Here is a 115,532-nt window from a genome sequence, read left to right as displayed (position 1 = left end):
TTATGTACTTTCAAGTAAACCAAATTCTGTTGATATGTCATGGTGTATTGAATTGCATGCCTTGAATGAGAATAGATGTTTTAATTTGGTTGTTTAAGATTAAGACCAAACTATCCATTAAATATTGCAAACTAATCAAAATCATTGTTACAAACTAATCAGAATCACTGTTACTTTAAGCCATTGAAGGCTAATTGTCACATTGTCTTAAGAATAAATACCACAGCAAATTCATAAGGTTTTGCATGAGGATACAAACCTAAAAAGAAGGCTACACCAAAATAAAAGGGCACATACAACTTTCAAATACACAGATAACCACAATGTTTAATATGGAACTTCATGTCCTGTACAAAAAATATAAAGTAGCCCCATACAAAAAAAGTCAAGCAGAACATATTTCTTTCTAATCAAAGCAAAGCATTCTGTCACACTCAAATTCTTTAAAAACAGTCACACAAACCCTTAATCACCCCAAATCCTGCCATAAATCAAAGAAAAACATACAGCATACCACTAGGAAGACATCACGTCACAGAATGACTCAAAAAATATGAAAAAGCTTTCATCGTTACCTCTCACCATCGCGATGGCTTCCTCCACAATCAATGTTGCTCCAGGAGACGATGAACTTTGTATTCAGTAGCGATACCTCTTCTGCTTTAATCGTCAACCAACACTGACAAAGGTTGATGGCGTGGTTCAAATGCAGGGTGAAAGGCTTAGGGCATAGCTTGAGGGAGACGAATCATTTTGGAGCCAAACATAGAGAGATGGTTGTTATGATATAGGGTGAGGCTTTGCAACGTTTTGAATCTCTTCTGGACACTAAACGACGACGCATCAAGGCTTGGAGGTTATTCAATCAAAACTGCGTCTTTTTCGTTGTCCGCCATGCTGGCAGTTAACGTCACACGTCAGCAAACGTTAGCCACCTTGGCGAAGGAGATGACGGATGGACGAACGTGAACAACTTGATGATCTTTCGGGGACTATTTTTATTAACTTTATCTTTCGGGAACAAAAATGGAGATCGAGATATCTTTCAGGGACGATTTGACTATTAACTCTTTCGAAAAGATTATCTTAAAGTTCACAAGTCACAACGATACACGTGCGAAGTTGGAATTAATCCACTAAAATGAGACCTATAGCTTGCATCGCATGCTCGCAAGTACGTGAGAAAATACATTGTAGACCACAAGAAGGGATTTATAGATGTGGCATTTTTTGAAAAATATGAAGTTCAAATATTATTTAAAAGTTATTAGTTTATATTTTTAGAATGTTTAATTTAATTTGATATATTTTAATTTATTTATTTAGTTAATTAGACTTTATATTTATGGGTTTAGAATTCTTTTTATTTTAACCTATCAAAAAGTTATAAATACTTCATTAATTAATAACTATTACAGTCATAATATAAAAAAATTAGAAAAATATTAAAGTACTTTTAATTCATGGTATACACAAATTAAATTAAGTGAGTTTTTTTTTTTAATTACATCAAGAAATTAGACAAAAAAATATAATATTTTTTGTATGTATTAATTTCAATCTATTTTTTTTATTTTTATTTTTATTTTAATTTATCTTTTTTATTTAATTTCAATCTTTATCTTTTATGTTTATCCTTTGAATAGTTTATCATCCTCCTTCGCTACAATTTCATATAAGTCTGCACATTCTATCACGCTGAGCTTGTTGGCCTTGCAGTTTTCTTTATGTTTATTTTGGTTTAACCTGTGACTGTTTTTTCTGATTAGAATGTCTGAAATTAATTAGTACAAATCAAATCATATACAAGTCACCAAAAAAAAAATCAAATCATATACTAAAGTATGTATTCACTATCTTGATCTTGTACATATGTATGTAGGTGATGTCTCTCGTGCCTTGGTTAGTGGTGGCTAAGGATAGCTAGGTATTGACCTGCCAATAATAAAATGACACTTGTTATATTATAAAAATGGATAGGTTTGTAGTTATAAAATTAATCATCATCACTAATGCAAGATAGGTAACTAAAATATTTTTACTAAAAACAATTTAAAAATTTATGAATGACCAAAGGTTAAAAAGGTCATTATAGTTGTCCCTTTATCGCCTTCCATAGCCAATTCTTTCGTGGCTACTGCCACCGATCTGCATTGCCACCTTCATCTTGGATAGCCTTTTTTTTTGGGCAAGTCAAACCCCAAGCCAAAGAAGCAATCCACCAAATTCAGTTGTTATAGAGTACTAGAAATTTAATCTAACTTCCGCTAGCAATGGGTCTTATCATAAAGTCTCATCCTTCTCTAACAAATCAACAACTCTCTATCTTCGAACTTCACTTTGAATGAGGTTACTATGACTCTGATCTCTAGATCTGAGAAACGAAAAGGAGTTAACGTACGGTTGTAGTTTGAGAGTCTGCGCTGAACAGTTCCCTGAAGGGATGAAACAGTACGGTTCTGGATTTGGCTAAGACTTGAGGAGGAGGATGCAGGGCACTTTGGTGGTGATCCTCTCCTTAGTTGGGAGGAAGAGATTGAAAAGGATAATATGTTGGGTTTGTTTGGGCTTTAATTTTTTGAGTTCAGTGTGGATTTTAGACCTTCTAACATATTAGTTTATTCCGAAAATATATAATATTAAAACAACGGATATGTCTTGGAGTTAGCTCTGGACGGCCATGGAAAGACCACAACAGGTGAGGAACATGTGCCAATTCATCCGATCTTGCAACAGCACAGCAGCGGTTAGGGACGGGCGACGTCGTGGAAGAGCTTCGTACAAGGACAGGTGACAGCGCGGAACTCCATGCAGGGCGGCAGCGTGATGGAACCTTGAGGAGGAAGATGAAGAAAGTCGAAGAAGAAGAGAGTTGCCAATGTGGGTTTGGGTAGGAAACAGGTCATGGATCCAAATCTGGTTCGGGTTGGGCTGCCCAGTCCGGATATTGTCCAAAAATAAAAGAATCAGCTGGTAATTAACTCTTCTCTAACTCATTTACCGTGCTTCATTAGAAAATTTATCCTGTCTTTAACCAAGTCAAATCCTTGGTCAGTTGCAATTCCATCTTTTACCTGTCACTTTTTGATTGGTCTCTGGCTTATAGCCAGCATAGTCACCGAACATAAAGGGCCACGAGAGACCGCACCATGTATGTATGTATTCATATGATCGATCAAACTTATTGCTTCCAAGTTTTGATCCATTGGAAGGTAGCTACCCATTTACGATATATTCTATTTATTGAAAAGCTAATAACAAGAAAAATTTAATATAATTTTAATTGCAATCACAAATTAAAGAGGCAAATGAAATGCTTCACCACATTATTATGAAAGAGTGTCGCCAAGGGTCATCATCAGTGGTTTTTACTTGTATAATTGGTTCTTGTCTCCATCATTAATTCCGTTGGTCTAATATTTAACGTTATATTATAATTACTTTCATTTGTTCGTTGCTACCTCCACATTTCTCTTAAAAGTCTTTTATAATTTTAATAAATTAAATACATTAAAATTTTTTATTTATTATACTACTCTTAACATGTTATAAAAAGACATTTTATCTAAATATATATTTTAAGTACATCTAGTTGCAACTATGTTATATATATAGACGAATTCACATTCAATACTTGCCTTCAATTTTTTGCAATCATCAAAGACTTAAAAAAAATGAAAAGGTTGCGGAAATTTTCGGTGGTAGTAATAAGTTTCATAAGTGTAGTTCCATTATTTTTATTGGCTCAAAATAATCCAAAAGATTATCTTAAAGTTCATAACGATGCACGTACACGCGTTAGAGTCCAACCGTTGAAGTGGGACTCGATGTTAAAAAAATATGCTCGTGATTACGTGAATAAACACGCTGTAAACTGTACTGCAAAAAAATATTATCATCAAAAATATACCAGAATTATTGAACGTTATCCGAAATTTATTACTGGAGCAGAAGCTGTGGCTAATTGGCTAAAAACGAAAATAAATTATCATTATCCATCCAACTCTTGTGTTGACGGTAAGATATTTAGCTGCATTCCTTATGTTCAAATTGTTTGGAGTGTAACTACTCTTTTAGGTTGTGCTAGAGTTAAGTGTCATCATAACGAAGAAGACGTTCTTATTAGTTGTTATTATTACCCTTCACACAATTTTCCAGCTGAACGTCCCTATATATTACTTGAATAACCAATTTAAATTAATTAAACTCATCAGCTTTCTTGCATACAGTAGATTATTATACATGGTCGTTATCATTACTGAATAGATTTAAATGTGCATGTTACCATCCAAGATACCAATATGTAACAATTTAATTTGGCTAGTCTACCAGTATAATATTAAGTTGTTGGTCTTGCATTTTTGCCAAAGGCTGATTTATTTGCCTTATGCGTGTTATATATGTGTCCATCTTTTTATGTAATAATCTTTTTCTTTTATTTAAAAAATATGCAATTAATATTAATTATCAATTAAAGTACTCATCGTGATGGTGGTGTACGTCCTCAATTAGTTTGACAATAATCAATTTAAAGTTGAAAAATATTGTTTCTGTCGAAAAGTTTTCACTACATAAAGTTAAAAGTTAAAACATCAATTTCATACAAACTAAAGTAATTGAAATCAAACTTGATCCTCACGTGTGTGTAAGCCTATATACTCTATTGAGACAAAAATCTCAAAAACATTTCCAACTTTCAAACCTAAACCCATTTACTTGGTTATAAATATAGTGTTTTGCTTGATAAAAATTTCATATGACGTTGCGGGATTAAGAACATGATGGACCCTACTTTATAATAGTAATTACATTATATTTGCAAAAATTTTCATCAATGAAAAAAAAAATATACCGAATTTCGTAAATAAAAGAGTAAACCCAACTCAATTTTTGTATTTTCTGGAAAGACAAAAAAATGAACATTTCAATCTCTAACACAATTATTTTGGAATAATTCAATTTTTTTCTTAAAAAAATTACTAAATAATAATGAAAATTAGTCTTGTAGAATTTTTATTACAAAAAACATGACACCAATTCTATTGCTTTCTACAAAAATTATATTTCCCCAACATCATTTTTGGACTTTAATTTCCAAAACACGATTTTTTTTTTGTGCATTTAAGTAAGTTTGTCGGACTCCCGACGAACTCTATAAAAATTGGCAAGTTCGCCTAACCTCTGGCGAACTCTATAGATTTTATAGAGTTCGCCTAACCCCGGCGAACTCCCTTTTAAGTTTTTTGAATTCCGCATTTTTAATCTATTATCATCATCTCCAAATAGTATATAGATCTACAAACAGTATATAGGAATACATAAAAATACACAGACAACAAACATGACTTCTTCAAGGATTTTTTTAATTATAAATTAAAAAAACATATTTAACAATAGCAACCATTGTTATCGAAGGCCGTTAAGTGTTCCTGGGGATCCTTAGTTCTGTCGTACGTCATATCTGTGGGTTTGTCAAAGCCTTTAGGGAGTTTTGCTTTCAGGATTCTTTCAGTAAAGGAAGTAGCTCTCATTATCACATGGTCGCTTCTTGTGCGTTTGGCCTCTCGGTGTTGTCGGTCGTTGTCCGTGTCATGTTGATGAGCCGGGTCGTGTGAGATGTTATGATCGTACCTCTTGCCATATCGTCGTTCTGGCGTCCTGTCGTGTTCGTGATCACGGGAGACGTTGCGATTGTACCTCTTGCCGTGTCGCCGTTCTGGCGACCTGCCGTGCCTGGTTTCATGGCGAGATCTTGATCTGGAGGTTGCGTGACTTCCGTTTTCGGTGTTGTGCTTTTCCTTGGTTGCAACTCGGCCCTCGAGTTCTTGTACTCTGAGGCAGAGGTCTTGGATCATTTGAGCTGCTTTTTCTCTCAGGTTTTTGGGGTGTCATGCCTCGACGATGATGGGGCTGCTTTCTTTGTTCTGCATTGGAGTGGTCTGGCGAATAGCGCTTGCTATCCTTCCATGGGGTGTAACTTCTTGATGTTCGGGAGTCGAGTTCCTTGTTCGGGAGTTATCGTGGTGGCTCGGGGATCGCTCTTCGAATCCGTCCGCCATTCCGTCTCAACGTTGCGAGTTTTCCACAGACGGCGCCAATGTACTAAATGCCTCCGGTACGGGTTGAGGGATGGATCGGAAACTTGCGAGTCGAGGCGGATGCCGGATCGCTTGACTGGGGTGATGAGGAGGGCTGCAAAGACACTCCGACGCTCAAGTCAAAATGAATCTAAGAAGTATGAGGTGTGAGGAATGAATGAATACCTAGAGAAACTTAGGTCCTCTATTTATAAATAATGGTGAATACAAAATCTTAAATGATATAAACACAGATGATCAAAAAGATCAAAAAAAGAAAAAATTAAAATAATAATAGAAAAATATAAAAATAAAGAAAAACTTGTCATTATTATATACATGAAAAATCAAACCCTCCAACAAAAAGAAGAAATAAAAAATGAATTAAATAATTTGGTGCTAATTGATGAGTCTCCTTTATAGTCCATCGTATGCAATACGAAACTTATATGCATTTATGCAGCAATTTATTATTATTGAACAATGACAGACCTTTAAATAGAATTTAGTTCAATGACAAATTAATTTTTATCGTATGAGAATAAATACTATAAAACAGCAACTAAAATTACAAAACTAACAGAAACACAGCAATAGCTACAACAATTCCGAAAATTTCGCCACAAGAAGTCTTCCTAGCATCTGTAGTACAAAACAAAGCTTGCATTAGTGAAAGAGAAATTTTTTGGTCTTTAATTTTTAGTATTTTTGGTTATCATCATTTGGCTAGCACAAACTAAATTATCTTTAACAAAAAAATTTTACTAATTCATATATACAAACTTTGAAAAATGTAAGTACAAATTGTATTAATTTATGTGTAAAAAATTATAGTAAATATAAATGTAAATTATATGCTTCTTATATATAAAATATTTATAAATATAAATATAAATTATTATTAAATAAATATTAATTCAAAATAATAATATTTACTGATCATATAATGTTATTCTTAATGTATTTCTAAATGAGAATTATTGCTAAAAGCAAGGTAACCAAGCAGTATAAATAAGATGAGACTCACCATTAAGAAGAGTTGTGACATTAGAATAAAATTGATAATCATTGTACCACATAAAATTGATAATCTTCGTTTGTTTCCAATAACATTTCTGAAACTGGAAAATTGAGAATCAAGACACACTCTGCAATCAACTCTGCTGATATCTCTTGTGCATTGAGCCATGCCATATCGACTCGAATTCAAGACCGATGTTTCGAACATATATGGCTGCTCTGGAGCTGAACCTGCTAAAACCATTTGGAAGAACTAAAACAACGAAGCTAATAACACAAAAAACAATAACATAGTACAATGTCTCCATTTTTTTCTTTTTTCTTTTTCTTTTTTTAGCAGTATCTTTAATAGCAGAAGATTAAGATCGGAAATTAATAACAACAAGTGTGTGTTCTATTATGCAAAAAAAAATAAAATTAAATTCAAACCTTTAATTAGGATTTTGTTTATATGCAAGTAAGCAAAGTCAACTCTTGGGTGACGAACAAATGATTTATGTACACTAAATGTTATAGATTTGAGTAGCAGAGTCAATGAATCTTTTTTTTAATATTGTTTAGACCTTAATTTGTTTTAGCCGTTAATTTTTTATTTTAAATTTAAACCTTGGAAGCGCAAATAAGACTCAAACTAGTTGAATTTGTGGATGAAGGCTTTAATAGTTTAACTTGGATTCCGGTTATATCATTATTACGATTTCGACTAACAAATTTTAAATTAATATTATAAATGTGAGGGGTATATAAAATTAGTCTTACATTAAAAAAATAAAAAAATAAAAAATTTATAAAATAAAAAATTTATTAATTTATTATCTTAAAATTTTGAATTGAATATAGTGTATTTTTGTTTTATGTACTTTTTCCACAGTGGCCCACCGCCTTCTCGAACCATCTATTCATTCATCTACAATTTAGTGGAGGGGTTAACTTCAGATACCTTCCAAATTTGGAAGCAAACTATATTTTAAAATGTTATGTATTCAGAATATTACATTATTTTTTTTTTTTACACTGTTCTTTCGGCTTAGATCTAAAATGCTAAATACATAAATTATGCGTGAAAAGAAATACTTATTATTTATTTATTACTTTGAAAAAAAAAATACATTATATACGCTAACTACATGGAAATTTTGACATGAGAAAAATATTACCAATAAGATAAACTTAAACAAGAGAATGCAAAGAGGAGTCTCCACTTGGCCATGAAACGATGTACCTTATGACTATTACACTGAACAGGAACATTATGATATGATGCAGTGAGATTTGTTTGTCTTTTTTTCTTTTTCTTTTACGTATAATTAACTCATCAAGTCATAAAGGATAGGTATGGGTATGGCCAACACGTTAAGCAATTCTTTTGCCGATGAAGAAAGTAACAAAAGTTACCCACTAATTCAATTTCAAAAAGTTTAGTGCAACATTTGTTTCGAACTTTCGATTCAATATTATCAACTGTCTTTTCTTTTCTTTTCTTTTATTTCTTTGTTTTTATCCCCTTCAAAAGCATCCTTCCCAGTTTTTATTAAATATACATAAAAAAATTATCTATGAACGTTGGTTTTCTTTTAGAGTTTTGTCCTCTATATTTCTTACATATTACTAAAATGTTTTACCGCATATTTTACTTAATTTCAGTTTTATGAGAACAGAGTAAGATCCTGTTCTCCGTTCAATAATTAAATAAATAATTTTGTTTTCAGTAACCTATATAAATATAAAAGGTAATGCTATAACAAAAAAATAGAGATTTTCTTATAATAAAAATATCTAAAAAATAAAAACATCATATGTAATACATATTTTTTAAAAATTTAATTGTAATTTTTATTTTTTTTTAATTTTTATTTAATATTATAATGAATTAGTTCTTGATTTGTTGAGTTAGAAAATAACGTGAAAAATTAAAAAAAATATATTTTTTTAATGAAAATTAATCTTTGTGGAGAATTGGGCTTTGAGTCATTTAAGGACTTGTTGGGCTTTCGTCAGTTGGTACGGCCCAAAAAGTCTTGATTATTATAGTCGTGACAAAAGATAAACAAAGGTACTTAATCATATATATATATATATATATATATATATATATATATATATATATATATATATATATATATATATATATATACCATTGCAAAGGAGAAATATGTTGTTAATTTTTCTTTGTTGAAACAAAAAGAAAAATTGAGCTTGAATCTGACTGTATTTTGCTTTGTGCATTAGAATGCAAAACAATGTGACGAAAAAGATGAAAAATTAATAAGATCATGATAGATTGCTTGTGTGTTTTCTAGTTTGCATTGATGATTGAAGGGACATTGTTAGCCACAAGAGGTTGTCCTTGTCACCATGTCTGGAAAAATTGCCTACTTTTTGAGATAATGATATTATCGCTGCCGCACTAATTAATGTTTTTTCATTTTTTCACTGTACAAGTCAATTCATCGTTAGGTTATTGTTTATTTTTTGTTAAAGAAAAGAAATGTTTATTTATTTGGCAGTGCCTATCCCCACTAATTCTTATTGTTATCTTTAAAACATGCTTCTTTCTATGGATAGTTCCCATGGTTAGGCAATATATTAACAAGCTGAGAAGGAACAAAACCATTACTTTCAGTGTCTGTAGGAAAAGAAATATATATTATTAAGATAAGAAAATAGTATTCATTATAGTCCTTTTAAGATAAGAAAGTATCATATAACAATGTACATTTTTCTGGCAAGGTAACATTACGTTTTAGTAATTCTTACCTTGATTTTTCACATAGAACTTCCGTCTCATTGTTCTTATTTGACCAGATTTATAAAGATATACACACGTGTGTAATAAGTTAGCAATTTCATTTTGTCCTATTACCTCCTCAAATATATACTAATAAGATCAAAATGAGTTATGCAAAAATAAATAGTATGTAATTTAAGAGTGTATGCTTCTAGCTCAGATTAAAACTGAAATCTTTTTTTTTTCTTCATGAGATTAAAACTGAAAGCTTAAACCTAACTTAGCTTTTTGACCTTTGGGGGAAAAAAAAGAAGAGAAAAACCTAAAATAGTCCCTAACAATTACCTTGAAAGACAACGAGGTTTTTGACAAAAAAAATCCAACCCGAAAAGACAACGAGGTCCCTGTGCAGAAAAAAAATCAATGTTGTTTTTTTTTGCCACAGGGACTAATCAGTCCAAAAAAAAAGATTAGGGGCCGGATTAGATGTTTTTTTTTGGATTTCGTTATCCTTTCCAGATAATTGTTAGGGATCGGATGGAATATTCACTCAAAGAAGAACACCTAACTTGACCTATTCTTCTGTTTTTGCCAACCATTGTCTCAATCTAGTTGGGCATATCAATGTGACACACATATCATACACAAACACAAGTTGTCAACTTTTACAATGGATATAATATAATACGCCCAACTGAATATATTTAACATTTCCAGACTCGGTTCTTTTTACATGAACTCTTGCCATTGTGAGTTTAAAATTGATGAAAAACAATTCCATCGTTTTCGACAGAGGATATCATATCATACACATAAGATAGAAGCTTTAATTTAATCTAACCTTGAAAAAGTACCAAAAAGAAATTATAAACAACTATATAATATAAAGTTCTTGTAGCCACGTAAGTATTTATCTGTATCATGCAGCAGATAGTGGATAGAGATTATGTTCACCCGCTATAAAGATTACGAACTACCTATATAGTATATACTAACTCCATTATAATGGATACACATACATGCATGATGCATTATGTAAAATGTATTGAGTAGAATAGAAGACCAAGTACACGGACTTCATTTTCAGATTAAATAATGTATTCTCTCTCTTTTACTATTATGACTAAGGAGTTTGCTAGTATAGTAAATGAGATCCAGATCATCAATTGTTTTAATATATAAATTTGTGACATTAGCTCTCTAATTTTTATTATCCGGTAGAAAACACTTGCAAAGTTGCACTCCTTTATATTATTCAATATATCTTTCTTCCTATAGAAGAAGATGATGTATTTCTTCTGATGTACGAACCTATTGCTCTTGACATTTTTTTTACTCCCTGTTGTTTTCATTAGGTTGGATCCACCAAATCATCTTAAAAAAAAAAATTATAATTACTCATGTGAATTTATAATATTTAGTGATTATATAAAAACTAAATAATTGCCTATGTTCATTAAATACATATTAAATTCTATGATTAAATTCTATGATGCACCTGACACGAATACGGAATACGACACGACACGGGACATACCGATACGCGAATTTTAAAATCTTATAAGACACGGGGACACGCATATATATAAAATATAATGTATTTTTTAAATAAATCGTAATTATATTTTGATATTTTATTAATATTAAAATATAAATTAATTTTTTAATTATTTTAATCTCTTATTTTAATTATATTAAGTATTTAAAATACTTTTTATTTTAATAAATAATAATATATACTATATCTAAATTTATTTAAAAAATATATGTTAAGAATAAGATTAGATACGCTGATACGTGATGATATTTAGGTGTGTCCAAGCCTGTCAAGTAAAAATTTTTTATTTTTATTAAGACACGGTTTAGACACAGACGAATGTTGGTGAGTGTCGTATTCAAATGTGTCTGACACGCAGACACGGCAATTCAACGAAGTGTCCGTGTTTCATAGTGCTCCAACAAAAAAAAGTAAGGTATGATTGACCTAAATATGCACTCTCGAAGTCTCGATTTTTTTCGTTTTGTTTAATTCCATGATTTTTCCCACTACTATTGTCGTCCATGTAGATGTTATGCATTTTGTCTTGCATGGTAACAACTCTATGCACTCTCAAAAGTTCATGTGTATATATGTCTCTCTATATAAAGGCATAATGCCATTCAGATAGGACAGCACATACTCTCTTCACCAAAATATTCACACCCCCATAATCATAATCATAGCCAAGAAAATGAAGACTCCGAGTCTTGCATGCTTATTAGTCTTCCTCACGTTCTCTGCCTTCAAATTCAATCCTTCCAATGCAAAACAAACGCACCCCATTTCAGATAATAACATGCTCAATACTATTGACCACTTGCTAGATAGAATCTACCAATGGAGAAATGAAGCACAAGAGTCACAAACATTTGTTTCATGGCTTATGGTTCTTGCAGGAGTGCTATGCTTCATAGCTTCTTCCATATCTAGTGCTGGTGGAATAGGTGGTGGTGGCCTTTTCATACCAATACTAACCATTGTGGCTGGCTTGGACCTTAAGACAGCTTCAAGTCTCTCTGCTTTCATGGTCACAGGAGGATCAATAGCAAATGTTATGTGCAATCTATGCAGAAAAAGTACTAAGCTTGGGGGGAAGTCATTGATTGACTATGACATAGCTCTTTTGTCCGAACCATGTATGTTGCTAGGAGTGAGTGTGGGAGTTATCTGCAACCTTGTTTTCCCAGAATGGTTGATCACTGCGCTTTTTGCCGTCTTTCTTGCTTGGTGTACCTCAAAGACTTGCAATAGCGCGATGCGGTTTTGGAGGAATGAGTCAGAAGAGATGAGGAAAAAATTTGGACTTGCTGAGAAACTTGAGAAGGGGCAGCTAGGAAATGAGATAGGCACCACTGAGGAATATAAAGAAAATGAAGGGTCAAAGAGCATGGAAGAGCCTCTTCTTGTTCCTGAAGTCAACAGCAACGAGAGACTCCCTTGGTTGAAATTGGGGGTCTTGTTTTTGGTCTGGTTCTCCTTCTTTTCTGTCTATCTTCTTCGCGGCAACAAATATGGACAGGTAAGGTTATCATTAGGCGGCTTGAATTTTATGTAACAGCACCTAATTGGATGACAGTATAAAAATATAAAAAAAAATCTATTATTATGTTTTTGAGATAGATTTACCAAACTTTTAGAGCAGTTGTTTTTCTTCTAACTTTGACTCCATTATGTTGTCAATCCCTCTGCTTGCAATTGTTCAAACTGTTCAGAGCATCATTCCAATGGAGCCATGTGGATTAGAATACTGGATTCTGTCATCAGTTCAAGTACCACTTGCTGTGGTTTTCACAGCTTGGATTGTATTTCGGAAAGAGAGACTTCAAGACCAACAAGAGGTTAGTTAGTATCATAATCATCATACATAGTCTTAGAAAATTTACTTTCTTTATTGTCCTTAACCTCATTCAAACTCTGATCAGAGATAACTTCCATTGAAATGACGTTGCAGTGTCCAGACCTGACAAAAAATAGTGCTTCGCACAAGCTTGTTTTTCCATTGATGGCATTTCTGGCAGGGCTGTTGGGCGGCGTCTTTGGCATTGGTGGTGGAATGCTGATAAGTCCGTTTCTTCTTCAAGTCGGAGTAGCTCCTGAGGTAAGCCTCGGCATCTCTTTGAATCGCTGTCTCTATATACAATCCAAATATGTACCTAAAGTTAACAGTAAGTCAGCATCAGATAAAAAGGAATAGAAGGAGTATTTGCCAATTAATCAAATAAATATTCTTCTTGTGCAGGTAACAGCAGCAACATGTTCATTCATGGTTTTCTTCTCTTCAGTCATGTCAGCGTTGCAATATCTGCTGTTGGGGATGGAACATATAGAAATTGCCCTCATACTGGCTACAATAAGTTTTATTGCATCTCTTCTGGGGTTATTGGTGGTTCAGAAAGCAATTCAGAAGTATGGAAGGACCTCTTTGATTGTTTTCTCAGTTGGTATCGTGATGTCTTTAAGTGCTGTTCTAATGACAAGCTTTGGAGCCATTGAGGTTTGGAAAGACTACAATTCAGGGAAATACATGGGGTTCAAACTACCCTGTTGAGTATTGAGAACAATTTTGTTAGAACAATTTCGTTTGTGTGTGTTTTGTAGACTTTCATCTCACTAGATAACTTGTCATCAAATATCATATATATAAATAATATTATAGACTCCTGCTATTCAGCATAACCTTATGCAGATTATATGGCACTAGCCTAACATTTAGAAGTGTTGCTAATTATTATTAATGGCATACTTGACTACTGTGACATCAACTTTTAGTCATGTCCAGTAACTTGAAAACTTCCGGAAAATCATGAGTAAAAGTTGGCTGGATTGCAGCATTAACAAGAAAACAAGAATAGAAAAGAAAAAAAATAAGATATGTGCAAATTGAAGTTGTCATCAATGAACTAGTATCCAAAATCACTAAATGCACACTACTCTTACATAACTTGCACAAGTTGGTTGAACCTAAAACCAAAAAAGATGACTTGTTACCATAGAAGCTCTTCAATCTCCACATTTCCATCTTTTTGTCCCTAACTTTTCAGAAATGTGAAAGGAACATCACAGACATCAAAAAAAGATACCCTCTATCCATTAAAGAAAAATACAAACAGATTTTCCGGATTATGCAACCGGGGGCCGGAGTACATGGTCCTGCGATGTGTCGACAGCAGCAGGTGGTAAAAACTGCCACATGGAAACTCCTGGGTAGCCCATGAAAGGCACCAGCTTGCTTCCAAGAACTTGCCCTGGTGCATGAGGGAAAACAGCTGGAAGTGTAGGAGGATGGTGCAGGAAACCAGGTGGTGTATTCAAGGCTTTGAGCTGCTTCTCAAGGCTATCTTTCTCTGCTTTTAGCCGCTGCTTCTCGTCGCGGAGCTCATTTTTCTCAGCCTATGCAAAAGTAATCAAAATGGCATAAAAGATAAGAATGTGAGCAAGGTTAATGATTATATGATATGTATAATTAAGACTTGCATAGCAAGTACTATACACACCTTCAATTCATTGATTTTCTCCTGCAGATTCTCAGTTGATTCTTTAAGCTTCTGAGCCTCCCCTCGCAGCTGCGACACCAGTTGAACCGCGTCACTCAGTATAGCAGCCTTGTCCGTTTTGGGAGGCCTTCCGGGCTCCAAAATGGAACCAAGTTCCAAAAATCTTTCAAAAAATGTTTACAATATGTCACTTTAGTGAAATTAGATAAAATAACTGTAACATTAAAAGACAAACATGAACACAAAGAGAACAAGTGAATTAGATATACTTGTCATTCAATCTATCCCTTCGCATTTTCTCTCTACACGCTTTTGAACCAGAAGTAGTGTTGCAAGATCCTGACCTCAAGCTGTAACAGAAGAAATGGACACAAAGTGTTGATAGCTATGTGGTGAAGACAATTCAGCTACAGAAGAGAAAGAACCTTAGCAAATTTGAAAAGCACAGTGCTCCTTTTAACTTGTTAAGCATATATAAACAATGCAGATTCCATGCACATGCATTGAAAGGAGCAATTATAACTAAACAAAGAGCAACTAATTGAATAGCTGGGAACATAAGTAAGTAGCATACCGTTTTCTTGAGGCAGATTGATCGGGTCCATGAGAATTGGGAAGCGATTGATGAAGGTCGGCACTGGCATAAAAGAGTAGTGAGTATACGAAAATGCATGAAAGGAAGAAAGAGGGAGAATAGTGTGAGATGAAACCTTAGGGGGGTTGGAGGAGGGGGCCAAGAGAAGTTGGAAGGGTCAGAAAGAGAGTGAATGTCATCGAGATATGCGTAGTCCAGAACCCAATTGGGGTTTTCCGATGAACCCATTCCCGGAACCTAGTGATAGTGACTACTGACTAGTGAGTGGTTCAGACTTCAGAGTTCAGAGTAAGAATTAAGAAAGAACGAAAGAAAATGGTGGCAAGGGAATGGAATATGAATATCTCATCACAGACTCCCAATGAGACACCAATGCCCACTTTCCATACGCCACTCATTTTTTATTCGTTCATTTCTTTTTTTTTTTATCAATTTGTAATGTTATTTTGGGCCTCACTGTGGTCTGGTCCATTAAGGCCCATATACGCTTGCCGTAGCTAGTTGTGCTATTTTATTTGCTACACTAATGCCTATTAGTACAACCAAATTAGTAATTTTCAAGTCACCAAAAAATTAGTAATTTTTAAATTAAAAAAAATCAAAACTAGTAATTTAATTTGTTAATGATACAGAAATAATATTTAATATTGTAAAATGTCAAAGAACTATATATTGTGTTTGAATGAAAATAAATTTGTTATTTTGAAATCAAGTCAAATAAAATCAAAGCAAAGGATTCAAAATGTATGTAAAGTTCAAATTGAAGAGTTTAAACTTGCGAATGTAATTTAAATTCTATTATCTTTATTAATATACCTCTTATTTATTCTCAGGAATCAATCTGGTATGAACGAAAATAGTAAAAATCTTAAGAAAGAGTTTCATTGAAATATTGGGAATATCCACAAATCAGTTTGGTATGATGAGTAGACTCTTTTTGGTAAGTTTTGCAACCTTATTCTTTATGTACATATTTTTGAATCAGATTTCATAGTAGCTGACTTGTGGAAATGCGTATCTTGAGAGGTTGATAGTCTTACCATGCCTATTCCGCATGAAATTAAGTAATTTATTTGTGGTCTGAGATATCCTAGATCGATTGAGTTAGAGCCATAATGGGAGTGGTGGTCTGCAACAACAAAAAAGTATAATGCAAGGGAGGGTTATAGATGGTTATTAGAGAAAACATTAAATTGAAATACCAATAGTAACTGGAACTGGTTGTGGAATACAAACACTCTGGAGAAGTTCAAATTTACTATGTGGTTTGGCTTAATGCTCTAGTAACCGAGACCTTTCGATTCAAGCGGCATTTAGCTTCTTTAAATATGTGTAAGAGATGTAATAAGGCGCAGGAGATTATGGAGCATTTCCTTAGAGACTGTGAATGATCAAAGGCAATTTGGCATATGTTGGATCCTAGGATCCTGGACTCGACGGCTGCTGGTATTGCTCTTGAAGAGTGGTTTCGGAAGGCATTGGCTAACAATAAGGCGTCTTTTGGTGCAAGACTTTGGTGGATATGGAGACATAAGTGCAATGACATATTCAATATTGACAACCTTGGACAGACCACAAGATTGTTGCCTTGGCCAGAATTACCGCCAAAGATTTACAGGTTTATAGGAATCGAAATAATGCCTTTAGGTCTCTCCGAAATTGACTGTGTTGGAAATCACCAATTTTAAAGTTAATTGTGATGCAAATTTGTATCTAGATTCAAATTTAGCGGGATTTGAGTGTATTATTAGAGATTCTAAGGGAGATTGGATCACGAGTTGCTCTGAAAGCATTCTCCTATGATCTATCATTAGATGTGAATTATTTACTGCTTGGAGGGGGCTGGTTTTAGCTTGGGATTGCGATTTGAGTGATATTATATGTGAAATGGATTGTCTTGACATTCTGCCCATCATGCATGAGCTTACAAGTGGTTATTCATCTGAAGTAACAGATCTGGTTCACAAAATTCAGGAGCTTTTATCTCATCCTTAACTTGTTCACATTGAGTGAGTGTCCCAAGAAGTAAATAAAGTTGCGGATTGAATGGCTAGATATGGTGCCAAAAATAACTCTAATCATGTTATTTGGTCCAAACCTTGTATTGATCTCCACCAAATCATCGCTCGAATATAGGATAGTGTTTATTTTATTTCTTTTCATGTTTAGACAAAAAAAAAAACACCTCTTACCTATTGGATGAAATATAAATTTTATATGAAATCAATTTACAATCAAGAAGTTTACTTGTTTTGATGTAAAATATATGAGTTAAAAAAATAAATTCTTACACAAATCTCTTTTTTTTTTTTTTTTCCAATTCAAGTTCTTCATTTTTTAGATTCATTCATCGTGATATTGGGTTTAGGCATTAGCTTCTAAGTTGTCAATAATCAATCATCATAGAAAAATATCACGGTTGACCAAAAGGAACAGGATACTAACATTGTTGGGAATTGACCACAAACTCCTAGCTCAAATATTACAGTGGCTTAGGCTTAATGCTAAAGGAATCCAAACACACACAACAATTGCAAGTATGCATGGCATTTGTTTATGGAGAATATTTTTTTTAACTAAGGAATGAACCAATACAAAGACAGCAATACATAGTCCCTTGAGTTTTACCGATTACAATCAAATATCACCATAAAATAAACCAGCAACAACTTAGTTAACTGTAAAAATGTACAAATTTATTAACAAAGTGGGAAATTACATGTTTGACTTTGACCAGAAATTAAAGCAGCACACAAGTTGAAAAAGTAGTATGATATTAGATGCAATAGCTTTCACTTTTCAATCAAATCTATGCTACTGAGTCACGAATGGACTGAACAAAAGTATCTATCCTTTTCTTTATCTCTTCCGGATTCGCACCAACCACCTTCTCCAATGGAGCACCGTCCTTCACCACCACGAATGTTGGCATTGCCTTCACATCCATCCTCTTTGCTACTTCCTGATCATCATGCATTTACTTACCATCATTAAATCATTTCAATTAGCCACAGCCAAGTACACATTATAATATGTTGATCAACACATACATCATAACATATCGGTTTAGATTTATGAAAAAAATTAGCGATCCAATGCTTTGGAACGTGTGCCTTGGTGCAAGTTTTTTCTAATATCAATACCAATAAAACAAAATAAAGGAACATATCAAGTAGAGTTTGCTACCCATTTATCTTATCTAGGAATCTAAAAAACTGCAATCTACAGCACCAATCCTTATCCACACAAGAATCAATCTCAATAGCTACATGCCTACATCAATTATTGGACTAACTTACTGTTACTGTCCATGTAGACTTTGTAGAATACATGTCACATATAATCATAGTATTAGGTAACAGCTGGCAAAAATAATACAAAAAATCAGGATAAGAAATGTCTATGTCTATGTCTATCTCTATCTCTCAAACTTTTCAATAGTTCTACTAGCCTTGAACTGCTTGCTTTCTTAATTTTTCTTAATTATCTTATCATGTTCTTAATACAGGAAAGAAAACAAAGCAACAGGAAAGAAAAATCCCCACTAAGAGAAAAGGAAGGCACAAGTTTATTAATGAAAATGAGAGTATAAATGCTGTTTGAGAAAAAATTTTAAGCAGCCTCTCACAATTATCTCGAAAGATAAGAAGATTTTTGACAAAAAAAAAATATTCCAACTCCTGAATTTTATTTTTATGACACAGGTGCTAATCAGTCCCAAAAAAATCAGAAATCGAATTGAATTTTTTTTTGTTAAGACTTCGTAATCTTTTCAAGATAATTTTCAAGAACCGAATTGGATATTCACTCCTCTATGTCTCTATCCATATTTTTGTGATAATAAGATTCTATAGCAATGTGGAACTTGTGCAGAGATTACAAGTATGAGTTCAACAGTTCATGCGGAATGTTACACAGATCAAAGCAAAGCACAAAATAAGATTGGAAAGATTTATAAAAAGGAGTAGCAAAAGATTTATAACCATGACTTCATCAACATCAACAGTGAGAAAGAGAACATCTGGATAAGTTGAAGCCAATTCTTCAAAGAAAGGATTCATAGCCACTGATGGCATGCACCATGAAGCAGTGAAGTGCACAACAATCTACATACAATAATAACAATCCACCACAATCAAATTACTTAGAACTCAATTAAACTCCCTTTTCATTAACATAAATAAATAAGAAAATGGAGGAAATTAAATGAGTGACCTACAGGGGAGTTCTGGGTAGAGGCCTGATTGACATAGAATTCCCATGATTGCAAAGAATCAATCACCACAACTCTCGGCTTCTGCTCCTCTGCGGTTTCCATTCCCTCCTACTACCTTCAATTTTTTTTTTTAATTTTCAGTATATTATATTATGCTTCTTCCTAGGTACAGCTCGAGACTCTGTTTAACTTAAAAAATAAAAGATAGACACAGATAAGAGCAGAACATGAGCATCATTTAATAATTTTTAAGTGATATCTTCGAGTGAATTAAGAAGGCCCACCACTAGTTTTACACAACTTGACGAACAAGCCAAGAATCTTCATCATGTTATCATGCAAAATAAAAAGTTAAATATTATTGTCACATTTTATAATAAGTGAATTGTATGATAACTATAATAATTATATAAATATGGTTAAAATTAAAATTATATTTTTTAAATAACATTTTTTAAAAAATATTATTTAATAATAAAATATATCATTTTAATTTTAATTACATTTTTTAAAATATTATAATTATAATAATTACTGTAATATAATTATATTATATTAGAAATTTGGAATGACTTTTTATAATAAGATATGAATGGGATCGCATAGTTATCTATCTAGCCTTAGAGATCACGATTTAAAGAGGTAAAAGAAAAAGATTTGGATAATGTAACTATCTATCTGTGTGCTAGAGATTATGATTTATTAATTAATTAATAATTGAATGTGCCCGCAGGTTGCGGATTCAATAGGCGCGCGCCCACTGGGACACATGTGCGTCCCGAACATTCTCGAATGAGCGTTTGGTGCAACATACAAGAAATCAAGAATTTATTATATATAACAACTATGGTATGTATATATCCAAATTAATTATAACATTACATATTAAAAAATAAATATAGATCAAAATAAAAATATATATTTAAAATAAATTAAATTATATATATTTATATATAAATATATTAATAATTAATTATAATATATAAATAATATTTTTATATATATAAATACAAAAATAATACGCATAATAAGAATATGTTGAATCACTGAGAAGAAAAAACATTGAGAAAGATGAGCGAGAGAGAGGATGGAAAACACTTAGTAGGATAGAATTAGGGATTTATAGATAAAGGATTTTAGAGTTTAGAATCGATAGGAATATCAACGTTGAGAAACGATTCTTTTTTTATTTTTATCATCAATCTACCACAAAATATTTTAAAGAAGAAATTATTTCATTGTTTTATTGGATGGGACGAATCAATAACATCTATTTAGCTCGTAAGCTGAAAAATGAAAAAGTGTTTTTATTTGCGTTTGTTCGCTATACAATGAAAGGGGGATGATGAAGGCTATAGCAGAAATACATCATAGAGTATAATGGGGAAGATAATCTCTGTAGGTGAGGCTAAGTATAGAAAGTCAATGGAGGGGAAGAACACCAGGTTACGTAAATGAGACATTGTAAGAACTGATGTGGAGAACAGACAACCTAGGAGAGGCGAAAGTCCTACAAGAGTGGAAGAAACGAAGAAGGCTACATCGGTTAAGGACCCGCATGAAAACAGTTGGACGAAGAAGGTTCAAGTCCCAATAGTAAAAGAGATTGGCTGCTAAGGAGTTTAGTAAGAGAAACGACGATGGCCATTGACTTCAAATCGCTACAGAGAGCGATCAGTAAGAACTTTTCTCAGGTTATTAAATTCAAAGAACTTGGAGCATACAATACCTTATTAGTTTTTGATACTGTGAAGAATGAAGAGAAGCATACACGTTTAAAATGAATAGTTTCCTACAATTCTTTCATAGTGTTTGGAGATGGGAGGAATTAGAACGTAGTGAGACTAGAAGAGTTTGGCTAGAATGGTATGGAGTGCCTTTACACATTTAGTCAATGGAGATGTTCAACATGATAGGCGGTCTATATAGGAAAGTAGTCAACTGTGACGATATAACGAAGTCTGCATTATCATTCAGCATTGGTCGAGTGTTAACTGATACTTGTATATTTGACATAATTAAGGAGTGGGTGCATATCATTGTAGGTAGTAGCAACTTCGATGTTTTTGTAAAGGAGGTGGGACATGAGATATATGGAGATAAATGTTTGTTGGAAGATGCAATCGTAAGGCAAACGTGTGAAAGCTCTAGTTCACGTGCCAGTGGAATGGCGGCAGTATGGGATCTAACGGCTGAGCTTATCGTGACACCGGCTAACGAAGGTGATGAAGATAAAGGGTAGAATGGTAACACCAGATATTCTTTTGAATGAATGCAATCAAAAAAATTTAAAATCGTATCAAGTGAAACGGAAAATGGGTTCGTTCAAAATTAAAAGGATTAATGATGAGGCTGATTGTGAGAATTTGATAATTATGAGGAGACTGATTCGAAAAGAACGGATATTGAGAATTACTTTGATAAAGGAAGTGGGTCCAAAAAATTTGAGGAAGTAGTTCAAGGATGGAATGATATGGGTGTAGGCTTCACCAATAGGGAGGCCCACAAGAATAGACTCCTTCTGAGCTATCAAGATAATGGGCTTGTGCAACATTGTGGGTTTGATAAGGGGATGAATTGGGAGCTGTTGCAACAAGAGCATGGTATGGAAGTTGGCCTGGGTCAGAGGCTATACATGGATTTCGGGTCGGTGCAGGATGATCCTTCCTTGAGCAATGGAAGGATACGTGGTACGAGTAGCACTTTCCAACATCCACAAGCCATTAAGCACGCCACTGCTAAGGAATGTGAGACGCATTCCATTTTGCCGAGGAGACGTATGGCATGTTGCAACAGTAGGAAGGCGCAGAACGGAAGTAAAGATCGGGGTACATGCAGCATTGTCGTGGATAGGTTGGAAGCAGCGAACAATGTGTATGGACATGACCAAGGGCCGAAAGTGGAGGGATTCGTTGAAAGAAGAACGGACCAGGCAAACCAGGGAGGCCAAAGGATGCAATTCCAGGAATGTGAGAATAATAAGGTGAAGGTAGGAGGTGAAGATGAAGTTGAGGGACATGAAAATGCCAAAGAACAGGATACATAGGATGTTGGATCCGACACAGAAGTGGAAGATACAAATCGAAATGCTGAACAGAGGTGTACGCAGGAAGATCAGTTAACCGAAAATAAGGAAACATAGAAGTTAGCGGTGGAGTCTGGTACGGTTTTCTATGATGAAGAAGAAGACATTATGCCAATTTTACAAAATCAGAATGAAGCTATTACGAAAAAAAGAAGGATGGCAAAACAAAAAGAGAAAGTTAGGAGGAGCAAGCCCAAACAACATAACATGGTGTGTAAATAGTTGCTGGAATATTAGAGGACTAAGAGGGGATGAGAAGTTGAGTATGATAAAAGAGTTGAAGAAAAGTATAAGTTGAATATGTTAGGATTGATTGAAACCAAAAGAGAGGTAGTGACTAAGTTTGATGTAGTACGGTTGTGGAGTTGTGACACGATGGGTTGGGATTATGTGAAATTAGTAGGTGCCTCTAACGGGTTATTATTAATGTGGGATGATTTATTGTTTAAACGGTCAAACTGTTATAAAGGGGATGGTTGGCTGTGCGTTGAAGGTTTGCTGATAAAAAAAATTTATAACTATGCATTCTACTTGGTGTATAGAGCACATGTACGGAGTGAGAAATTGGTGATGTGGGAGGAGTTAAGCTATATTATGGGTTTATGTCAAGTACTGTTTTGTTTCATGGGAGACTTTAACGAGATACTAAGGATGGAGGAAAGGAAACGCGTTGTTAGTTTACCAACATCTGCGGAAGATTTTAAGGAATGGGTGCAAGATTTACAGCTAGTGGATTTACCCTAACTGATCGAAAGTTCACATGGTTTTCGAGATCGATCTAGTAGCTGCATTGATAGGATTCTCGTCAGTGTGGAGTTGCTTGAGGAGTTTCCAGATACTCGGTTGAGAGGGGGATCTAGAGGTCTATCAGATCATTGCCCATTGATTCTAGAAGATACAAGACTTAGTGCGGGTCCAAGACCGTTTCAGAGCTTGGATTCCTAGTTTACACATGAAGAGTTTTTGAGGATGGTGAAGGATGAGTGGAGGAACTTAGGTGATGAACAGTTGACTAATAAACTGAAGGCATTGGTGGTACTGCTGAGGAGATGGCATAAGGACAATTTTGGGGATATGGAAAACATGATAAAGAAGTTTGAGGAAGATATTAAGAAGATTGATGATATGGTTAGTGCTGGTAGTTATGACAGAACATTAAAGGCTAAACGGAAGGCTCTTGTGACTTGTTGTGCGAAGTGGTATGCCAGAAAGAAGATTCATTGGAAGCAGATGTCTCAATCTCAACATGCTAGAGATATGGACAAGAACACTAGGTACTTCCATAACCTAGCGTCGACTAGAAGGAGGAACAACATAATCGATTCTCTAGTAATTAATGTCAGATTGGTGAGGAATCAGGCTAAAATAAAGGTTGCAATTACAGGATTTTATAAGGATCTATATCGGCAGAAATATACTCCTATGATTGGGATCCATGACGGGTTGGTAAGGCAGATTGATGATAAAGCGGCAGCAGCGTTAGAGGTGATGCCATCGCCTGAGGAAATACGAGAGGCCGTCTGGGATTGAGTCCAGTAAAGCGCCAGGTAGTGATGGGTACAATATGAACTTCATAAAGAAATGTTGGGGTGAGATTGGCCAGGAATTTACTGCAGTCGTGTTGGGACTTTTCCAAATTGCGAAGTTACCAACGGATGTTAATGTAACATGGGTGGCGCTAGCCCCAAAATTTATGGGAGCCAAGGAAATTAAATACTTGAGGCCGATTAGTATAGTTGGTTGTGTTTATAAGGTGATATCCAAAATTTTGGTGAGAAGGATGCATGTAGTGATGCCAGGTTTAGTGGGAGAGACTCAATCTGCATTTGTAAAGGGTCAAAAATATATGATGGTGCTCTCATTGCTTGTGAGACGGTCCAATGGCTAAAGTTGAGTAAGAAGCAGGCGGCAATTATCAAATTAGACTTTCAAAAAGCTTACGACAGGGTAAGATGGAGCTTTGTGGATTTATGCTACAAAAGATGGGTTTTGGTCTTAGATGGAGGGCATGAGTGAAGGAATATGTAGCTACAGCATCTAAGTCGGTGTTAATTAATGGGTCACCATTAAAGTCGTTCAGAATAGAGAGAGGACTTAAACAAGGAGATAATATTTCTCCTTTTCTGTTCGTTCTTGTCGTTGACATCTTGCACAGGATGGTGGGTGAGGCATTCAGAAATGGATGCATTGCTCCATTGTTGGTGGGACAACATAGAGTTGTCGCATCTCCAATTTACAGATGACACAGTCTTATTTTGCCCACAGGAAATGGAGATAATAGTGAATTATAAGATGCTTCTGCATTGTTTTAAGTTGATGTTTGACTTGAGTATTAACTTTGATAAGTCAAACTTGATTTCGGTTAACTGTGAGCAGGAATGGTGATGAATATGTGTGGTTTGTTGGGGTGTGCCGAAACTGCTTTACTTGTCAGGTACGTAGGAATTTCTCTAGGTGCAAATCCTCGACTGGTGAAGACCTGTAAACCAATCATAGACAAAGTGGAAGATAAGCTTAGCTTATGAAAAGCGAAGTTTCTCAACAAAGCTGGTAAGTTGGTTCTCATAAAATCTGTTCTTAATAGCTTGCCAATTTACTACTTAAGCCTGTATACGATACCAAAGGTGGTTGCAGAAAAGATAATTAAATTGCAGAGAAGGTTTTTATGGAGTAAAGAAGATGGGAATAACGGTATGCCACTTGTGAAATGGCAGATGGTGCAAGTTCTGAAAAAGTTAGGTGGTTTGGGGGTGGGGATGTATTAATTAGAAATGCGTCACTTCTGTTCAAGTGTTGGTGGCGCTTTTCAAAGGAAGATTGCCCGTTGGGTAAGAAGGTTGTATGTTCCTGTAATCATTTGAACCCAACTGTAATGTTGTCAAAACAGCCATTACCGTCAAGAGGTGGCCCATGGAAAGATATTTGCCAGCTTAATATGAAAGGGCAATAGGTAAGAGATATGATGATCAATGGTTTGTCTATAGAAGTGGAAAATGACAGACATATTTGATTTTGGGAGAAAGATTGGTTACAAAGTGGCTCTTTGAAAGATAGTTTTCTGAGACTCTTCTTTATTTCAAATCAACAAGGATCTGTCATAGGAGATTATGGGTTCTAAGATGGGTTAAAGTGGGTATGGAACTTTTAATGGAGAAGAAATTTATTTTAATGGGTTATAGAGTTGCTCAATAAACTCCATGACCAATCATGGCTAGCAAGACTATCGTCTGATTGAGAGGATACAGTTATATGGAAATTTGACAAAACATATGCTTTTTCTACTAATTTATTTGTACAGGTGTTGTAGAAAGAGACTCTCGCAGAGGACATCACAAGTTATAGCTTCACTAATACCATATGGAAAGGATTGGTTTCTCCAAGAGTTGAACTATTTGCATGGTTTATCTTAGTAGGTAGGGTCAACACTAAAGAAAGACTGAGAAGGCTAAGAATTATACATCATAGTGATAAGATTTGTATTTTGTGTAAAAAGAAAATAGAATTTGTTTTTTGGATGTGAGTTTACGTGGTAGGTGTGGTGCGCTTGGTTGTCGTGTGCTGATAGAGTTAGGGCTATTCTCGGGACTGTCAAAGAATTGTTTGAGAGTTGCATTGAAGTGTCTGGTCGTAACATTGAACAAAAGAAGTGGCTAATAGGGTTTTTTACAGTTATCTGAAACATTTGGTTGGAACGGAATAGCAAAGTCTTTCGAAGCTCCGAGATAGGTGTTGATGTAATCAAGAATAAGTCGTTTTTGAGCTACAGAAAATGATGCGGTGTTGATCCGTTTGGTTGTTGATAGCAATGTCGGAGATGACAACGGATTATACCCTATATGACTGTGTTTATTGTCTTATATTTATTGTTGTGTTTCTTGTTCTTACATGTTCCACTTTAGTATGTTGAGCTATCTTTCTTCAATATATATATATACACTTGGGTAATTTACCTAAATAAAATGGTTGGGAAAACTCTTTACTCAAATGCAACAATTACAATTTCTTTAATTGCGTGTCCTGATTCATTATTATGTAAATCGTGGTAAGTTACCATGTTTTACTCTTTACACGTAAACTGTAGCAGGTAAGCACGGTTTATGAAGTGACCAAGATGAGCATAAACTGTGGTAACTAAGCAGGGTTTATGAAGAGAGAACTTTGATCATAAAACCTTGTTACTTTCCACGGTTTATGAAGTGATATGTAAATGCAAAAACCTTTGTTACTTGTTACGGTTTATGAAGAGAAAAATTCTATATATATGAGTGAGATTCAAGCTGGTGAAGAGAAGTATTTTACAATAGCAAGTGAGAAAGAGAGTTTTCTAAATAATAAGGGCAAATCACACTATTAGATTAGAATGGAGGAGAAATTACATGATTCAACCAAAGTAAAAAATGTAACATGGATCAACTAGAAGCGTATTTTTATGTAATTCGAATCAAACTAATTCGAATTACAAACCAACAGTAATTTGAAGTTGATCAGCAGCCAAAATTCGTACGTAATACGAACCTACCTGATTCGAATTGATCCAGGTAGTTCGAATTATACTCATTCGAATTATAAGGGATGCAATTCGAATTACACTAAAAAAAATAAAATTATCTAAAATATTGGACCAGCTCAATGTTAATCAGATTTTTTATTTCTATTATAAAATATAAAAAAAATTAATTCTAAAAAAAATCATGTTATTTTTTAGGATTTAATTTTTTTATTGTGTTTTCATAAAGTTTGTACAAAATTCACCTATCACATTAACTAAACTTATTTATTTACGTAAATTTTGTTTATAGACTCAACAAACTTGTTTACGTTTTAATACGATTTAAATTGTATTAGTATATTTTTATTTTTAATCAATTTAATTTTATTTAAATAATTAGATTTTTAAATTATAAAATTTATATTAGTTTATAATTTAAAATTTAAATAGATATAATTTAAATTAAAGACTTATAAAATTGTATGTATTCGTATTATTGTACTCATATGATTAATTATATTTATTCGATTTAAAAAAATAACGATTTTAATTTTTAACTAACAAATAAATACACGTATATTATTTTTAATTAAATTTTTTTAAATAAATGTATTCTTATTATTTTAATTTTTTAATTTAAATAAATATATTTGTATTATTTTAAATAAAATTTAAAATTAATATAAGTAAATTTATTTAAAATTTAAAATTTTAATATTTTAAATAAACATACTCCTTTTAAAATTTTTTAAATTTAAATAAACGTACTCATATTATTTTAAATAAGTATATTTTTTAATTTAAAAATAATATGAATATATTCAAATAAAAAAAATTAACCACGGTTATTTTTTAAAAATCGAATAAATATAATTAATCATATAATACGATTTCATACAATTTTATAAATTATTAATTTAAATTATATCTATTTAAATTTTAAATTACAAACTAATACAAATTTTATAATTTAAAAATCTAATTATTTAAATAAAATTAAATTGATTAAAATTTATAAAAATATATTAATACAATTCAAATCGTATTAAAATTAAAATGTAAACAAGTTTGCTTAGTCTATAAACAAACTTTACGTAAATAAATAAGTTTAGTCAATGTGATAGATAAATTTTGTATTTATATTAATTCACGCATAAACCGTGATAATTTAGGGAATTTTATGATCACACAGACTACTCATAAACCGTTGGCACCTAGCACAGTTTCTACCTACGTTATTCATGCATAATTTGTGCTTAATTACTAAGGTTTATACTCATCTTGGTCACTTCATAAACCGTGCTTACTTGCTACGATTTATGTGTAAAAAGTAAAACGTGGTAATACATAATAATAAATCGAGACATGTAAGTAAAAGGAATTGCAATTGTTTTATTTAAGTAAAAATTTCTCCTAACCATTTTATTTAGATAAATTGTCCTATATATTTTTGTAATTTTTTTATTTTCAATTAAATATGTTTTAATGATGTTGAAGATACATTTTTTTTCCTATTAGTTCTGGTTAAAGTGATCAAAGCAATGCGGAGATAACGCATATTGTCCCATTGAAGGTGCATAATGTCCAGATTGATGATTGGGAGGAAATTCGACTAATAATATATGTCAACGTATCTGGATTGTAGCTTCTATAAATTCACATTCGTGATTCGTGAGCAATTCACCTAATTGTTAGCGAGAACAATATTTTGGACTTTGGAAGATTATTGTTGAGAGAGTAATATTTATGAGAGAAGAAAACCAACAAATATTTAAAAGAAAAAAGATAAATGTTTCTTAGCAAATTAGAAGATAGTGGGCTAAGTTTTCAAAGATCCCTTACCCTTATAATAAGCTTAACGTTGATTATAATAAGCCCATAATTTATTACTCATTACTTGGGTTTGGGCCAGCCTCTAATACCTTTATATGAATATTAAAAAATAAGGAAGTCACTCACCAAAAAAGGAAAGTCTTCCTATTTATCTGTGTATAAGTTTCTGGATTTTTAGCCCATTTTAATACTTACAAAAAAACCATCTTGTAAACAAAATTACCCATTACGAAATAAGCTGGTCAAACTCCCAACCAAGTTCACTTCAAATTGTACCATGACACTTTTGGTTCAAAGATTTTCCTTGTAGATTTTGGCTAGGAATTTGGTCAAAGTAATCAAACATTTGAGTAGATTCAAAGACTATATATATTTTTTTCAGGTTTCTAAAGGTAATGCAGCATCTTTGAATGAAGTCAGATCAGAAACCATCCATTTTCTTACTCTGCCATAAAGAGTATACTTTTCTAAAGGTAATGCACATAGCAGTATAGTAAGTTCACATACATCACAACTTCTGAAATATTAGTTCCCCGAAGAAGCTAAATATTTCTATTTTTTTTATGAAAGATAGAAAATTCAAACCCACAACCTCTTAATTGAGTATGAAGAAACTATGCCATTTGAGCTATAACTCATTAGTAGCTAAATATTTCTACTTTAAATAAAATCAAATCACAATATCATCCTTTAAAGCTTACAAACATACCAACAATAAAAGTGAAAAATATTTTAATGATGAAATGGGGCGAAGGATTAATCACCATTGAATTTGTAACGTTGAATCTTTCATGGAATTTAAACGGACAACTCGAATTTGGATACGATGATACCGTCGCTATCAGCATACAACCACTCTCCATCACGGATGAATGCACCTCCAACATAGATAGGGACATGTTTATCCCCAGTTCCTTTCTTGTTAGACTTGAGTGGATGAGAGGACAAAGCTCTCACACCAATGTCACATGCATTGATTTCATCCACATCCCTTATGCAACCATTGACCACAATCCCCGCCCAACCGTTGCTCTGAGCAAGTTGACCAAGGTTCCCTCCAACAAGGGCACACCTCATGCTCCCTCCACCATCAATCACAAGAACCCTCCCTTCTCCCTTTGTCTCAAGCATTGCCCTCACAATCACATTGTCTTCAAACACCTTTAGGGTCACAATTGGCCCTGAGAATCCCCTCGCTTGACCGTACACCTGGAACACTGGATGCAGCACCCTCAAATCACCACTTGTTATGTGTGTTGCATTTGTGTCACAGATTTCAGCCGTTGCCAAAGCAGCCATCTTAACTGTTAGAAACAAGAATTTATATATTATTAAATATAATCAAGTTGTCTTTATTTAAGTTGTGTAGAATAATATAATATAAAAAGATATTTATAGGTACTAAGAGAATCATAATAATAAAAACTTAATATTTTATAATAAATATTCAGTTATAGTAAATAATTCTAATTGATCCTAATTATATTCTAACATTAACACTAGTAATTCAACACACCTTAATTTGTTAGGTCAACCCATTTTGACTGTTCTAAGTGGATCAATTAACATGCATAAGAAGCAAAATTTCTAGTTGGTTCAAACAGAAACAGAGAATTATTATGAGCTGTTGATGAAATTGTGAAAGCATATGTAGAAAGCAGTAAATGAAATTAAAGCAGAAGATGCTTACCTTGTTGCTTCTTCAAGGTTTGAACAGAAGAGGTGGAAGAGGAAGAAGAGGAAGGTTGAATATAAATGAAAAGAACATGGTCACTTTTTGGGTCAGTGTGCATAAACTTCCAAAGATGACGTCAGCCATCCTTGATTGCTGTGCCATGCCACATCCATTTCATCTCAACCGCTATACATTACTTGTTAGTTGGGATATGATTACTTTCCTGGAAAATGCGTATCACTGTGGCGACATTATTTGCTCAATTGTTTTATGTGTATTTATTATTCTATAAAAGGAGCATGCGTATTGAAAGTTAGAAACTGAATTTAATATATAATAAAGAAAAAATAATTTAAAATTTTGAGTGTTAGAGCAATAAGATTATGGTGCAGTTGTAATTTGTAAACATAACATAACCTTACAAAATTTGTGGCGTTGAGCGAAAATTTGGTTTATTTGCTGCCAGGAATTTATGCGGCTGTAAGAAATCACCTAGTCACATAGAAATGGGACCACTACCTAAACATTTGTGAAGGGTGAGAATAGCAACAAATGAACTAATATGGGATATCAATAGTCAAACACACTCCTTTAAATTACATGATTCTCGCTTAGTCACTTTCTTAAACCTGTTTTGAGATTTAAGTTTCATTTTGGTATCTAAGATTTGTAAATTATATTGATTTAATTTTTGAGATTCTAATTGTTATAATTTGCTCACTCAAATTTAAAAAAATGTATTAAAATATTTTTTTGTAAATCTTTTATTATTAAAATTCAACACTGTTAGTGACCTATCATACTGGATATGTTAATCACAACCTGAATAAAAAGTCTAATTAACACTAATTTAATCATTGTCTCTCTTTTATAACTTAAATCAGAGAGAATGTTGTTTAGAGAATGTTGTTTCCAATCATTTTTTTTTAAATAATCTCGTTCTCATCTTTCTATTTTTTTTTTCATGATGAAACATTAATTTAGGGACCAAACGTTCCCCTCCGTTGGACCACCCGGCTTCCGCTTCTTCCACTTCAAGTTCCGACGACGATCATCAACAAAACTCTTCATCTGAAGCAAAAGATGAGATGGAGGTACCAAGAGTGGATAAGGACGACATTCAGTGCTATGTTAGAGGAGAGCCGGAAAGAATTGAAAATGGCTGAATTTGAGTCACACGTGAAGCTTGCACAATAATTCCATTCATGAAATAGTACATGCTGAGATGTATGCTTCTTTTTTCTATTGAAGCATCACAATTACCAAATACAATTTTCTTTCTAATGATTTTTTCATCACTCTGCTACATGTATAGAGAAAACGAATAAAATAGTTGGAGTAATAATTGTACATTTTTTATGTATCAATTTGAATGTTACGTTGTATATATGATTATTTTACGTGTGTCCTGGGATAGGCCGGGGTTGTTCTAGCCTCTTGGATTCTTCCCTTCTTGTGGCAGTGGCAGAAACGTAATAAGGAACAACAAATAATCCATGGATGAAGCATAGAACGCCTCCAATGGATAGCAGCCGATGGTTCAATATATTGCAAGATTGCTTTGATCTTGAGTTCGCTAATGTCCCTATTATCAGCATGGAGAATGCAACTGCTAATATCATCCTGCAACCAACAGAACACACAAAATTAGAAAATTAGAACACAACACATCCATGTACTAATTACTAAACTAAACTCCACTTTTGGAACATACCATGAGAAAATTAGAAAAGCCACGGCTAATTGTCTGTTGGCAGTGGCTTTTGTGTATTGATCTCTGCTCCACACACAAATGCAGCCACCAAGCAAGTTAGCAATTACATGAGCCAGGGCCAACAGAACTGTGGCTGCTAATCCTAGCTTGAAGGCTTCATAGCTTGGAACTCTACATTCAAATACTCCCACCTTCATGTGCTCTTCCTGTTTTCATTTCAAAAGGGTTTAAACAAAGCCTGTTCATCTCATCTATGTTCTTTCAAACATGTACTAGTATACTGTACTGTACCTTATTCTGAGCTATTTCTGCTTGAATTCCAAGTATGCCAGCTATAATATCCATGACCATCACAAGTATGCAGATGAGGAAGCCATAGTTCTTTGTCATGGTTTCCGGATACAAAGGTTATTGTCAGTTCAAGAGAAGAGAATGTGATAGCTCCTCAGTTTAATAGTGAACCTCTATTCTATATATCTTCTTTATATGAAAGGAATATCATATCATATATGACAGCAAAAACCAGTTAGGATGTTCAGGTGAAAGCTGATTTGTCCCTTACATATTATTACTTTATTCTTCTTTTGTCTTCCCTTTTCAATATTCCTTCCATGAAGGGCACGGTAAGCACAGTATCAGAAGCAAAAGAAGGGACATTTATATGTGCTTTGGAAGGAAGGCTACCAACAAGTATTCCTAAAGAACCTCTACTTTTACTTGGAACCAAAGTCTCTCTCTCTCTCTCTCGCTATCAGAGACAGGAAAGGAACACATTTGTAAATTTATATATTTAATTCAAGAGAAACATGATATAGATCCGTTGTATATGTTAAATGGCAGCTCCTCTTTTTCTTTCTTGATCACTTATAAGTGGTACAATACATTATACATTTCACTTATATCAGGAATGTAAGTACCTGGGGTCATTATCAAGAAGAGGATACAATTACATAAGGCATACAGAATAAGAGATCCTATTCTTTACTCAAAAGATGAATAAAACAAGTAGCAATTGTAACATTGGATTTTCGTAAAAAGAGCATTTTTGGATTTTCCTTACCTTAATAGTGATTCATAATGAAATGGAATTTCTACGATGTTCATATAGGGAGGTGATTATCCTTTCATAATGAATATGAGACATAGACATAAGTACATAACACACTTTCAAGTAGTTACATGTCTAAAATGAGCATATTGAAAAGAAGATTTTGAGATTATTGCTTCCCTTCTAACTAAAAGAGCCAATCAATCTTTTTCATTGTGTTCCCCCCAGCATGGTGCATGTATTAAATGGTGTTTTCTCCTTTTGTTTGGATGAATTACAGCTCCTAATAATTCAAGAGTGCCGATATCACCAAGGAATGTGGTTAATACATTTTCCTTTTTTTACTTTTCATGACTCAAAAGAGTTAAGTGAGTGACTAATGCTAATCGGTATTACTCAATTAAGTAATTAAAGAAGGAAAATGTCTCTGTACCAAAAAGAAAAGGAAATGTCTGAAGTATGCAAACTTTTTTCTTTTATAGACTTCAGGCTTTTATGTTAAGTTTGTTATCTTCTGAGAATTGTGAAAGTGAAACATAAAGTTTATTCATTATTTTATTATTTGATGTCCTAGTTTTCTTTTTCTACTAACAATTCAACCTCAATCTTATTTGATTGTTCAAAGATCAGAAGCCAATATATAGTCTTAATTGCTATAAAATTTCTTGCAGGTTGTTGAATAAGGCATTGTAGACTGATATTCTTAATTCATTATTAGGCTTTAAATTTAGGAATGTGTATCATGTGACATGTTAAATTGTAGAAAAGGACTTGCATATGAAGGAACTATGTAATTGGATTCCTTGATTGTTTACTTTCCTGTCAAATAATTTTGAAGGTTGAATCTTTATGAGAGAATAAGGAAAATAGGGACACAGAATGCATGAGGTTTTCTGATCTTTCTGGAAGACACTTCAGTGCAAACCACATCAAAAGGAAGTTCATGATCCAAAGGGAAGTAGTTCTCAACAGAGAACAAAACAAGGTTTGATCCAAGGAAGCAAAAAACAGCAAGAAAAACAACTAAGTTTCAATCCAAAACCAAAAGGGTTCATTGATTCCTAAGTTTCTGATTTTCATGCCCTGATTAACCATTCAAAACCTACTTGCATATTTGGTGAGAGACTAAAAACAAGATAGCCAACTCCAAATGATTTTCATCTATTCATTGCAAGAAAGAAAAAGAAGCAAAGTTTTTACTTGTATTACTTAATGTGGTGAAAATGTTATTATGGCTTCAGAATATAGTTCATCCACATCCAAATGTACTATTATGCAGTTACTGAACTTGAAGAAGATTCATGAAGGCAGATTATAGAAACAATATGTGGAACAACCTCAGCTAACTCCGAAAACACGTCACGGCAGATAGATTGTATCTTAAAAGTGCAGAACGTGCCAAGAACACTTGCTTCCTTTGAAGAGTATAGAAAAATGGTGAAGATTAAATCTGAAATACTACAGAAGAAGCATCCGCATTGCGCGGCCGATGGAAACGAGCTTCTAAGGTTCCATAGAACAACTATTGCTTGCTCTCTTGGCAAAAACAGTTGCCATAGCCTAGCACTTTAGAGCATTGTGGTGTGTGTAAAATTCTGAGGAATGGATTCTCCAACAACATAGAATTCCAAGGAGCATTAGGGGTTGAAACTAGTTCTACAAGTGGAAAAGCCTTTGATTCCACTGAGATTGAGATGCCATTCATAAGAAAATCTGTTATAGTGTGCAGAGTTATAGCAGGGATAGTTTTTAGTCCTGTTGGGGAAATTCAAGATTCATCAGGATTTGATTCATTGGCAGGAAAAATAAGTGGTAATTCATCAGATGTTGAAAAAATCTACATATTAAACCCGAAGCGTCTATAATTCAAATAGCATAATTTTTTCATTTTCATTTAAAGATATCGGTTCGAGTTTTATTTTTAATTTTAAAAAATAAAAAAAAACCAAAGCTTTGCTACCATGCTTTTTGGTAATCTACAAACAACAAACAATCAAAGTTGGAAGACTTTCGCCTAAATCAGTCAAAGTAATTTTATTTTATATTATTAATTATTTTTAAAATAAATGTATAATATTAAATATAATAAATATATAATTTTAGATGTTATATATATAAAAGTTAAATAAGATAATTTTAAATTATTATATTTTTAGTATTTTTATTTTTCTCTCTCCCTAAATTATCTATTTTATATAGGAAGTTTGGTTTTTCTAAAAATTTAAGACAGAAATTGTTTTATACCTGAAAATTTGAGAATTTCATGTATATAGAAAGTTGTAAACTTTTAAATTATTTCATTGCATTTTTTTTAATTTGGTAGTTTTTTTTAGATTATTATATACATAAAATAAAAAAAACAAGATTTAAGTTTTTTAATATTTATTTAAACAGATGAGTGTGTAAATAATTTGATCGATCTAAGTTGGTATATTCAATATTCATTCCGTATTTATTATTAGGAAAAGTATAGGGTACCAATATATTATCTGCCAATTTATTGTCAATAATAATTAATTATTATATTTTAAACACATGTATAAAGAGACACATCCATAAAATATATTTATAAAGACACTTTCATTAAATACAGCTATAAAAAAGATATTTTTATTAGACACATCCACAAAGACACTTCCATTAAATACAATTATAAATAAGAATCAGCAGAAATTGACAGATTATTATTTGTAATTTATAGCTTTTAAGTTTTAATATTAAAATATTACAACTTGGGGCCTTGTTTACGCGTATAAGGTGAACGGCTCTAGAAAGGTGCGAAAGGGCATGTATCCGTGTCTCTCTAAATTGTGTATTAATGGAATAATAATGAGGCAATTAAGGTGAGAATCTAGAATTAATAGTGGTAATCTTCTTAACTAAATAAATCTTCTGAGCTAGACTCGCGGCAAGACGCACGCAAATATAATCCTAATCCCTAAATCCCTTTCTTTAACTTTTCTTTTCATTTTTTTTTCTTCTCTTCTCCGTCTTTCCCTTCCAACGTTACGGCTCGGTATGTATCTTCTTCTCTTTTTTGCCTTTCTTACAAATAATTCATTCTTCAGATTCAATTTTTTTTCCCTATTACGATGCACTCTTCCTTAAACTGCATTGTTTCATTGTATTGGATCCATAATGTGACTCTTCAATTATTACTTTTCTTGCAATTATTCTTAGCTGCTCAAGAATGCTTAGCCAATTCTTCAATTAACAATTTATTTTGATGTTACTGTTTGAAGTATCCTTTAGAAATGGGAGAGCTTGTGATCCATACAAATCACAAGCTGAACTTTTTGTCATTTCTTCTATCACCGTAGATCCTCATTTCTCATTACTTATTGCAGATGATGCTGATGTTTCATTTTAAAAGGAACGTTCTTGATTTTTTTTTAGGGAGTTTTGCCCTTTTGATCAAAGATTTGGTAGCTACTGATTAGAAAATGCAGTGATTTATCCAATGGATAGTCATTTCCTTTTTCGTTAATTGTGTTGTTTGGAAATTACTTGATCTTTTCTTCCCACTGTATTTTCTGATGCATTGTGTTCATCCAAAGGTGCGATAAATTATAGGAATTAGTTTCAGCATTATCATTATGCATTTGAGTCATTTATGCTGATATTTGTGTAACTTTTAGGTTTTGCAATAAGCAACTCTCTCTGCTTTCAGTTTCAGCATCCGCTTCCTCTACGCCGATTACAAAATGAGTGAGTACTTTATGGCTTGATGTTCTGTTATCATGTTGATGTTGATGATGCAAATGGCATTTAGTCTTTTTTGTTGATGAAAGATTAGATTCTGACTTCTAAGAAACACATTTTGTGGAATTCAATGTTTCTGCATAGGTTCTGAATGGGATATCTGACTATCTTTTTAGTTACTCTCTTGTGTGTTTTCTCACTGTGTTTTTCCTCGGGAGGTTTTAATTTACATGGTAGGGATCTAGTGCTGAGCATTGTCGAGTCTAAGTGGTTGGTGTTATACTTTGTATTGCTGGCCCTTCCTAGCTTAAGCCGTTTTGTTTGTCAGGGAAGAAAATGCTATTTATGCACCCATAAAAATTGAACTGTTAACGGAAAACTTAGCCCCTCTACCTTTTATGGGAAGTAAAAATTATTTGCATGATAGTGTAGATAGAGGGAGAGGGTGGATGGATTGCATGATTGAATTCTCAAAAACTCATAATATTTCTTTCCACAATAATTTTAATTGAATCACAACCTGACTGGCATTTGTCTATCCTGTACAGACTCAGGCAGGCCAAAGAAGATTCCTCTAGAAGGCTTGGTACTTGAATCTATTATGTCTCCTCGTAGATCTCCATCTTTCCGGAGGCCAAAGGATGAACTAGGCAGTTGGTCGACGCTTGTCAAGAGGCATCGCTTCCTCTTGGTTGCCCTCAGTCTACTTGTTATCCTCTGCACCATTTATCTTTACTTTGCTATTACTTTAGGGGGAGGAGATTCCTGTTCTGGATTGAGTGGAGATGCAAAAGCTACTTGCCAAATGGAACATGTTAAGGATTTCATGGCCAGGCGTAAACTCAAGCTTCTTTGATATTGCGGACACAGTTATAAGGCATTCGTTTTTGATATTGCAACACAATTACAAGGCATTCTTTTTCCTGTGATAGCAGGTATAGATGAACCGAAGATTTGTATACATATTGTTATTTGTTAACCTCTGTTTGTGAAGCAAGATGTACAATACGTGTAGAAAGCAATTTTTTTTTTTTTTGATGCAATTATGTTAATGTTGGTTGCTTATTATTAGTGCATAAAATATAGATCTTTTAGCAGTGTACTGTAATAGCCAAATGAAGTTGAGCCTACCCAATGTTCATGATGGCTGATTCTAAACCTGATTTCTCATTCTATCTGATAAGGTCGGTTCATATTTCAGTAAGAGCCTTTATCATGTATCTAGTATTGTTGAGGAGGAAAACTTTGTATGATTCTTTCAATGCTGATACTAATCGATTGCTACTTTTACTTTTTTACTTGTGCTGATATCTATTTCCTGTGCCTAAACTGTGGTAATACTCTGATGCTAAACAATAGAACCTGCCAAGATTATTTGCAGAAATATTATTGCACACCCAAAATAAGATTTTGATCCTGCAGGGAAGTTGAAACTTGAAAGCCCTACACTTTCCTTAATACAACCTTAGGCAAGCGATTCAGGGGGTAAAAGGGCCTATTCTAGTATTGTTAGAATAGTTATCAAGGGTAGGGTAAGAACTAAGAATAGATGGGTGTTTTGACTATTGCAAATTTGCTTCAGCATTACCTAGGATTGTGTTCTACTTATTGAACATGCTGATAAATAATCTCTGCCTTTATGTGAATTAAAACAGATATAATACTGGTTAATACCTTTTTTTTCCCTCTTTAAAATCATGACTATAATCTCATGAAAGACGAGTATGTACTGGATAAGACCATTAGGGTGGCTAAAAGTTGGCCACAATTAGGGAGGATAAGACAACTGGCCTGGAATTAATGTATAAGCTGTGTTATTGATTAAATATTATCATCATGAGTTCTACACTTGTTGTCACTTCAAAAAAAAAAAAAAATCAAATATGAATAATAAAGCTGATCACATAATCACATCATAAAATCATGTAAACTCTGAAATTTATATAAGAGTTCATTCCAAAATTAAACATAGCAATGAATTATAGCTACAAAGAAGAGTCCTAGATTGGTAAGGGAGGAATCCCTGTTATATGGTGCCACGCAGCTTCTTGTGTTCCATTAAACTACAAAGAGGAACCAATTCCATCCAATCCAAAGCCAAACACATGTACCTATCACCCCGCAGCAGCCGTTGATATTCCTGTCCAATTTATTTTCCTATTGCATTTGCATCTGCTCAAAGTTACAGCTCAACACAATACTTATTAAAAAAATAATAAAATATAGTCCTGTGTGTTCATTATCGATCTCCCACCAACCCTAATTAGTCACAGACAAATCCAAATTATTTGACCCGGTATAATTCACTCTAGTTCAATTGACTTTATATAAAAATTGGCTATTTAGTTTTTGATAACGTTTATGTTATCTATGTTCAATAGAATGATAAGCTACTATTATAAATTGTGAACAATTTTTTTAAAAAAAATTTAATTGTAAATGTTTCTTTAATTTTGTTTATACTCTTTTTTATATATATTGATTTACATATATTGACAAGTCTAATATATCATTGAAAACATAAAAAAATACCTTAAACCTTTTATTTACTTTTACATTGGTCCCATTTGTATTCTCTTCTTAAAAATAATCCTTGCATTATGAAATAAATTTGTAAATAAAACACATTATATGAAAATGATTTTGCCATTTTGGAAGAAAATCTTACAATAAAAACTGAAAAGCCATTTTAACAAATAACACAATTTGAGAATTCAGAGAAAAGAATGATTAAAGTGAGCCCAAGGCAGTATCGGGCCGGAAAAAGTGTACTAGAAAGGCAGCGAACCCAACAAATTGAGAATTGAAATTGAGAGCCAGAGGGAGCGAGTGAGTCCTCTGCTGAGTCCTGACCTGAGTTACGGTGTTCGTTCTTTCTTTCTTTCTTTCGTTCTTTCTTTCTTTCATTTCCATCTGAGAGAGAGAGAGAGAGATACACACACACACCCAACTGCGAAGGAACGAGAGACAACCCCAATAATGTCGAAGAAGAAAGTTAGCGGCAACACCATGACTCTCAAGGACTTCCATGGCGGTTCTATTCCCTCTGATCTTCCTCTCCCTTCCGCACCCTCCCTGTAACTACTCCTTACCCTCGCTTTTCTTTTTTCAAATTTATATTCTTTTCTCAAATGGGTGTTCTTTTCTGCTTCCTTACCAATCATTCGTCTCACGATTCGAGATCTATGCTTTCTCCTACTTTTTATCTTTCAAAAAATTAATTTTTGCCTTTTTTTTATTATATTTATTTATGGCAGAAACATGAGACCTTCAGATCGTTCAGGGTATGAGCGAACTTCATCTTGGGGAAACCGTTCTCGACCGCACACGCTACCACCCACGAAGCCTTTCGATGAAAAGACCCCATTTTTCACTCATTCTGCTCATAGTATTGGTAGGAATTTCGATGAGGATGAGCGCAAGCCCTTGGATGCTGTCTCAGCTCCACGAAGAACCGTCACTGCACACAACAGTTCAACAACGACCACAACAAGTGCTTGGTCTTCTCCTAATGCTGTTTCCAAGTTGGTTCATGCCAGTGCCCTTGACAAGGTCATGAGTTCTGCTGCCACGTGGCAATCCAATGGCCCTCGTGTTCATGTGAATGGTGATGATGGTGAGAAGGAGCATTATAGTGATGCAGTGCTGGCAAGGCATGCTGATAGGGTTTTATCCATTGATGATGATCAGGTGAGTGGTGGAGGTGGTGGAAGGAATGAGTTTGTGGGTTCCAAATACTCTGATGTAAGGCCAAGAAGTGTGGCTTCAGTTCATCATGATGCCGACGGGGTTCAGGTGCCGCGAAGCTTTACCAAACTCGGTGCCTCTGAGTTGCAGCACCCCATGCCTTCTGAAGTATCTGAGCGACCTAAGTTGAAGTTGTTGCCGAGAGCAAAGGCATCTGAAAGCTTGGAACCTTCTTATCCGGATCATGGGCAGGTGTTTATTCATGTTCAACTTAGTTGGTTTTTATTGGCTTCTTGATAGGGATATTGGTTTGTTAATGATTCTAGCCTTTGTTGAAATTTGTAATCAGGTGCATGGCCAAGGCAATTCCGCGAAACCTGTCTTTGATGGAACTGGGAATGGTAAGGAGGCAGGACAACGCCCGAAGCTGAATCTGAAGCCTCGCTCACAGCTCCTTGAGCATCACCTGGAAGGAAACACTGAAAGAGAGAGGTTAGTTGCATAAGTTAGTGTGATTGAGTTAGGAAATTAACTGTTTGGATTGAGTTAGTCTTTACCGGCTTTTGATTGAGTGAGCATTGCTGTCATTTGATTTTAAAATTTGAAAATGATTTGGGTTTTAATATTTGGCAAAGTTTTCATGATCTCTCCTGAATTAAATAACTCAGGATCTATTTGCTTAAACATATAAGTCTTCAGTTTATTTTGGTTCGTATACCTAAGGCTCATATCTGGCTGCATTTGGAACCCTAAGATGCCTCTTGTGCTTTATAAATCAACATAGAATACATGTTGAATGCAATCATGGAGCACTTGTTTGAGTATGAAAGATTTGATGGGATTCATTAACTGAAAATAAATAATGAGGTGATGAAATAACTCAGTAGTGTAGCCATTATATTGATTAGTTTATTTGGTAGGCACAGATCTTGTTAGTGCAATGAATCAGAGTCATGTACTCATGTTATATGCCCAATTTTGATAATATAAAAGCTTTGGTTTTGTTCATTCCCTATATAAAAGCCTTTGCTCAATGATAAGGCCGCTTTGGCCTATGCTGATCTATTAATGGAAGTAACCTCTCTGCTAATGGGATTAGGGGTGTGCACACTAATGGTTTTATCCTGAAAACTTATTTACTTAAAGGGAAAAGAGAATGGTTATATGACTTATATCCAAAAGAAAAGATGTGGTGGGTACTATACTGACCTTCACATGTGAGACAACAATACAAACCATGATATATTGGGACAATCAATCTTAAAGTTTAGTGAAGTCAAACAAATATAAGCAGAAATCTTCATTTTAACTTTACCCGTTTAACATGCATGACTTGTTTTGGTTCTGTGTGAAAGCAGCGAAAGAAGAAATCTGTAGAAAGATTTGGCACTACTGACTAAATTATTTGTTTACCCTTAGAAATTACAATATTAGTGAACTCTTGGGAGAACAATCTACTTCTCCTTCTAGTGCTTGTGCTATAAGCCAATAAGCTATTGTGTGGCTTAATATATGTTTAATATTGTGGCAAGAGAAACCACTGATGTTTTATACTTCTTCTTATGCTTACATACACATAGCTCAACTCTTATAAATACAAAATACCGACCACTGTTACAAAATTACCTATGATAAGATAAGAGACTTCAGGTAGTTAATTTTTTTTTCTTGTGTGTGTAATTAATTTTGGGTTGTTCATCCAATGTTATGTGGTATACGTGATAGTTTGGGAGTACAATGTGAATTTTACTTGAAGGGGTCTTACTTCCATTCTTGTTTAACTTAAAAGCTCATACAAAGGAATTACCATGTTGAACTTTGTGAAATAGTACTATTTCACCTTTTCAATACTTTTAATGCTCAATTGAAACAGTATGGAATACTTTCAGCTAGTTTATTTGCTTATTTATTCATGGGCTTCTTCTCTAATAATGGAACATCTGATGCAAATATTCAGGAATGCTTTATTTGGTGGTGCCCGTCCAAGAGAACTGGTAAGTTGTTTCATTTATTTATTTCCTGCATTCCAGTTAGAATTCAAATGTATCATGTGCTGCCAATCATTACAAAAGATTTTTCTCCACTTCATTCATGCTTTTAGCTTGATAGCGTATCTGATTGTTTCCTCAGGTTCTGAAGGAGCGAGGGGTTGATGACGTTGTGATCAACAATTTGGATGTGGGGGTTGAGCATTCAAATAGGTATTGACTTTGGCTCCTTTCTCTATGTACAATTCAGCTATCTTCATGGTAGTTAAACTTGAATTCAACTATTACTAATATATTGTGTTGTCCAAAGGACTGAACATCCTACTCCAAGGACCAAGAAACTTCCCGATCGCTATGTGGAAAAAAATGAGGGTGCTCCAGCTCCTTATGATCGATGGACTGGCAAAAAACCTGAGAGGAAAGAACAAAGGGTAGAGGCTGAGAGAGTTAATTCACAGGCACAGAGGAGGAATTGGCGCAGTGATAACCGGCGAAATGTGCAAGAGGTAGACAAGCAGCAGGTTGCGGAGAGACCACCTTCACCAAAGACATGGCGTAAACCGGCAGAGGAGCCAAAATCATCTGCGGAAACTGGCAGTATGAGCCACGGTAAAGCAGCTTCAGCGGTTGATCTTGCACAAGCATTCTCAAGATCAGTATCAGATCCAAGAGTAAATGATAGGTTCTCTGGCCAAAGGGGTTCGAACAATGGCCGGACACAAGTTCCCTTTTCACGGCTTGTTGGTCCTACTCCTACCCCGAGACCTCAGATCAATGGTTATTAAGTGCCTTGGTTGTTTGGTGGAAATTTGGAAGACACAAGCATTGTTTTCTCCTCATTCACAAACATGAGGGAAAGAATGGAACCGCTTGCTTCAAACTTGCAATGGCACTAGTTAGTAGTTACAGTAACCTTTGTTTTACTTTCATTTTCTATCATTTGCTTCCCAAGAAACTATCGTCTCTCCTTTGCCTATAAGAAATTGAGGAGGAGGAAGAGGAAGCAAGCAATGAAACCATGATTATATCAGGCATTGATATAGAATTGTTGGTTTGAGTTTCACCAGCTTGCTCTTTTCTTGGGATTTGGGTGATGATATGGATGTCATGATTAGGGACTTAAAATTTCAAACAAAATTTCTCATTGCTAGTTTTTCTGCAGTTGAGTACTAATTAAGTAATATATATTCCTATGATCAACCTTATTTTATGGCAGCTGATGGAGTAGGTGGGTTTGCACTTTTTGAAATATGCTTGTCATGAAATAAAAAAGAATGAAGATAAGTACGAACCATCTTTTATTGTCATAAGAAAATATGCCATATCATTCATTAATATACCGAGAATATTAATTAGAGTACATGTATGGTGTTACTCAAAAGTTGAGTGGAGTGGTGAGGGTGTTAGCATCATCATAGTGACAATAATGATATTAGAGACAGGTGTGATTTCAATAGCCATGACCCACGTGAGGTTATTATTGTCATTTATTACGTTAAAAAAGGTTATTAAGCTATAAATATTCGGTAAAATAAGTATTTCTATAATAAAATATTCATAGTAAATTAAGATTTTAAACATACTTTAATCTAATGCCAAACAATGCCAAACAAATAAACACAGTATTCAAATTATTACACATATAATTGACCATTATTAGTGTTCTAGTTTTCTACCAAAATTACCATACAAGTCAATACCAATTCGTCAATGTGATTTGATATTGAACCTGGTTTCACGAAAAAAAAAAAATCAAAATTTTTAACATTCTTTTGGTAGTGGGATCCATTGTCCCCTGAAATAATCAAGCAAGCCAAACTGCTAAAAGGAAAAAAAAAAAAATCGGTGGCATGAGTAACGGCAAAAAGTGAGGTGCAATGCTATTTCAGTCAAAGTAAATACATTGGTCAGATTCAATTATGATTTACTATGATAATTAATTATTATTAATAACCACGAGTAATGAGCATAGTCACACTCAACCAATACGTCTCTTTTTTTATTTAATTTGTGGCTAGAAAATCAATGAAAGGATATACTAATTACTGTTAGATATTTATATATGGTACTTAGACATAATGAATATGACTCGTTCAATTCATACAAGAAAAGGTCTAATTCTGTTTCTAGCAAGTTTGAAATTAAAATTGAAATTCAAGTCTTTTAATATGAAGATTTGTTGTGTTAAGGAATTTGGCAAATGTAGAGAGAAAGTGTATACATGTTTTTCCTAGTATCCACCAACATCATTCTTCTCTTTCTACAGTAACTGATGATCCTTTTTACATACATGTTCCCACCAAGTTTCCTTTTCTGATCATATTATATTATAGCCTTTCATCATTTATACAGATCCCATTTTCATTTTCAATCCCCCACAAATTTATTTCAATTCTCATCACCACTTGCATGCTTAGCTTCTTTGAAATAACTAATCACTTTAGCCTGTGGGACAAACATGGAGTTGGAAGCTTGCTGTGATGTTGAAGTTGATATCAATGGAGAGAAAATTTTTATGATAAACAAGGTGATTTGAAGCTCTTCTTTTTCTCTATATTATTACTACTATTTTAGTATTTTTGCATGCCTAGTAGACACTCTTATAGCATTACATTGCATCATGTCATCTAATTATGGATTCCACAAAGTGCAGAATACCAATAATTCCCCTTTTATCAAGCATGAAACTCCATGATCATCAGCACACTCATTCACTTGTACCATTTCTTCTAATGAACTATTTAACTAATTAGTTCCATGATGGGTTAGTTAGAAGATAGTGTCCTCTAATCATGTTGATGTATGTAAGAAGTATCTTATTCTCTTCTTTAGTGTAATGTGATACTTTAATTAATAGTTATTTGTTGCTTTCACACTCGGGATATCTTTACTTTCTTCATAAATTACTGCAGAATATTCTTACAACTTTGTGCCGTAAATTTAGCAACTTATTTGGCAATCTGGTTGGAGAAAAAGTGAGACTCAAAGTTATATTCAAAGACTTCCCGGGAGGTTCACATGGTTTTGAGCTCGTGGCGCGGCTCTGCTATTGTTATAGCACTAGCAGTAGCATGAGCATGGAGCTATTATCTCCAACAAATGTAGCAATTCTATGTTCTGCTGCTGATTTCTTGGAGATTGAATCTATGGAAGCACCAAGCTTGAAGCCTCATGTTGAGAAATTTCTTCAAGGGATTCGGTTCTGGACTTGGTGTGAGCTTATTGAAGCATTGAAACAATGCCAAGGCCTATTCTGTTCCAAGAGTTATTCATATTCAGCAATTGTTGAAAGGATGATTGTGGATCAATTGATAGAGAGGGTTGCTTTTCCAAGAATTATTGCAAGTCCATTTGCATGTTCTTCTGATAGATCCAGCTTCCAATTTTCCTGTGATAGTAGCAGCATCAATAATAGTAACTGCTCTTCTGTTGATTCATCATCATGGTGGTTTGAAGATCTTGTGTTCTTGAAGATTGGTTTGGTGGACAAGGTCATAAGGGCAATGATATCTCATGATTTTGATCATGCCATTGTTTCAAAGTTTCTATTCTACTATCACAAATCAAATTCTCTTGGTGATGCTGCAGAAGCAGAGAAGATTGAGACAACAAAGGTTGTGATCAATCTTCTTTCCATGCTCCAAGTTCGGTCAATTCCATGCAAGGATTTATTCGATCTTAATCGAGTTGCAACTAGCTTGAAGATAAGCAGATGCTGCAGAAATGAGATAGAAAAACTCATAGGTGCTCTGCTGGATCAAGCAACAATTGATTATCTGATTCTTCCATCTCCAAATGGAATGAATCATGCATATGATGTTGATTTTGTCCTAAGGGTGATGCATACATTCTTCTTTGGAGGTAGTGCCGAGTTAACTTCCAATAATCGGCTTAAGAGAGTTGTGAAAATGTTGCATTTGTTCCTACTGGAAGTTGCTCCTGATCCCCATCTCAAACCTTGTGAATTTGAAGCATTGATTAGAGTGGTTCCAGATGCTGCAAGGGAATCTCATGATCAATTATACATTGCCATGGATATTTATCTAAAGGTACTTTAGTTTTTGCTTGAATTGTGTTCATTAAGATGTTGTTCCTGGTTGAATTCACTTTGATGCTTTTGCTGATACAATCCATAGGTTCATGCAGGAATAAGTGATCATGAAAAGATGAGAATATGTTCCACATTGAAGCATGAAAAGTTGTCAGCTGAAGCTGTGAGACATCTTAGTAGAAATCTGGCGTTTCCTTCAGAAACAAAACCAAGATTAAACATAAATAGACAAAGCCGAATGAAAAGCCTGCTACAGGAAAATGATCACTTGAAAAGCTTCGTTGACTCCATGTTTCTCAAAAGCTTCAAGAACATTATCATTGATGTGAAAGAGGATGCTGAAAAGAGAACAATATTGTATGATGGTGATGAAGAAATACATAATAGTGGGACCCAAATGACAAGTCTAAAGAAGACAGGGAATCATAATTTGAGTTTGAGCAATGCTGCTGTTTATTACTTGCCAAAATTCTGTTCATAAGATTAGCTTAATTTCTTATATGACACTCAAGTATATATTTTCAATTCATTATTCATGTATAATAGTTTTGATATACGATATTATTTATTAAGAGTTGTTTGCTTGCTTGTTGTGTTTAAATGAGTATGCATAGTTCTAAATTAAAGGTGACAGCATCAAGTGATTGTTTGCTACTTTTTCTTCTTGTATACAATAAATGACACAAAGACAGAGAAATTTTTTACTTGGATGCAAAGCAATGCATTCATCATAAGTCTTGTGAAGTAGCCTTAGCTTGTTATTGTCCCCCAACTCGATAGGTTAAAGACTAATCTCTCGCGGATCTGAACTCCATTTACAGGTCTGCCGCTGGCCAATGGATTGCTGCATGCACAAGGCAGGAATCGAAACCCCGACATTTCCTTAAGCGGACGAGTGAGCTGAGCACTCGACCAAGTCAAGTTTGTTAGATTAGAATTTTGTCACAAAAAACTATTCACATAATGGGCCATATTTTTATTGAAACAGGTTAAAGCCCATGGACATTTGTTCATTTCATAGGACTAACCTTACAATTGGGTGGGCCGCCAAACTTTTGGGCTGCTTGTTATTTTGCATGTTACTTGAAGGATATAATCATTTGTGCCCCGAAATAGAAGAATCCAGACCAAAAAAAAACAAAAAAAAAAATAGAATCGGTGATGTGAGATGTAAGTCAGTTGTTGAATTTGTTCCTGAAATACGACCTTGAATGGATTTGGCATGCAGCGATGGTAATTGATGATGATGAAGATTGCAAACGCTCAAGAGGAGTTATTGTGATTAGCTGGATGAATTGAATTTGTATCTAACTCTTCTTTGTTTCTGCTTATCTCTAAGAGATGCCAATGAATGCAAGCTAGAAAATGAATATCCACCGGTTGCTATAGTTCAAAATATTGGCTGCCACTGTTGAAACAACATATTTATCTTGAGAGCTTGAATTCGATACTTCTAAGTGAGAATGAAGAGATTATACTATTTGAACTATAGTTGGTCGGCAAAAAATAATTTTTTTTTAACAATAAAAGATATACTTTTTTTTTAACAAAAAAAAAGCTCAACACATTAAAGTGGAGCAACAAACAAACAGACACAAAATAAAACCAAACGCAACCGTTATTAATCTCTTGTTATCTCCGATATAGCCATCAACAACCAAGATGATCAATACCAATCCACTCTTTGTAGCTTAAAAACGTCCTTCTTTGAATAACCTCAACACCTACTTCTTTATTGTTGAAAATTCTGTCATTATGTTCCAACCAGATGTTCCAAATCACTGCAAAAAACCTAGTCAGCCACATTTTTTGCTCATCTTTTCGATTAGGCATGCCAGTCCAACTCTCAAACAGACCTTTAATGGTTCCTGGGACAGCCGAAACTCTATGAAAACACCTCAACCACGCGCACCACACCTGCCACGTAAACTCACATAACAGAAACAAATGATGAACAAATTATATCTCCTTTTTACACAAGACACATATATTATCACTTTGGTGAATAATGCCTAATCTATTCAACCTCTCTTTAGTATTCACCCTACCGACTAGAACAAACCATCCAAAAAGCTCAATTCTCGGAGGTACCAACCCTTTCCAGATCGAACTAGTGAAACTATAACTCGTAATCTCTTCCGAAAGAATCTCTGATTGCAGCACCTGCACAAAAGAGTTAGTAGAAAAAACGCCTTTATTATCAAATTTCCACACAAGATTATCCTCTCTACCAGTTGCTAGTTTCACTGGCCTTAACCTATCATGAAGTTGATGAATAAGGTCCAACTCCCATTGGAACAAATGAAAATTATAAATCCACTCTAACCCATCCTAAAACTCACAGTCCCCTATCACAGATCCTTGTTGGTTTGAAATAGAGAAGAGTCTTGAAAAACTCGCTTTCAGAAGACCACCTTGAACCCAATTATCCTCCCAAAATAGAGTTCTTCTTTCATTTCCTACTTCCATTGTTAGCCCACTAATAATTTTGTCCTTCACATGTTGTTCTTTTATATTCAACTAAGAGATGTCTTTCCACAGGCCACCCTTTATCGATGAATCCTGATTTGATAGCATTACATTAGGGTTCAAATTGTTACATGAACAAACAATCTTTTTTCACAACGGAAAGTCCTCCCTAGAAAAACACCACCACCACTTAAACAGAAGCGTTGTGTTCTTGAGCACTGCATCTCCAACTCCCAAACCCCCAACCTCTTTTGGGGCCTGAACCACTTTCCACTTTACTAGAGGTATACCATAGTTACCATCCTCCTTACACCACATAAACCTTTTCTGTAATGCAATCAACTTATCAGCGACCGCCTTTGGCATCTTATACAGGCTAAGGTAATAGATCGACAGGCTATTCAACACTGATTTAATGAGAACTAGCTTACCTGCTTTGTTTAGAACCTTCGCTTTCCATAAGTTGAGTTTCTCTTCCACCTTATCTATGATCAGTTTCCACGTCTTCACCAAACGCGGATTTGCACCTAAAAAAATTCTGAGGTATCTAATAGGTAATACCGCTTGCTTGCACCCCAATAAGCCACACACTTGCTCCACCCACTCCTGCTCACAATTAACTGAGATCAGATGCGACTTATCAAAGTTGATACTCAGACCCGACATCAGTTCAAAACAACGCAACAACCTCTTGTAATTCACAATTGTCTCTGTCTCCGGAGGGCAAAACAAGATAGTATCATTCGCGAATTGGAGATGTGACAGTTCAATATGATCTTTTCTAACCAGTAACGGAGCAATGCGTCCAATTCTTACAGCTTCTCCCAACATCCTATGCAACACATCGACCACAAGAACAAACAGGAGAGGAGACAGTCGATCTCCTTGTCTTAGCCCCCTCTCCATTTTGAACTGCTTGGTTGGTGATCCATTAACCAAGACTGACATAGTGGCTGTACTGACACACTCCTTCATCCAATTCCTCCATCTTTGTCCGAACCTCATCTTCCGTAACACAATATCCACAAAACTCCATCTGACTCTATCATATTCTTTTTGAAAATCTAGCTTTATAATTGCCGCCTTCTTTCTACGCATCTTAAGCTATTGAACCGTCTCACATGCAATGAGGGCGCCATCATGAATTTTTCTACCCTTCACAAATGCACTTTGTGTCTCTCCTACCAAACCTGGCATAACTGTTCTCATTCTTTTCACCAAGATCTTCGAAATCACCTTATACACACACCCCACCATACTAATCGGCCTAAAGTCCTTAATCTCCTTAGCACCCACAAACTTCGGAGCTAGCGTCACCTACGTGACGTTCGCATTAGTCGGTAGCTTCGTACTTTGGAAGAACTCCAACACCGCTATCGTGAACTCCTGCCCAATCTCCTCCCAGCATTGTTTGATGAAGTTCATATTGTACCCATCACTACCTAGGGCTTTAGAAGATTCACAATCCTAAACTGCCTCCCGAATTTTCTCAACAGACGGCATAACCTCCAATGCTTCAGCCTCAGCTCCATCAATCTGTCTCACCAAACCATCTCGAAAACCAATCTTCAGAGCATAATCTTGGTGATATAGGTCCTTATAAAACCCTCTAATTGCAACCTTAATTCTTGTCTGATTTCCCACTAGCCGTCCATGAACCATAAGAGCGTCAATCTTGTTATTCCGTCTTCTCGCCGAGGCAATATTATGAAAGTATCTAGTATTTTTATCCATGTTATTAGCATGCTGAGACCTAGACATTTGCTTCCAGTGGAGCTCATTTCTAACATACCACTTCTCACAAAAGCTCACCAACGCCTTCCTTCTAGCTTCTGTCGTACCATCATAACTGCCATCACTAACCAGATTGTCAAGCCTCAGAATCTCCTCCTCAAACATCCCCAGTCTCCTATCCATATCTCCAAAATTATCCTTGTGCCATTTTCGCAGAGGTACCGTCAAAGCCTTCAACTTACATATGAGCTGAGCATTCCCCAAATTTCGCCATTCATTTTTAACCATCCTCAGAAAATCCTCATGCGTAAACCAGGAGTTCAAGCTTCTGAAAGGTTGTGGGCCCCCACTTACCCTTGAAACTTTCACAATCGACGGACAGTGATCTGACAGTCCTCTTGGTCCACCTTTTAGTCGGATATCAGAAAATTTTTCAATCCACTCTATATTTACCAACACCCTATCAATCCAACTACAGATAGGCTCCTGAACCACGTGAACTTCGTGTCAAAGAGGTAAGTTCACCAACTATATATCTTAAACCACGTGAATTTCTATCATTAATGTACATTCTTTTAGAAGTTTAGTTTTATTTTTTATTTAATTTTATTTTTACTAAACAAATTTCTTCATCATCATCATCATCATCATTATTATTATTATTATTATTATTATTATTATTTTAGAGAAGCAGTAAAATTTTATGCACTCTCCTCCTTCATTGGTTGTAAATTGTATGTATATATATATAACTAAAGTTCAGATATTTTTTTTTGTGGACAACGAGGGTCAAAGACCCAAAGAAAAAACAGAAAAGAAAAATAATTAAGAGCCTGTAAGTCTAAAAGTTCCAAAACTATCCAAACTTAAAAAGCATAATAAATATCTAAAGGAGAAACATCATAAATATGCAAGCCAAAAAAATATCTTATCAATTCTGCGGTAGAAATTGAATCGTGCGCGCCTAATAATAATATCTGTCCATTTTCCTGACATTATTTATTTGTTTCGATATGTGCACGGGGAACATACGTCATGACCAACTGATGACTATAGTTAATACGCACATTTTTCCAGTGCTAAAAAAATTCAGACATCTGCTACGTTGAGTCGCACTGGATCTGCTGCTAGGAAAAATCATACTGGATATGACGTCATACATATCCGTTTCTGTCCAGAAAAGAAAAATTGTTAACAAATATCTATCAATTGTTTTGATATTCTCTAAAAATTAGACGTTAACTATTCTATCCGTTTTAAATTAACTATAATCATTAAGATAATTACTAAAATTTATTAACATTATAAATTTAAAGGAAAAAGGGCAAAATTCCTTTTATTTGTGATTACAAATTTTCATTATATGATTAAAATCTCAATTAATATTTTCTTTCTAATAAATGTTTAAAGGATATAATAGGTATAAATTAATTATGGGCTATCAAAATTGAAAAATGGAAATTAATTTAAAAGAAAAATAATGTTCCATCTGTTGAAAATTAAAGTTAACAAACGTATTTATAAAGATACCGCAAAAATAAACGTATTCATAAATAATTCCTTGACGCTATATCCACATACGTAAATGAAATGACGTTCTTTAATTTCTTCCACAGATACCATGTACAACAAGATAATGTTAGTTAGGGAGGATCCTTGCTATCATATGTTTTAAGAGTATAATATATACCATACTCTTTTAAAAAAAATTATACTTTTAATATATTAAATACATTAAAATGTAAAAAATAAGCTAAGAGTGATATACTTTTTCACATGTTGAATATATACTAATAGAATATTGTTTAGGATGGAGCTAATACTTTTCAATTTTTAAAATTATTTTATTTATTTTAAATTATATATCTTAAATTATAAATTTTAAATTTTTTTTAAAAAAATTATCTTAATATTGATTAACCAAAAGTTAATAGGTCCTGCTAGCGAGACAATAGATTATTTGTACAATGTGTACAATGGGCTATTGAGTTACAAATCAAACTCTTGACCTTTCGGATCTAGCGCTCTAATACCATGTCATGATACCACTCATTCCAAAAGTTTCAGCTAATAGGAAAAGGTAACACTAATGGTTATATCTTTAATACTCCATAAACATCCATTATACACATTATACAAATATTTCATTGGCTATCGTTCTTTTCCAAAATTAATTCCTATGCTTTCTCTTATCAACAATGATAGACAAAAAGCTGTAATCACGATGGGTTTAGATTTAGACATTACACATCTTCCAAATTTAATTTGGTATTACATATAGGATACATTTTAAGTGCACCGGAGAACACCGGTGTACCAGTTATTTTAACTATTGATTTTAATTAATATATATTATATATATTTTTTATAATTTAGATCAACGGTTAAAATAATTGGTGCACCGGTACTCCCGATGCATTTGAAATATTTCCTTACATATATATTGAAAGAGCCTAGCAGCGGAAACGACACAAATGTCCAACACAAGAACAATATGAAAGCACTCACAACACAATATGGCAGCAACTATAACAAGCAAATATAGCAAGTAAAGTAATAACAAGAACACACCAAGATTTTAACGTGGAAAACCCCCTCAATGTGAGAGGTAAAAACCACGGGTCGTCCAGACCAATGAAATAGCTCCACTATAATCAAATGAGGTACAAGAGAGTCTCAAACAAAGCACAAAAATGTGCATATAACCAGCCAAAACATCAAAGCACCAAAGCTCACAAATAAGAAGCAAGAAGATCAAATATACCCAAAAAACAGAGCTGATGTCGAAGCCAATTTCTCCCTCTGCAGACCTCCAATTAAAATCTCCACCGTTCAGAATGAAGAACAAGATGTGAAGAATCTACAGTCCAAATTTCACATTGATCCAACGGTGAAAGAATGAGAAACTGCCGTTCCAAAATTTCTGCTCTGTGTAAAAACGGGAAACCTAATTTCTCTCTTGCGAAACCAATTTCTCCTACTGCAAACCTCCAATCAACATCTCCACCGATCAGAATAAAGAACAAGATGATAGGAATATGCAGTTTAAATTTCAAGCCGATTCAACGGTGAACAACTGAGAAACTACCATTTGAAATTTGCTGCTTTGGACAAAAACGGGAATTCTGTTTTTCCCTTTCTTTCTCTCTTTTGTGGCTACTCTCTATCACTCTCAATAACCCTCAAAAACTGAATTAGGGTTGTGACACTAGGGTGCAAGAATACACCCCCAAAATGTTGGGCTTGGGCCTCACAAAGGAGAGAAAAAAACCCAACAAATCTCCCCCTTCTCGACTAGGTGGAGGCCCTCGCCATTCCGGCGATCAAACAACATGTTTCAAACTTTTCTCTTGACAATGCTTTTGTCATCATATCAGCACCATTGTCATCAGTGTGAACTTTCTCAAGTTCCAACAACTTGGAATCTAACACATCCCGTATCCAGTGATACCTAACATCAATATGTTTAGATCTTGGATGAAAAGTAGAATTCTTGGCAAGATGAATAGCACTTTGGCTATCACACAACAAGACATAACGGTCTTGCTTAAAACCAAGTGCTGCAAGAAACTTCTTCATCCACAACAACTCTTTACATGCTTCAGTTGCTGCAATAAACTCTGCCTCTGTGGTAGAAAGTGCAACACACTTTTGTAGCCTTGACTGCCATGAAATAGCTCCCCCTGCAAACTTGACCAAATAACCTGAAGTAGACTTTCGAGAATCAATATCTCCTGCCATGTCTGCATCAGTAAAGCCAACTAGCAAAGGTTTCTCACCACCAAAACTCAAACTCAAGTTAGTTGTACCTTTGAGATATCTCATAATCCATTTAACAGCATTCCAATATTCTTTACCTGGATTAGAGAGAAAATGACTCACAGTACCAACCGCATGAGTAATGTCTGGTCTAGTACACACCATAGCATACATCAAGCTTCCAACAGCTGAGGCATAAGGAATTTCATCCATTGCTTGTTTCTCCTCATCAGTGGTTGGACACTGCTTGGTACTCAACTTAAAATGAGGAGCAAAAGAACTAGCAACACATTTGGCATCATTCATGCCAAACCTTTGAAGTACCTTCTTTATGTACTTCTCCTGTGACAAATAAAGCTTCTTGGAATCTCTATAACGAGTAATAGTCATGCCCAAAATCCGTTTGGCAGGACCCAAGTCCTTCATAGCAAAGAACCTGCTCAACTGTTTCTTCAACTCATTAATCCTCAAAGCATTCTTGCCCACAATCAAAATATCATCCACATAAAGCAAAAGAATGATAAAATCATCATCAGAAAATTTTTGCACAAATACACAATGATCTGAAGTTGTCTTACGGTAACCATGCTTCCCCATAACAGATTCAAACTTCTTGTACCACTGTCTTGGAGCTTGCTTCAACCCATAAAGACTCTTCTTAAGCTTGCACACAAAATCTTCCTTTCCTTTAACAACAAAGCCCTCCGGTTGCTCCATGTAGATCTCCTTATCTAAATCACCATGAAGAAAAGCTGTCTTCACATCCATTTGCTCAATCTCCAAATCAAGAGATGCTGCTAATCCAAGCACAGCACGAATGGATGACATCCTCACAACAAGAGAAAAGATCTCCTCATAATCAACACATTTTCTCTGGCTAAAACCTCTAACAACCAATCTAGCCTTATACCGAGGCATAGAATTGTGTTCTTCATTCTTGATTCTGAATACCCATTTGTTCTTCAAAACTCGCATACCATTCGGTAGCTTCACCAACTCATAGGTATCATTCTCAAGCAAGGACTTCATTTCTTCTTGCATAGCTTTAAGCCATTGAGCTTTGCTTTCATCTTCAACAGCCTCTCCAAAGCATTCAGGTTCTCCCCCATCAGTCAACAAAACAAACTCATGTGGAGAATACCTTGATGAAGGCTTCCTCTCTCTTGTAGACCTTCTGAGTGCATTTGCAGGAATTTCCAAAGCTGGTTCTTCATCTTGATCATCATCACCAACTTCATCAAGTATCGGATCAACTGTTCCATCTTCACCTGCACTTGTATCATGCTCATTATTTTGAGCTTCAACTCTACCATCTTCTACCATAGGCATAGAGGGAGTAATATCCAGCTCAGAAAAATCATCACTAGGCTGAACCATTGGCTTCTCTGCATGATCAACATCCTTCAATGTTTGGTCTTCAACAAAGACAACATCTCTACTTCGAATCACCTTCTTGTTAACAGGATCATAAAACCTGTAACCAAACTCATCCATGTCATAGCCAATAAAAATACACTGCCTAGTCTTTACATCAAGTTTAGATCTCTCATCTTTAGGAATATGAACAAAAGCTTTACATCCAAAGACTCTTAAATGATCATAAGAAACATCATTACCTGACCATACCTTCTCTGGCACTTCAAATTTCAAGGGAACACATGGTGTCCGGTTCAAGACATGAACAACAGTGCTCAAAGCTTCACCCCAAAAGGATTTTGCCAATCCAGATTGTGACAACAAGCACCTAACTCTTTCAACCAGTGTTCTGTTCATCCTTTCAGCCAAGCCATTCAACTGAGGAGTCTTTGGAGGAGTCTTCTGATGTCTTATACCATGCTCTTTACAATAAGCATCAAATGGACCTGAGTACTCACCGCCATTGTCAGTACGAATGCATTTCAACTTCTTCCCAGTTTCTCTTTCAACAGAAGCTTGAAATTGCTTGCACACATTCAAAACTTGATCTTTGGTCTTCAAAGTGTAAACCCATAATTTCCTGGAATGATCATCAATAAAGGTTACAAAATAGATAGACCCTCCAAGTGTTCTTGTCTTCATCGGCCCACATACATCAGAATGCACCAAATCAAGTATCTCCGGCTTCCTTGAAGGTGGATGGCTCTTAAAAGAGACCCTGTTTTGTTTTCCAGCAAAACAATGATTGCACTTTTGCAAAGCAACCTTACAACCAGATAAAAGATTCCTCTTGGATAACATATTCATACCCTTCTCACTCATATGACATAATCTCTTATGCCATAAATCAGTTTCATCAACAAACTCAGCAGCATTAACAACATCTTTCACAATCTTTGCTTGAGTTAAATAAAGAGTAGAGTGTCTTGTACCTCTAGCAACAACCATGGAACCCTTGGTGAGCTTCCAGCTATCACGAGAAAATGAGCTATCCAAGTCTTCATCACACAACTTATCAACAGAAAGTAAGTTCAACCGAATATCCGGAACATGCTTCACACGCTTCAAAGTCAACTTGGTACCGTTGGAGGTTTCTAAACAAACCTGTCCAACACCAGCACATTTTGCAACACCTTGATGAGCCATTTTCACATCACCAAAATCACCAGGAGTATAAGATGTAAACAAATCCCTCCTAGATGTAACATGAATAGAAGCACCACTATCAATCACCCAACTAGTGCTATTATCAACAAGGTTAACAGATTCAAACTCCTCAACAACAAGAAAATCATCATGAGTTACATTAACCTTGTCTTCCTTGTTACCATCATCTTTATTTGTGCTCTTGTCTTTACTTGCCTTGGCTTTCTCCTTCTTTAGCTGCCAACAAAATCTCTTCACATGTCCCTTTTGACCACAATGATGACACTCAATATTCTTATACTTTCCTCGAGACTTGCTTCTGCTTTGATCTCTACCTTTAGGACCTCGACTTTTGCTTCTCCCCCTAGACTCAGAAACAAGAACATCTGAATGTGTAGTCGATGTACCTTGTGACTTTCTTCTCATCTCTTCATTCAAAACACTACTCTTGGCAAGATCCATAGAGATTACACCAACAGGAGCAGAATTGGACAATGACATTCTGAGAATTTCCCACGAGTCTGGTAAGGAGCCAAGAAGTAACAATCCTTGAACCTCTTCATCAAACTTGATGCCCATGGAAGATAACTGATTCATAATTCCTTGGAAATTATTCAAGTGATCTGTCATTGATGTCCCATCTGTATACTTCAAAGCCAACAACTGCTTGATCAAAAACATCTTGTTATTCCCAGTTTTCCGAGCATACAACTGTTCAAGCTTAATCCAAAGGTTCCGAGCATGTGTCTCTCCAATAATATAGTTCAACACATTATCGTCAACCCACTGCCTAATATATCCACAGACTTGTCTATGCAACAAAGTCTAATCATCATCAGACTTATCATTAGGCTTCTCTGTACCAAAAACTGGTTGATGAAAATTTTTGACATAAAGCAAATCTTCCATCTTTGACTTCCACAAATCATAATTAGGACCATTAAGAGTGATCATCCTACTAGTATTAGTATTAGCTTCCATTGTTCACAGAATCACAAGCCCAGAAAAATACCAACAAGCTCTGATACCAGTATGAAAGAGCCTAGCAGCGGAAACGACACAAATGTCCAACACAAGAACAATATGGAAGCACTCACAACACAATATGGCAGCAACTATAACAAGCAAATATAGCAAGTAAAGTAATAACAAGAACACACCAAGATTTTAACGTGGAAAACCCCCTCAATGTGAGAGGTAAAAACCACGGGTCGTCCACACCAATGAAATAGCTCCACTATAATCAAATGAGGTACAAGAGAGTCTCAAACAAAGCACAAAAATGTGCATATAACCAATCAAAACATCAAAGCACCAAAGCTCACAAATAAAAAGCAAGAAGATCAAATATACCCAAAAAAACAGAGCTAATGTCGAAGCCAATTTCTCTCTCTGCAGACCTCCAATTAAAATCTTCACCGTTCAGAATGAAGAACAAGATGATAGGAATATGCAGTTTAAATTTCAAGCCGATCCAACGGTAAACAACTGAGAAACTGCCATTTGAAATTTGCTGCTTTGGACAAAAATGGGAATTCTGTTTTTCCCTTTCTTTCTCTCTTTTGTGGCTACTCTCTATCACTCTCAATAACCCTCAAAAACTGAATTAGGATTGTGACACTAGGGTGCAAGAATACACCCCCAAAATATTGGGCTTGGGCCTCACAAAAGAGAGAAAAAAACCCAACAAATATCTATATATTAATATACAGTAATTTGTAGCAAATTGTCTTATAAATAAATAATTAGTTATTTTCTTTAACATATTATTCAATTATAAAAGTTTCAAGTTTTGTCTATCAGTTCATGATTACAATATGTTAGTGGAGGTATGTAGGGTCGCAATGATGGAATGTAGGAGAGAAAGGAAAGTGGTTATAGGGTCCTTTAAATACCTGCATGAATCATGTTATTATTCAAATCCAATCCCTACCATCATAACCAATTGTGTGCCATGGCCCTCCATTATTCAAAATGGTGTTTCCCAACATCTTTCAAAAAGCCTCATTATGTTGCAACAAAGGCACATCTTTCTCATGCTAACCAATGGAACATTCTTCAGCAAAACCAAAGAACTGTTTTTCAGGATGATATAAGCATTAATCATGCACAGAAACTGATGGAACTGAAGCATGCACTACTTAGTGAAAATAATAATTCACTGCAAGGAATGCAAATGATTGATGCAATGCAGCGTCTAAATGTTGATTACCACTTTCAAGAGGAAATTCATTCATTCTTACAGAGGGACTATGTCGTCATTTCCACCACTTTTGGTCATGGGGGTGCCTTTGCCCACCATCATCTTCATCACCTTGCTCTCTCCTTTCGTCTCTTCAGACAACAAGGTCACTTTGTGCCTCCAGGTATGCTAATTATTCATCTTTTTTCTTCAAATGTTTTCTTAACATTTATCTTATTTATTAATAATACATTTAATTTTACGTAAAATTAATAGTTAGAAATTAACGTAAGATAATTTAATTAAAAAAATCAAATTATATATTTAATAAAAAAAAGTCCGGAAGGCATACTTTTATTAAAATGTAGTCAACATTTAATCATTAAAAGAAAAAACGAGTAAGATCATCTCCAATAAAGAATTCATCTCCGTTCTTGTTTATGACTCACCTATTATAAAAGGTAATTCCACATCAACTTTTGCGTCATAAATTATAAATAGAAACTCAAAATATCTCTCTCTTCTCCATTAGGAGAAACTAACTTTAGTCCTTATTGTGGTCTTACTTAATTAATTAATTAAAATACTTAAAATAAATATAATTAATTTTTTTTAATAATATAATTTAAAAATAATTCACTATTAAAAAATATTAATAAAAAATAATTATTAATAAATTAAATATAATTTAATTATTTAATATAATTTTTTAAATAACTAAATCGTATTTAATTTATAAATAATTATAATATTTAATTATATGCGTAAAGTTAAATAAGTTGGTATATAATAAGATAAAGACCAGTCATTTATTGATAACATATTATGCTTAATTTAAGTGCCACATGTTAGAATATCATTGATTAAAATAAAAATAAACTAAATCTCTCTGATCAAGGCTTTGCTTGCTTTGAAAAATGTGCTGAAATTCATGTTTATATTGTTCTAACGGTTAGTCTTCATTTTTTGTCAGACAAACTGTAAACGGGTCTCGTAAACGGATCTTTCATTTATTTACCGTTGGAGATGCTCTAATCCTACATCATTAGATATCATCTCACATCATTAAAAATATTAATAATGATTAATTGATAACTACACATCACAAATTCTACTAATCTGTTAGCAATTCTCATTTAATAATTCTCAATTATTAATTTTACATAAAAATAACTAAAAATAACTGTATATAAATTTTTATCATATTTATCTTTTTCAAAAAATTTGTTATATATGTATACGTATGCATATATGATTTATTTATAGATAATTATTCACATTAAGTTGTTTAATTTTCATACAACTTCATATACGTGTGTCCAATAATTTGAGAATAGTTAAATTTAATTAAACATATTCAATTATTTAATAGTTCTTAATTATCCTTTTTCTATAAGGATAACTTCGCATGATCACTCCTCTTATTTGTACTTTATTTGATCATGATCAATGGAAATTAAACATCCGCAGAGGTGTTTGAAAAGTTCAGAGACAAGGAAGGAAAATTCAGGCAAGAACTATTAGTAGGAGGAGGAGGAGACATCGTGAAGGGAATGATGGAATTATATGAAGCCTCACAAATAAGCATAAAGGGAGAAGACATGCTAGATGAAGCTGGAGAATTCAGTTGCAAGTTCTTGAAGGAAAGGTTGGCTTACCTTGACAATGATGATGATGAAGCCAAGTTTGTGAGGAGCACTATTGAAAACCCTTTCCACAAAAGCTTGCCAATGTTCACTGCCAGAGATTTCTTAAGAAATTTTCATGGTGGCATGAATAATAATAATAATGAATGGTTTGGTTCCTTAAAAGCACTTGCAAAGATGGATTTCACTTTGTTGCAACGCTTACACCAGCAGGAAATCATTCAAATCTCTAAGTAAGTGTGCTAGTTTGATTATTTTGGAATGTTCGTTATTTTTATGATTATTAAAAATAAATATATAATCTTAAGGTGGAAACTCAGATTCAGTAGATTTCTCGTAAAGTTGATAAATGAGAGCCATTAGATGATTTAATTGATTTGACTAAATTTTCATCTAACGACTCTTAGCTATCAATTTCACCTAAAGTCGACTGGACCTGATTTTCACCTAATCTTAAATATTCATAATAAAATAAAAATATAATATTCTTTTTCATGTACAGATGGTGGACAAAACTTGGTTTACCCAATGAGTTACAGTATGCAAGAAATCAACCATTGAAATGGTACATTTGGTCGTTGGCATGCCTCTCAGATCCTAATTTCTCAGAAGAGAGGATTGATCTAACTAAATCAATCTCTTTCATATACATAATAGATGACATTTTCGATGTGTATGGGACTTTAGATGAACTCACTCTTTTCACTGATGTTGTTTCTAGGTACATATGTTTCACTAATTACATATATATATTATTGAAAGATAACTATGAAACCAAAAATTATGGTTTGGTTAATTTATTGCTTAATATATAATAATGCAGATGGGATGTTACAGTTGCTGATGAGTTACCAGATTACATGAGAATATGCTTTAGGGTCCTCTATGATCTTACTAATGAAATCAGCTTCAAGATCTACCAAAAACATGGATGGGATGCCAACAATTTTCTTAGAAACGCAGTAAAATTAATTTCTTTTTTTACTTTATCCTTTATTATATTATTTTCTCTTCTATTAATATATAATAGTTATATCTGTAACACATTTTTAAAATATTTTTTTAAAGATTAATAAAAATTAAATTTTAAACTTTTAAATTATAAAAGTTCTAAGATCATATTATAAAATAAATTCTTTTAAAGTTGATAAAAAAAACACACACATGAATTGTTGTATCTACATCATTATTATTTATCATTATCACGTTTTTTTATATATATTCTCTTGAAATTGACGGTACATGTTGACAAACCAGGTGTACCATGCATCCATCACCAATCTTTTAAATGCGTAGAAGAAAATAAAAAGTGACATATAAATAGAACAAAGTATATATTGTACGTTTAAAAGAAATTAGAAATAACAAAAAAATATGTTATTATTATTATTATTACAGAATGTGGACTTAAGGGATTATATATATATCCAATAATTTTTGGTGCAGTGGAAGAGATTGTGCAAAGCCTTCTTAGTTGAAGCAAAATGGTTTGCTTCAGGGAAGAGTCCAAGTTCTGAAGAGTACTTGAAAAATGGAATAATAAGCTGTGGGGTGCATATTGTGCTGGTTCACATTTTCTTTATGTTGGGTGAAGGATTGAGCAGTGAAAATGTTAAAATCATAGACGGAATCCCAGATATAATTTCTTCTTCGGCAACTATTCTTCGGCTTTGGGATGATTTGGGAAATGCTGAGGTAGGTACAGATATTTTTTGTAATAACGCCACATATATATATAATAATTAATTTGGCAAGCAATCGTATACACATACAGTCACTACTTTATAGCCACAAAAAATTCTTCATCCAAGAAAAATTATATTCATATATACAATCTGTGAAGAAAAAAAAAATCCGGCACGAGTAAGGTTTAGTTTGGGTAATCAGTCTAATTAAACTCTTTTTAAAAAAATAGTTTAAATAATAAATATTTATATTAAAAATAATTTATAAATAAATTATTTTATATTTGACTTTTAATTCTAAAAATACTTATTTTAAAAGAAATGTGACAAAAAAATTTTATTATAAAAGAAATTATTTTTTTAATTTTTTTATAAATATTTAAATAATTTTTTAAAAAATTATAATTTAATTTTAAAAATTATACTAAATATTAATACTACTATTTTTATATAAGTAAAAAATTTAAAAAAATAACTTTAAAGCTTCCCAAGCGTGCCACAAATAACTATCGCACAATATAGAGTAATTTTTCAAAAAGTATTAATGTATCATAATTACTAAATCTAATTAAATGTAGAAAGACAAGTATATACTGATTAAATCAACATCCAAGAAGCGCTTAATATGTATGAAGCATGAAATATATATATATATATATATATATATATATATATATATATATAAAAGAAAAATATAGAAAATGAACTTTTTTTAATTGGTTAATATAATCAATTTTTTATTGTAAAATTATTTTTTTAAAAATTTAGAGTTTAAAATTAGAATTTAGATTTTAAAATTTAAATTTAAAATTTATATTAAAAATAATTTAAAAAAATTGACTAATTTTAGTTGAAAAAATTTGCTCTCTAATTAATTAAATTCAAAAAGAAAAAGAAAGAAGAAAAAAATGTCAGATACCCATATTTATTTATGAGTAGTACTAGGCTTAATTAAGTTGAGTGTTTTGATATTTGATTTGTGAAGGATGAGAATCAAGAGGGCAATGATGGGTCATACGTGGATTGTTTATTGATGGAACAGAAAGGGTTGGCAAGGAAAGAAGCAAGAGAGGAAGTTATGAATATGATCAATGATGCATGGAAGAGGCTCAACCAAGAGTGCTTCTTTGAGAACACATTCCCTAAGCCATTCACTAAGGCCTCTCTCAATCTTGCAAGGATGGTTCCTTTGATGTATACTTATGACAACCACCACTCCCTTCCCATGCTTGAGCCTCAAGTCAAGTCTTTGCTTTATGACAATTCTCTTTTTCTTTAATTCATATAATTCAACCAAAATATTTTTTACAAAATAGAAAACTAGACCAAAGCACCCAAAGTTATTTTATTTTGTATTAAGTTTATTATTTTACATTCTTTAATTACTACTAGAATAATTTGATATCCTTAGATGTATTAAGTATGTAATTATAATTAAATATTTTATGCATAAAATTAAGAATGTTAAATTAAAACAAATAAAATAATTTTAGATTATTATCTTCTTAATTATTGATAATACAATATTGTCAATAATAATGATGATTAATGAGAGCTGACTTAGGTTATTTTCATAACTCAAGAGTTGTATAAAAACTCTAATTGCTTGAATTCAATAAAACGTATATAATCGTTTTCAAAATAAAATAAAACATATATAATCGAGAGAGATAAAACATGTTAAGTTGATATGATGCATCTTAGCTTGCTACCTTTGTTATTATACACATGATTCAGAAACCCGACATATTTACATACTTGAAGTAGTTGCTATTGTATTCGACAACCAGTGTAATAATAATAATAGGCTAAGAAGGTTTTTCTTTTTATTGTTATTGTTTTTAATTAATACTAAGAAAAGAACAAAGTAATTGCATTGAGACTTAGGGCTTGTTTGGGTGAGCTTTTAAGAAAAGATATTTTTTTGAGTTATCTTTTTTTAAATGATTTTATGAAAAAGTAAAAGTAATTTTATATTTGAGTATCTCATGTAAAAAGATAATTTTATCTATCAATTATGTTTGAGTATAACAATATAAAAATACTTTTTTGTTTATTTATTATATGAAAAACATCTTTTTTTTAAAAAAAAATCTTTTAAAAAAAATATAAACTATAACTTTTTAAAAAAGATATTTTTTATTTTTTTAATATTTTTATTTCACTACTAAAAATTTGTCAAATACATTAAAAAATAAAAAAAATTATTTATTTATTTATTTTTATCAAAATAATGGTACCAAACAAACACTTAAACTTAAGTGATACATGTGGTCCCTTGGCATGGAATATGTAATTTTCCGCGAATGAAAATTCATAAGATCAGATACTCCTCTTGATCCATATGCCATCATAGGTAGGATGCAAAATTTATTTATTTTCTTGTGGTCCTTTCTTATTCAACTTGGGGGTAAGCTTGATATTGTAAATATTTTTTAAAAGTTGTCTATTTTATTTTATTTTATCTTATTTTTTAAAAACATTTTTCTAGGATTTTAGCTGTTATATTCGGTTAAATAAAAATTATTCTTAACGATTACACTTTATAATAATAAATAATAATAGATAAAATTACTTCTAAAATTTAAAATGACTATAATAGATATAAATATATAAAAAATATTTAACATATATATTGGTAGATTATATTTTTAAAATTTTGAACGTAACAAACTATAGCTTTAAAATATATTTTCATGGATATACTTTTAAAATTGGTAAGGATAGCAGATAAATAAAACATAAAGTATTCAATCATCATGTTTTCTGAATATATATATAGTTTGTTAGGTGTCGGCTTCAAAATAAAAATAAATCCAAACATGAAAACACCTTTTAAAATAACTATATATTACTATATATACACGCACAAATCATTAAAAAATGTGAGATATAAATAATGGGTTAATGTTCAAATTAGTCCCCAAAAAAATTTTTAACCAAATTAGTCTTCGAAAAATTTGACATCAATTACGTTTGTCTTTTTGTTTATGGGTTCACAAATTTCGTTAACGGCAGTACACGTGGACCGTTAAGTGACACCTAGATTCATCCAAAACGACGTCGTATAGCAAAAATCCCTATTACTGAAGTAACTCTCTCATTCCCCTTCTCCCTTTCACTTTCACTTACACTTTTTTTTCCCTTTCACCCAAAACCAACGAAGAGTCACCGAAACAGAGTGACAAGAAGCAGCTACTCTGATTACCCGTGGAAGCGATAACCAGCGACGCCATTCGCATTGCGATTGGTCCTCCTCGTCACAATCTGAAGGCCACCAGTCTTCTGCGGTGGCAGGTGCTATCTCTGGTGAGAGGTAAGTTCTCTTGCATGACGAGTTTCTTCTCTACTTCTTTTTCCTTTTTTTTTTATATGAATGTGTGGTATCATATTTGATGATTTTGAATATTGGTTGATTTTGGGTTAGGACTTTTGTGATGGGGGTAGTTGCTGCCAGGATTTTTTAATGGTTCAGACATTGTGTATGTTGAAAAAATGTGGATGCTCTCTGTTTTGATATGGCCGAATGCAATGTGTGTGGATAAATTAAATTTTTTGTTTTGTTTAGTTCATGTAAAAGACAGGGTTTGATTTTTTGCGGTGTTCGTTTTAGATGAAAGTAGTGATTGAAATTTTATTGATGAAACATAAATAAATTGTACTAAAAAATAAAAATAAAACAGAGTGCACTCTCTTGATTCACTATTGCTATTTTTAATTTGTAGATGAAAAATCATCCAATGACATTTGTTTTCCATCATGGTGGAAAGTTTAAAAATGATGAAGGTGGATCAAAAATTTATGAACCAGACAATACAAAAGTGTTAGCGGGAGTTGAAGGGGATACGCTAGATGTTTTCTTTATAAAGGGATATTATAAGGACTTAGGATATTCAGAGGTGGACGGTTGTTGCTGGAAAGTACCCAAAATGTCGCTTGAAGTTGGGTTGAGGAAGTTAGAAGTAGATGCTGATTTGTTGGAAATGGTGAAGGATTGTAGAAGGAATCACAATTCAATCAATATTTATTTTGTGCATAGAGTCTCAGAGCCATACATGGTGGAGTGTATGAGTGAGGATGATGATGAGTTAGTTATATTAGAGAACCAGAGCACCTATAAACTCAAGGCCACAAATACTTTCCAGTTGAATAAGAGATACTATTTAAGGCCCAAATCATAGCCATTGTCCTAACCCAAACCACAGCCCATGTCTACGCCCAATAATACACCACCATAGCCCAAATCCCAGCCCAAATTCCAACCCAAATCACAGGTCATGTCTCAGCCCAAATCACAGCCTGAAACACAATTTGTTCTGTACAACCAGCCCCTGAAATCCTCATCTCAGCCATCAAAGTCATCTACCCAACCCTTAAAAGCTCAGTCCCAACTATTGAAGACTCACAGCTAACCCTCAAAATCTCAGCCTATCAAGAAGCATGTTGTTGGAGATAAAAAGAAAGAACCAGTGAAGGGAACCAATGTGACAAGGAGTGGTAGAGTTGTTACCCCAACTCCACTTCAGGAGGATAGTGACTCTCATGATTCGTACGAGAGTACCGAAGATAGTCTGTATAAGCTTCCAAAGATCTTGGGAGATGGATATGAGAGTTCTGGTGATAGTGATAGTGATAGTGGGGTTGTTGCATGTAAGAATTCAAGTTCAAAGAAATATGGAAACAAGGAGAAGTCTAGGCCTGCATCTCACAAGATCACTGAAAAGGCAATTGATACGGATGACTCTAGTTATGAGGATATTGAAGATGATGAGATATCGGATTCAGGTGACATGCAATTTACTTTGTTATATTATTTATAGTGTTGTGTTAGAAACTTTATTTATGAAACTTTATTTATGAAACTCTATAGTGGTGTGTTGTGTTACTTTGTAAATACTGTTTGTTATCAATTTTTCAGAATCAGAAAGAGGTGTAGATTCTAACAGTGAATCTGATTGTGGATCCTGGCATTCAGAAGATATGAATCAAGCATTGGATTCTGATGAGGAGGACTGTGCAGTTTATCCACCGTATAACGAGTTATGCGGAGAGAAAATCAAGTACATATATACACATCATAGCATAACAAAATAACCCTGTAACCACTCCACTTCAAGGGTCCAAATGCCTAACGAGATGCCTCTCGACCTGCATCTAAAAAACAACAACATAGTATGGAATGAGAACCGGAGGTTCTCAGTATGGTAAAGGTGCCACACACATAATATATAAGGTCCTGGGAATGCCAGAGACAATCCTAGAACGCCGACACTCAGATTATAGAGCTTAAAGTATTAAACAGAAGCCATAAAAGGTGGTTTTCTAAAAATATTTAATCCTAACTTAACTTAACCTTAAATTTAAGTCCCATACTGCCATTCCTCCATAACTCCAGCTCCTTCATGCATTTTTACAGACAAATAGACAGATAAGGCAAACACAAGAAGGTTACAGTTATTACAGGTAACAAATACACATTTAGCATGATAAGTACATATAGGCACACCCAATTAAAGCACAAGCAAGTAATTCAAGTAATAGGCGTATGATGCATGCCTGTCCTATGGCTGATGAGGCTCATCTGTCGGTTATCCAGCCAACCCGACAAGTTTGAATTGTCCTTAGACTGTCCCCCGACGTGCATCCCCAAGAGTCTGTGCATAGCTTTTTCTCAAATAATCAATATTGCTCAATGGGTGTAACATTCTCGGGAATTTATATAGTGCCCGGTCACACTTACGTCGTAGGGTCAACAGAGTATCGAGTTTTCAACCTGGTACACGTGGTGGCAAGCCACGGCACTTGATCCAGGGAATCTCGTATCTCAGATTATTCAAATTCATAAGCCATATAAATAATTCAATTATAATTCATCAACATCCACATCATTCTCAATCGCATCTCATTCATCATTATACGTCAATCATATTCAATCCTTATCCTTCATTATCACACCTCCCATTCCGTCCATCAATAGTTCCAATTCAAAACATAGTTAATTCTTTTCTAAATGAATCAAACTTAAAATATGCTCATTTTCTTAATAACTCTAAATCAAACCATATAACTTTTGAATCTAAATATTTTTAAATAATCATATAAACAAAATCTCTAATTTTTATAAAATTTCGACAGCATCTCCTCTAAAACTTGGACTTTGCCACCCTTTCTGGGTCCAAACCTGCTTTCTTTTCAATTCAACATACCCTTCCTCATCATCATAATAGTCACCACAATAAATCTACCTTAGATCAACAATTATACTGATACAATATTCAAATTCAACAACCAAAATTCAACTAAGGACCATAGTTCACTAATCCTAGACTTCTAACACAAAATACCTCATTATCACAACAACCTCCACAATAGTTATACCTCAAATCAATAATTTACCAAATCATTAGTTAATCAACAAGCACCAAACCAACCATGTTCATCAACAATAACATTCAACCATAATTCTCTCCAAATTAACATAGCAACATTCACCATCCAAAATTAATAACTAATTATCCAATAAACTTCAACCAAATATATTCATCGACAAATTACTAAACATTAAACATACACCTTCATTACAACTTATCCTATGGTCATCTAGCCTAAGTTTTCACAGAATATTATATATTAAATGCAAGAAACATAAACCATACCTTGGCCGATTTCCATGTAACGACCAAAGCTATTTATTCAAAACCAAGGAAGCCCCTCAAAACTCAACTAATCTGCTTCCTCCAAGTTTCAGTATTCACAATTTCAAGCTCCAATTATTTATTCACAACCTAATACACATTCATAACACATGTATATCCAATTTAATACTCAAAGCTCAAATTCAATGAAAATAAAATAGAATTATCGTATCCTCACCTTACCCAAGCTTCACATAAGCAAGAGCGAACGTTTTCCTCAAGCTAATTGGATCCTAAAACATCATAAATCAAAAAAATTCAACCTTCCCATAAAAAATTCGAAAATTGGGGGAAAAGAGGGCTGAGAGTGATTAAATAATTTACCAGTGAAATTGTTCCAGTAGAAATGTAGAGCTCGACGCGGTGGACGCATGGCCGCAAATGGTGCGGCAATCGGAGCTCAGACGGAGAAGTTATGGGATTTGGAAAATAACGTAAGGGTTTCGGTGAAGTTTTCGTTCTTCCCTCCCATGGAAGCTGAAAGCTTCGTTTCTGTTGGAATGAAGGGGACGAAGGGCTTGGGGTCACTTAAAAGGGCTGGTCCGGTTGGACCGACATCCCAGTTTGGGTCCGATTCAACCGGTTCGGTCCTTTCGGTCCAATTTTGGACCGTTTTTCTCGAAATTAGTGTCAAAATTCTCGTTTCGATGAGTTTTACCCTAATTTAATATAATATTCATATTTTTAATCCTCCTTATTAAAAACTAATTTATTGACTAATTATCTACGAATTTAACCGGGGTTTACACATTATTACTAGGACAAACATGAAAAAAAACAACATCTTCACTACTCTGACTTCAGCTTCCAAACTACCCATTCTCCAACCTAGTTTCACTTTCCAATCTTCATAATCACTTTCAACTTCAAACTCTATTTCTGCCCACCTTTTGCAACTTCAAAAATTTCATATTCATTATCATCTACCCAATTAAAGTAGTTACAATGGCTGCTTTCTGCACATGTGAAGTGAAAAAATTGAATCTCATATTAATGGTGAAAGGGGGGTTCAAGAAACTATGGTTTATACTAATTTAAACTCATCGGATATCTTGGACAAGTGTGAAACAATCTTCCTGGATTTTATGGTGTTCCAAATTTCTTGATCACAGTTTTCAGCCCACAGAAATAGGTTCTGTCCATCTTCATCCTCCTTTTTCGCATGGAGGAGCTAGAGCCGAAGCTACCAACCGATCGCGGTGATAGCCCAGCACTTTGTCCTCCACCGGTCTGCATCCTAGCTTCTAAACTTGGGTGATGTCTTTGTACCACTGCAACACCACTCCTTAATGTTTTCGTTCAATTTGGGGGTTAGGGTTTATAAAATGGGAATAGAGATTATTTTGACATTATAAAGAGAACATATCTTGTCAGCTTCCAACTGGGTACGTACACACCTGTTAACATACCTGTCACTTAATGGTCCACGTGTACTGCCGTTAACAGAATCTATGAACCCATAAACAGAAGGACAAACGTGATCGATGTCAAATCTTTCGAAGATTAATTTGATTAAAAAAATTTTTGGAGACAAAATTGACGATCGTGCAATCTTTTGAAAACCAATTTGAACACTAACCCTATAAACAATTTGCGAGTTGTGAGAATTGAATGTTAGGAAATTATCAAAAATTTTATTTTTAATTATTAATTAATTATTAATATTTAAAAATGTAAAATAAAATATATTATTAAATTATTTAATTAAAAATATTGAATTACTAATTAAAAATAATAATTAATAATAATAAATTTTGATAATTTTTTAATAGTTTTTAATTAATCGTGTTGTTTATGCAGAGAAGTTTATTAGATCCACATTCGAAGATATATTGGAGGAAAATGTGGCTGTGTCATGCGTGATGCATGAGGATGATGATGGATAGTGATTTCACTCAAAATTTGAAACATATAATTGGGAAAAAGTTCGTTACTATATATATATATATATATATATATATATATATATATACATGTCACTACTATGTTCAATTTCAGAAAACAATTGAGATTACGTGGATCTATCGCTTGAAATTATGTATCAATGGTCGGCTAATTTTTTTTGTTATGGAAGTAAAAGTGGTGATATATTTTAACATGGTAATTTTTTGTGTTTTTTAAAACTGTGAAAGTACACAAATTTTTGGGTTCGATTTCTGTACTTAAAATTTTTTAATTTTTTTTAACACAAATCCCTGGGATCGATTTGTGTACCTCCCACAAATTTCTGGGACCGATTTGTGTACCTTTCAGAAATCGGACGGTCCGATTTCTGTACCTCTAGAAATCGGACGGTCCGATTTCTGTACCTCTAAAAAATCAGACGGTCCGATTTCTGCTTCTTTAGTTAAATGATCCCACATTTAAGTATAACACCTCAACAATGCACATTTAAGAAAAACACTACTACCACTCCAATATTAAAAATAAAAAATTCACAATGGTCATGCCCAAAAAAAAATGATTTGGCTTATATTTTGGAACCATTAGTATAAATACACTTAAAACGTCTTTTTTTAAAAATATTTTTTAATAATTAAAATTTAATTTATATAATTAATGAAATTATATTATTTTTATCAAAATTAAACTAAATAAATTAATTTGACCAAAAAATTAATAAATTAAATTTTAAATTAATCTAAATTAATATTCTTTTTTATAGAAAATAAATACACATAAAGATGTTTAAAATATCTTTTTTTAAAGATATTTTTTAATAATTAAAAATTAATTTAAATAATTAATTAAACCGTATCATTTTTGTCAGAATTAGACCAAATAAATTGGTTTGACGAAAAAATTGATAAACTAAATCTTGAATCGATCTAAATTAATATTTTTTATAAAGATTGTTATAATATCCTGTTATAGAAAATGACTTAAAATATTTCTCTATATATATATATATAGATTTTAAAAATTTTAAATCCTAACTCTTCTTTTTTCTCTATGCCTTCATGGAAATAGAATTTAGAATTTTTAAAATTAATATATATAATAAAAATATTTTTATTATTTTTTATAATAAGAGTATTATAGCTATTTTTTATAAAAAAAATATTAATTTAGATCAATTTAAAATTTGATTTATCAATTTTTCAGTTAAATCAATTTGTTTAATTTAATTTTGATAAAAATAATACAATTTAATTAATTATATAAATTAAATTTTAATTATTAAAATTCTCTTAAAAAAAACATTTTAAAGTCTTTATATGAGTATCTCCCAATTTTTTAGTTTATATCTCCTTCTTAGAATAATCTTGAAGTGTACAAAAACGTGTTATATAAATAAGGGAAGATTTTATGGTATTGAGTGCAAAAAAGCATTTATACATAGGGTTATGCTATGGTGCTGAAACAAAATTTTTTCAGCACCTACTGAAATGAGGTGGTGATAAAGAAAGTTAGACACGTGTTAATATTGTTGTTGCAGGAGCAGACACAAACGCAGAGTAGCGCAGTGGTACAGAAATTTTGTTGGAAGTATTAAACAGTTGTTAATAGTTTAACGAAGATAACTTTTTTATTGGTTTTTATTATCATTAAACATGGACATGCTGTTTTTATTTTATAGTTGGACCAGTTATTTGAAAAATGAATCGTTGATAAAAAATTATTTTGGGCCATAATAATAATAATAATAATAATAATAATAATAATAATAATAATAATTTTATTATTATTATTATTATTATTATTATTATTATTATTATTATTATTATTATTAATAGTTAGACCCAGTTATTTGAAAAATGAATTGTTGATAAAAAATTATTTTGGGCCAAAATAATAATAATAATAATAATAATAATAATATTTGGATATGACATGATATTTAGAGTATGTTGTAGTTATTTGTAGTTTTGTATATAAAAATCAAATAGGATTACGATAATGTTATCATAGTAATAATGAATTAAAATTATAAATTCCAGTAAAATAAATAATAATAATAATAATAATAATAATAATAATAATAATAATAATAATTAAATCTTAAATCCTTCTATTATTTTATCTCTTTTTACAAATTTATTAAACCTTAAAACATAATTTCTTAATTAAGAAATTATTTTTATTGTAAAAAATAAATCACATAATTTAAGCACATGTATGAAAGTATAAAATAAAATAAATAAAATTAATTAAAAAAATAATAAACAAATTGAGAAAAATATATTCGAAAAATCATAAACCCTAGCTGCTAAATTTTAATCCCTAAATTCTCAACAACAAACTCTAAACTTAATCCCCAATCCAAAATCCCTAAATTCTAACTCAAATCTTATACCATAAATTTTAAACTACAAATCTAAATAAAAAATACTAAATAAATAACCTTTAACCATAAATTGCTAATTCATAAATTCTAAAGCATAAATCACAAGTTCTATTCTATTAACAATAAATATTAATTTCTTAACTCTAAATCCTAAATAATATCATACATAATAAAATATTAATAAAAATTTTTGTATCACTTTTTTAATTAAAAATACTAAAACTTTAATATTTATTGTATATAATCTTTTAAATTAAAAAATTTCTAGAAATTTAAAAAAAAAATTATTTTTGCTAGTATTTTGTGATTTGATAATTTTAATATTTTTTTTTATAAAAAAATTGAAGAGCATAATAAATACAAAGTAATTAATGAGTCATTCAAAGTTTAAAAGAATAGTAAATTTTTAAGAAAATAAAACTAAAAGAAGAATATATATAGGATTTAAAAACAATGATAATTCATATTAATAAATTGATTGAAGGCTAAAATTATGTATATGTCCTGAATAAAAATTAGTTATATGTCTATTCTATGTTAATGTATGTTAGTCTATTCACATAATTTAATTTGTATGGCCAAAAAAAAAAAAATAGAATGCAATTTATGAAAATTATAGGTATACATCTATAAATGATTTTATGACTACTAGCTAAACAATAGAAGAAGATTTTAGATTAACTTTAATATTATTTAATAAATCCTTTGAAACAAAATTATCCTCACATAAAAATTAGAAAATCGTTTACTCATTACAATATTAGATTTGACATTTTGAAATATTAGGTTTTAGTATAAATTTTTTAATTTAAAAGATTGTATACAATAAATATTAAAATTTTAGTATTTTTAATTAAAAAAGTGATACAAAATATCTTTATTAATATTTTACTATGTATGATATTATTTCGAATTTAGGGTTAAGAAATTAGTGTTTATTGTTGATAAAATAGAAAGTGTGATTTATAATTTTGAATTTATGAGTTAGCATTTATAGTTAAAGGTTATTTATTTAGTATTTTTTATTTAGGTTTGTAGTTTAGTGTTTATGGTATATGATTTAAGTTAGGATTTAGAGATTTTGAATTGAGGGTTAAGGTTTAGAGTTTGTTGTCGAGAATTTAGAGGGTTTAGGATTTAGCAGCTAGAGTTTATAATTTTTCGAACACATTTTTTTTAATTTGTTTATTATTTTTTTATTAACTTTCTTTATTTTATTTTAGACTTTTATATATATGCTTAAATTATGTGATTTATCTTTTATAATAAAGATAATTTTTTAATTAAAAATTTGTATTTTAAGATTTAATAAATTTGTAAAAAAAAAGATAAAATAATAGAAGAATTTAAGATTTTATTATTATTATTATTATTATTAATTTTTTTTATTTATTTATTTTACTGGGATTTATAATTTTAATTCATTATTACTATGATAGCATTATCGTGGTCCTATTTAATTTTCATGTACAAAACTATAAATAACTACTACATGCTCTAAATATCATGCCATATCCAAATATTATTATTATTATTATTATTATTATTGATCGATGGTTCACTTTTGGAATAATTTGGTCCAACTACAAAATGAAAATAGCATATCCATGTTCAATGACAACAAAAACCAATAAAAAAGGTTATCTTTATTTAATTATTAATAACTACTTAATATTTCCAATACAACTCTTGCTACTACTGCTGTTCTGTAATTTGTGTCTCCTCCTGCAATAATAATAGCAATACGTGTCCAACTCTTCTTGTCACCACCTCATTTCAGTAGGTATTGAAAAAATTTTGTTTCAGCACCGTAGTACTCGCCTTATACATATAGATGTTATGTGGTATTCTTTTTCGCTAACGCGTGGTATGCTGAAATTTATTTGTGTGGTTCAAGAATGTAATGAAATTGTTGATATGACTAGTGGGGTACTAGTCTCATCATTTTAGTTATGGGAGTATTTTCCTTTTTTATTTATCTCTTTTTGATTAAGTAAATTGTGGTCAAATTGCTGTTGCTTTTTAAATGTGGTGAAGGGACTTATTAATAGAAATTATTTTTTATATAAAAAATAAATTATTGAAATAAAAATACAATTAATTTAATGATAATAATAAATATTAATTTATTGGGTTAAATATCTAATTATTTTTTTGATAAACTTTTATTAGTGTTACAGGCCAAATAAACAAATGATTATAGCAACCCAAATTAAATGGAACAAAGATACACAGAAGCTGCTGAAGTGTACTAAATCCACAAACTAAGTCCAAATAAAAAGTAATAAAAAAATTATTCAGTCTAAAAGAAAAGTAATCAATCCAAGCCCAAATTATTCATTCAAGTTGAAGTCATCCATAGCCAATGTTCACAACGCTTTCTTTGGTCAAATTCTTGAAGAAAGAGAGAGAGAGTTTTTTCTTTCTGGTTCATTCACCAGAGAAGAAAGAAAGAGAAAGGTATGTAAATCACAAAAATAAATGTCTAATCGCCCTAATCAAAGTAAGCTAAGCTAAGTCAGAGGTTGAAGATAAATAATTTCCATTTGCATGCAAGTTGATTTCTTCACTTCTCTACTGTATGTGACACCATTTCTGAAAAATAAAAATTGGTGACGGATTATCTCTACTTAAAAACAATGGCTCAAATTGTTACTTGGAGTCAAAGGACATTTTTAATGGTTTGGATTTGGGTTTACCATTGAACAAGTTCTTTTTTGCTGTTCTGAGGTCTTCCGTAAAGCTAAAAGAACCGGCTGTGAAATTCTTAATTAAGAGTTAAATGAAGAAGGTAAGCGGACAAGCTAAAGAGGCTCAGAATTCAAAGAGTTGACTTAGAAAAACCTAAACGGTGACTCTACACAAGATATAAAAGGAAAAATAATTTTCTGTTTCGAAGCAAGGAGAGAGAACCGAATCTGAGTTTGTTTAAGAGCTTTCTTGAGAAGAGTTCAACATTTTGGACAATGTTTTTAAGCTAAAGGAACATTCCACCAAGATGAAGAGTTTCATCAGAGATAGCTTAATCTGATTCAACTTATAGCAACAAAGGCTATTATGCATCAATCTCCTTCATGTTGATTGTCTTGTATTTCAGTTTCAATATATATCTTTTTGTACTTTCTTTGAGAGATAAAAGGCTGACTAAGAGACATTGTGAAAAAGCCTAAGAGTGAAATACTTGAAGAAAAGCTAAGAATGGTTTCATATTCCCTTTGGTTGTAATTCTCTGTCTTGTGTCAAGTATCTGTGAGGTATCCATTGCTAAGTTGGGTAAGCATTTAGTGTAAAGAATTTAGGTATTAGCATAACCAAGTCAAGTTTAGGGAGAAACTTGTAAGTCCAGATAAGATTGGGTGAATCCTAGAAAATTGGTGTATGTAATACTTTGACTATAGTGAAAATTCCACCACAATTGTGGCAGAGACTGGAGGTAGGTTGCTTTGAAGGCAACTAAACCAGGATACATGACTGTGTCAACTTCTTTCTTTTTTTTTACTGTTCTGTTTTCTGAAGTTTATGAGACAAAGCTAAATTGTCTCTTATATTTTCTGCTGCACAGTTCAACCAAAAATCAAGTTTGAAATTGGGTATTAAAAGTTTAAAATCCATTTAAGTAAAAGAAGGCCATAGATTCAACCTCCCTTCTCTAAGCCTTTTGTAACCTTCAATTGGTATCAAGAGTCAAGGTCTCAAGAATCAAGCCTAATATCTTGGAGCAAAGATCTAATGACAAACAACTTGGGCACAACCATAGTTGCCTACACTCTAATAAAAGGTCAATCAAACAACAGGCCTACCTTGTTCAACAGGAAGAACTATGCCTACTGGAAAGAAAGGATGCGAATCTTCATCCAATCCATCGACAAAAGACAAGTGTTGATGGAGTGGTGACTCCAAAAGAGAAAACTAAATGGAATGACGACAACAAGAAGAAAGTGGAACTGAATGCTAAAGCTATTAACTTGCTGTACTGTGCTATAAGCTTTGAGGAGTAGCGAAAGGTGTCTAGATGCAAGACAGCAAAAAAAATTTAGGAGAAACTCCAGGTTACACACGAAGCCACCAAACAAGTCAAAGAAACAAGGATTGATATGCTGCGAAAAGAGTATGAGATGCTTAACATGAAGGATGGAGAAAGTATTGATGAAATATTTGAGAGATTCTCAATCATAATCAATAGCCTTGATGCTATGGGTTTAACACACACAGAATAAACCCTATTAAGAAAAGTCCTTAGAAGCCTCACAAAGGAATGGAAAACAAAAGCCATTGTCCTAGCCGAGAGTAACAACCTAACTCCTATAACCTATGATGAGATGAGAGAAAAACTTCTAGCTTATGAAATCACACACACAAGCCAAGACTCAAAGAAAAAGAGAATATCCCTCAAGTCAAAATTCGAACCAAAAGAGAGTGAATCTAGTGACAGTTTTTTTAGATGATGAACTTGTGTTTTTTACTAGGAGGCTTAGAAGGCTAATGAGAAACAAAAGTAAGTACAAGGGCTCGAGTTCAAAGGAGTACAAGAAGAATATGAGCAAAGTAATTTGCCACAACTGTAAGGAGGCTGGACATCTTAAATACAACTGCCCGAAACTCAAAAAGGAGGACAAAGGAAAAAAAGAAAAGAAGAGGGTACTCATGGCATTGTGGGAGGATCTTGAGAACGATTCGGATGAGGAAGAAGACTCCGAATGTGAAGCTCAAATATGCTTCATGGCTGGTGAGAATCAACTTGATGAGGTAAATTACTATGAGTTTGGAAGCTTTTGGAGCTTGTTGGTGCTTGTTGGAGTCATATTGGAAGCTTGCTTGTGGTTGGAAGCTTGTGCTCTTTGGGGTTTTGGTTCATATTGGGAATCGACTAAGGTATAGTTTCGATTTCCTCTATGTAGTATATAATATTCATGGACACTTAGACTAGTGACCCATAGGATAGGAATGAATTATAATGGTTGTTGAGGTGTTGAATGTTGATGTATGATGAATAGTATTGATATGTTGAGGATAAATGATTGTATGTGATTTTGATGTTTGAGGATAACTTGTATGAAGATGATGATGATATGGAGTTTTAAGATGAGGAATATGTGAATTTGATAATGATTGTTGGTATTTAAGGATTATGATGTTTGATGTTGGATATGTGATTTATTGTTGTTGATATGGTTGATGATTGATGATGGTTAGTGATGTTGTTGGTATATTGAATGTGAGTGTTGAGATTGTTGATAAATGATGTGAATTATGATGAGTTGATGATTTTCGGAATATGTTGATAAATCATGATGTTGAAATTGGTAAAGATGGTGTGAGAGATTGAAATTGAAATGAAATGGGATTGATTTTGATGTTTGGTAATGATTGAATTAGGATTGAGAAAAGTGTTGGTGGAGGATAGATTTTGGTATCATATAATTGATGTTGTGATGGTTAGAAATGGTATAATATGCTATAAAGGGTAGATCATGATAGGAATTGCAGTTTGAAGTGGTTTTGGTTGGAAATGTTGGTAATGTTGAGGTTTTGAGACTTTTGGTAAAAGTGGATTTTTGGTGAACTTTGTCTAATCATAACTTTTACCTTAGTTTTCTAAATTCGTTGAAAACCCTTCAATTTGATATAAATTTTGTAAGATTTGGGTTTTTGTAGAGGAAGTTATGATCATTAAAATTTGGTGTTAAAAATCTGAAATTCTGCTAAGTTGTAAAATTTTGTGATTTCTGGTATGTGCGCACGCACAGCCTTGTGCGCACGCACAACCCTGCGAAAATCTTGATCTGTGTGGACGCACAGACCTGTGCGTATGCACATGCAGGGAAAAGCTCCCTGTTTGCAGCGTTAGCACAGCTTGTGAGCGCACATACCAAGGATGAATTGCAACCTGTGTGTACGCACAGCCATGTGCACACGCACAAGTTGGGAAAGGTCGTCTGTTGGGGGCACTCGCACACCTTGTGCAAGCGAACAGACCTTACAAGATTTGGTACCTGTGCGTACGCACACCCCTGTGTGTACGCACACTTTTAAAATCTTTCTGGGCGTGCGCACGCACACTCCTGTGTGTACGCATGCACACCCCTGTGCGTATGCACACACACCCCTGTGCGTATGCACACGTCCTGTTTCACAAATTTAAACTTTGTTTTCAACTATTTCACCTTCCCAACATGGTTGTAAGCTTCTAAAACACCATTTTAAGGCTTTTGGGGCTTAATTTTGAGTATGAAGGACATGAAATATAGCTAAAGGGTTTTAGTTGACTATTATTATGAAAAATTAGAAAAATAGAGGCTTAGGTTTCTGGTGTGCTGAGAATGGGTTGGGTGGAGCGTAAAGAAGGATTGGTATATGAAATGAGAACTGAGGAACCATGAGTTCAGAATGGAAATCATAAATTGATAATGGTTGTGATGAGTCGAGGACTCGAAAAGAAATGATGATCTGGATTGTTGTTGAGAGTGTGCGTAGCCTATATCTCCGGCGTGGCAGATGTTTCTGTCGCATGACTTGTTGAATGTTGAGAGTGTGCGGGGCCTATATCCCCGGCGTAGCAGATTGTTCTGCTGCATGATTTTGTTGTGGTTGGTTCCTTCTCTACTGCAGGAAGTGTGCGGGGCCTATATCCCTGGTGTAGTAGACTCCTACTACATGAGTGTGCAGGTCACTATATCTCTAGCGTAGCAGAAGAGCTGCTGCATGGCGTGGCAGAAAAGGCTACATTCGAGATGATGTGTCGGGTTGGCATTTACGGACCGAATGTGATATCACGAGCCAATAGGATAGACATTCATCATATGCATCTCTTATGTGCTTGTTTGCTTTGATTACTTGGGTTTTCTTAATTATATAATATACTTACTTGCTTCTTGAATTACATGTTACATATTTGAATATTACTTGTGTTTTCTTTGCTTGCATTATCTGTGTTTGTCTGGTGCTGAGGAGGTTAGGTAGGCGGTGGCGATGGGATCGCACGGAGGATAGGGTGGCGAAGGCTGTGGGACAGCGGTGACTAGATTAGTTATTAATCTCCTAAGTTAGATTACCCTGTTATTATGTTATGGTTATAAGTTATGTTTAATGTTTTAGTATACCTTAAGATTGAATCTTGTGATGGATATGGAGTCTAGGATTGCCTTTGGCGTTCCAGAGTCTTATATCCTACATCATTGGGCACTATTACCATACTGAGAACCTCCGATTCTCATACCATATTTTGTTGTGTTTTTCAGATGCAGGTCGCAACCCACCTAGGTGAGTTGCATTGATGGTAACAGGAGCGGAGGATATCTATCTGTTTTGAAGTCTTTTGATCTCTTTTGTTAAATCTCTCATCTTTTGTATTTTGTTTTTGGCCTAGAGGCTTGTATTTGAGAGAGAAAAACTTGTATAAGCCGTTTTTACTGTTAGACTTCTGTATTATCTGTATACACAGCTAGCCGACTTAAACTCCGCGAGCCGTGGCTAGATTCTTATGATATTATACTTTTGTATTTTGTTATATTGAATCTTGTTCTTGTGCTTTAAGTTAGAAGCTTCGTTAGTACGTTTGCGCTTTTAAAATCCTATTTTTGAGCTATATCCTTCATCGGGGTTCTAGAATATATTAATTCTTCTATATATGTATATTATGTATAAGCTTAGAACTGTCATAATCTCTTATCATCCTTTGCTTTACGATGCGAGCTAAAGCTTAGCCTAATTAGGTGTTACATTTAGTGGTATCAGAGCGGTTTGTCCTTGTGAGCCTGAGGGATGGACCGATTGTGCTTCATTGCATACTATGTGTGTCTTTCCTTTGATGCTATTAGGTTATCTACTTGATATTGCATAGCATGCTTGTTTGTGAGTGCCTGTTTGGGATAATTGAAGCACTAGGCTTTTGAAATTGAGACTGATCACCTTTATATCAATTGTTTGGTGTAGAGATGAACCCTAAATGGCCACTCGTGGACGAGGTCGTACGCGTTCACGAGGAGAGAGTAGGAATGAGTGACTGGCCGATAACCATGCCGAATTCATAGCGGTAATGGCGAATCTTGCAAACACCATGGAGGCTAACGCTGTTGCGACTCTGCAAGCTGTGCAGAAGTTAGGCCAACCGGCCGGAAACGGAAACGGAAATAGTGAAAGAAATGCGAATGAGAATGCGGAAGGAAACGGAGATAACACGGGAGGTGCTCCGATGACCTTAGCAACATTTCTCAAGGTTCATTCGCCAAGTTTTAGAGCTTCAACAAACCCTACGGAAGAGGACAACCAGTTCCAAGCTATGGAGCGCACGCTGCAAGCACAACATGTCCCGAATAACCAATATGTAGAATTTCCTGCTTATCGGCTTGAGGGAGAGGCCCAGCATTGGTGGCAAGTAGAGTGCCGCTTATTACAGCTTTAGAACACCGACGTTCCTTGGGATGTATTCCAGACGGCCTTCTACAAGAAGTACTTTCCTGAGTTTGCAAGGGAGGCGAAGGAGATGGAACTTATGTAGCTGAAGCAAGGTTCCTTATCTGTGGCAGACTATACCAGCCGATTTGAGGAGCTATGTAGGTTCTCTAGGGCGTGTCAGGGTGCCCCGGAGACCTATGAGAGTTGGAAGTGTGTCAAATATCAAAGCGGCTTGAAGGACAACATCATGACGGTTGTGGCTCCTATGGAGATTCGTATTTTCTCCGATCTGGTTAACAAGGCAAGAGTGGTTGAAGAATACGCAAACATGGTGGCCTCGTCAAGGGACACTCGCGGAGGAAACACTAGTAGGGAGCGTGACGATTACCTCGGACCAAGGGGACAGAATTTCAAGAAAGATGGACACATTCCTCAGCATCTGCAAGGTCAAGGGAACATCAAAAGGGACAACAATGCCTAGTTTTACCACATGATGGGAAGTCGTCTATGTTTTACTTGTGGGAAACCTAGACACATATCCAAGTATTGTCGCTGCGGGAGGAACCGAGATGAGGGTCAGAATCAACAGTCAGGTCGTGTGTTTGCTTTGGAAGCACGTGATGCGATGGGGTCGGATCCTCTGACGAAAGGTAAGCGTATGCTTTGAGTATTAATTTACCTGGGCCAGAGGGTAGTTTGGTTCTATCTTTTGCAAAGTCGTCGTTAGGATTACAAGAGCTTAGAGAGTTGTATTGGGAGTAAACCATGGGAAAGGAGGATTCTAGTGGCGGTAGCTGAGGATTTCGGACTTGTGGTGACGAACGATCAGAGTGGACGTGCCGAAATGGTTACCAGGCATGATTGGAACTCTTGTCGGTACTCTGTATGGGTGATGGGTGCGGTTCAACACTAGTGGCAACGGAAGTACCGACTGACACCTTTGCGGTTTTTAACTATGATTTTTGCGATTTTAAGGTTTAGAATGATTTTCAAATCTGGTTTGGAGCTTTGGTTTAAATGATTTGGTTTTGAAACTAGGATTGAAACTTTTGATCAAATGATACGATTTAAAAAGGAAAGTGAGTTGTATGATTTTGTTAACTTGTGATTTTGGGTTTGTAATTTCACTTATCAAAAGGGATTCAAATGGAAAGGTTTTGATTTACGGGTTTCAATGAATTTAGGAAAATCATGCTTTAAAATGATTGATTTACAAATAAATTATTTTTGACTCTTTTGAAAAAGTTTTAACAATGAACTCATTTATATGGAACTTGTTTTAAAGGTTTTGAAAAGTATTACAAAATCGGTAATCGGTTTAAAAGAAAGAATTTTCGGATTCCTAGTGACGATAATCAGAGTGACGCAGCGGAAAGCGAGAGAGAACATCGACACGATGGGATGATGGTGAACGAGTTGTTTTGGCAACTTGTTGGGTTGTTAACGTTGAAAGTAGGATACTTCGTGGAGAATATATATATATATATATATATATATATATATATATATATATATATATATATAGGGCGAAAATCTTTTTAAGGAGTGGAGGATGTAAGAACCAGAATTTTCACGAATAAAATCATTTAAATGCCCAAATTAGATTCTAAAAAGTTAGGATGAGAATTTGGGGATTCAAATATGATTTTCGGACTCAGTAGGTTTTTCTAAGTCAGAAAATGTGTTTTCTGCGAAGAACCGTAAAAAATCGCAAACCGACAGTTGATCCGGTTGAACCGGTTCAAGTCTGCTCGGTACTGCGCGAGAAAAAGTGAAAACAGTTGAAAAACTTAGAAAAATATTAGAAATGGAAGGAACATTTAAAACAAAGCGACAAAGAAAGAAATATCTAAGAATCAGCATTGTTGAGAACAATAACTTGAACGTGTATGCTTAAAGAATCAAAGGCTAAGCTTCACTAGGAAAGTGAAGAACACCCAAACGAAGGAAACTTCAATAACAGCTTAAACCAAAATTCACAACCCTTTAAATTGAAGCAGTAAGCAACTTGAGAACTAAAGCAAGGTTAACAAGGTTAAGCAGTGAACTAAATCAGCGTAATTTTAACAAAGATTAATTGAACTAAATCAACTAATTATTCAATGATTCAATCCAAAACAAGAAAACAGTATAATACACCACAGGAGCAGAGCTAATCAATGATTTAAATTTCAATCTGAGTAGCATTAACAGAATCCAAAAAAAATGTTCTAGCAGAATCTCAAAAATCATTGAATCAATGTTCTGAGCAAAGATAAAAAAATAGAGAATGAATTTTTTAAAAAAAATGAAGCCATTGCCTTCGTGAGCTCGAGGAAGACGCACCAATTGTTGAATAAGAAAGAAGCGTGGAGCCGTAGACAACCGGACGAAGATACGGTGGTGTTTGAGCACAACGGATGGCGGCGTTGAGTGAGACCCTTGAGGCGGTGGGGGAGTAACCTAAGGTTTGTGTTTTGGGGGGTGGGGGGCTGTATACCTGTATCTGAATGAGGAGGAGGAGGAGAAGTGGGAAACCTACGCGACAGAGGCTTCCACGTTCGTACGTTGGCTACGCAATGGAAGGGAAGGAAGGTTGTGATGGCTGCAGTGCGATGAAGGGGAAGTGAGGGAGCATGCGGTGGCTGTTCGAAGTTCCGACGGCAGCGATAGCAGGCGGTGGCTGGACGGACGACCAGGAGCTCGATGAGAGGAGCCCTGGACTGGGTGTGAGAGAGGCACTGAGGCAGAGGCGCATTCTGGATCTGGATTCGACTCTGGAGTCTGGAGGATGGAGTTTGGGTAGGGCTAGTTAGTGTGCAGCACAATGAAACGACAGCATTTTGTTCCTGATTCGAAAAATCGCCGAGTCACGGTTCGGTTCGACCAATCGATTTCCGGCCGATTCGACGGTTCAATTGTGGTTTTTGAAATTGGCGGTTTTAACATTTGTCCGAGTCATTTTTTTACAAAAGTTCACGGTTCAATTGGTTCGACCGGTCGGTCCGAACCGATTTTCAAAACATTGGTTATAACTGATAAGTAGTTTAGGTTGGTGGCCCAATAAAAAAATTAATTCTATAATTAAAATTTAATTACAAAACAAATGATTAATATTTTTTAATTCATGTCAGTCATCTTATTTCATTCAGAATTACACAAATTTCCCAGTGCCAAGTGTTAGTATGAAAATGATGCCAAGTAATATGAGTTAAACTCCAAAATGATCTCTAAGATTGGTGTCATGTACTAAAATCGTCTCTAAAATTTTAATTGTATCAATTACGTTATTAAAATTGACAAAAGTGCACCACGTTAGTTCCTTACCCATTTTCCATTAACGACATGATGACATGGCTTGATGACGTGGCTTGTCACGTATTACAGCAGTATTCGTCCACGTGTCATTCATTATGTCATCATCGTAGATGAACCAAATTAGTCTCTTACTTTGCATTAAGTGACTCATTTTAGTCCCTAAAATTGAATGTCGCGTACCAAATTAGTCCCTTTACTAGTTTTTTTCATTTTTTAAAAAAATTAAAATTTTTAATATTTTGGATGCACTAATTTCAATTTTATTTTTTCATATATCGTTTAAATACAAGTAATTTTATATAAATTTTTAAGATTTTAGTTTTAATTATATAATCTTTTTATAATAATTTAACATTAGTAAATTTTGTAATATATAAGCAGTATGCTATTATAAAAAAAGAATTATATGATCGATTAGACATATTTATTTTATGAAAAACATGTGTTTTTAACAAGAAATTAAGAATTAAAATACACTCTTTTTTTCCGATTCTTATGAAATACACATTTTTGTTGTGTGTAAATGGCTAAACTGAAAGCACTTTAAACACCCTCACTACTATCTTTGACTTCTTCAGTCTAGACGAAAGAAGTCGGAGATGGTAGTGGGAATGCTTGAAATGTCTTCACGTTAACTTCAAGACGGCAGTAAGGGGTACTCGCAAAAAAATATTTTATAAAAGCACTTGTATTTAAATAATATGTGAAAAAATAGAATTGAAATTAATGCATTTAAGGATATTGAGAATTTTGAATTTATAGAAAAAAATGAAAAAAAAATCGTGAAGGGACTAGTTTAGTAGAATTTGGATCCTCTAAATTTTAAATTTACTTTAGAGGATAAAGTGTAATCTTCTACCCTTGAATGATTTCTCTTTCATATTTATTTTTTGTCCCACCTATAAAATAAATTGTGAGAGATCCCACTTTACTCTCTAAAGTGAAATTCAAATTTTAGAGGATCCAAATTCAGTTTGGTGCATGGCATTCAATTCAGGGACTAAAATGAGTCATTTAATGCAAAATGAGGAACTAATTTGGTGTATCTATAATGATGATATAGCGGATGACACGTAGATAAATACTGTTGTGACACGTGGATGAATATTGTTGTGACACGTGGCATAAAACGGACACGCATGGCCAAATAGCATTGTGACACGTGACACAACCATCCACATCAGCACGCTACGTGTCACTGATCAACACATCATTATACCATTACACGTAGTCAAATCATGAAGTGACACGTATCAATAACAGTTCACATCATCAAACTATATTATCACATCGTTAATAAAAAATAGGTCAAATTAATTAATGTAATACATTTTTATCAATCTCAAAAATATAATTAATACAATTAAAATTTCAAAAATAATTTTAATATACAACGTCAATCTGAGAAATTATTTTAAAATTTAACTCTATCTAATATCTCTATGTACAGATGTATAGATATTTTGTACAATCTATTCCCTAGAATCTCCCTATAATAAACCATTTACCATAGCAACTTGCATATAAATGTACGAGATTCTCTGAGTACATAGATTATATGATGTGACGTAGAGTGGACCCATTCCATATTTCCATGTGGGAGTAACATAAGCTAAGGCCATCGTTTTTTTATTTTTATTTTTGTGCTTTTAATTTTTGAATTCCTTACTTCAAAATATAATATTTATTAATTTAAATTTTTTTAAAAATATAACATTATACCATAATAAAAGAAATTCTTACACAAGAAAATGTAAAGATATAATTATTTATGTTTTTTTATCAATAAATTTTTTAAAAAATAATATCATAATAGGAAATATAAAATAGAAGGACAAGCCCATAAATAAATAAAAGTATACTATCCTTGAGAAGTTAATTAGTTAATACTTGCAAGAATCCAATGAAGGCGTGAATTGAATGGATCCACAATGCGTCAAGTTCATTTCTGGAATAATACATGGGACCTCTGTATGGTGTACCGTACAATTATCATAACAATCCAACCTATAGGAATAGGGCCATCATATATTCATGCATGTGTTGTGTGGAATTACTTGTTTGCTCCCTAATCACCAAACGCTACATAATGATGATGATCGATCAATCATAAAAGAGTGATTAACGGATGTTTAGGTGAAGAAGCGATAAAGCATTAAACACACCATTTTCAAACTCATGGAGACATCTGAATGAAGAATGTCTCGCACAAAAGCATTTTTCAACATTATTTAAGGAGGTTTATCTATAATTTTAACTACATAAGTATCGTTAAAATTAAAATAATATTTTTTAACATTTTAATATTATCTTTTTTAAGTAATATTTTTTAAAAAAATGTTATTTAATAATAAAAAATATTATTTTTATTTTAATAAGACATTTTAAAACATTATAATTCTCGTAATTACTATAACATTGCATACTCATAATAAAAGGTATATATACGTGTGTATTTTAGTTAACACCACACGCACAAAAGCTATATATATGTTTTGAGTTTAGAAAAGTATAGGTAGATAAGGAGAATATTAGACAATATGAATAATAGATATATTAGATATTCAATTTAATATGTATACAGATGATTATGTTCATTATTTTTAATTGAATGACTATGTTTTTTATTCGATTTATTCATGCACACTTAACAATGACTAAATATTTAATTCATTAAGTGTGTAGATAATTATTTTAATATTAAGATTTAAGAGATAATTTAAAAATAAAATAATTTTTTATTTTATTAAATTAATTTTAAAACCTATTATTCATATTATTTATAAAAATTATTGTTTATGTAACAAAACCGTTTGGGTTTTTATGGGTCAAAGTCCCATCACATTAACTCTCCACGAGTCATCAAATCTCTATATTTTTATTTTTTAGCTACTCTAAAATTGCACAAAATGCAGTATTAGAAGATGCATGTTAGTTATGCTACACCTATATATTAATTCATTCTATGTTAGATAGATTTGGAATTTCATACAACTAAGGATATGTCTTGTCATCCGGATAGAATCTTTTTTAGTTTCAAAGATATGATTTGCTGAGTTGTAGTTTCAAATAACTCAACCTCATGCATATATTTATGGAATGTACAGACTACAAAGTAACAAAATGCTGAAAGCAGTAACCAATTCTTCCATTTTTATTATTATAGATAATCTTTTATAACGGTGTTTGTTAATTACTCTTCCACATATTTATAAATACCTTTCTATAACTCGAATAGTTTCCATCAAACACCTTCCTACATTACACTACAAAAAGAAAACAAGAATATGAAAACATGCAAGATTTCATTTTCTCTTATTTGTATCTTATTCGGCTTATTATGCATTATGAATGATTATGTCTATGGTCATGATTCTCCAAAAGACTATCTTGATGCACACAACATAGCAAGATCAGAGTTGGGTGAACCGAATTTGGTTTGGGACGAAACCCTTGAAAAATATGCTCAAAATTATGCCAATCAACGTAAACAAGATTGCCAGCTAATCCATTCACATGGTCCCTATGGAGAGAACCTTGCATGGAGCAGCAGCAATGATCTTTCTGGCGTTGATGCTGTGAAAATGTGGGTAGATGAGAAACCATACTTTAATTACTTGTTAAACATATGTGCTGATAATCAAATGTGTGGCCACTACACTCAAGTGATTTGGGGCAACACATTGCGTGTTGGTTGTGCCAAAGTCATTTGTGACAATAATGGAGGCACTTTTATTACTTGCAACTATGATCCTCCTGGCAATTACATTGGAGAGAGACCTTATTGATTACAAAAATTTTACTATTTGTTATCATTATGTTATTATGGCTACTTGATTGTAACAAGAAATATAAGAATTACGTAAAAAGGAATAATACATATATACTTTTTTATTTATATATGGGATCAGGAGTATTATATACGAAAGGAATTAGGCACATGAAGACTCCAATATCAGACTAATTAATCTCTGAACAAAAAAAATTTTATTTGGTTTTTTATGATAACAAACTGTGAGTATATTATATTCTATTAATTTATTACGTCAAATTTAATGATGATACTTATTATATATACGGTCTATTATTGTGACGTATTTATTTATGAAAGATTTGTCATATAAATAATAATTTTGGAGTAAAATTTCACCTATTTTAATAAGATTCGTGATAAATAGAAATAGTTGATGTTATATAGAAAATCAAATAATAATAAATGCTTTACTGTCCAAAACTACACCGTTTCCATACTCATATCTCAACAATAGGACACAAACCGCAATAAATAACAAAATCAGAAAATATCCACGTACAAGTCTTTTTACTATACAAGTCTTACAAATTCTTAACTTCCCTTATCACCCTAACCCGCACTTCTTATGGCACGTATGTTTCACGCGCCTTTTAACAGATTTTTCAATCACTCAACGCGCGAATATATAACTTCCTTTTTCGAAAGGATTTCGTTTCTTTTTTCGAATTTCTTCAGCGTTTTCTTCCCTTCTCTCTTCGATCTCTTTCGAGCGTTTCTCTCTACCTTCTCCTTCGTGTTTTACGTGCGTTTCTCTCTGCCTTCTCCTTCTTTATTTACGTACTTTAGATTTTTCATTTTGTTTTGCGTTTATCCATTATTTTTTGACATCAAGTTGTGAAATCGTTTTTGAAGATAATAGATTATTCAACTTCAGATTCTCAGCTGAACCAGAGCGAAGTGGATTTTGAAACTGAATCCAATGAAGTTCCTGACGTGTGATTTAGTTTTAGTTAGTAATTGAATCTGAATTTGAATCCGATTAGTAATTTTTGATTGTGTAGTTGAATAATCCGTGAACCTTGCCTGTGATATTTGCTATTTGTTCTTCCTTATTTGAATTGAATCTAATGCACTAGTTCTCATTAGAATTAAAATAATTTTATCCATTTTATATCATACATTCGGATGTAGATCAGTAATAATTGGGTGCATTTAAGGAAAGTTTGGGTACATTTACAGTTTATGACTTTTCATCTGATGGAGAGTGAATTGTCTTATTATTTTAGTTGAATTGTATTAGTTTCTGTTTTAATATAGTGTATTTTGAGTGTTTTTTGCAGACCTTCTGTGGTGTTGATGACCAGTTTGTCTCCAAAGTTGGGATGAATTTTAACACCCTTGAATATGCTGCAAAATTCTACAAGAGTTTGATGCACAAATAAGAAGGAAAACAAAATTAAGAATCAATTGATTACATGTAACAGAGAGAGAAAATGAAACTCGAAAATATCTCCAACCGAGAAGACAAATTCCTTAGCTGGTTTAAATTGTCCTGCAAGAATTTATATACACGTATTGAAGGATGTTGGTATTTGGATCATTTCGAAGGTCATGTTGCATCCTTCACATCCTTGCTGTCCAGATCAAGTACAGATGCTTAAACAACACATGGAACTAAGCATGTCCGTGCGTCGTACAATAGAGAATAATGAGGAAGCCGTTATCAGACCTAGCAAAACTTTTCAATCATTTGTTGCAGCAGCCAGGGGTCACTGCGAGTTAAATTTTATCGAAAAAGGTGTGAGAAATTACATCACTAGAGAAGTGTGGAATGTTTCGGAACAAGAGGATGCAAAAGAATTTGGGAAATACTTATTAAGAATGAAAGAGAAGAATCAGAATTTCTTTTTCGAGCTCGAACTCGAGGACGATCAGTCCATTAAGCTGAGCAGAGCTGCCTGTGAGTATTTCGGAAATGTTATTTCATTTGACACCACCTACAATAAAAATAGGTAACATGCTATTCTAGTTTATGATGCTGAATTAATGTTGTTTTATGATTCTATTGCAGAGGTGTATATTGGAGGATTTTGGGTGCATAGGATCATTATTTGGGTGTATTTTGTTGATTTTAATTCTGTTTTGTCGTAATCTGGTTCAGGTATAATCTGGTTTGTGATTTTTTTATCGAGGTGAATCACCACGGTCAGTCAACACTTATTGGATACGCTTTGATGAAAAACAAAGATATTGAATCATTCAAATGGTTATTTCAATGTTGGTTTTGTTGCATGGGAGGAAATTCTCCGAAAGGGATTCTCATCGATCAATGTGCATCAATGCAAAGGGCTATCGAGGCTTGTATGCCCACAACAATTCACCGTTGGTGTATTTGGCACATCGTGAAGAAGATTTCAAGCAAATTAAACGGCTACAAGGGACACATAGAAATCGAACAAGAAATGAGCCAAGTGTTTGGAACTCTCATATCAAAGAATCATTTGATAGGAATTGGAATGATTTTCTCCTGAAGTATGGTCTTGTAGACAACAAGTGGCTTTCAGGTAATGACGTTGAAAATCTGCAGCATAGGTGCAAATTGCATGTTTTTAGGTGCATTATAGTTTGATTTGGGTGTATTTTACAGATCTTTATAAAGACCGTCATATATGGGTTCCAATTTATCTGGATTACCACTTGTGGGCTGGGATGAGAAGCACACAAAAGAGCGAGAGTATGCATTCATTTTTCAACAAGTTCATTACCCAAAATAACTCACTTATCCAATTTGTCAAATAATACGATAATTGCCTTGAAAGCAGAGAGCAAACAGAGAGAGAATCGGATGCTGCATATTTTCACATGGTCATACCATGTGCAACAAAATCCTCCATTGAAGCTCAGTTTCAACATGTGTACACTCACCAAAAGTTTAGGAAAGTCCAAGCACAATTCAGAGGGAAGGTGAATTGCATCATAAGATTAATGAATTCCGCTCTAGGCTATTCAGTATACGAAGTTGGAGAATAAGTTTCCAGCTCAATATTCAACAAGTTTGCGGTTACTTATGCTCAGTAGCAGCCCAAGTGAAATGCCAATGCTTATTATTTGAGTCAAGAGGGATATTGTGCCGTCACGCCCTAAGCGTGTTAAGTTTTGAACGAGTAACCCAAGTGTCACCGGGATATATATTGGAATGATGAAGCAAGAAGGTAAAGAGGTGACACACTCACATCAAGAGCAACCACGACGAGCCACTGTTGGAGCCAAGAAGCAAGAGGTTTGACGAATTGGTGTTTTGTTTGCAAAATATATGAGAATTTGCATCAGAATCCAAGGAGTCGACTGCCATTCTGCACCGTGCATACGATAACGTCATGCTTGAAATAGAACAACTGAAAGCCAAAAGGAAAGGAACATGTTCATTATCTCACGAAGATGCCAACTTGGAATCCGTTAACGAGCTTCAAAGCCCTCCAAGGGTTCGAACAAGAGGATGTCCCAAAAATAGGCTAGGTTCAATTGGATAGACAGATTGCAAATGCCTCAAAGAAGAAGAAAACGAAAGCACGTAAAAGTGATGTTCTTTAAATTGGTGGTAATTGAGTTTAGTTATTTTGTTAATAATTTTTCTAATATGTGAGTTTATTTTTTCTAATTAAACTTTTTTGATGTTGCATTAGTGGTGCAACCAAATTCCAGCCAATATCACGGACATGTTATGAATTATCAGTTCAGGGATCCAGCAGCAGCGGATAGGTTTTTGGGTGTATAGTTACATGATATTGGTGTAATGCTCAGCTTTTTGGGTGCATTTCTGAACATTCTTGTGTTTGACATTTTAATTTTATATTTTTCAGATGCTGCTGTTTATGTTAGAAATTAGTGTTCTTTTTAGTTTTTAGGGTTTAAAATTTTAGGGTTTTAGGGTTTAGGGTTTTAGGGTTTATGATTTTGGGGTTTAGGGATTTAGGGTTTAGGGGTTTATGGCTTAGGGTTTAGGGGTTTAGTGTTTTAGGATTTTAGATTTTAGGATTTAGGGTTTAGGGTTTATGGTTTAGGATTTTAGGGTTTTAGGGTTTAGGGGTTTAGGGTTTAGAGTTTAGGATTTTAGGGTTTATGGGTTTAGTGTTTCAGGGTTTTAGTGTTTAGGGTTTAGGCTTTTAGGGTTTTAGGGTTTAGGGGTTTAGGGTACATATTTGGGTGTATACGGGTTATATTTGGATGCATAATTAAGGTTTAGGGTTTATAGTTTAGAATTTTACGGTTTAGAGTTTTAGGGCTTAGTGTTTTAGTGTTTTAGGGTTTAGGGTTTAGGCTTTTAGGGTTTAGGGTTTAGGGGTTTAGGTGTTTAGGGTATATATTTGGATGTATACGGGTTATATTTGGGTGCATAATTAAGGTTTAGGGTTTATGGTTTTGGGGTTTAGTGTTTAGGGTTTTAGGGTTTATGGTTTATGATTTTAGGGTTTTAGGGTTTACAGGTTTAGAGTTTAGGTTTTAGGGTATATATTTGGGTGTATTCGGGTTATATTTGGGTGCATAATTAAAGTAATTGTGCGTATTAGTTTGTTTGGTGTTGTTTTCATTTATTTTCTATGTACCTGTAATTTACAGCTTTTGAATACAGCATAGACAATTTATTTATGCAAACAAATTTTATAATACAAATGAATTAAATATTCACAATATTTACAAGTGTTCAAACTATTTCAAGACTAGATAAAACTGAAATCAATCACTGTCACTGCAATATCATAAGAATCTACTTGACAATATGGACTCAACAAAGCTGCAGATGGCTTCGACAATCTCATTGCTTCACTTCCCTTGATCGCTGTATCTCTATCACGATTTATGTCATGAAAAAGAATTTGGAAAACAAATTCAACTCTGAAGTGGTCGACCTCCGCCTACAGTTTGAAAGAATATTATTTTAATTAACTCTGTTAATTTAGAAAAGTAATAGAGAGTTATATAGTTTTAAATACAATTACCTGAGTCCAATTGTCCTACTCATACTTTTCCTTTTTAACGTTTTGAGACTCATTTATTTCAAGCAATTTCATGACATAAATAGCACAATCATAGCTGAAAACCAAAAATAATTTAGCAAATTAAAATAGGACAGCAAATGAAAACACAATTTTCAGAGTGAAAGATTTGTACGGTATTTTTTGGCCTAAAATGTCAATGTAAGGAGGCTCAATTTCACGATCTTTTATCTTGAGAGATGCCCTTCAGCATATACCCTAATTCTCGAAATCACCTACCCCTAAAAGCAAAAAACAAAGACGAATATAAGAAGGAATAAGTCTAATAAATGAATACACCCAAAGGATCACAATATACACCTTACTTTGAATTGAAATGCACCCAAATTTCAAAACACAAAAAAATATAATCAACTTACAATAAATTTATTTAGCTTCATTCTGGGTTTGGAGGTACACGTCTTGATAGGGGTCAAGTATATAAAATTTTTTCTTTCTTACGTCAGCTACGCACATCCACCAATGCTCTGAATAGCAAACAGGTGCAAAAATTTGAAACATCTCGACATTGAATAATGTTTTAGTTTAATTCATAGATAACCAAAGAATTGTGATAAGAAGTTTTAGAAATGAAAACTTACATGGATATGATGCTAATTTTTTTCGGTCCAAAAAGGGTATAAACATTGGGTAGTCTTCGACATTAAATGGCTTTTTGGATTTTGGCTGGAAGAACTCCCTACTTGGATGATTTTCAATGTCCATGTTCTGCAGTATTTGTGAAACACCAAAATAAATCTTTTAATACACCCAAAAGATAACAAAATGCACCCAAATTTTAATATATTACACCTTATCACAATATTAGGTGGGAGATAGTAAATTTCTTCTTGAAATTTTTTAATATTTTCTTGGTTGAGGATCAGGCACATAGCAGTGACAACCAAGAAAAACAAAACAACCAAATTAATTACATCAATCAATATTGCAGTCACATGTCATAACATAATCATTAATCTTATTCTAATCTTACGTCAGCTTCGATATGTCAAGTAGCTTTTAGAGATGCAAAGTGGACTCTTGACAACACCAACGATTGTTGGGTGTGCAGTGTGCAAAGTGGATCATAGTCATTAGTACTGTCATTTGTGTATGTCCTATACGTGTGGCCAAGAGGTAGCATTTTTCTTTCATTTCGGCCGACATTAAATTTCTCCTTGCAGGAGTTTTAAACTTATCAAAAATCTGGCACACAGTTTGCTTTTCAGTTGGGGGACTTTTACCTTCTGGGAAATCTGGTGATGTCTTTTCTCCACTCTTTGCAATTTTTTCCACCAGCACATCTAATTCTTCTATTAGCATTGTGGTTTTCAGACTTTTTTTCACCCGAGGTTCTGGTTGCCCCACTCCCTCTTGGGTCTGTGTTTCTTCTTGGCTTGAATCAGTCAAGCCAAGGCTGAATGATGGCAACGGTAATTCTCTAGGTACATAGAATGCTGTCTGGGCCATCATCAATAGCGCAACAGCAGTGGTTTCAAGGGCTAGATCACTGCATGTTGACATATATCGTACTATAAGAATAAGAATAAAGGAATGATATCGAAAATTAAGTTTTATTATGATGAAATTAAATTTTAGATGGAGCTGGTGGCACCGTTGGTGTGCTTTCATCAACTTTCTGGGATTGTGGAGTGTTGCGGGGTTAAAGAAAATGAATCAGATTATAAAAAAATCAATTACAGCTCAATTTTTAGGATATATGCCCAAATAAGATAACAATATACCCAAGCAATAATGAAATGCACCCGAATTTTTTTGCTCACCTCTCTGTTGGGGGATGGTTCAAATGGTGGCACAGGATTTGCTGATATTTTCTGGGATGAAGGTAGGTATAGTTGTATTGGAACTCTAAATAAGACAAAAATAAAACGTTAAGAAAGCCCTTTTAAAATAGATGATTAGATGGTTGAAATTTGGTTATAAAACTTACATATTAAGCGGTTGAGAGGATGGTCGAAAAACGATTATCTGTTGTTGAGCTAGGTCACTCAACGATTCTTCTTCCTGACTGAATCTAAAATACACCCAAATAAGATAACAATGCACCCAAATAATAATTAAATACACCCAGAAAGGCTTTTTTTTAGAACTTATGTAGTTGCGGATTTCTGTTTTTTTTTTCTACCTTTTTTTCTTGAATAAAACATTAAAGGGCTCTTTGTTCTAAAAAAATATATATAGAATTAGAAGAATGTGGTAAAAAAATTAAAAAATGGTATAAGAAAAAGAAATTACATAGAATCCAAAGGTTTGTTTACACTGCTTTGCTCCGTTTGTCCTTGAAACAAAGGATCAGTCTCGGTTGCTAAGCTCACCTCCGGCATTCTAAGTATAGAATAAATATCATTCAGTAAATAATACTATTTAGTTAAATCAGGATATCAAAATTCTATCAATTAAAGGAAGAATAAAAATCAACAACCAAAACACCTTAAAAAAGGTAATATAAACTAGGGGTGTAATCGGTTCGGTTTGGTTTGGTTTTAGACCAAAAACCAACCGAACCGACCTGATCGGTTGTACATTGATACCAACCATTCGGTTGGCTGCTGTTTGAACAACCGAACCAAACCGAACCAACAGCAGTTTAGTTCGGTCGGTTTTTTTGATTTTTTTACACCGAATAATCAGAATTTAAAATACCATAAAATGAAGTTTAAAACCTTCAATAAACTATAATAACAAGAGTATATCACATCCAAATCCAATACAAATTCAACTTAATTAAACATAAAACAAAGACAATTAAAAATGTATAGCAAAACAACAAAAATAAACACACTTTAAACTGAAAGAGTCACTTTAAAACAAATAAAAATCAAACAGCCAGTCAGCCACCATGCTTCACCCCCAACTTCAGGCGTCCGCTCATTGGGCACCTCATTGCTTGTTGGCTGCATATATATAAACAGAACAAAGAAAAATTAGCATTTTTAACTCATGAACAACACCAAAAGTTTTGTTTCCAGCAACAAAACCACAACAGCTCATAAGCAGCTTATGAAAAAGAGAAAAGCTCTGCATACAAGTCATTAGGGCTTGTATGCTTTACAAGTTAATTAACGAATAAACCCAAAAAATACGATGCAAGGTCTACGTTCTTCTTCTTCTTCCTCTTCCTCTTCTTCTTCTTCTTTTCTTTCGTTTCTTGCCTTCTCTTTCTCCTTCTTCTTCTTCTTCTTCTTCTTCTTCTTGCTGCACGTTCTTCTTCCTCTTCCTCTTCTTCTTCTTCTTCTTTTCTTTCGTTTCTTGCTTTCTCTTTCTCGTTCTTCTTCTTCTTGCACGTTCTTCTTCTTCTTCCCCTTCTTCTTCTTTTCTTTCGTTTCTTGCCTTCTCTTTCTCCTTCTTCTTCTTCTTCTTCTTGATGCACGTTCTTCTTCCTCTTTCTATTCTTCTTCTTCATTTACGTGCTTTTCTCTCTATTTTCGTTTTTTGTTATTCTCGATTTCCATTTTTTTTACATCAATCTCTGAAATCATTTTTGAAGAAGAAGAAGCAGCAGAAGATGAGGAGGAGAAAGAGAAAGAGTTCTGAAATATGCATAAGGTGCACCTCAACGAATTTTGGGTGTATTTCTTAAATCCTGTGGGTGTATTTTTGTAATCCTTTGGGTATATTTCTATAATCCTTTAGGTGTATTTCTATAATCGTTGGGTGAATTCCTGTAACCGTTTGGGTGTATTTCTGTAATCCTTTAGTGTATTTCTGTAATCGTTGGGGTGTATTTCTGTAATCGTTTGGGTGTATTTCTGAAGTTCCATTATCTTCAAATTTGGCAAGAAAATTATTTTCATGGAGGAAGAAGAAGAAGAGTCGTTCATAATGCATGGTGAGTAGCGCGCTTTGGAAACAGAAAGTTGTTGAATAACGTGCGTTTTATTTACTCTTGAATGTGGAAGTGTGTAATGCATTAATTAAGTGTAATGCGTGCGTTTTATTAGACTTGTAAAACTTGTAAGCCAAAAAGACTTGTATGTGTAGCAGGCCTCAGAAAAATGAGCATTTTTAATTATATGCAACCATATATATGCACTTATGCAAAACAAAACCATTGGATAACAACTTCAACATCTTGCACCAAACGTAGCCATATTTCAAAGTCTTAAACTAAAATCAAAGGGGCAATTAGTGTAGAATCGGCACAAACATATACACTTATACACTATATTATAAATTGACCTTTGCAATGTGAAATATCAAATGTCACGATATTTCATGCCACAGTTGAAGCCTTCCTCAACTTGCAATTCTGTTACATCTTAGAGACTTAAAAAGACACAATAAAAGTTCCAAACAAACTATTAAACTAAGACTAAGGCATTAAATTATTAAATAAGACAACTACCATGCATTCTTGTTATTAATAACTTCATAATAATATAATATGTTACCATGAGTTAGAGCAAAGTCAATTAAGCAATCCACTTCTATGAATTTTTTCAAACAACACCACTTGCAAGAAAGAATTAAAACATGGTAAAAGACAAATTTTCTTGTAGTAATATAACCGAAAAAAAAAACTGAAGATGGATTACGTTTTACAAATGTAACTTTAACTATTTCATGTATTAGAGCATCAATTCCATAAGTAATCTGCAGAATCTAGCATCATGATCTTAACAAGTTCTCTAATCTGACTGCTCAAAGAATTGCATTTGTTATTGGTTGCATATTTCACTGTCAGTGATTTTTGGTATCAATATTAGTGTGGAAATGAGATACAAAAACTTGATTTTTAGGAATAAAAGATACAAGAACTTGATTTGATAAACATTCAACCAGAATTCGAGAGAAAATGAGATAGAGGAAAATTGATATCATTCATGGTTGATAAATTGGAAAGCTACCCTATACAAGTGGACAACACTCACAGAAAATAAGAAATAACCAAAACAAAAATAAATTGGAAGAAATTAAAAGATAAGAAACTTACATAACAGTACCACAATATAAAGCACAATATCACTAAAAATCAAGTATAATATCACTAAAAATCCCACAAATAGAATTTAAATCAAGCACAACATCACTAAAAATCCCACAAATAGAATTTCTAAAAACAGAACCACAAACAGAATTTCTAAAAATAATTATTCAGGTTAAATCAAGCACAATATTACTAAAAATCCCACTAAATCAAGTACAAATATCACTAAAAATATTGCAGACTAGGAGAAATTACTGTAAAAAAAAATAACCAACCACAAATTCTAACCTCTGAAAAAGACATTGTTCACTTTCTTTTTGCAGGAGAGGGCTTGGTGACAGGAGTGCTGCTCGAGTTGGACTGCTCGGCGACGGACTGCTGCTCAACGAATGGATTGCTGCTCGGCAACGGACTGGTTGGAGTGCTGCTCGGCTTTGGCTTTGTTGCTACGGCGACCCAGCGACGGCGACCCAGCGAGCAGCGACGGTGACCCTACGACGGCGATGAATGAACGCCTTCGAGCAATGATTGGCGACTTCCTTGACGGTGGACAGCACTCTCTGGCTCCCTCAGGCTCTCCTTCTGTCAAGCATGGAGGTCGGAGGTGGAACCGTGGAAGAATGGGAGAGATAAGTTTTTTGTGGGTGAATTGGGTGTAGCCGCGAAAAAGAAGAAGAAAGCTAGGGTTGTGGGCTTGTGGCTAAGTGGCCCTTTTATACCTAGGTTAAAGACAACTTAGTAAAAACACACACTACTAAACCCTCACTCTTCGGTTCGGTTCGGTTCGGTTTGGTTCGGTTTCTGCTGAGCTAACCGAAAACCAAATCGAACCGATCGGTTTAGTTCGAAAAAACAAAAAAAAATTGGTTTTTTAATTTTTCAATCGGTTGTTGTAAAATTTGGTTCGGTTCTGCGATAATTTTTGGTTCGGTTCGATAATTTACACCCTAATATACACCCAAAATCAACATACCCTTGCTGATGTTGTCTTAAAAATTCTTTTATTGTTTTAATTTTAATTTCAGTTCTGACAATACATTCAAAAGTACATGTTAACAAAATATAGTTTTGATTATAGAGTGTAAGATAGGTTTAGAAAGTATCTTATCCATCATAGGAATGAATTTCTTCTTCTAAAGAGGAATCCTCAATTATGTGCTTTCTTTTTTTGGATTGCGTCCTAAAAATCAGAAAATTATGAATCAAACAAATACAACAATATTGATGATGAGATACTCTTGAAAGCAGTGCATACTTTTTGGCGACAGTGTGAATTTTTTGTTTGATTTTTGTTTTTTAATTGGCAAGGATTCTTCACTCTTGAAATTAAATGAGAAATCATTTGTTAATACATTAAATTTTGATAGAAACAGAAAAAAAAAGTGATGATAATTTCAGAATCTTACTCATTATTGGATTCACTTTTGCTTTTTGAACTGGACTCCTCTAAAATCTGCTTCCTCTTTCTGGATTCCAATCTGGAAAGCAAACAATCATTAGGAAAAACCACCCTAAAATTGACAAAATGCACCCAAAAATATTACTTACTTTTTGGCCGCCCTTTTAGGTTGCTTCCTTCTAGGTTCCTCTGAGTCTTCTTCCGACTCAAACTCAGAGAAAAAATCAACATCAATCTCTGATGAATCACTCTCAGACGAAGAACTTGGTTTCTTTTTTTCTTCTTTCTTTTCTTTTTTTCTCATTTCTTTCAATTTCTTTTTTGTTTCTGCCATCTTGACGATGCCCTGAAATAGTAGAAATGTTAGTTTACAGCATCTACAAACATAAAACACACCCAAATTAGAGAAGGTATTCTGTTTGCTTACCATATGGCCATCTATCTCTGCTCTAATCCTTGCAACCAGCTGCTCTCTGTTCCAGTTGCTAACTCAGAGCAATCCAGGTTTTTCCTCTCATTTCTTGTCCTTTTTTTTTGCAAGATGGAAATAGATTATCATCAAGGCATAGAGGCATCCGTCGATTGATTTTTTTTTTCAGACAGTAATTTGTTATGCCTTTAATGATGAAATTCAGCACATGGGCTCCCCAGTTGCCCTCTGTTATTTTCTGCATCTCAAAAGTTGGAGCTATGTGCACGGGAGATACTTTGGTTATTGTACTTGGCAACAACAATGCCATCTGAATATAGGGGATGAAAATTCTCTTGAACATCAGCCGATCTTGTTCGTTTTCAACACCGATACTCATCATGTCATCGGTCAGCTTCTTTAGAATGTTACCCTGGAACCTTTTAAAAATGAGTTTGTTCTCTTTAGAAAGATTCTTATAACACACTTTATCAGGAAATAGATCTCTTACAAAAAAGAAAACAATTTATTACTTGAAATTCACCCAAATATGATTCATATGCACCCAAATATCTCTTATATGCACTCAAATATCACTCATATGTACCCAAATATCACTTATATGCACCTAAATTTATTACTTGATAACATGAGATCAGAATAAGATATTATGAAGAATATATTACAGAGAATAGAATTATAGAGGTCTTCTGTAATCAGTTACCTGATGCATTGAGGCCAAGGGCAGTCCCTATTGTTTTGGATTTAACCTTAAAGGCCATAGCTTTTTTCCAGTGTGTTTATGCCCAATTTAAAGGAATTAGCTAACTCCTTTAATAGTTTGTGAGGTACATTCATTGGTGGGATGTGCATGATTCCACCAAAACCAAATTCACAAACGATCACTTTCTTTGGCTCGCTCATCTTTTCAAATTTTTTGCTTAGTAGACTGTTGGCACACTTCAAGTCTTTGATTTGCTGTAAACAAAGCAAAATTAGAGTCATTTAAATAACTTATATTTGTATTAGGAAAAATTGACTTGACTTTATATATATATATATATATATATATATATATATATATATATATATATATATATATATATATATTCGCTTCCGTTGTATTTTTTTCACCTTGGTTTTTGGTTGTCATTTTTACTGCAAGAAAAAAGAAATACTGTCAATAGATAAAAAATGCACCCAAATACTAGAGATATACACCAAAAAATCAGTCATGTGCACCCAAATACCTGCCACATACACCCAAATCCAGTCCTATAAACATTTTGTTTTTTTAATTAAACAAAATTAAATGAGTTTAAAATCATATTCAACTCAACCAAACAAGCAAAATCATAAATTAAACAAGTTCAGAATGATATTTAAGTTCAAAATGCCACTAGAAGCACCTGTTACATTCAATACTAACATATACACCTAGAAATGTGCCATACAGAGTTTATATGTATACAAACATACTTAAAAAATATCTAAACATTCACAAAACAGAGTTTATATATATACACCCAAAAATCATTTCACTAGAAATAAGTAAAATAGCGTAAACGACTTGAAGAGTTTCATCAGAACAGTAATATGAAATCTAAAGCAAGAATAGTAAAATAGAGAGAGAAATACGACGATATAGTGCTTCAATTTCGAAATCAAAAACAGAAATGTGAAAAACGTAGAAGAAAAATGAAACAGTACCTTGAATAATGTTTATTCGTACTTTTTGGTGTTTTTTGATGGAGATTTGAATGTTTCCTTCTTGATTTCTTCTACTTTTCGCGAGGAGTTAGACGGTTTCTTTAGAGCTATGTTTTGTTTCGAACGTGACTTGAATCTCGAGGGTTTGGGTATTGATTGAGGAAGAAGAGGAAGAGTCTTTCATTATTAGCGCGCTTTGGAAAAACGAAACGGTTGAGTAAGGCGCGTGATCTTTACGTTCGAGTGTGGGGAGTGTGGTGTGCGTCGTTTTTGTTGGGCTTGAGCCAACTTGTAGAACTTGTAACTCAAAAAGGCTTGTATGTATAGCATGCATGTAACAAAATATGTTAACAACTCCGTTTCGTTTGACACTATCCATTGACGGAAGAACATTCATGTCCATCATTCGCTATCATAAATAACTTAATTGGTATTTTTTCTTTAAGGACTAATTAGTTCGAGATCAAATCCTTAAGAATCTAATTATCACTTTACTCTATATAAAATAATCAAATTATCAAAAATGATGATGCTAGAAAAACAAAACCAAAAAAGTCTAAAATTATTTTATTTAGCTTTTATTAATTCTAGCAATAATTAATAAATATTAAATAAAATAAATTTTAGTTATTTTTAATTAATTTTTTATTATCAAATATTTTTATAATTAAAAATATTATTTATACACTAAAATCAACTATTAAAATTAATCATAATATATTTATATATAAATATATAATTTAAATTATTTTTAATATATATTTTATATTTTAATATATATTTTATTCTTATACATGTATCATGGTTCATGAAATAATAGATAGTTTTGGTATAATTAATTAGAGGCATTTATTAAGAACGACACAATAATTAAGAGATAGTTGTAACAAAAGTTTTTGTCTTTCTTTTTTTAATACAACCTTTCAATGGTATAGGTAGGGTTACGTTACTCTAACAAAAACTCTCTCCCTTTCCATCATTGTTGAGGTTTGATGAGGACATTAACATACATCAGCGAGCTCGAGCCACATAATTGTATCAAACTTTTCCTCATATGTTCACATTCTTGTTTTGTGGGTGACATTGAGGACAATAATAATATCAAGAAACGCAATTCGATTCGAGCCAAATATTATCTAATATCTAGAGATGTCAACAGGACACACGGGAAAGGGGATGTATTTTTGCTTCTCATTCCCACTTTTAGATTTATTTTCTATTTTAGTTTTGTTTTTTTATCGTGAGAGAATATTACTTTTATCTTTATTTTTCACAGAATTCCATTTTTTGTGGAGATTTTATTTCCTATTTTTTTTGATAGTTTTAACGGATTATTAATTTTCGTAGGAATAGAACCGAAAATATTAATCTTATACAAAACAACAAAATTTTATACAAAAAATTTAAACAATAAGATAGTGACTTTTTTAAAATGACGCAGTAGAAAACGTCACGATGAGGCAAAACACAAAACAGTGAACGAGGTGGAAAACGCAGCAGCAAAGAGGAGAATTGACACGACAATAAAATTGTGAAAAAGAACGCCACAAATATAGAAAATGACACGGAAAGGATGATAGAACGGTGAGAGATGACAACAATACGACGAGGGAGTGGCTCCAGAAAGGTTGGATGGAGTATAGACGACGCTAGGAATCTATGAATTGAAGAAGGGTTATGCAAATGAAAATTATATATATATATATATATATATATATATATATATATATATATATATATATATATATATATATATATATATATATATATATATATATGGTGAATGCTACCCAACCCCCTCTAAAATAACATGTAAGTTACCCTTCATTATGTGTCACATTGTAATTAGTCCTTATCTTAACCATAGTTGGGTTATTTTATAATTTATTATTCTTAAAATATCAAAGCTCCACTCCCGTTAATTAAAGCACATTCCACTCCTCCATTTTTTGTTCATCACTTGATCACCTATATTCGGTCCTTCCAAGCACCGTTGCGTTCGTGACAAGAAGTACCAATGTCATCGCCATCTACTGCCTTCCCACACAACCTCTATTTCTTTAGTGCATCATCCCTTAGTCACGTCGTTGAATTCCGTCGCTCATAACTTGTCATTCCCAGCGCTTCTTTTTGCCATGTATCACTGCTTATCCATATAATTAATGGTTAATTTTAGTTATTAAATTTTTTTATTAAAAAAATATATCTTTATTTAATTACGTGACGGAACATATATTTATATGTAAAATATAATATAATAAAATAAATCTATTTAAAGTATTTAAAAGTATAATTAAAATTATGAACATACAAATATAATAATAAAATTTGTACTCCAAACAAATAAACATATTTTTTATCATATATATTATTTAAAAAATAAATATATTATTAAAATTAATAACAGAAATTTAAAATAATAAAATTTAACTTTCTTACCGTATTTTTTATAGTATTTTTATTTTTTAATTTTTAATTTATTAGTACTTTATTATTTAATTAAAAATTAAACAAATTATTTTTATGAAAAATTATTTTTTGTATTATATTAGAGAAGAGACCAATATAGCAGTTTAAAAAATAAATTGTATAAATATTTAGTTTGGTTATTAAATTTTTTTATTAAAATAAATCTTTATTTAATTACACGATAGAACGTATATTCATATGTAAAATATAATATAATAACTCTATTTAGAGTACTTAAAAGTATAATTAAAATCAGACAAAAATATATTTTTTATTGTATATAAATTATTTTAAAAAAAATAAATTGTTAAAATTAATAACACAAGTTTAAAATGATAAAATCTAACTTTTTTACAAGTATTTTTTATAGTATTTTTATTCTTTTAATTTTTAATTTATTCGTACTTTATTATTTAATTAATGATTAAATAAATTATCTTCATGATAAATTATTTTTTGTATTATCTTAAAGAAGAGACCAATATAACAGTCTAAAAAATAATATAAAAATAATTTTTGAATAAAAAATAGATAATATTAAAATTTTTAAATACAAAAGTAAATTATATAGATAGATATTTAAGAGATAAATATGAAATACATGCCTAAAATAAATAAAACAGACAAAAATAATTCTCCATTTCTCAATAGTACTTTCATTTTGTCTGTTTTATTTATTTTAGGTATGTATTTCATATTTATCACTTAAATATTTATACAATTTATTTTTTAAACTGTTATATTGGTCTCTTCTCTAATATAATACAAAAAATAATTTTTCATAAAAATAATTTATTTAATTTTTAATTAAATAATAAAGTACTAATAAATTAAAAATTAAAAAATAAAAATACTATAAAAAATACGGTAAGAAAGTTAAATTTTATTATTTTAAATTTCTGTTATTAATTTTAACAATATATTTATTTTTTAAATAATATATGTATGATAAAAAAAATATGTTTATTTGTTTGGAATACAAATTTTATTATTATTTTTGTATGTTCATAATTTTAATTATACTTTTAAATATTTTGAATAGATTTATTTTATTATATTATATTTTACATATAAATATATGTTCCGTAATTAAATAAAGATATATTTTTTTAACAAAAAAATTTAATAACTAAAATTAACCATTAGTTATATGGATAAGCAGTGATACATGGCAAAAAGAAGCGCTGGCTATACTGGGAAGGACAAGTTACCGAATCTAGGTGATGAAGTGATGAACAAAGAATAGAGGAGTGGAATGTGTTTCAATTAACGGGAGTGGAACTTTGATATTTTAAGAATAATAAATTATAAAATAGCCTAACTATGATTAAGATAATGACTAATTACAATATGACACATAATAAAGGGTAATTTACATGTTATTTTAAAGAGAGTTTAATAGCATTCACCAAAAAACATATATAAAAAATAAATTATTAAAAATAATTAAATAAATTTAAGAATTTCGAAAATTAGATGGACAGAATAGGAATCTCTGCTTGGATCCCGCACCCATCTTGGAGAAAATTTTTTTCATTTTTATTCTCATAGAAAAATTCTCCACGATCGAATCTCTATTTGAGATGATTCCTGCAAAATTTTTCGACCATCTATATTAATATCACGTTCCAGCCACACAAATTGTACCTCACCTAACAAAAATATGTCTCTAGCTATATGCTCACCTAGATATTTAATTTCCGTACCTACCTTGTATTAATTAATAATAGCAGGCGTACGTCAACTCACTGATCTTAACTCCCTAGCTAACAACAATTTGTTTCGATATGCTTGAACAGAATTGTTGGAGGCCAAAATTTTGAATGAAAAATTTGTGGTGGACTTTATTAGATGCGCTATATATAGGAAATCTTTCATTTGATAGTTTGAAAGAAAAAATTGTTAGAATGAGATTTGGACGGGTATTAATCTTTAAAATTAGCTGGTTAGGCAAAATTTTAAAACAAAGACATGTCTAATTTGTTTGTGTTTTTAGAATTAAAAAAAATATAAAATACCAATATACTATTTACGAACTTGTTACTAAGTATTAATAATAATTAATTATTATATTTTAAATTTATGTATAAAGAAACACATCTAAAAAATATATCTATAAAAACACTTTTATTAGATATAGTCATAAAAAATTTATTTTTATTAAACTCATCTACAAAGACACTTCCATTAAATACGGTTATAAACAAGAATTGGCAGAAGTTGACAGAAATATTGTTGGTAACGGCATTAAAAAAAATAAATATGGTAACTATAGTATGCATTTTTAATGGTCAATTAGTAAAACCCAATGTATTATAGTGCGGAAATTCTCATGTTAGTGGTAATTATTCGTCATTATTCAGATTATTAAGAACAGTCATAAACCCTTAATCAATTATTAAGAAAAACCACAACCAATAAAGAGAGAAAGAAGAAGATCAATTGTACTCCGTTAAATGTACGAAAGCTCTTGTATCTCCCTGACAACTACTTCCAATATGTTAGAACTCGTCCGGAACTCTGATCTATATTCTCTTGCTTTGCTAGGGTTTGCTGATTGTATTGTTCAATTCAAAGTTTGTACCGTGTAGTGTCATGTTTTTAATCCTATCTTTCAATTGATTGTTATCTTCTTCTTCCCCTCCAAATATAATCCAATTGTATTTTAGAAAAAAAAAATCCAAATTTTATCTTATTATTTTCTTTTCAAATTAAAAAGAAAAGAAAAGAATAAATCGATCTCTAACTTTTTGATTTACCGACATTTAAATTTTTTAGGATTTAAAAACATATTTAAATTTCTGACTTCTTCAAAATCTAGACATATTGATCTCTAAGTCTAGTTTGTCCAATTTTAAAAACTTTCTCAGATGTGTATCCGTATCAACCAGGTGAATACAACAGAAGTCACGTTTGATTTTTCTGTTGAATCTTGACGGATTTAAGTGAACATGAGGAATCAATATGTCTAAATTTTGAAAAGGTTAATAACTTAAATGTATTTTCAAATTTTCGAAAACTTAAATGTCTGCAGATCAAATAGTCAATGACCTATTTATCTTTTTTTCAAAAAAAAAAAAATAATGAAAACTAACATTGTTGCACAACTAACATTATAGCTAATATTCAATACAAGAAAAAAAATCCAAAACTCTTAAAAATAAGAATATTCAAAATTTAATTAAAAGAAATATCCAAAATTTAAACTCAACAAAATTAAAGTTCATTTTTACTGGCCCATACCGTAGTTGTTTGGTAATATGCTATAATATTAGCTGGGTTATTCTGTTTGTGTCGTGTTTGCTGGATATAATGCTTGTTTGTGACTGGTGGCTGTTGTCTTTTGTACCATCTTGTGAGCTGTGTTTGCTGCCATGCTTTGTTGATGTTGATGACTGTTGTTTTTTCACTGTGGTGTGTGCCTTGCTATAGGATTGGTGAGTGGTCATGTATCAAAAATTTTTTGTTAGAATTGGGTACTATGGTGTTGGTTTTTTAATTATTACTTTTAAAAAAATTAAGATGAGTCTAAATAATTATCAATCATATATATATATATATATGAAATACACCTAAAATAACTTATGTAAATATATAAAAATACATGGTAATTAATTGTCAGTATACAGATAATATTTTTTGTTATTTATATAAAAATTTATAAAATTATTGTGATACAATTTTTCATAAAAATTTAAGTTGATAAAAGAAGACAATATAAATAATTTAAAATGCAGGCATGGTTCAGTTTAACACACTCACCAGTCACCTCAGGATTGTCTAAGAGTTGTTGGAAAAGTCAGCAGACTTTGCTTCCTATAAATATGGGGCACCCTCCTCATATGAATACACATTACCAAATTCACCCAAATTGCAAGTAGCTCTAGCTACAATGTGTTGAATAATTGTCTTTACCACTCTCATTGTAAGCCATCATTATTCAACTTAATAACTGCCAAGCTTCAATTCTAATTTGTAGCATACACCAAGCTAACATACATATACTTGTATTTTACTCAAAGCACAAACTGCATCATGGTAAGTGCTCTCAACAAATTAATCCAACTCAACATGTTTCTCTATCAAAACTATTCTACAAAATAAAACCCTTAAACTGTTTTGCATTTTCAGGATATTTTATATGCAAAACAAACTGTGATGCTGAAGGAGGCTAAGCATGTAATGAAGAAACTTATTAGCGAGGATCCAATGGAGAGTTTGTACATGGTTGACTTAATCCAAAGGCTTGGCATTGAACACCACTTTCAAGAGGACATTGAAGCTGCACTTGAGAAGCAACATTTCATAGTGAGCACAGATCCCATTGATTTTTTCCAAAGCCATCATCAACTTGACAATGTTGCACTCTCATTCCGTTTACTCAGACAAGGAGGTTATTCCCTTAATGCAGGTTGTTATAAAATATAAAATACATATTAAAAATAAAAATAATACTATGCATTCAAGTTTTTTTTGTTAAGTAAGTTTAATTAAGTTGGTTTAACATAACAAAAATTAATTATACCTAGTATTATTTTAAATTTTATTGTTTAACTTAGTTAAACTTAGTTCAAAAAAAAATTTGGATATATAGTTTTATTCTAAAAATAAGTTAATATGTATTTATAGAGAGAGCTTATAATATCAACTACGACAATGGTTATGCAGATATATTTGAGAGGTTGAAAAAGAACAAAGTGCAGTTGAGAGAAGCATATGGTGAAGATGTGAAGAGTCTCGTAGCGATACATGAAGCAGCGCAGCTAAGCATTGGAGAAGAAGATACTTCTCTTGAGGATTCGGGGCGCCTCTGCCGCGAGCTTCTTCATTCATGGCTGTCAAGGCATCATCATCATCATGAAGCTCAATATGTTGCAATCTCTCTCCAGCAACCACTTCATCACAACTTGCCTAGATTCATGGACAAAACCATCTTGCTTAGGAACTTCAAACCCAACAAGGAATCTGTGTGTTTTGTGGAACTTGCAGAAATCAATTCCTGCATAGTTAGGCTCATGAACCAGCATGAAGCCCTTCAAGTTTCAAAGTAAGTTCTATGAGTAAATCATTTATCCATCAACTCAATTTTTTTAGTCTAATTTATTTAATTTAGTAATCCAACAACATATTTTATCTCACATTTTTAATCATTAATGACTAACTGATGACCAAAAACAATATGTTCCCTTGATAGATGGTGGAAAGGGGAAGCTATGTCGAAGGAGCCGAAATTTGGAGGGTATGAAGCTCTAAAATGGTACATGTGGTCCATGGCGTGCTTCACAGATCCGAGCTTTTCAGAGCAAAGGATTGAGCTCACGAAATGCATCTCGCTAGTATACCTAATTGATGACATTTTCGATGTTTATGGCACCTTGGATCAGCTTATTCTATTTACTGATGCGGTCAAGAGGTACACATCATCATCATATCCATTTTCTACAATTAATTTATATTCTGTGGAGGATGGTTGCAGTGTTATTGTAGAGTAGTAAGGAAGTAATTAATGATTGTTAGCATTTTTTAAGATAAGAAAATCTTACGTGAAAGTGACTAGAATTATCTCCACGTGAAAATATAAACTACATGTTATTTGGCATTTCAACTAAAAAATCAGTTAAGAGAAAAAATTCTAAACAGTTTCTGATAATTACTTCAAAAGATAATTAGGTCTTTGACAAAAAAATATCCAATCTAATTTCTGAATTTTATTTTTATAGAACTGATTAGTCCTTGTGCCAAAAAATAATCAATGTTAATTTTTTGGCACAGGACTAATCAGTCGCAAAATACAAAGATGAAGGGCCGAGTTAGGTATTCTTTTTATTAAGGATCGAGTTGTCCTTTTAAAGTAATTGTCAGGTATCTAATTGAATGTTCACTTATTTAAATCGTGCAAGATTAACTTATTTTTCTTTCATATTACAACGAAATCGTTTTTTAAAGAAAATTTGGTTTTTAATTTGTTGAACTACCATATCACACGTGAACACACAAATTAAAAATTGAAAGTCCATGTTAATGCTTAATTACAAACGATAACAAATTGATCTCTTATAATTCAGATGGGAATTGGTGGGAACAGAGCAGCTTCCAGAATTCATGAAAATTTGTCTGCGTGCTCTTTATCAAATTACCAACGATTTCGCTGAAAAAGTCTACAAAAAGCAAGGATTGAATCCCATAGATACTGTTAGAAATTCGGTAATAAAGAGTTATTTATTTCATGATGTGTTTCTTGAGACCAATTATCATTAATTACTAATAAAAAGAGATAAAATTTATTTAATTGATTAAACTAAGAATAAAATTGAGGGATCTACTCAGATAAAGATACTTAAAACGTCTTTTTTTAAAAATATTTTTTAATAATTAAAATTTAACATATATAATCGATTAAATTGTGTTATTTTTTTCAAAATTAGGCTAGACAAATTGATTTGAGCAAAAAATGGTGAACCAAATGCTGACCTGGTCTAAATTAATATTATTTTTTATAGAAAATGACTACAATACCCTTATTATAGAAAATAATTAAAATACTCTTATTATATCAGTTTCAACATTTGATTCACCATTTTTTCGTTCAAATCAATTTGTCTAGCTTAATTTTGACAAAAATAACACAATTTAATCGATTATATGTGTTAAATTTTAATTATTAAAAAATATCTTTAAAAAAAGACGTTTTAGGCATTTTTATTTGAGTAGCTCCCTAATTGAATATAGATAACTTGATAAGGAAATAATATTTCCAACTTGTTGATATTATGTATTAACAGTGGATACGACTATCGAATGCGTTCTTGGAAGAGAGACGTTGGTTGAATTCTGGTGAATTGCCAAAGACAGAGGAGTACCTGAAGCATGCAGTTGTAAGCACAGGAGTGCACGTGGTGCTTGTCCATGCATTTTTCCTTTTCCATCAAAATATAACTCACAAATCTCTAGCAATTTTAGATGACTTTCCAAACATTATATACTCCGTGGCCAAAATCCTTCGTCTTAGTGATGATTTAGAAGGATACAAGGTAAAATCAAACTCTATCAATAATAATAATAGTCCTCATATTGTATTTTATATTCTCTTTGCATTGTAACATTTCAATCATGAATGTAGAACAAAAATGAAACGGGGTTTGATGGGTCATACATTGAGTGCTACATGAGAGAACATCAAGAGGTTTCAGCTGAAGAAGCACAAAAGCATGTTGAGGAGCTGATTTCGATGGAATGGAAACGTCTCAATAGACAAGTAGTGTTGAGCACAGATCACCAATTTTCATCTTCATATACCAAATTCTGCTTGAATGCTGCTAGAATGGTCCCTCTAATGTACCATTACCGCACCAATCCAAGCCTTTCCAACCTGCATCAATATGTCAAGTCTATTGCCAAATGCCAATAATGTTGGTGTCGTCAAACAAATCTAGTATGTTAGGTGGTTGTTATTGTTAATCAAATAATTTAAGTGTTTTCTTGTTTGTGTAGCTAGGACTACCTTTGCTTTCTTATCCAAAAAGGACTCAATAATAGCGCTATAGCACTATAGTGCACCACCACCAGTGTCAAATAAAAGAAGTAATAATATAGAGTGCACGTCTATCTATTCACTTGTATGGCTCATTCTAATATGACTATGTTATCGTACTACAAGAATTTGATAAATTAGTGACGAATTTTTATGAAAAATATTTTTTGTCACTAATCCGTCACTAACTTGCGAGGAATTAGTGACGCACTAACGATAAAATTAATGAACGGTTATAAAATATCCGAACTTGAGAAAAGCGATTGATTAGCAAGAGATTCACGAGTAAGTTTGTTTCTCGCAAATTGACTTTTGTAGATAAAAAAAGAGTGGAAAATTTTTTTTCGCTAATTTGTCACAAATTAATTAGCGAGTGACAATGTTCTAGCAAATTAGTCACTTAGGAGTTCAATTGAATAAAAGTAAAGTAGCGAGGAATATTATTGTCACTATTTTGTTGCAAGTGTTTGAGATACAATTAGCGAGAAACAATTCGCACGTTAGTTCGTCGCTAAATAAACTTTGTGCGAAAAGGCTAATTAATGAAGAACAATGTTCCTAGCTAATCCGTCACAAAGAATTGAAATGCATTTTGCGACGCACAATTTCTTAGCTAATTTGTCAACAAAGTTTTTATTTTTAGCGAGCAATTCGTTTCTCGCTAATTTGTTGCATAATATTATAACATTCAAAATTAGGGTAGCGACAGAAAAAAGTCGTCGCTAACTCGTCGCAACGGATAAATCATTCAGCTAGGGAAGTGTTACTTGCTAATTAGTCGCTAAAGTGGAAATACGAATATTGAGCGCCTATGACCTAAGTAGCGAGAAATTTGCGACCGTTTAACAACTGACACACTTTGTTCACTGATTTCAAATCGCTGACTAGCGGGCGAAATACATTTGTCACTAAGTTGTCGCAAGTTTAATTTAGCGAGCACTTGGCAACTGCAATCTTGTCGCAAAGCAAAAGCTATATCCTACATATTTTGTAGCAAATTAGTCGCTAACCTCGTTGGAAATCAGACGCAGAGTTATAACAAATCCAAAGCTAATCGAGAAAATTTTAGAAGTAACTAGTCAACAGCTTATTTAGTGAGGAATTAGCGACCATTTAACAACTGATAGACTTTTCTCGCTTATTTCATGTTGCTACTAATTTGTCAGAAAAAATGTTAGTCCTTATTCTTCTGTCCTTATTTAATGTTGCTATTAATCACTAACCTCTATATAAATCCATGAAAAATTCATGAAAAGTTTGAAGCAAAATTTCCAAGCACGCTAATGTAATTTGTTACAATTTTGTCACTAATCTAAAGCTATTTTAAATGAGACAATAATTAAAGTCTCAAAGTCGTGCTAATAATTAGCTAGCTAATTTTTAATAACTAATAATTTACAATATTCTAGCAAGAAGTCAATTCTAAAAAATTTTACAAACAACTCAAATCAAAAGCTTTTTCTTAAAAAATATTTTTTTTCTATTAGATCACAAATTTGTCATTATTTTAATAAAAAATTTGCTATGAATTTGAATTGAAGTTTAAATTAATATATTTTAAAGACAAATTTAAAAATTCAATATTTTAGAAAATGAGAGTATAATGTTAATATTTTCAATCACAAAATATACTAGAAAAATATATAATAGATAAGATAATTAAATTATTATATATGAGAGTTTATTTTTATATGATCGTACAAGTTTTATTATTAATTAAAATCATTTTGGAATTCATTCAATAAAGATTAATTTGAGCTAGCTCTTGAATTAATTAGGATTGTCAAAATGAGCCAAATCCATCGGACTAGCTCGTTTACTTGACTTAAATAGATGGATATTTAACTCTAAAATTAAACTCGTAAAAATACAAGTCTAAACAACTTAGCCATAGTTATCAGAACCAGACCGCCCGACCAGTTCGACCAAAAAACCAGTGAACCGATGTTCTATCCGGTTCGGTTCATTATTAAGACCAGACTTGCAATTGACTCGGTCAATGGCGGTCAAATAGTTAAAAACCGAACGATTTTGTCACGAACCGGACTCAGTTTAGGCAGTTGACCCGCGTGCTCCACACATAGACCAACAGGGTGTGAATCACTGTAGGAGCATCTATTTGAATCCCCTTCAAAAGTTGCGTCTCTAAGGTTCGATCCATGAACCTGAGAGTGAGTAAAAGATGGATATTTGACTCTAAAATCAAACTCGTAAAAAATGCAAGTCTAAACGACTTAGCTATAGTTATCAGAATCAAACCGGATCGATCCGATTGGTTCGACTGAAAAAACAGTGAACTGATGTCCGATCCTATCCCAACGGTTTTATTGCGAACCAGACTCGCTTTAGACAGTTGACTCGCACTTTCTCCTTGATCCACGCACTCCACACGTAGACCAGTGGAGTTTGAATCACTGTAAAAGCATCTATTTGAATCCCTCTCAAAAAGTGGTTCTTTTTCCTTCAACCTGAGAGTGAGTAAAAGCCCCCATCTCATTGTGACAAGTGAAATTTCAATAGATATAATGCTTATAATTATATATACCATATTATTTTATATGTGCCACTATTAGATTTTTTATTATATTTGCTAATTATTTTATATATTATATAAAAATATGGATTA

At 32.9% G+C, this 115,532-nt stretch overlaps 12 protein-coding genes and 2 long non-coding RNA genes across 17 annotated transcripts; 8 read left to right on the top strand and 6 right to left on the bottom strand.

Annotated features, from left to right (window-relative positions):
* The first annotated feature begins 12,056 nt into the window (after positions 1–12,056).
* On the top strand, positions 12,057–14,041 carry LOC112714734 (sulfite exporter TauE/SafE family protein 5). Its single transcript, XM_025766391.3, has 4 exons — positions 12,057–12,884; positions 13,078–13,203; positions 13,317–13,463; positions 13,605–14,041. The coding sequence occupies exons 1-4, from the start codon at positions 12,057–12,059 to the stop codon at positions 13,911–13,913; spliced, it is 1,410 nt and encodes a 469-aa protein (XP_025622176.1). The 3' UTR covers positions 13,914–14,041.
* Positions 14,042–14,237: 196 nt separating this feature from the next.
* On the bottom strand, positions 14,238–15,866 carry LOC112714735 (transcription factor ILR3). Its single transcript, XM_025766392.3, has 5 exons — positions 15,570–15,866; positions 15,434–15,496; positions 15,129–15,209; positions 14,860–15,022; positions 14,238–14,755 (listed from the first exon to the last, which is right to left on the bottom strand). Exons 1-5 carry the CDS (start codon positions 15,680–15,682, stop codon positions 14,486–14,488), a joined length of 690 nt encoding a protein of 229 aa, XP_025622177.1. The 5' UTR covers positions 15,683–15,866; the 3' UTR covers positions 14,238–14,485.
* A 2,137-nt stretch (positions 15,867–18,003) lies between these two features.
* On the bottom strand, positions 18,004–20,354 carry LOC112714733 (thioredoxin-like protein CXXS1). The gene is made up of 3 exons (XM_025766390.3): positions 19,674–20,354; positions 19,438–19,560; positions 18,004–18,416 (listed from the first exon to the last, which is right to left on the bottom strand). The coding sequence occupies exons 1-3, from the start codon at positions 19,770–19,772 to the stop codon at positions 18,264–18,266; spliced, it is 375 nt and encodes a 124-aa protein (XP_025622175.1). The 5' UTR covers positions 19,773–20,354; the 3' UTR covers positions 18,004–18,263.
* Positions 20,355–23,724: 3,370 nt separating this feature from the next.
* On the top strand, positions 23,725–24,285 carry LOC112717188 (uncharacterized). The gene has a single exon (XM_025769288.1). It carries the CDS (start codon positions 23,725–23,727, stop codon positions 24,283–24,285), a length of 561 nt encoding a protein of 186 aa, XP_025625073.1.
* Positions 24,286–29,699: 5,414 nt separating this feature from the next.
* On the bottom strand, positions 29,700–31,323 carry LOC112714732 (putative 4-hydroxy-4-methyl-2-oxoglutarate aldolase 3). Of its 2 annotated transcripts, none has more exons than XM_025766388.2 (2): positions 30,768–31,323; positions 29,700–30,381 (listed from the first exon to the last, which is right to left on the bottom strand). In XM_025766388.2, the coding sequence occupies exons 1-2, from the start codon at positions 30,868–30,870 to the stop codon at positions 29,876–29,878; spliced, it is 609 nt and encodes a 202-aa protein (XP_025622173.1). In that variant the 5' UTR covers positions 30,871–31,323; the 3' UTR covers positions 29,700–29,875. The 2 variants fall into 2 exon arrangements, with proteins under 2 accessions (XP_025622173.1, XP_025622174.1); XM_025766389.3 differs by having other exon boundaries at positions 30,594–30,919.
* Positions 31,324–31,523: 200 nt separating this feature from the next.
* On the top strand, positions 31,524–33,503 carry LOC140175794 (uncharacterized). Its single transcript, XR_011866392.1, has 2 exons — positions 31,524–31,979; positions 32,170–33,503. It is a non-coding gene; the product is annotated as an uncharacterized lncRNA (long non-coding RNA).
* LOC112714731 (protein DESIGUAL 2) lies at positions 31,920–33,206 on the bottom strand. Its single transcript, XM_025766387.3, has 3 exons — positions 32,758–33,206; positions 32,467–32,672; positions 31,920–32,375 (listed from the first exon to the last, which is right to left on the bottom strand). The coding sequence occupies exons 1-3, from the start codon at positions 32,854–32,856 to the stop codon at positions 32,150–32,152; spliced, it is 531 nt and encodes a 176-aa protein (XP_025622172.1). The 5' UTR covers positions 32,857–33,206; the 3' UTR covers positions 31,920–32,149.
* Positions 33,504–39,863: 6,360 nt separating the features above from the next.
* LOC112714728 (uncharacterized) lies at positions 39,864–44,091 on the top strand. The gene is made up of 6 exons (XM_025766386.3): positions 39,864–40,293; positions 40,474–41,155; positions 41,253–41,395; positions 42,861–42,897; positions 43,034–43,104; positions 43,202–44,091. The coding sequence occupies exons 1-6, from the start codon at positions 40,196–40,198 to the stop codon at positions 43,674–43,676; spliced, it is 1,506 nt and encodes a 501-aa protein (XP_025622171.1). The 5' UTR covers positions 39,864–40,195; the 3' UTR covers positions 43,677–44,091.
* Positions 44,092–45,000: 909 nt separating this feature from the next.
* LOC112714727 (BTB/POZ domain-containing protein At3g22104) lies at positions 45,001–47,646 on the top strand. 2 transcript variants are annotated; one of them, XM_025766385.3, is made up of 3 exons: positions 45,001–45,418; positions 45,804–46,940; positions 47,038–47,646. In XM_025766385.3, exons 1-3 carry the CDS (start codon positions 45,350–45,352, stop codon positions 47,041–47,043), a joined length of 1,212 nt encoding a protein of 403 aa, XP_025622170.1. In that variant the 5' UTR covers positions 45,001–45,349; the 3' UTR covers positions 47,044–47,646. The 2 variants fall into 2 exon arrangements, with proteins under 2 accessions (XP_025622170.1, XP_025622169.1); XM_025766384.3 differs by having other exon boundaries at positions 47,028–47,646.
* Positions 47,647–50,878: 3,232 nt separating this feature from the next.
* LOC112717187 (uncharacterized) lies at positions 50,879–51,433 on the bottom strand. Its single transcript, XM_025769287.1, has one exon. The coding sequence runs from the start codon at positions 51,431–51,433 to the stop codon at positions 50,879–50,881; it is 555 nt and encodes a 184-aa protein (XP_025625072.1).
* Positions 51,434–51,866: 433 nt separating this feature from the next.
* Positions 51,867–70,176, bottom strand: LOC140175449 (uncharacterized). Of its 2 annotated transcripts, none has more exons than XR_011866254.1 (4): positions 69,999–70,176; positions 69,853–69,907; positions 69,636–69,764; positions 51,867–52,315 (listed from the first exon to the last, which is right to left on the bottom strand). It is a non-coding gene; the product is annotated as an uncharacterized lncRNA (long non-coding RNA). The 2 variants fall into 2 exon arrangements; XR_011866253.1 differs by lacking the exon at positions 51,867–52,315 and adding an exon at positions 67,924–68,133.
* On the top strand, positions 59,314–64,383 carry LOC112714726 ((3S,6E)-nerolidol synthase 1). Its single transcript, XM_025766383.3, has 6 exons — positions 59,314–59,832; positions 61,119–61,527; positions 61,797–62,015; positions 62,118–62,256; positions 62,741–62,989; positions 63,965–64,383. Exons 1-6 carry the CDS (start codon positions 59,373–59,375, stop codon positions 64,256–64,258), a joined length of 1,770 nt encoding a protein of 589 aa, XP_025622168.2. The 5' UTR covers positions 59,314–59,372; the 3' UTR covers positions 64,259–64,383.
* An 18,752-nt stretch (positions 70,177–88,928) lies between the features above and the next one.
* Positions 88,929–89,490, top strand: LOC112718126 (pathogenesis-related protein 1-like). The gene has a single exon (XM_025770024.3). It carries the CDS (start codon positions 88,941–88,943, stop codon positions 89,439–89,441), a length of 501 nt encoding a protein of 166 aa, XP_025625809.1. The 5' UTR covers positions 88,929–88,940; the 3' UTR covers positions 89,442–89,490.
* A 19,223-nt stretch (positions 89,491–108,713) lies between these two features.
* LOC112714725 (neryl diphosphate diphosphatase, chloroplastic) lies at positions 108,714–112,988 on the top strand. Its single transcript, XM_025766382.3, has 7 exons — positions 108,714–109,413; positions 109,507–109,786; positions 110,044–110,422; positions 110,570–110,788; positions 111,441–111,579; positions 112,158–112,406; positions 112,496–112,988. The coding sequence occupies exons 1-7, from the start codon at positions 109,411–109,413 to the stop codon at positions 112,781–112,783; spliced, it is 1,557 nt and encodes a 518-aa protein (XP_025622167.1). The 5' UTR covers positions 108,714–109,410; the 3' UTR covers positions 112,784–112,988.
* Positions 112,989–115,532: the final 2,544 nt, after the last annotated feature.

The sequence above is a fragment of the Arachis hypogaea genome, chromosome 10 (assembly GCF_003086295.3).
Source record: "Arachis hypogaea cultivar Tifrunner chromosome 10, arahy.Tifrunner.gnm2.J5K5, whole genome shotgun sequence".
NCBI classification, from domain to species: Eukaryota; Viridiplantae; Streptophyta; class Magnoliopsida; order Fabales; family Fabaceae; genus Arachis; species Arachis hypogaea.
The sequence above is the reverse complement of the archived record's forward strand: the minus strand, read 5'-3'. Positions and strand labels throughout refer to the sequence as shown.

What these genes read in the sequence shown, in the direction of transcription:
- LOC112714726 (XM_025766383.3), top strand. Translation starts at nt 59,373, where the DNA reads ATGTTATTATTCAAATCCAATCCCTACCATCATAACCAATTGTGTGCC. An exon ending in AGGTCACTTTGTGCCTCCAG is followed by an intron (nt 59,833 to 61,118) that starts GTATGCTAATTA and finishes AAACATCCGCAG; the next exon opens with AGGTGTTTGAAAAGTTCAGA. An exon ending in ACAATTTTCTTAGAAACGCA is followed by an intron (nt 62,257 to 62,740) that starts GTAAAATTAATT and finishes TTTTTGGTGCAG; the next exon opens with TGGAAGAGATTGTGCAAAGC.
- LOC112717188 (XM_025769288.1), top strand. Translation starts at nt 23,725, where the DNA reads ATGGTGAAGGATGAGTGGAGGAACTTAGGTGATGAACAGTTGACTAAT.
- LOC112714727 (XM_025766384.3), top strand. Translation starts at nt 45,350, where the DNA reads ATGGAGTTGGAAGCTTGCTGTGATGTTGAAGTTGATATCAATGGAGAG. An exon ending in AAATTTTTATGATAAACAAG is followed by an intron (nt 45,419 to 45,803) that starts GTGATTTGAAGC and finishes AAATTACTGCAG; the next exon opens with AATATTCTTACAACTTTGTG. An exon ending in CCATGGATATTTATCTAAAG is followed by an intron (nt 46,941 to 47,027) that starts GTACTTTAGTTT and finishes TACAATCCATAG; the next exon opens with GTTCATGCAGGAATAAGTGA.
- LOC112714728 (XM_025766386.3), top strand. Translation starts at nt 40,196, where the DNA reads ATGTCGAAGAAGAAAGTTAGCGGCAACACCATGACTCTCAAGGACTTC. An exon ending in CTCCCTTCCGCACCCTCCCT is followed by an intron (nt 40,294 to 40,473) that starts GTAACTACTCCT and finishes TATTTATGGCAG; the next exon opens with AAACATGAGACCTTCAGATC. An exon ending in CTTATCCGGATCATGGGCAG is followed by an intron (nt 41,156 to 41,252) that starts GTGTTTATTCAT and finishes ATTTGTAATCAG; the next exon opens with GTGCATGGCCAAGGCAATTC.
- LOC112714731 (XM_025766387.3), bottom strand. Translation starts at nt 32,856, where the DNA reads ATGACAAAGAACTATGGCTTCCTCATCTGCATACTTGTGATGGTCATG. An exon ending in CAGAAATAGCTCAGAATAAG is followed by an intron (nt 32,673 to 32,757) that starts GTACAGTACAGT and finishes AAATGAAAACAG; the next exon opens with GAAGAGCACATGAAGGTGGG. An exon ending in GCTTTTCTAATTTTCTCATG is followed by an intron (nt 32,376 to 32,466) that starts GTATGTTCCAAA and finishes TGTTGGTTGCAG; the next exon opens with GATGATATTAGCAGTTGCAT.
- LOC112714735 (XM_025766392.3), bottom strand. Translation starts at nt 15,682, where the DNA reads ATGGGTTCATCGGAAAACCCCAATTGGGTTCTGGACTACGCATATCTC. An exon ending in CCTCCTCCAACCCCCCTAAG is followed by an intron (nt 15,497 to 15,569) that starts GTTTCATCTCAC and finishes CTTTTATGCCAG; the next exon opens with TGCCGACCTTCATCAATCGC. An exon ending in AGGGATAGATTGAATGACAA is followed by an intron (nt 15,023 to 15,128) that starts GTATATCTAATT and finishes ATTTTTTGAAAG; the next exon opens with ATTTTTGGAACTTGGTTCCA.
- LOC112714725 (XM_025766382.3), top strand. An exon ending in GAAGCCCTTCAAGTTTCAAA is followed by an intron (nt 110,423 to 110,569) that starts GTAAGTTCTATG and finishes TTCCCTTGATAG; the next exon opens with ATGGTGGAAAGGGGAAGCTA. An exon ending in TAGATACTGTTAGAAATTCG is followed by an intron (nt 111,580 to 112,157) that starts GTAATAAAGAGT and finishes ATGTATTAACAG; the next exon opens with TGGATACGACTATCGAATGC.
- LOC112714733 (XM_025766390.3), bottom strand. Translation starts at nt 19,772, where the DNA reads ATGGAAACCGCAGAGGAGCAGAAGCCGAGAGTTGTGGTGATTGATTCT. An exon ending in CCTCTACCCAGAACTCCCCT is followed by an intron (nt 19,561 to 19,673) that starts GTAGGTCACTCA and finishes TATTGTATGTAG; the next exon opens with ATTGTTGTGCACTTCACTGC. An exon ending in TTGATGTTGATGAAGTCATG is followed by an intron (nt 18,417 to 19,437) that starts GTTATAAATCTT and finishes CATGATGATCAG; the next exon opens with GAAGTAGCAAAGAGGATGGA.
- LOC112714734 (XM_025766391.3), top strand. Translation starts at nt 12,057, where the DNA reads ATGAAGACTCCGAGTCTTGCATGCTTATTAGTCTTCCTCACGTTCTCT. An exon ending in GACTTCAAGACCAACAAGAG is followed by an intron (nt 13,204 to 13,316) that starts GTTAGTTAGTAT and finishes ATGACGTTGCAG; the next exon opens with TGTCCAGACCTGACAAAAAA. An exon ending in AAGTCGGAGTAGCTCCTGAG is followed by an intron (nt 13,464 to 13,604) that starts GTAAGCCTCGGC and finishes CTTCTTGTGCAG; the next exon opens with GTAACAGCAGCAACATGTTC.
- LOC112717187 (XM_025769287.1), bottom strand. Translation starts at nt 51,433, where the DNA reads ATGGTTAAAAATGAATGGCGAAATTTGGGGAATGCTCAGCTCATATGT.
- LOC112718126 (XM_025770024.3), top strand. Translation starts at nt 88,941, where the DNA reads ATGAAAACATGCAAGATTTCATTTTCTCTTATTTGTATCTTATTCGGC.
- LOC112714732 (XM_025766388.2), bottom strand. Translation starts at nt 30,870, where the DNA reads ATGCACACTGACCCAAAAAGTGACCATGTTCTTTTCATTTATATTCAA. An exon ending in AACCTTGAAGAAGCAACAAG is followed by an intron (nt 30,382 to 30,767) that starts GTAAGCATCTTC and finishes TGTTTCTAACAG; the next exon opens with TTAAGATGGCTGCTTTGGCA.